This window comes from Schistocerca serialis, chromosome 6, assembly GCF_023864345.2.
Source record: "Schistocerca serialis cubense isolate TAMUIC-IGC-003099 chromosome 6, iqSchSeri2.2, whole genome shotgun sequence".
NCBI lineage: Eukaryota > Metazoa > Arthropoda > Insecta > Orthoptera > Acrididae > Schistocerca > Schistocerca serialis.
In genome coordinates, this window is record NC_064643.1 from 216,706,564 (window position 1) to 216,850,742 (window position 144,179).

Below are 144,179 nucleotides of genomic sequence, written 5' to 3' on the forward strand. Positions count from 1 at the left end.
ATCCGTAAACGAGACAGAGACAGCTAACATTCTGAGAGACAATAAGACACTGGGAGACATGTGTTGGAAAGAATTCAGCAGCGCGATTGACGTCTTATGCTTTTTAGAGGAGTTTGAAACCATGTGACCTTGTAGTAAAAAATCTGTGATGAGTTAAAAAATTCAAATGTTGTGCATCGAGTGAAAATAATTGCTTTGGTTGAAGCGATAGGAGCACCAACTGTTGTAAAGCTATTATGAGGGCGTGATTTCATAACTTAGGTGTCTTTTGTGACATAAATTCTCAGACACAGTTTATAAAATTTCAGTGTCTGTGCGCGTACCAGCAAAGTCAATGCGTCTGTCTTTTTACTTTGTACAGAAAAATTCCCATTCGTACTCCGAACTATGATTCTGTTAGAGTATTTTTCAGTTCAGCAAAATTGTTCGGGGAAGTTGGAGTAATGCAGATAACTTGGAATAACAACTGGCATTTATCGGCTATTCGAATTAAAGAAGCCGAATAACACTGTTTGACAGCATATCGACAATTAGAGATCATTATATGCAGATAGCAGTACAGCGACGAAGGCGTTTACCCTAGAAGGTAACGTCGTTGATCTTGTCGTCGTTTAAACAAAACTAATACAACCACAGTATATCAAGAGCAAACAAACAAAGGCATTGAAATGCAGAACCGAGTTGTCATAATGGTCCAAGACAGTTTTGAACTCAGAAAAATATTCTTTCACTACTCAATTTTAATATAACAGCAGTTCTCACAGTTGTGATTGCGTGGGTCTTTTATTTGATAACAATAGTAGACGAAGATATATCATCATCACATCTACAGTGACACGCACACACATACCCTAAACATATAAACAATTTTTATCCGGAACAATGGAGAACAATGTCCCAGAAATATTTAAAATACTTCGAATCCTCGGGTTCCAGCTAACTTTTAAGAGCGGTTTTCCTAGGTTGTCAGATAAATGTCGGAACTGGTAAAGCGCTCCCAATTGTTCTCAACTGCTAAATCCCTCGGCCCCATTACCAGCTTGCCTCGTATTGGCTAAAAAGAGCCGCGACTCTTTAATACGCCATATGTACACTGAAGCGCGGAGAACACTGGTATAGGCATGCGTATTCAAATACAGAGATGTGGAAACAGAAAGAATACGGCGCGGCGGGCGGCATCGCCTATATAAGACGAAAAGTGTCTGGCACAGTTGTTACATCGGTTACTGCTGCTACAATGGCACGTTATCACGATTTTAGTGAGTTTGAATGTGGTGTTATAGTCGACGCACGAACGATGGGACACAGCATCCTTGAGGTAGCGATGAAGTAGGGATTTTCCCGTACGACCAATTCACGAGTGGATCGTGATTATAAGGAATATGATAAAACGTCAAATCTCCAACATCTCTGCGACCGGAAAAATATCCTGCAAGAACGTGACCAACGACGACTGAAGAGAATCGTTCAACGTGACATAAGTGCAACCATTTCGCAAACTGCTGCAGATTTCGGTACGTGGCCATGAACAAGTGTCAGCGTGCGAGCTATTCCACGAAACATCATCGATATGGGCTTTCGGAACCAAAGGCCCACTCGTGTACCCTTGATGACTGAACGACACAAAGCTTTACGCCTCGCCTGGGCCTCAACACCGAAACTGGACTGTTGATGACTGAAAACATGCTGCCTGGTCGGACGAGTCTCGATTCAAATTGTATCGCGCGCATGGACGTGTAAGGGTATGGTGACAACCTCCTCTATCCATGGACCATGCATGTCAGGAGGGGACTGTTCAAGCTCGTAGAGGATCGGTAATGGTGTGGGGCGTGTGCAATTGGATATGGGATCCCTGAATACGTCTAGATACGACTCTGACAGGTGACACCTACGTAAGCTTCCTGTCTAATAACCTACATCCATTCATGTACATTGTGCATTCCGACGGATTTGGGCAATGCCAGCAGGACAATGTGACACCCCACACGTCAGAGTGGCTCCAGGAACACTCTCTTGAGTTTAAACACTTTCGCTGGCCACCACACTCCCCAGACATGAACATTACTGAGCACATATGTGATGCCTTGCAACGTGCTGTTCAGAAGAGATCTCCATCCCCTCGTACTTTTACGGATTTGTGGACAGCTCTGAAGGATTCATCGTGTCAGTTCCCTCCAGCACTATTTCAGACATTAGTCGAGTCCATACCACATCGTGTTGCAGCACTTTTTCGTGCTTGCGGGAGCCCTACATGATATTAGGCAGGAAGGCCTCGTAGCTTACCTTTTTAGAAGGTGTTATTGAACTAGCTAACGTAATTTTGAGAAACAAGATAAAGTTACTCAGTTGTATTTAACTGCAGATATCCTGTAGCAAACTCCACAGAACGTTTTGCACTGGATTTCATTTATTGGAAATGTTTTGTTATTAGGGTGTACACTTCGAATTCAGTTTATTTTCAAGCTGTCCAAATTAGTCTTCTTACTACAACTTTCGTGAAGTTCCAAATACCATAAACGTAAAACAAAAATTTGTGTGAATCATACATACCAATCATCTGCGACTAAACATGAATGGCGGTTCAAAAACCTTTCTTAGCAGTTGACCCAAGATAGACAGAGAGAGAGAGAGAGAGAGAGAGAGAGAGAGAGAGAGAGAGAGAGAGAGAGAGAGGGATGGAGGGAGGGAGGGAAGAGGGGAGGGAGGGAGGGAGCGAGGGGGCGAGGGGGGAGGGGGGGAGAGGGAGAGGGAGAGAGAACAATGCACGACGCAGATCCTGACACTAAGCTTTTGTAAAAGCGAAATATTATTACTTCCAGGTGGTCGAACAGTCAGTGAAGCCGATCACTTTAAATTACTGGGACTGAGGACAGATTTTGCAGGAAATTAAATGCTGCTATTTTCTCTATGAGAATAATCTTCAGTATCTCTAACACTGAAATGCGAAGACTTGTTTACGTCGCTTATTTTCACTCTATTATTTCCTATGGTACCATATTCTGGGCCAACTTTGTGGGCTCGCCAAGAATTATTTTTTTTTGCACAGAAAAGCTTTGCCAGCAGATATGCGGTGTCAGCTCGTGAACTTCGTGTAGACCACTGTTCAAGTGTCTCGAAACTTTATCTCTGCCAACCCTGTTCATATATAGCATTATGGGATATGCTGTTGACAATATTGACTCAATGTGAAGAAACTGTAACATCCATTCAGTGAACAAGAGGCGGTAAAACCAATTGCACTTGGATGAAAATTCCTTAGGCAAGTACTGAAAAGTGTGCCGTATTCGGCAGTTTTAATAGTAAATAGGGTTCTATCAAAAGTGAAAATAATTGAGTCATAGATCAGGACCCTTCGAATTTAAGTTCAGAGGTTTCTTTGTGGCACTCTCCTATTCAATACATGTACATCTATACTCTATGAACCACTATGAATAGCAAAGCAGAAGGTACTTCCCACAGTACCAGTTATTACAGCTCCTTCCCATCCTATTCGCGTATGGAACGCGGGAAAAATCATTACAACTGACTCAACGCGCTGTAATTAGTCGAATCTTGTTTTTCGATCCCTATTGGAGTGATAGTAGCGGTTTGTAGTATATTCCTAGATTCGCCATTTAAAACACGATGTCAAAATTTTAAAAGTAGATTTTCCAGGAATAGTTTGCGTTTATCTTCAAGTGTCTCTCATTTCAGTTCTTCCAGCAGCTTCGTGACGCTCTCTCAAGGTTTAAACAAACCTGTGACCATTCGTGCTGTTCTTTCTTATCTAAGTTCATCATACCCTCTTACTCAAATTGGCTACGGGTCCAATACACTTCAATAATACTTTACGATGGGTCACACGATGTTTCGTACACAATCTTCTTTGTAGACTGATTGCATTTCCCTAGTACTCTACCAATGAACCGCAGTTTGCCACCTGCATAATTTACGACACAATCTTCTTTGTAGACTGATTGCATTTCCCTAGTACTCTACCAATGAACCGCAGTTTGCCACCTGCATAATTTACGACTCTATGTGATCGTCGCATTTCATATCGTTACACTCAGATATATGCATGGGTTGACCAATTCTAACTGTGACTCATTGGTAGTATAATCATTGGGATACTACGATTTTATCGTTTTGTGAAGTGCACAATTTTACATTTCTCAACATTTAAAGCAAGTTGCCAATCTCTGCACCACTCGGAAATCCTATCACGATCTGACTAAATATTTGTGCAACTTGTTTCTGACAGTACGTCATTATATATAACTGCAACATCTGTAAACAGTCTGAGTTCGTTATTAATATTGTCTGCAAGGTAATTAATATACACTATGTTATCAAAAGTATGCGGACACCTAGCTGAAAATGACTTAGAAGTTTGTGGCCCCCTCCGTCGGTAATGCTGGAATTCAATATGGTGTTGCCCCACCTTTAGCCTTGAGGACAGCTTCCACTCTCGAAGGCGTACGTTCAATCAGGTGCTGGAAGGTTTCTTGGGAAGTGGTAGCCCATTCTTCACGGAGTGCTGCACTGTGGAGAGGTATCGATGTCGGTCGGCGAGACCTGGCACGAAGCTGGCGTTCCAAAACATCCCAAAGGTGTTCTATAGGATTCAGGTCAGGACTCTGCGCAGGTCAGTCCATCACTGGGGTGTTATTGTCGTGTAACCGTCACAGGCCGTGCATTATTAACAGTTGCTCGATAGTGTTGAAAGATGCAATCGCCATCCCCAAATTGTTGTTCAACAGTAGGAAGCAAGAAGGTTCTTAAAACACCAGTGTAGGTCTACGCTGCGATAGTGCCACGCAAAACAACAAGGGGTGCAAGCCCCCTCCATGAAAAACACGACCACACCATAAAACCACTGCCTCCGAATTTTACTGTTGGCACTACACACGCTGACAGATGACGTTCACCGTGCATTCGCCTTACCGAAACCCTGCCATCGGATCGCCACATTGTGTACCGTGATTCGTCACTCCACACAATGTTTTTTTCCGCTGTTCAATCGTCCAGTGTATACGCTCTTTACACAAAGTGAGGCGTCGTTTGCCATTAACCGGCGTGATATGTGGCTTATGAGCAGCCGCTCGACCGTGAAATCCAAGTTTTCTCACCTCCCGCCTAACTGTCATAGTACTTGCAGTGGATCCTGATGCAGTTTGTAATTGTGTGTGGCGGTCTGGATAGATGTTTGCCTATTAAACATTACGATCTTCTTCAATTGTCTGCGGTCTCTTTCAGTCAACAGACGAGGTCGGCCTGTACACTTTTGTGCTGTATGTGTCCCTTCACATTTCCACTTCACTATCACATCAGAAACAGTGGACCCAGGGTTATTTAGGAGTGTGGAAACTCGTGTACAGACATTATGAGACAAGTGAAAACAAATCACCTGACCACGTTCGAAGTACGTGAGTTCTGCAGAGCGCCCGATTCAGCTCTCTCACGATGACTACTGACGTCACTGCTTTGGAGTACCTGGCAGTAGGTTGCAGCACAATGCACCTAATACTAAAAACGTATGTTTTTGGGGGTGTCCGGATACTTTTGATCAAATAGTGTAGAACAGACAGCAAGGGCCCGAGTAAACATCCGTGAGGCACACCTGAAATTACTCGTACATCTGTTGATGACTCTTCTGTAGAGGTTATCTTCGCAGTAGTTGAGAACTTCTGTCTGTGTTATTCGTTAGTTTGCCCACTCATGATTTTTTCGCGTTTTATTAATTCTTTAGTTTCTTTCGTTCACAAATTTTCTAACCAGCGTTCTGTAAACTGTGTGGTGACTCGTCCCATGAGCAAGTTGCTTTGGCTCGCACGCTCTACCGAGTCCTCGTAAATAAATAAATAACATCATAAAAAAGATATAGGTGTACCTAACAGTAGGAGCATCGGCTGAAAGATACACTGACTGACACTAATAAAGAGAACGCGGCCTTCTGCCTGTAGCTAAACAAACATTGCAAACAAAACGACCTCTCGCCGATGCAGAATTCGAACGTTGACGCGGTGCCAAGCCGGCCAGGTGACGTCACCTAGGGCGCGGCTGCCATTGGCGGAGCCGTTGACCAATGGGCTGCGGCGGCGGTCCCGCGCCGGAGCGGGTCCTCCGCGGCCCGCAGCCCGAGGCCGGTTCTCCAGTTGGAAGCTCGACGCAGCAGAAAGCAGTCGAGGGCGGAGAGCGAGCAAGTGTACAGTCTGTGTAGGAGTGAAGTGTCAAACGGAGTGCGCTTTGTGATTACGCTAGCAATGGGTATAGCAAGGTAAGTCGCCGGTACACCGGCGATGGCCGTGCCGCTCTCTCCGACTTTTCCGTGCAGACGTACCTCTGGTGCGGACCAAATGTATTTCGAAATTTCAGTTATTCCAGGTGGACACCGCACTAATTGATCGGCGCAAAGATTTTTCTCCCCTTTACTGATGAGGAAATTCGACACTTGCCACCTTTTTCGACAAGATTGAGCAAAGAGTATACTTGTTGTTCAGACACAAATAGATTTCGAACTACACCTTCATAAAACGTTGACGAACAGACTTTATATGAATAGCAAGTGGTGCCGAAAAATCTTCGTTATTGTCACTACTTCTAGTAAACCAGTCCGCGAAGAGACACTCTGGTTTGGCGTTACGGAGAACGCACAGTAGATGAAATTGCAGGTTTCGACGCCGGTCGCCCGCGCACTGGTAGACAGGGACGCCTCGTTATCTATGCGTACCTGACGCCGTAACGGAAATTTTAAACAGGTTAGCTTGTCGCCCTACCGGCACGTGAAGTTTATAACAACTCGTCAAAAAAATAACCGTTTTCTCACAGAAAGAACTGCTGTTGGTACCGCTCCCTATACAGTTTTTGATATAAAAGCATTTAATTAGCAGAAATGAGTTTGGTTTCATTTGTAACATAAAACTGCAAAAGCCCGCACACTTTTTTGGGGAGGCAGAAGCACCCTCTGCACTGGCGCCTTACAACGGAGACGCAAGGTGAGGACGTTTTAAAACTATACATTCGTCATAAAGTAAATAAAGTACTACGAACAGAAGATGTTAAATAATGTACCACGCTTAGCGCGTCAGTAGATCAGCTGAAACGTGTCTCAGCTCTCGCGCGTATACTCTTTTATCACATCGGTCGTTGAATGGTAAGCGACACATCTTCAGAATTCGTGAGAGATGAATGTTGCAGGCCAAAACATTTATACACTACGTAGGCACTATACCGGGATAGGGCATGAAGATGTCTTGGCCTAAAAGTTACAAAGAATGTCTATAAATAATATCGCGCTGACGGCTTTCGCAGTTTACACTGTCAATGCTGCGAAGTTGTAACCGCGCCCTCGGGCGTTCAGCGAGCAGTGTAAGTATCTTCTATTTAACCTATTTAAGCGGAGCACACCCCTACAGCCACAATGCTGCTCGCGTAATCTGAAGTTAATTTTCCGCCTACCGCTATAAATTCTAGCATTTAAATAACGTACAGGTGGTCTCAGTGCGAAGTCTGAAAGCTACAGTACTTTTCGAGGTAATATTGCTTCCCATTGGAGGTTATGCCGTGATAACTGAGTAATGTAACCAGTTATAGGGTGATCTGTAGTTTAAAGTGGGATCCGAACCACGTTGCAGTATGACATTTTTCACATAAAACACCGATATATGAATCTGGCTTCGATTCTTCGAGTAATAACAATTCTGTCAGAGTACCTCGTTGATTCCAGAGCTGAGGAAGTTAACAATCTTATAACATTGATTCTTATATTATTCTCTTGCATGTGAACTATTAACAACACAACCGGTATCGGAAAATACAACTGGTCTTCAAAGAGGCTCCGCGTCGTGTTTACTGTTAATTATGTTACTGGTTTTACATGGCATGGTGGTGGGCGGGGTGTAAACGTTTATTCTTCACTCACACTTTTTTTTAATTTATTTTTCTCCTCTGGAAATACGTGGAGATGGAAGTCTTCGACGCTCATAATTTCGTCAGCTGCAGTACTGTACGTTCCCGAATGACTACGGTAGTTTTAAACCACCCCGTGGTAGTTTCGGCTGCAGGTGACATCTGCCTCAAACAGCTTGCACTGCAATGAGTCTGAAATCTGGTATGCGTTTCTCCTCTGAGACAGACGTTTGTGACGCAGGCCGAAATGAAACTTACTGCAAGCGCAGCTGGCGCCGCTAAAGACGCCACGCCAAAACGTTCTGACATAAAACATAGACCTTCGAGTCAGATATCATCTCTGACGCAGCAACAATGCCTGTCAACACCACACACTACTACTCTACGATGTATCGGCTGCAATCTGCTGATGCGATTTAAACTGAGTTCAATAAAGGGAAAAAGTGCTAACGGCAGACATGCTCTAATGTACATTCAGCAGTTATTTAAGTGTGGCTACGAGAAAGGCGGCTGCCTTGAAATTTCGCCGCCGAATAAAGTGCTACAGTCGTCACGGTATGCTATCAGCAATGGTGAGAAACGGTCTTGATTGAAATCAAGTTTATTCTCTGATAATTTCTCCAAGTGAGCAAGCACAAAAACCTTTGTGCTCGATTGCCGTCCAGAGCAAGTGTTTCGTTTTGCTGACCTTGCTGTGGACTGATCGTTTACGATAGTGTAAAAAGGTCGTCTAATACGAAAGTGCCTTATTAGGCGTGGTCCTATTGCAGGCACCATGGCGTTGCTTTCCACGTATCTGTGAACCGATTTACTCTGCCAGCCACTTGACGTTACATCCAGATACACACCCAGTAGTGACGGAAAGTGTAAAGACGCAGATGTGAAAGGTGTTTGAACTGTTCCATATACCAGCCGCTCCCCCCAGTAATTAAGGTCCCCATCTTTCATAAGGTCTCCGAGTTTGTGTCTGAATTGAGCTGCGTGAGGTAAATGAAACACGTGATTTGATGTACCTCCTTGATATAAAAAATTAGATATTTGCTACTTTTGTCATAGGGCTAAAGTTAATCCAAAAGCCGATACAGACTGACTGATACCGCTAGTTCACTAACTGTTCTGCTCATGCCTATATAGATAGGTGAACTGCATGTGGGAAGTTTCAACACACAACAAATCGGCCGCTCTTCGGCCTACTTTTTGCTGTGTGTTGTCAGCAGCAATATCAGGTTGGTCTCTGACGACGCTGTTGTCAGCAGGAAAGTATGGTCGTTGATCGATCTAAAGGAAATGCAGAAGGTCTTGGGCATAGTTTCCCTCTTGCTGTAATGACTGACAGCTTTCTTGAAATTAGTGTGGATGCAACACAATGCTCGTGTCAAAAAATTACCAATTGTGTTCCATTAAAAGATTAGTGGTGAACTTTTCAAGTCTGTCACATAGTTTAAATGGCAGCAGCAAGTAGCGAATTCACTGGAAGGGAAAGAAAGTGCAAGCTTGAGTTTGTTGGAAGGACACTGGAGAAGTGTAAAGGAAACGGAACACAAGGCTAATGGGAGTAATTACGGTAGTGTTTGGAACTCTTATTCAGTATACATGACAACAGACTTCGAATTCAGAGACGCACTGCTAGAATAACAGGGCGGCAAAGTCCATACGAAAGTCCAACAGAGATTATTGGAGAACTTAAATGAAAATCGGCTTACTTCTAGCGAAGCGCTACTGAGTAAAATTAAAGAACGTGCATTCGAAGAAGAGTGTCCATTAAGCTGCCACCGTAGTTTATCTCGCGTATGGAATACGAGAATCAGTGAGATTAGGGCACAAGCATAGACACTGAGACGACAGTTCTTCCGTTGTTCAATACGTCAATGGAATACAACGGGAAGTTGCTAATATTGCAACGAATTACGCTCCGTCATGCACTGAGAAGTGGATGCCTGAGTATATATGCAGACGCTGTTGGCGTATATCATTTATGTAACTGTTACAGTGGCAAATAATGTCGGCAATGGATAAAACTGAGTTACGTGTTTTAATCATAATACGGCTGACTGCAGTTCCTTTTTTAATTTGCAAATATTTTGGTCGCTTTTGATCGACTGACAACAGTTCACCGGTTTCGACTCTTATGATTCATCATCAGACCCAGCATGTTGTTACAAAAATAACACAATCACATAGCGCCTATGTTAGTCCCTTAACTAGAGATAATGTAAAGTGACCAAGATGAGCGCTATTTCACTGGTCGACGTGGTACCTTTGTTACAAGGTGCTGTTTCTGATGACGACGACTCACAGAGAGTCGAAACCAGAAAAACTGTTATGAGTCCACCCACTGCGACCACGACAGTTTTGAATAAAAAAGTATTTTTCGAAATATATCGCGTGCTCAAGTTGGATAAATTTCATTGAGATTACAATTATACACTACTGTGTGGTACAGGCGCGGCTCCAGGGTTCGATTTTTGGGGTGAGAGTCACACTTTGTTACTGTCTCCTCCTCCCTCCCCTCCTATAATAATTTGTTTACAGTGGTACTTAGTACATCGCTTTAGCACAACCAATTGCTGTAGAGCACATAGCATTCAGGACTGGATCGAGAACATTTTCCATAAAGTGACTTACCATTTGATGCCCCCTTTTCGTTCGTACAACTCCACCCGAGTCAGTTTTTTGCTACTAATTCTGATACGCACTGTACACAATTCTTGCACTGGGACGCCCGTAACGGCCTCTCTCGGCTCGGCCCCCCTAGCGGGCGCTACTGACTCTGATCCATCCTGTACAGAAACCCTGCAGCTGTGGCGCCACTGGCGTCTCCTCAGCGTCTTGCGTCGCTTGAGCCTTAAACCGGGCCTGATAGCATTTCAAAAGTACTCGTCCGAAAATTTCAGGTCAGTATGGGTCTTAAGAGTTAATTTAGAAACTACAACAGTTACAAACTCTCACAACTCTGACAAACGTCCTAATTCACGCAGTATAAAATCGAAGTGTGCACTCCACATTATCAATGTTTCAGTTAGCGCTGAAACTGTGGCGACTATGACAGAGAGTAAATGACGGGAATGTTCGTTTCAGTCGTTTCCACCTACGTATAGGATGTCAGTCTTTCTGAACGTTTCACCTGTAGACTTACGAAGCGTGACGGATTTTTTGTTGGTACAGTGACTCACATAATTATTCGGACAGACATGATGTATTATATTTCCCTTCTTATTAGTGATTTCTGTAATAATAAAACACTGGTATAAACTAAACAGAAATTCCTGTAAGGAACGTGAAGACTAAATGTCCATCAAACTTGTAAAGAACACTGCAAACACAAACATAATAACTAACAAACACAACCAAAATTGCTCAGAATCATTCGGACATCTTTCTTTCTACTTATCGTCCAAAAGTTCAGTTATCTGATAGGCATTACTTTCATCTTAATTGGTTCTCTGACACGACTTGGAATGCTCTCCACTGATTTCCGGGTTACTCGGGAGATATTTTCTGCCACTCTTCCTCCAATCTGTTTTCCAGCTGTTCTCCAGATGTGATTCGTGTTTTCCTTATTTCGTCATCAAGTTTGCCCAAATGATACTCAATCACATTCAAGTCTGGTGATTGAGGGGGCAGATGAAGTACCTTCCAACAGTTAAGCAATAATCACACCCTCACGTACAGTCCGTACGTTTCGGCTCGTGAGCTTGATAAAACTTAACATGTTCCTCAATCACCGTGTTTTCGACGTTCTTTTGCAAATTCTCCCTCAGTATTCTGAGGAACTGAATTTGGTCCATTTTACGCTCATTAAAAAGCACTTCACCAATTCCATTCGCCCACCTGCACCCTCACACCATTACATGTCCACCGCCATACTTCACATTGCTTTGAAATATTTCTATTGATGCTCATTATTCTGTGGAACTGAAATTGGTCCATTTTACGCTCATTAAAAAGCACTTCACCAATGCCATTCACCGGCCTGCACCTTCACACCATTAAATGTCCATCGCCAAGCTTCACATTGCTTTGAAATATTTATCTTGGCGCTCAGTATTAGGTCACTGTCAAACCGTTATCCTCCTGTCAGACTGAAATATGTTAAATTTACTCTCGTCAGCAAATGTAACGTCATTCCACCACATGTTGTCGGCACTAACATGCTATTTGGCAAACAGGATTCTATTTCTTTGATTTATTTTACTTATGAAGGGCTTCCTCCTTGGAATACGGTAGTGAAAGTTACCTCTTCTGAGTATCCTCCGTATCGTTTCGGAATTCCCTTCCTTTCCGATGTCTTTGGGAATCTCAGTAGAGAGTTTTGCAGCACGTAACCTGCGGTCCTTTTTCGTTTTTCTGAGGATGTTACACTCTCCTCATACAGAAAACTTTATTTGACGTCTCGTATGCGGTAGATTGTCAATCCTGTCTTCCTCCCAGAGTGTTCTCATTACATCGGAAACTGTACTTTTCTTCATTTCTAACATTTCAGCGATTTTGCGAAAACTTTTGGTTATACTATGGTCCGAATGTGCTCTCTCTTCTTCTGTGGCCCGTCATTACCTCAGCAGTACACAACACATTACATCGCTGGATAGTTACGTTCACACGCGTCCGCGGCTCCTCTACACACGACCTCTGCAGGACAACTGAGTGTGGTTCAAATGGCTCTGAGCACTATGGGACTTAACTTCTGAGGTCGTCAGTCCCCTAGAACTTAGAACTACTCAAACTCAACTAACCGAAGGACATCACACGCATTCATGCCCAAGGCAGGATTCGAACCTGCGACCGTAGCGGTCGCGCGGTTCCAGACTGTAGCGACTAGAACCGCTCGGCCACTCAGGCCGGCCCAACTGAGTGTGTCCGAATAACTTTGTTGACGCACGTTACCGGTATTCGGAGGTTCCAAGGTCACTGCTTCTCCCCTGTATCTTAAACGTACACATTTTACCGTGGCGTTGAATCGGTAGAACAGGGATATTAACAACTAGTATGCGTGTACACTGTTTTCTTTGAATTACAGGATCAGTGCGTCGCAAAGGCTAGTTATTAACGAGTGTCTCAATAATTATGTGAGTCACTGTAGCGGCTACGGTGAGGCTGGGAAAGTGCGCCTTTACCAAGACACGATGTTACGGGTCAGGTCGTAATCCCATTCACGAGGGCAGCAGAAGCAACTTCTCAACGTATACTGTCTTAAATGAAGCTAATAATTTATAGAATTCTTTGCCACTTTTGAAATGCTTCTTTTTCATGCTACTTTACTCTCCGAAAGTTAGCTGTGAATTTTGGAAATTGGTATCTGTAAAAATATAACCGCATTTACCGATTTGTGCGTTTTGGATGGAGGAGAGGGTGGAGGCTTAACTCCTCCCACCCCCCGCCCCCACCCTACCAGCTTGGCTCCGTGTCTGGCGTCGTAAGGCTCGGGGAAATGTCATACTGCTGCAAGTCGTGTACTGAAACAGCGGTAGGCGTGGGTGGTGATCAGCCTGGCTGGGACAAGCCATCGTCAGATGGCACGCGAGTGCGACTAGCGGCCCACACGCCGAGCCACGTGCGGCCCGCGGTATCGAAACTCGACCCCCTGGGCAGTGGTCTGGCTGGGATATCCGCTCGGCGCTCGCGGAAACGTGTCGCCAGGAGAGCGCGCTGCCGTGTTACAAAAGGCGAGTGTGCCAGGCTGGCGCTGAGACCGGCTGCGCTGCCCGTGAAACGGGAGCCGGCGGCCGGCGTGGGCTCAGGTTCGGGTGGCGGGCGCCGCTTGGCCGGCCAAGCCGCAGCGGTGTTCGGTTGCCGGGCAACCTGCTAAAGCGCCCGGAAAACACAGCCGGGCCGTGCTGCGCTGCGCGCCGCGGTGGCGCTGCAGTTAAAGCCCGTGTCGCACGCCGCGCGGACGACCGCAGCCGGGAGCCATACACCCGCCCGGCGCCTATACTGGCCGACACGCCTTTCTCAAACCCGTCTTACTCGACGCGGTCAAATGTACTGAGTACTGTACCATACGTGACTACCAAACCTACACTCAGCCAATCACTCCTCTTCCTACACTCTGCACCCCACTGTAAAGTCCACGGTAGACGGTGCCTCCCACTGCCCCACTTATCACCGCTTCTTCCTATTCCATTCAACTATGGTGCGTGGGAAGAATACTTAATGAAACGCATCTGTGTGCTGTCTAATAGGTCTAATTATGTCTTCGCAGTCCCTACGGCTGCGATACGTACACTGCTGCAGTGCATTTCTCACTCAATACTGATTATTTAAACTTCTAAGTATTGTCTGCCTCGGTAGCCGTGTCGTCAGGGTGGCGGATTGCTAACCGCAGGGGCCTAGGTTCGATCCCCGATCCTGTCAGAGATTTTCTCTGCTCCGGGACTGGGTGTTGTGCTGTTCTTACTTTAGTATCGTTGCAAATAGCATTTCGCTGTTGAAATGGGCTATTTACCGGATGATCAAAAAGCGAGTATAAATTTGAAAACTTAATAAACCATGGAATAATGTAGATAGAGAGGTAAAAATTGACACACATGCTTGGAATGACGTGGGGTTTTATTAGAACCCAAAAAAAGACCCCATATTTCTAGACGCGTGAAAGATCTCTTGCGCGCGCCGTTTGGTGATGATCGTGTCCTCAGCCGCCACTTTCGTCATGCTTGGCCTCCCAGGTCCCCAGACCTCAGTCCGTGCGATTATTCGCTTTGAGTTACCTGAAGTCGCAAGTGTATCGCGATCGTCCGACATCTCTAGGGATGCTGAAAGACAACAACCGATGCCAATGCCTCACCATAACTCCGGACATGCTTTACAGTTCTGTTCACAACATAATTCCTCGACTACACCTATTGTTGAGGAATGATGGTGGATATATTGAGCATTTCCTGTAAAGAACATCATCTTTGCTTTGTCTTACTTTGTTATGCTAATTATTTCTATTCTGATCAGATGAAGCGCCATCTGTCGGACATTTTTTGAAATTTTGTATTTTTTGGGGTTCAAATAAAACCCAATGTCATTCCAAGCATATGCGTCAATTTGTACCTCTCTATCTACATTATTCCTTGATTTATTCAGTTTTCAAATTTATACTGACTTTTTGATCACCCGGTATATGCATCCCAATTAATTAAGAAATACACTTTCACGGAATATGTGCAAAAACTTAAAGCGTCTGCCAGTTCAGGTTTTTCGGCATCTTGGCGTCGCTGGCGATAGTGCTATTTCGTATGACTCCCACACAGATCAGCTTAATCCCAGGATGGTCATACAGTGAGGAGTTTCACAGCCGGATGTCTTAGCTGGCCGGCCGGGGTGGCCGAGCGGTTCTACACGCTACAGTCTGGAACCTCGCGACCGCTACGGTCGCAGGTTCGAATCCTCGAATCCTGCTTCGGGCATGGATGTGTGTGATGTCCTTAGGTTAGTTAGGTTTAAGTAGTTCTAAGTTCTAGGGGACTGATGACCTCAGAAGTTAAGGCCCATACTGCTCAGAGCCATTTGAACCATTTGCCATTTATGTTCGCGAACGAGAAATCAGCTGAGTCATGTTGCGTTATTCTGCTGACGGTACAGACTTACACAAGTCCACTTTTTCACTTGCGTCATGAACTCACAAAGCAGTAAGGACAGCCAATAACTTACGATACGAGGCCGTTGGGATCCAGCACGGCGTTCCGTATTACCCTCCTGAACCCACCGATTCCATATTCTCCTAACAGTCATTGGATCTCCACCAACGCGAGCAGCAATGGCCCGATACGATAAACCGCAATCGCGATAGGCTACAATCAGACCTTTATCAAAGTCGGAAACGTGATGGTACGCATTTCTCCTCCTTACACGAGGCATTACAACAACGTTTGACCAGGCAACGCCGGTCTACTGCTGTTTGTGTATAAGAAATCGGTTGGAAACTTTCCTCATGTCAGCACGTTGTAGGTGTCGCCACCGGCGCCAATCTTGTGTGAATGCTCTGAAAAGCTAATCATTTCCATATCACAGCATCTTCTTCCTGTCGGTTAAATTTCGCGTCTGTAGCACATCTTCGTGGTGTAGCAATTTTAATGGCCAGTAGTGTATAAACTGCTTGACTAAACGATGTTCCCACACGCGTTTGTTTATTAAACCGCTCGCCATGTACTTCAGTAGTGGCCTGTTGTGAACCAGCCTTACGAGACAATGGTGTGTTGCCGCCGAGAGTGGGATGGTAACCTTTGCAACGCGCGCAGCTGCAGCTGTGGCCGGTCAGCGGCGGGAGGATCCCGTTCTTCCTCAGACGCCACCGCTACCGCCTGCCTGTGTACCGTTAGCGGCGTCGATTTCCGCAACGCGAAAAACGAACGACGGTCTCTGCGCTGGCGTCCGTGCTGTCCCGTTCCGTTCCGCTACGAAAGCCGCTTCGGATCAAGTACCCTTTTTTTTCCCCTTCCTACCTGCTGCAGTTCGATTTCGCTGCATCACGTCGTTCTTTGGCGGATAATGAGGGGCTGCAGAAAGCTAGCCGCGCCAACTGGGCGCCAGTCCCGCCGTTATTTGCACAGCAGCCTCATTCGTTTGGAACACTAACAGTCAGACGTGCGCGAAATATTAAATCACGGCAGGCGGAATTGCCGCAGAGTAGAGACCACTGTCGGGGGTCAGTGAACGGAGACAAAGTCAACGCTCTAGCGCAACGTAATTGACCACTACTTGCAGAGTTGTCCCCCTGGCTCATTTGGCCAAGCTGTAATTTCTCACAGCAAACTGTTACTTACTGGCACGAAATTTTGTAGCTGGTAACTCATTGTCTACAGGACGCGCAGTTTCTCCGCGCCGAGCATAGCTGGAAACGGGACCAGAAAGTAACTACCTACTTTCCCGGTAGCTTCTATCGCCATTCCAAAAATTTATTTCTTTGTTTTACTCGTTACTACAATCCCCCAGCTGTTGTAGATGTGTTTCTCCGCTAATAAAAATCAAATGAAGACGAACAGCAAAATTATATTTCTCCGATTTTACTGGAATTGTCTGCGTAGTACAGAAAATGAAGATCTCAAAAATGGTACAACTGGCTCTGAGCACTATGGGACTTAACATCTGAGGTCTTCAGACCCCTAGAACTTAGAAATACTTAAACCTAACTAACCTAAGGATATCACACACATCCATGCCCGAGGCAGGATTCGAATCTGCGACCGTAGCGGTCGCTCGGTTCCAGACTGCAGCGCCTAGAACCGCTCGGCCACCCTGGCCGGTAAAATGAAGATCTGTTAGTGCAGACGGAAATGAATATTTCTCTAAGTTAATGGCTTATCTTTTTCATGCATTAACGTAGAAAACTTTACGTTACACTTGGAAACTTAGTGTGCAAAACGGGAAAAAATCCTTCCACATATTTTCTAATACTTTTTGATAATATGCTTAAACGCTCTTCACGAGAATAATATCTGCTAGTTGGGCACTGAAAATAATTTTTATCAGGGTGACAGTGATTGCAGCTTACGTTACACTTACAGCTTCAGCTTAGCCACTGCCGTTATTTGAAGCAATCAGATGATAATTTTCGTCTCGGCGCAGACGTTAAGGTGAGTAGCTTTGAGACGTACATTGTAACAACACTAAGATAAATTTACGAAATGATTTATCTCAACCTAGTGTGTGTTAAGACGGACTAAGGGAGAGCCATTCCTCGCTCCAGGCAGCAAAAAGTCAGAATACTTGTCATTGGCGCAACTACGTGTGTATTTTTCGCTTTGTTGGTGTCCGGCGTAATGTCGATAAACATAAATATACGAGTACGAAGGAGTAACATATTGGTACACTCTTCTAACAGAGTATGCTCTCGGAATTTTAACAATAAACCCCGCCTTAATGTACAATGCATCCGCTACTGGGGTTGGGAAAGCACCTTCGTGACGTAGTCGCGCTTATCAAACGAACCTGTAACGAAATGCGCTGCTCTTTTTCGGCCACACTGATGAGCAATATTCGAGAAGTGGTCGAAGGAGCGGTTTGTAAGGTACCTCCTTCATGTGGTGGACTACACGTGCTGAGGGTTCGTCTAGTGAATCGGGCTGGCATCTGCATTTCCTGAAATTAATTTACAGCGACTCCGTAGCCGAATGGCAAGCGTCACTATTGTCGATGCGGTCGTGCATTATCCTGCTGAAATGTAGGGTTTTGCAGGGATCGAATGAAGGGTAGAGCCACGGGTCGTAACACATCTTAAATTTAACTAACGTCCACTGTTCAAAGTGCCGTCAATGCGAACAAGAGGCGACCGAGACGTGTAACCAAGGGCACCCCGTACCATCACACCGGGTGATACGCCAGTATGGCGATGACGAATACACGCTTCCAATGTGCGTTCACCGCGATGTCGCCAAACACGGATGCGACCATCATGATGCTGTGAACAGAACCTGGCACTATCAGCTCTCCAAGCTGATAGTGCATACTGCTGCAAACGTCGTCGAATTGTTCGTGCAGATGGTTGTTGTCTTGCAAACGGCCCTATCTGTTGACTCAGGGATCGAGATGTGGCTGCACGATCCGTTACAGCCATGCGGATAAGATGCCTGTCATCTCGACTGCTAGTGATACGAGGCCGTTGGGATCCAGCACGGCGTTCCGTATTACCCTCCTGAACCCACCGATTCCATATTCTGCTAGCAGTCATTGGATCTCGACCAACGCGAGCAGCAATGTCGCGATACGATAAACCGCAATCGCGATAGGCTACAATCCGACCTTTGTCAAAGTCGGAAACGTGATGGTATGAATTTCTCCACCGTACACGAGGCATCACAACAACGTTTCACCAGGCAACGCCGGTCAACTGCTGTTTGTGTATGAGAAATCGGTTGGAACCTTTCCTCATGTCAGCACGTTGTAGGTGTCGCCACCGGCGGCAAACTTGTGTGAATGCTCCGAAAAGCTAATCATTTGCATATCGCTGCATCTTCTTCCTGTCGGTTAAATTTCGCGTCTGTAGCACGTCATCTTCGTGGTGTAGCAATTTTAATGGCCAGTAGTGTACGCTATGGTGTCCAGTTATGGCACGTTGCGGAAGAATTTGGAACTAGTGTTTTAGTTGCAGAGAAAAATTGTCGTTACATTTGGATCCCCCCTCGTGTACAACAGCATGTTTTAAATTAAATTGGTGTACGTAGCAGCTGCGGCCACAAGGGGAATGCCGATGGACAGCCCGGTTTGTGGGGAAGCCGAGGACGGCAGCAGAGCTCAGTCGGCAGGCGCGACAGCTGCCCGTAGCAGCGTCTGGGGTTGTGTCGAACGACACGGCCGGCAGTCGCCGGTCCCGCAGGGGCGAAGCGCAGACACGCGTGCTGGGATGCGATCAATACCTGCCGTGGGGGGAACCAGCCCGGCGAGCTTAGCCTGCCTGCCTGCCTGCCTGGCTGGCTCATTCAGTACCTTGCGAGGGGTCTCCGCAGATACGGGGACGCCGGAGGGTACAGCAGGCTCCACGAGTCTAGTCCAGCCGCGCGCGGCGTTCCGATGCGTCAGCGCCCGCCCGGCCATTCCTCAAGGGCGCAGCGGTCTGGAGGTGCGTCAGCCCCAAGTGTTGCACCAGCGGCCGCACCGTCATAAAAATTACCACTCAATTGCTTCAAGTAACGGTGACGCTGTAGTTGGAATATAAGCTTTCGTCATTGTCGCCCGTAATACAAGTATAAATCTATCTCACCACCCAACTGGAAGATTTCACCCGCTGACGTTATTCTAGTGCTGTGCACTTCTGCGACATGAATCTGTTTTATAATGAGAAGGTGTTACACTCATCTTTTGATTTGAAGCTCCTTACATTGGCGGTGTTTGCAGTTAGAATTTTGGGATTTGAGGTCCGCCAGTTACGCAAAACACCGTTTTTCTCAGTACTCAAACATGTTTCGGCACCAGTGTGCCATCATCTGTGGGTTTTCGTTTTTATTTATTCTGTAATGTGAACATTTTTGTTACATGATTAAAAAATTACAAGCATTTTTAGTTCAAACAACAGATCGTTTCTTTTTGTAAATACCTTTACATTTGGTGAGCATGAATTTTCTGGACCACTTTTGTTTTTAATTACTACAGGTAGCTTGTCATCTGCAACCAAACGATGTTGATGAAAAAGGTTTTTTTTTTTTTTTCCTGAGAGTTAACCTATCTTCTAGAGTGTAATTTAGTTCTTCGCGATGTTTTCGCGCCTATTTTCGTATTTACTTACGTTTTCGTGTGGCAAGCACTTCCATTTTCCGCATCATGCTGAGATGTTGTGATGCATACGTGCATCTCAGCATGATGCGGAGAATGGAAGTGCTTTCCACACGAAAACGTAAGAAATACGAAAATAGGCGCGAAAACATCGCGAAAAACTAAATTACACTCTAGAAGATAGGTTAACTCTCGACAAAAAAAAAAAAAGAAAATTTTACAGTTGTTCACTTGGAAAGTTTCCATTTTCCTGTCGTTCCAGTATTTGCTGTGTTTACAGTTTGAACACTTTCACGGATATTCCGGTGATCTGTTAACATGGTCAGCATGAAAAGTGTGGCAGGTTTTTATTGAAGAACTGTTTGTTTACTTGATACGGAGTTACCTCTCACGTAGAGGTCTAAAAGCGCCTGCGAAATTAAATACCGATATGCAGCAAAAAAAAAAAGGTTAAAAGTAAATAACTGGAATTACTTGATCGTTTTAGAAGAACCGCAGAGTGGTTTGACAGTTGCCACTCTTTGCTACATAGAGAGTAGCTAGTGAGGAATGCGACTCCATGAAATGCAGCTGTAGGAACACGTAGAACGTAAATCTTAGCAGCAGAATGCGAGCGTTAACTGCTAACGTGTGTCACCCGGTTGCGTAACCGCAGTTGCAATAAGGGGCGCACCGCCTCTTGGTTGGTAATGGGACGCCTGCAGGGCGACGGCGAGAATTCCGCCGCGGTGGCAGCATTAATTACGCCCGAGGCAGAACAGAACGAGAGCAGCGCTCGGGAAGCCTCTCGCTGTTGCTTGCGGAAGTCGAGAAAGCGGAGCGCAGATCCTGAGCGGAAACCTCCCGCAGCTAACGGGACGCCACGCGGCCCTCCCCGTGTTGCAGAGGGCGGGGGAGCTAATTAAAGGTAGGAGCGAGGGAGAGGCAGGCAGGCTCTGGCAGCGACATCCGCAGACGCTGGCTCTGCCTGTACGCCAGCTGCAGCCCCGGGGTGGAGGCGACCGTTAAGGGAGTCCCCTGCCGCGAGGAGGGGTGGCTGGCGGGTAGAGACCTGCGTGCGCGCTCACCCAACAAACCTGTGTGGCGCGATTCCACTGCTGGCCAACACAGATGCTATCGGCAACTCCGATTGCTCCTGTCAGCATCCTGGTCCATATCCGACTGCAATCGCCACGGGGATCTCCAATAGTGGCCTCTCCAGTGGCAGAAAATTTCTCTTGCTTTAAGCGCTGAAGAGCCAAAGAAACTGATACACCTGCCTAATATCGAGCACGCAGAAGTGCCGCAACACGACTTGGCATGGACTCGACTAATGTCTGAGTAGTGCTGGAGGGAATTGACACCATTAATCCAGCAGGGCTGTCCATAAATCCGTAAGAGTACGAGGGGTGGATATCTCTTCTGAATAGCACGTTGCAAGGCATCGCAGATATGCTCAACAATGTTGATGTCTGGTGGCCAGCGGAAATTTATAAACTCAGTAGTGTTCCTGGAGCCACTCTGTAGCAATTCTTAACGTGTGGGGTGTCGCCTGTCCTGCTGAAATTGCACAAGTCCGTCGGAATGCACAATGGACATGAATGGATGCAGGTGGTCAGACGGGATGTTTACGTACGTGTCACCTGCCATTGTCATATCTCGACGTATCAGGGGTCCCATATCACTCCAATTGCACACGCCTCACACCATTAGAGAGCCTCCACCAGCTTGAACAGTACTCTGCTGACATGCAGGATTCGTGGATTCAAGAGGTCGTCTCCATACCCGTACACGCCCATCCGCTCAATACAATTTGAAACGAGACTCGTCCGACCAGGCAACATGTTTCCTGACGTCAAATGGTTCAAATGGCTCTGAGCACTATGGGACTTAATATCTGAGGTCATCAGTCCCCTAGAACTTAGAACTACTTAAACCTAACTAACCTAAGGGCATAACACACATCCATGCCCGAGGCAGGATTTGAACCTGCGCAGTTCCAGACTGAAGCGCCTAGAACTGCTGGGCCACAACGGCCAGCTTTCCAGTCATCAATGTCGGTCTTGTTGTGCCCAGGCGAGACGTAAAGATTTGTGTCGTGTAGTCATAAATGGTGCACGAGTGGGCTTTCGGCTCCGAAAGCCCATATCGATGATGTTTCGTTGAATGGTTCGCACACTGACACTTGTCGATGGCCCAGTATTGAAACCTGCAGCAATTTGCGAAAGGACTGTGCTTCTGTCACGTTGAACTATTCTCTTCAGTCGTTGTTGGTCCCGTTCTTGCAGGGTCTTTTTTCGGCCGCAGCAATGTCGGAGATGTTTTACTGGATTCCTGATATTCACGGTACATTCGTGAAACGGTCATTCGGGAAAATCCCCACTTCATCGTTACCTCGGAGGTGCTATGAGCCATCGTTCGTGCAACGACTACAACACCACCTTCAAACTCACTTAAAATCTTGATAACTTGCCATTTTATCAGCAGTAGCTGACCTGACAACTGCGCCAGACCCTTGTCTTATATAGGCGTTGCCGACCGCAACGCTGTATTCTGCCTGATTGAATATGCATGCCTATCCCAGTTTCTTGGGCGCTTCAGTGTATTTAACATACTCTTCCGTCACTTCTTGATAGAACGATTTCATATTTAAGGTTGAAAAACGGACAAACTGCCTTTGGCCGGCCGATGTGGCCGAGCGGTTCTAGGCGCTTCAATCTGGAAACGCGCGACCGCTACGGTCGCAGATTCAAATCCTGCCTCGGCATGGATGTGTGTGATGTCCTTAGGTTAGTTAGGTTTAAGTAGTTCTAAGTCCTAGGGGACTAATGATCTCCGATGTTAAGTTCCATAGTGCTCTGAACCATTTGAAAAAACTGCCTTTTTATATACTATTGTTGGCTTATTTCTAACAAGTTTTCAGCTTATTGTGACATCGTCAAGAAACAACAGACAGGCGTGAATAACGTCTGTCCAGAGCACCTACACGCTGTTTCACAACGTGAGCCTTTTAAATCACTGTCGATGTAATGCACAGAGAAGTCTAGAGAGTATTTATTTTTCACTAATTGCGGTAAATTTATATGAAAGATAGAATTAGTAACGAAAGTAATAAAAGGGAAAAGAATTCATACTAACGATTCTTCACAGCACTGCTAGGCGGGGACTGATTCTTGGTGTTCGTGTACGGTAGTTGTGGTCTTCTTCCGTGTAAGGTCACTTCACTATCCTGAAGCTCTGCTCGCTGTTCATTTTACAGGCATTTTACAAAGCAACAATCAATGACAATTATACTGTGGTAAACGTTGTAGATGAATGTGAACACTGGGATTGAGGTCAGGGAGTGCGTGGCTCGTTAGCTGGATCACGTGACGCATTAGAGTAGGCACGTCCCTAGGTGTAACTGATCATATAGAATTAGGTGGAGGTTATCAGATACATGCTTATTTACCTCAAGCGCTTCTAATAGACAGAGATCAATGTCTTCGCAGTGGCTGACTATATGCGTTTACCTGAACAATAACTATTCTTGACGGTTCCTTCTTGAGGAAAATACAATTTCTTCCATTTCTCTCTTCACTCTTACATGCACGAGTATAGTCTGTTAGCGGGTTGAAGAGTGAGCAGGCGAGTCCCTCCCCATTTTTTCTATGCCGCTACGTTGCTACGAGCGCACAGATGCTGTTTCGTAGACTTACGAGACGACGGAACAGAAGAATGCATCGTAAGCTTGTGCATATACGGAAGCCGCCTCCTTATCATCAGCGTTACTCTCGGAAGTAAACGAGATACTGCACTAACCCTTCAAGTCCAGTGTCCGATGTCCATGCCGTTGCCCCAATATTGGTTTATTCTAAGATGGGTTTCGCCATTTAAGACATCCGTTCAAATAATGTATAAGCTGTAATCCATTTTTGTATTTCCTTCTGTGTATATCGCACTGAAGTGGGGTACCAGGAAGAAGCTCGACTAAATAATACTGGAAAACAGCCTAACCGACCCACACAATCACCGTATAATAATCTGTAAAGCACTCTACTATTTTCACGGAATTCTCGTGAAGTCGGGGTAGAGCTCACGCGTTTTCATTTTTGCCACTGCCTGTTATCCTGGGAACAAGGGTCGGATGATAGTAGATATGTATTCGCAGCAGTACCTACATCGCCACTGCACTCTCTACAACTTTGACCAAAACATCCGAATGTTCCTCATAAATTCCAACGTGTTAAGGACATTCCTTTTTCTTATCATCTGCATGCCAGAAATGAGTAGTTTATACTCCGCTCCCTCACCCGTAGGTTAATGGCAGACGTAGTTGCAACAAATATGGCTGTGTATCATTTCTTAGCGCCTGGATCGACTTTCTACCGTGCAAAGAGCGAGACTGATTCCAAAGAGATGGCGAGCATAGTCAACAGCAGCGCTACTATGTCACCATGACAGTCTGCAAGAGCATGCAGCCTCATATTGCATGACTGACACATTGATATCTGCAGCCGCTGACGCGGTCGGTGACCCGAGACGGAATGTTTCAATAACTGCCGCGAGGACATTCCGGCACAACCACTCGCGGACCACTTCTAGCGAATGAGGAAGCTGTCTCCGACTCAGCAGCTAGTACACTTGCACACGGCCAAAGCACCACAACTTCAGTTCAGTCGCCTACCATCTATACAGAGATGATGTATTTCCAGCAAACAGAAGCAATGTACAAGAGTATCTCAATACGACTTGCATTTCTACAGTTAAATTAGGTCATCATTAAAGTTTAAAATTAAAGTGAACATTTGAATCTTTATTTAATAATTTTGAGTACAGTTCTATGTTTTTTCCCACGGGTATTCTACGATGTTAAATGGATGGAGCGGCAGGAAATTGCAGCCGCTTTACTTCAGTTTAATACGAATTTAGTTTTACGTAATGGGACAGTATGGATTAGGCTTGCCGTATCGGCGTAAATAGCAATATGGAATACACCTCGTAACTCCAGTATTTGGAATGAATTGTAACTGGTTACTGAAATTTATTCGGAATCAACGCCATGCATAGGCTAAATTTCATCACAGGGAGGTTGAAGGCAAGGGTAGGAACGTGTCTATTCAAACCAAACGTGATATTAAGTTTCACAAACCTTTCATCGCTTTCTTTGAAATTAATATCATATTAGAAGTGATTTACTTCTTGTAGAGAAACCCTTGGTCTGCCTAAGTAAGAAACTAAAACCGCTTTCGTCCAGGCCAGTTTATTGCAGGATAGTTAATACGTATGCTGCAGTTGTAGCTGGCATTTTCTTGCCTGCCTCTGACTGGAGTATTCAGCCAAACGTATTGCCAAAGTCAGAGTTAACGCCAGAAAGAAATCCTGACAGGGATAGATTTGTGTAACTCTCGTTTCAAATTATATCGAGCGGATGGACGTCTACGGATATGGAGAAAACCTCATGAACCCATGGACCCTGTGTGTCAACAGGGAACTGTTCAAGCTGGTGGAGGCTATGTTATGGTGTGGGGCATGTGCAGTTGGAGTGATACGACTTCGACAGGTGACACGTACGTAAGCATCCTGTCTGATCATCTGCAGCCATTCATGTCCATTGTGCATTCCGACGGACTTGCGCAATTCCAGCAGGACAATGCGACACTCCACAAGTACGGAATTTCTACAAAGTGGCCCTGAAACACTTCCGCTGGCCACCAATCTTCCCAGACATGAACACCATTAAGTATATCTGGCATGCCTTGCAACGTCCTGTTCAGAAGAGATCCCCACTCCCTCGTACTCTTACGGATTTGCGGACAGCCCTGCATAGCCAGTAAGCAAGTAAATGGAGCGAAAAAGAACATTCGGAACCGATGAAGTTACAAGACACTTTCATTAAGGTGTTGTTTGTAAAATACATCCCGAAAAAAGAAATAAATACTACAATTTTCGGTTGTTTCCTCATAAAAAAATTTCTGCGTGTGCTGCCACGTCATGTTATAAAATAATTAAAATGTTACAATAGTAAAATGAACGGCATCTCGGCCATGTTGCAGCGGCCTTCCCTAGAACGTCCACTAATTTATCTGAGCAGCGTGTGCTGCAATATACTGTGATTCTGACTGTGTCATAAAACAACCAACGTCAGATTTCTTGGCTTCCGAATTAAATTAGCCTAAGCCTTGAAGACAACTACGGCACAGCAAAAACGATTATTTCAGTATATTATTTCATGGGATGACGCGACACAGTGCGCAAAGAAGTATTTTACTGAAACTGACGTGGGCCGCGGAAATCTTTTTCAGGTTTGGTTTCTTAGAGAACTGAGTATTTAGACCCAACCAATCAGCTGTTTAGAAACAGCAGATACGACATTTGATGATATATCCTTCATATGTACTAGTATAAATCGGTCAACAATTTGACAATTCTTTTAGCCCATTACGAAAAAGATAATTACTTGCTTATTTCGACATCTGTGACATGCTAAACGAGTGAAGCGACGCAGTGGCTTGGAAACAGGTCTCTTATTCCGTATGAGGGCGGAAATCCTACTCCATGCATCCACATTTAGGATTCCTTGGGTTTTTCCTAAATCATTTTATGAGAATGCACAGATGGTTCCTTTGTTCGATTTCCTTCTTTATTCTTGTTCTATCTGACCTTCCTTTACTGATCTCGCCGCCACTCGACTTTAAGCCCTAACCTATCTTTGTTTGATAATGTATTAACGACTAATGAACTGTTTAGTGAAGCCTGCAAAAATAAAAGGTACACATTCTGGAGAACACGACTGTTTCCCCAAAGAACCACTAAGATTTGGAAGATGTAGGAAAAGCCTTTATGATGCTAAAACCGGACGCCTGTTTTGGGCATTGACGCCGTCGACGCAGATCACTCTATCTTAAAAAATTTTGACATACTTACCCTTCGCTTCACTACTCCAGTTTTGTCCGATTAACGTAAACTTTCGATAGTTCTCATTTCCGGATGACAAAAGCAGTCGAGTCCACGAACTAGGAGGCATTTCTCTCCGTTCGCCCAGACCGCTGTCGCGAATCTGAAGTCCCCCATTGCCTCTCAAGTAACCAAAGCGGCGACATGTTTGTGGCATCGGCGTGTAATGTCCGCGTTTCACAGTTAATTGGGCGGGCGTGCCGTGAATCACAGCTGGTCGACACTTGCCCTAATACGTATGACTAATGGCGCGGGGCGAATCTACATAACTCACCGCATCGGCCGCTAATTGCGTACTTTAAAAGGTGGAGACTGCTTTACGAGCTCTCGCCGCTAGTTAATGGGACGAAGCTGCCTTTCTTGGTGCCACGTTTCTCACTACCAACGTGTATTGCACATACTCGACCCCGCACGACTTGAAGTCGTTACCGTCAAAGCGATGACTTTTCTTGCGAGATAGAAGCATAGTGTTCGTTGCTGCCTGATAACATACAAGTAGCAAACGAACCACGTGCGTTAAATGAAGCTAAAGACGAACTTCCAAGTGACTACCTGTGTACCCTAAGTGCATATCGAGCTCCGGTGAATCCTGCCTCGGGCATGGATGTGTGTGATGTCCTTAGGTTAGTTAGGTTTAAGTAGTTCTAAGTTCTAGGGGACTGATGACCACAGCTGTTAAGTCCCATAGTGCTCAGAGCCATTTGAACCATTTGAGCTCCGGTGACGACTGTAATCATGCGTTTTCCATTCCTGACCTTTACTATTTTTACGTTTCTGATTTACGTCTTAATCAACATGCGGAAAACTGATAAATAATATACGACACTTTTTATGTAACTGAAACCTAACTCAAAAAGAGGAATAACCGCCTTCAGTGGATGCATTGGAAGTAGTTAATAATTCAACTTCTAAGAGTCGCTACCTCCTTTTTAGCCTGGATAAACTCTTTCAATTTACGGGGAATCATAAAGATGTGAATGATATTTTGATATCTTATTAAACCTACGTGACACTTCTGACCCCACGACTTACCTTAGAACATAGGTTAAAGACAGACAACCTTACATTATAGCATTTATAGACTTAGAGAAAGCTTTGACAGGTAGCCTCTGTGCTACATAGCTTTGGGTGTAATGTCATATTCTAAACAATATTTTTGGGTTACAAAGTTTTCTTTTTTCCTTCAGAAATGATCATCTGCTTAAAAGTGTAGCAGTCATTAATCAGTAAAGTGGTTCTCAAGAAAATGTGTTATCACGAGAAAACAAAAGTGAAATTAACGAACCTTTCAGTAAATGCCTCGCCTCTATGGACGTCACTAGTCGGAGTACTTTCTCAGTTTGAGAAAGTTGGACGAAAGTATATACTGTGGCCTTGTCGCGGAAATCGTATTGCCTTCAGTTATTTAGGAATATATCCGAAAAGGCAAATTTTAATGCTTCGTTCCAGATCTACATCCAGGTCTTCTGAAATACGAGTATACAGTACTTTTATGAAGAGTTTTATACACATTTTTCACAGTTGCAGAACATGCATTTCGACCACTAGTTTCGAACCGACTAGTTCATTCTCAAGCCACACCTACTGGGGCTGCACTGAAACGGACGAATGTTAATGACAACCAACTGAAATAGATAAAATATACATCAGACAGCGACGGTACGTGTCACAATATGCATGTGCTCACTATACAAGTCAGAATAAAACTTGCATACTGATTATTTGTATATTGTGACATTTATCTACCGTCACTGTGTGCTGTACGTATTGTCAGTTTTAGATGATTATCATTAAGGCTAGGCACTTTCAGTGCAGCCTCAGTAGGTGTGACTTGAGAATGATCAGGTAGTTCGAAAATGATAGCAATAATATATGTACTGAAACTGTGACAGATGTCTAGTAAACTCTTCATGAAAAAAAAAGGATTGCTTATCCTGCATCAACAAAATGTTGAAATTGCATAACAGCGTTTTTAATTATTGTGCCAATAGGCTCGATGAACCTACAGCGGATGTAAAATATTGTTGTTCCTGCGACTTGGTATGTTTGCTGTTGAGAGTGTCGTAGCAGGACTGACAGCTTATTTTGACGTAGGAAGGGTTTGTCATTTATCACACACGTAAAGCTTTGGAAAGGGTGCACTCAGCCTCGTGATGCCAATTGAGGAGCTACTCGACCGACTAGTAGCGGCTCCGGTCAAAGAAAACCATAGTAACGACCGGGAGAGCGGTGTACTGACCACACGCCCCTCCTATCCGCATCCTCAGCTTTGGATGACATGGCGGTCGGATGGTCCCGATGGGCCACTTGTGGCCTGATGACGGAGTGCTTTAAAGCTCTGGAAAATGTTTAAGTCTCGTGAAGGATATCTAATTAAGTTTTGTGCTCGGTCTGTTCGGGCCCTGGCGCTAATTATCTCATCAAAGAAGTCCTCCAGCGCATAGTGAATGCTCTGGTACGTACAAATATATAAATCGGTTATCTCAGAACCTCTTTGGCAACCTAAGGACACTAAGCCATATTAATGGTTGGTTGTTTTGGGGAAGGAGACCAGACAGCGAGGTCATCGGTCTCATCGGATTAGGGAAGGACGGGGAAGGAAGTCGGCCGTGCCCTTTGAACGGAACCATCCCGGCATTTGCCTGGAGCGATTTAGGGAAATCACGGAAAACCTAAAACAGGATGGCCGGACGCGGGATTGAACCGTCGTCCTCCCGAATGCGAGTCCAGTGTCGCCACCTCGCTCGGTCAAGCCAGATTAATTCTTTGAAGTGAGTGCTTACGTAACTACAGAAGTATTACTCCGTCCCTCTCGCTGTGTGTGTGATTATTTATAGTTTCATGTGTCGTTGCAGCTGAAGAACTTAAGGTCTGTTTATGGCAGCTGGGTAAAGATTTCAAGGTTGTCTTTTGCTGTTCGAGCCGAGGACTGTTTCTCTCTGAGTCGCGTGGGAAGAGAAGGGAAGCAAAGTTGGCACGCCGGATCGACAGGCTACGAAGGTGCAGTGGGGCGGGAGTTTCACGCGAGTAGAACTTCTGGGAGAAAATATTTTCCGCCTTGCGACCGACTGCGGGAAGCGGTGCGTGGAAGCAGAAAGCAGCCTTCTGCGAGAGAGTGGGACCCGGCTGGCGTGATTCTCGGCCGCGTACCGACACACACCGCCAGTGTCAAGGTCGCCGCCGCCGCCAGCTACCCTGCCCCCACGGCCGTCTTCGCGCCACGCACGGGCGCTACCGTCTTCTGCCGAGGAATGCTGCAGACCTGGAACTACTGTACAGGGGGCGCTACAGTCCACCTGTGCCACGGGCAGCACGTAGTTAAAGGCTCTGTGGCGGAGCCTCCCAAAAAGACACGTTACAATATACAGAGTGTTACAAAGAAGGTACGGCCAAACTTTCAGGAAACATTCCTCACACACAAATACAGAAAAGATGTGACGTGGACATGTGACCGGAAAACCTTAATTTCCATGTTAGAGCTCACTTTAGTTTCGTCAGAATGTACTGTACTTCAATTCACCGCCAGTTGGCCTAATTGAAGGAAGGTAATGTTGACTTCGGTGCTTGGGTTGACATGCGACTCATTGCTCTACAGTACTAGCATCAAGCACATCAGTACGTAGCATCAACAGATTAGTTTTCATCAAGAACGTGGTTTTGCAGTCAGTGCAATGTTTACAAATGCGGAGTTGGCAGATGCCCATTTGATGTATGGATTAGCACGGGGCAATAGCCGTGGCGCGGTACGTTTGTATCGAGACAGATTTCCAGAACGAAGGTGTCCCGACAGGAAGACGTTCGAAGCAATTGATTGGCGTCTTAGGGAGCACGGAACATTCCAGCCTATGACTCGCGACTGGGAAAGACCTAGAACGACGAGGACATCTGCAATGGACGAGGCAGTTCTACGTGCAGTTGACGATAACCGTAATGTCAGCGTCAGAGAAGTTGCTGCTGTACAAGGTAACGTTGACCACGTCACTGTATCGAGAGTGCTACGGGAGAACCAGTTGTTTCCGTACCATGTACAGCGTGTGCAGGCATTATCAGCAGCTGATTGGCCTCCACGGGTACACTTCTGCGAATGGTTCGTCCAACAATGTGTCAATCCTCATTTCAGTGCAAATGTTCTCTTCACGGATGAGGCTTCATTCCAACGTGATCAAATTGTAAATTTTTACAATCAACATGTCTGGGCTGACGAGAATCCGCACGCAATTGTGCAATCACGTCATCAACACAGATTTTCTGTGAACGTTTGGGTAGGCATTGTTGGTGATGCCTTGATTGGACCCCATCTTCTTCCACCTACGCTCAATGGAGCACGTTATCATGATTTCATACGGGATACTCTACCTCTGCTGCTAGAACATGTGCCTTTACATGTACGACACAACATGTGGTTCATGCACGATGGAGCTCCTGCACATTTCAGTCGAAGTGTTCGTACGCTTCTCAACAACAGATTCGGTGACCGATGGATTCGTAGAGGCGGACCAATTCCATGGCCTCCACGCTCTCCTGACCTCAACGCTCTTGACTTTGATTTATGGGGGCATTTGAAAGCTCTTGTCTACGCAACCCCGGTACCAAATGTAGAGCCTCTTCGTGCTCGTATTGTGGGCGGCTGTGATACAATACGCCATTCTCCAGGGCTGCATCAGCGCATCAGGGACTCCATGCGACGGAGGGTGGATGCATGTATCCTCGCTAACGGAGGACATTTTGAACATTTCCTGTAACAAAGTGTTTGAAGTCACGCCGGTGCGTTCTGTTGCTGTGTGTTTCCATTCCATGATTAATGTGATTTGAAGAGAAGAAATAAAATGAGCTCTAACATGGAAAATACGCGTCTCCGGGCACTTGTCCACATAACATATTTTCTTTCTTTGTGTGTGAGGAATGTTTCCTGAAAGTTTGGCCGTACCTTTTTGTAACACCCTGTATATTTCAGTATTGTATTGGCTACAGTCAACCTCTGCAGAACTATTCATATCGAGCGACGTTTAGCGGACAGGTAGTAACTAATCTTTAGGTTGAGTCTCGAGATGCTAGCTAGTTAGCTACCTGTAGCAGAGGTTTGGGGGTGGGGGTAGCGCGGCTTCTATGGAGTAAACCTGTCACAGGTTTGTTTTCTTTGAAGTCTCAAGTCCTTAAACCCAGGGGAGGCTACTAACTTCCACATGATTTTCACGTTCGAAGACGGCGAATCGTCAGAGTGGCCAAATCTTCTCTCAAATTCCTGTCTCTGTATATCTCTATTATCCACTGATGCGTTATTAATCGACTTTTAATACTATTGTTTTGGCAGTATTAAAAGATACATTTTAGTTTCTGGCGTTGGCAGTCCTATCCACAGTAGTACGGGTTTGCTAAGTTTGTAAACGTCTCGCGAGAGTGCCCTAGAACACGGTAACCTAAGTATCATCCAGCGGGTGTTTCACGTGCTATTAGAAGACATAAGATTGCGAAACTTGTGTCGTTAGTTTCAGATGCCAAGAAATTTCTTGCTTGCTAAGAGCGTTTGCTTGATAAAGCGCGTTATTTAAGACATTTTTTACTGTCACTACGTGAGATGCATGTCGGCGGTCTGCTAAAAAAACTGAAGGGGACAAAAAAAATCTGAAGGACTCACTCGAGAATTTGACCACACTGGAAATAAATCCGCGGCCTTCCCACGAACCACGTCCGATCTGCATCAATCGCTGTGCTCCATACCCCATACCATGACATTTCCTGTCATCAAAAGAAAATAATGAAAGAAACATTTTTCTATAATATCTCGAGAATACGAACTGCTGCTTTGCGAGGCCTGTACCTATTCAGTATTCAGAATATTACGCATGACCTCCACTAAAAGACAAGCATTAAAGGAAAAACGCTATACCGACGTTGCATCCATTTCATCACTGCATCCAACCTTTATGCTTCCACACTCTCAACAAGAACGCATAATACTTTCCCGGAACAGCATATGTGCAGTCATCTAGCGTGGATTCTAAAATTATGTAGGTTCTTGTCTCGCAGCACATTTGCCGCACCCGAACGACGACAATTCTTTCAGGTATGTGATACGATAGAGAAATTAATGAACACGATAATCATAATACTGTAAGGATATCGGGATCGACTGGATGTTGTTACACGTGAAGTCTGTACTTTATGGTGGAAAAAAAAAGAGCAGCCGATTCTTTTCTGATCAGTCTGTAATCTGCGCACATTCCACTGTCTTTCAGATCGTCTCAGTCAGTGGAACTGCAGACGAGGGCAAAAACGGCTCTGCTTCGTTGAGGCAGGTTCTGCGCGGCACAATAGTTCTTCCTCAGGAATTTTTCGCATCGCGCCAGCCTTTTCCCCACGCTCCGCCAGATTTAAATCGCCCCGTCCGGCAGGTAGGCCTCGTTAGCATACAATTCAGACAACTGGCGACTGTGACCACAGCAACAGAATGCTTCATACTAACGACTGCGTCGGCTGCATTGAGACATTCATAACAATACTGCGCATGGCATCAAGGATCAGCTAGTATTTCCATCGCTTCCGGTATTCCGTTTCAAGTACATTTGTTTCAGTGAGTGCATGTGGAATTCATAACCAACGCTATTCAAGTCCTGACATCCTGACATCAAAGCGAAAAATTTCTCTCTCCTATATCGACGTCAACAAGTTCCCTGAGCATCTCATCTGTAATTTTATTCAGGAATCTAAAAATTGGCTCAAGAAACTTCGTTTATTTTCAATAACGGCTGTCACTGTTCTGCAGATCTCTTCGAAACAAAATTAGGTCAGGCAAATTTGATGACTGCCAGGTACATGAATAGCCTTCGCACTAAACAGAAACATGGTGATGAAATTCAACATAATTGGAATATTCTCACGACCTATTCTGATCCAATATTTGCATTCATGGCCGTCAAACGTTAAGGCGGATTACAATGTATTTCAACGCAATATCTTATCAAGCTTATATTAACAATTATCGCCTATTCGAAACGGAATGTAACGTGACACCAAGTTCCAGATAATTCAGTTGATATTTGTGTGTAATATCGGGCCGGCCGGAGTGGCTGAGCTGTTCTAGGCGCTACAGTCTGGAACCGCGGCATGGATGTGTGTGATGTCCTTAGGTTAGTTAGGTTTAAGTAGTTCTAAGTTCTAGGGGACTGATGACCTCAGAAGTTAAGTCCCATAGTGCTCAGAGCCATTTGAACCATTTTTTTGTAATATCGGTGTGTTGGAAGCGAGCAGGAATATTCCAAATAGTTTTTGTACGTCCTGGCTTGTTTGGTATCTAGCTGCTTCACAGAATCGTTCCTACAGCGACTGGCATAAAACTGGTAATTTTTTTTCGGTTTTTACATAATAGAGGTGACGGTATTCTAGACACAGTTCATAGTTTTAATAATGAATGAACTTCCATAGTTTTCTACGTCTTGTTGGTTACAAAAAATCAGACCCAGCGACTCCAGTTGTTGCAGAACGTTTCCATCCAAATAATTACTATCGTTTTCCAGTCTGTTCTTCCATTTCGTTAAGGTTGAATTTTCGTACCACTGCACTCTTTTCTGAGGTTTGAGTATTTTCAGGTATCGAGGTTAGCAAAGGCGCGCGTGCACACACGAACACCCACACCCACACACACACACACACACACACACACACACACACACACACACACACCTGACGAGAATACTTTTGTTGGCAACAGGAGGCTCGACAACGAAGTCATCACAGACGCCATTGGGAAGGAATGAGAATAGAAATTGGCCGTGGTCTCTCGAAGAAGCCATCCCAGAATTTGCCATGAGCGATTTTTGGGGAACCACAAAAAAGTTAATTCTGCGAGACCTAACAGGGACCTTGTTGTCTTATGACTGCGCTACCTCATTCTGTGTCGTACAACTAATTCGATCCACAAAAACGGAGTTCAGCGAACGTTAACATGGATAAATTAAACTTAACAATACCCACCCAGGTGCTGAGAAGTTTATACATCAACTGAGGATGTGGACAGTCCGAAATGCGTCTTGGCGTAAAGAAAGCTATTAAAAGTAGTGGCTGCATTTATTCTAGCAATAAAAGTGAAACAGTTAATATATCCAATCGCGCAGCACACGAAAAAATAAGGAAAGCTAGCGCATTAATCAACAGATGCCACTGGATACCTGCGGGCATTATTTAGGTAGCGAGCAGCAGCTGCTACCCGAGGGAGGGACAAAGCAGCTGTCACGCGGCATCTGCCCGCCACACCTGGTCCCTCCCCCAGCCCGGACTACTTGTTGCCTAGCAACAGCCAGAGGGCAAGGTCGGGACCATCGATTCCCGATGCGGTTGCTCCACCTGTTCCCCGCCGCACTTTAATCTAACAGTAGCTACTGCCGTTTAAGCTCGTAAAGGCCCAGCACCATTACCCAGCACAGCCGTGTCCCGCCGACCCGCTGCGGTTATTCAATTACGGACACGGTTTCGCCTTTTCTCCTCGCACTAACGTCGGCAGGCGTTTCCTTGCAATTTCCTCTTGAACAAGTGGCGAACACAGTGAATGGTACAATTGCGGTGCTTCTACTACTGTTCAATGTAGCAGACCTGGACGATAAGTATTTCAGAGTCGACTATATTGGGATTGCTCTGAGGCTGTCATCCGCTTGTTTCTATGATGTCTTAACGTCTTTACCTTAATCTACGTGCTGCGCCTAGTGTATTTTGTAACCTGTATCACATTCTTCAATTTGTTTCTGTTGCTCTCTGATTTTAGCTTCTGCTCACTGCCTTCACTGTGAAATTGGCAGTTCTGTTGTATGACACTTCATCATGTTACAAGAGGTTACCCACAACTTCTGTTACTACTTAACTTACATAAACTCTACGTGTTTTATTTCATATTTCCACTTAAGTTTTACAGCTATTCCTTGAAACAACGTTTTAGGTAGCTCCAATTTTTCGTTTTCTGTTGTTTGATACGGACACCCTGGTAGACATTGTAGGAGATGTCATGGCTCACAAGTTACTCAGGACAGGCAGAAGTTCCTGAGAAGCTCCTTTGAAGCTTTCCCCGATAGCCGTCATCTGTTCCATCACTTTACTTTGATTTTCGAACCCGGTTAATTATAGCTGGTCTCATGATTGCAAAATAATGTGTGTTACAGTTTCTCATTTATAGCAACAATCCAGTCAAAACAATGCATTTTTATCCAAGGTGTTACGTATCGTAGATATCTAAATCATCAGGGACGTAGTACTAGTAAAGTGAACTCTGCTCGAAGGCATTATCCTGAAGTGTACTGTTGTGGCTCTGAAGCATTCTGGCTGGCAGTATGCAGTACGTTGCTGCAACAATACGACAGAAATAGCAACTGACCCCATGCACGAATTTTGTCAATGATGTGCAGAATTTAGTGTTATCTGTATACATTAATATTGAGAGTAGCGGATGCAAACCAACATCTTGGTTCAGAATTTCAGGTTTCACAAAAAAAACCAAATGTTCGTTCGCAACTCACTGTTTACCACGCATGTTCGGAAAGTTCAAGCACCGAGAGAGAGAGAGAGAGAGAGAGAGAGAGAGAGAGAAATTAAGCACGCAGTGAAGTAACACCTTTATAACAGTGCATTTATTTTCGTGTTCTCGTTAACGAACCAGTTACCCAACTTTTACTTGGAAGAAATCCCTACACTAAAGTAAAGAGAGGAAGAGGGGGGGAGGGGTTAATTAACCAGGAAACACCCTCCAGCGACGCACACTGTGAGAAAAATAAAGCTCGGTACAAACAGATTCTGCGCAGGACATCCTACGCTCTCCACAACAAACTCTGAAGCACGCAGACGCAATATTTCCGTAGTTCCTCGGTAAAAAACATAAACGAGGGAGAGGAAAGTTACCGGAATTTTTTGCTTGCTACGACAAAGAGAAAATAAAACGTTTGTGGGGTCGGCCACAGTTCCGAAACGAGTTATTGTTAAAAGTCATACCGAGCTGTAGCTTTCACGGTTGCAGCTCTGAACGACCGTTGTTCGCTCGGTCGTGTTTCTTCGCTGGCCCCTGGGGACGGACCAAGCCGGCAATAGGAGAGGACTTCTTTTTGTACGCTCCTCCAGGACAAGTAATTAGCACTTCCTGTTTGCCTTTCTCGTCGTGCCCGCCTTGGAGATCCTGGGCTCCGTCCAAACCAGGGACCAGATTAAGGCGTACTCTACTTTCCGATGGACTGTTCGCGAGAGATTCCTGCTATAACATTGTCGAAGAAAATACAACCTGCCGTGCTTAAAGCAGCACGAGGAACATTACCGCACAAACGTAAGAAGAAATGGAATGAAGACAGATCCCACTTACTTGCAGTTATGTTGTGCGAAGACCATCATTGCAGCATCAGAAATTAGCCGGCAGAGGTTTCTGAATCTCCTGCTCTCCACTCACGTTCAAATAATTACTTGGAGTATGCAGCACACGCGTCTACAACATGTATCCGCGTAAAATTTTAGCTCTTGCATTAGATACGGCTACCGAAATTTAAAACAGAGAAATTAAATAAAATGTGTTCATTAGCTCCTGAACGGACACTTTTATGTTAGCGGCTAAACGAAAATTCACTTGGTAGAATGTGCAAAGAATACTAAACGTGGCAGCGCGGGAATAGCCGAGCGCGCTGCAGTCATGGACTGTGCGGCTGGTCCCGGCGGAGGTTCGAGTCCTCCCTTGGGCATGGGTGTGTGTGTTTGTCCTTAGGATAGTTTAGGTTAAGTAGTGTGTAAGCTTAGGGACTGAATACCTTAGCAGTTAAGTCCCATAAGATTTCACACACATTTGAACATTTTTACTAAACTTGGTAAACAAATAGATTTCTTGTGGTCCTCAGTCTGATGCACGCCTTGACAATTGTGATAATTGCTGAACTTACTAGTTTACGCTTCTCATTTGAGAACACGAGGCTCAGTGGATCGATTCCCGATATCCGGTCATCGGGAACCGATCACGAGACCTCCGAGTCCATTAACCACTACGTCCCAGGCGGCACTTAAATTACATGTCTTGATACAGTCGAAATTACTTCCACTTTTGAATCCCACCGTATTTCCTATGAAATATTGTGTTCGTTACACATCCATCCACCCAGGCACAGTTCATGAGACCCACAGTGGAGTCTACGTGTGAACGAGGGAGAACTTTTTTGTCTTAAGTATAACGTCCGAAAGAGGAGGAGGTTATCAGAGAGGGGGAGAAAAATTCTGATAACGATGTGAGAAGCAATTGGTCTTAACAATCTGTGCCGAAGAGTCCCAGCATCTGTCAGCAATGGCTTGAGATAACCAGTGAAATTCTTATGCTGCGTCGTTGAAACTAAATATGCTGCCCCCCCCCCCCCTCTCTCTCTCTCTCTCTCTCTCTCTCTCTCTCTAGCGTTTTACTGAGTCATCTTCTCGCGACGTCACTGAGAAAGATTTGCCAAACGTGCAGTGCATCACTGTACAAAATGGGGGCAAGTGGTGAGTCTCTGACAAACTACTAACTGCCTCAGTATAACACAAAACGATCAAACGGGGTGCGGCCAGTCGGCCGTAGAAGAAATAGGTCGCTTAACGTAAATTAGTTTCTCCTCGGAATGTTAGGTGTAATGATGGTCAACTGTCAATCAGTGCACCACGAGCCGAGGCTCTACTATTCTACCTGCATTCTGGTACAATTTACTAGCGTTGCGACTTCTTTGTATATAATGGCATCATCCGCAAAAAGCCTTCAGATGTTATGCACTAGATCATGTATATGTACTGTGAAAAGTAATGTGCCTACAGCACTCCTTTGAGGTACGCCCGACGTTAGTTTTACGTCTGGAGATTTGTCTCCATTGAGAATCACATGCTGTGTTCCGTCTGCTAGAGAATCTTCAGGCGAATCACACAGCTGATCTGATATTCCGTACGCCGGTATTTTGTTCATTTGGTGGCAGTGCAGAACTGTATCGATGTCTCTCCGGAAGGCAACGAACACGACATGTATCTGGGCGTCGTTATCTACTGCTTTCTGGGTCTCGTGGACGAACGGAGGGAGCTGGGCTCCACAAGATCGTTGGTACCTACAGAGGAGATTTTCGGTGTAATGTGGCTATAAGATTTCCGACCATATCCATTGAGAGGTGGTGGCAGATAATGAAAACAATTTTTGAAAAATATCTGCTTGATACAGGTGAATTTCTGAATAGATAATACCTTTGTCGATTAGCTTTCATGCAATTGCATTGTAAATTAAGATTAAAGTAGAAATCCAATTTTATAAATGACCAGCCATAACTTCAGGAAGAAAAAATGTATAATATTTGTAAACCTACCGATATGGTCCACATTACAGCGAAGAATGGAGGGCAAGGGTTTAACATCCGGTCGAAAATGAGGCCAGAAGATGTAATTTGATCTGGGAAGGGTCTCAAAGTATTTGAGCAGCTCTTTGTTTACGAATGCCTGGGATATAGCAGCTCGTCTTTTGACCCTTTGACTACCACCGCACCTATGTGTCCCACAATGGGTTATTGGAGAACCAATTGGAATTTGCTGCAAGTTATTGTTATTTATCAGTATCCCACTAGCAAAGGGAAGTCTGCTAATAGTTGGCAGAATCCTTATAATTACAGACTGCACCTAGGTTCTGCTGTCCTCAAGTTCCATTGTTAATTCTCGTCTCCGTATTGTCACTTCGAATTAGTTGGCATCTGCAGATAGCCAATCCAATTAGCAAATTCGCAAAGCAGGCTGCTTTCTCACCGTCCTGGACACTTACTTCATGCCAACGGCTTGCACCGCAAAAATGACGGTTGCCAAATCACAAACTAGCTCATATTGAGCACCAGTAGTGAGAGTTACAAACCTGGATGGATGCTCTTTCGACTGATGTGTATCCGTTTTCAGTATGTCTGTTTTGCGCAGTCGTCTTCTGAAACCCTGGAGGTAATTATGAATAATGTTGTATGTCCAATCCCCCCACCACCCCGCCAACCCCCATGGAAAACGAAATGGAGGGAAATATTCTTTTCATGTTGTTACTTCCTATTAAGATATCAATTAAAATAACCGTTCATTAATGTTTCTGAAACAAAGTAGCCGCACGGGATTAGCCGAGCGGTCTTGGGCGCTGCAGTCATGGACTGTGCGGCTGGTCCCGGCGGAGGTTCGAGTCCTCCCTCGGGCATGGGTGTGTGTGTGTGTGTTTGTCCTTGGGATAATTTAGGTTGAGTAGTGTCTAAGCTTAGGGACTGATGACCTGAGCAGTTAAGTCCCATAAGATTTCACACGCATTTGAACATTTTTTAAAAATAAAGTTAGTCGTCAAAGAGTTAAGAGATGCGTTACTAACCCCGTGAATCAGCCATCGGCCCTCCAGCTGGGATAGACTGCGGCAGGGTCTACGCCGCCACTCCGGGGCTAAAATATGCGAGCGCACGCTCGCGTGTTTACTGCTGTCGCACGCGCCGCCCCTACACAGCTCGTGGCGGCACGCAGCCGATACTTGTCAACGCCAAACACCCCTCCCCCCACCACCACCACCCGCGCGTTCTCTATCCCCGCCCCCCCCTATCCTCTTAATACCTTATATTTCCTACTGAATTGATACCACCACGTCATGGGACGGCAGGGCGGCCGGAATTCGTTTAAAAACGGTTTGGGCGCATGCAAGAGAGCTAGTCTCAAGCTGTCACGCAAGAAAACAACTCTCGCTCGAATTCGAGAAGTACCATAGTTGTCTCCTACATTTTTTTCGGAAACAGATAACCATTACCAAGCCTTAGCTCCCGTGGTAATAACTCCGCTGTAACGTACGATATATCAGAAGCGACAGCGTTCTCCGTGTCATTGTACTATATGGCAATTAACTTGTATTTTTTGTCTGGCGTGGACGAAAACGCTAACGGTCAACACTCTAGATTATGCTTTGCTCATATTTACTGACCCCTAGCTTTTCCCGAAGATCTACCGGCTATCAAAAATATTACGTCTGCTTTTTTCAGAATTATTATTCCCTGTCATGCAAGCATCGTTCTTGTTTTTTTTTTTTTTTTTTTTTTTTTTTTTGCTGTAACTTCTCCTCGCTGGGCAGTGGCTTTTTTTCTTCTGGCACGACATTGTGCTAAACACGGAAGAATGGCAACGTGTTTTCTGTGAAAAGAAACAGTTGTGCGACTACCAGGTGTTTTCATCTTCGCAGTAATGCATTTGTGAAGGAATCTGAGAAGCGCAGTATTAGTCACGATGTATGTCGAAGACAGCCTGTGAACACTACCTGTAACATCAACAAGTCAAGCTTCTGCTAATATATCTACCTCGACGCCCCAAATGGACCTGAATCTTTTCCGCTTTTCACTCAAGCAGAACAACACCTCGCACAATCCGAAAGTAAAAGAATAGAGAAGGATACATGAAATACTGCCTCGTTCTCCTTTGCTCGAGAGCATGCAGACAGTTTGATACATTTAAGAGACAATAATTTCGAGATGCCAAATCTTTAAAAACAACGTTCCACTGACTTGTTTTGTACAACAAAAGATGCAAAAATCAAAAAAAAAAAAAAGATTCAAATGGCTCTGAGCACTATGGGATTTAACGTCTGATGTCATCAGCCCCACAGAACTTAGAAGTGCTTAAACCTAACTAACCTAAGGACATCACACACATCCATGCCCGAGGTAGGACTCGAACCTGCGACCGTAGCACTCGCGCAGTCCCGGACTGAAGCGCCTAGAACCGCTCGGCCATAAAAGAGAGAGTTTGATGTCAAAACACAGGACACAAATAACTTTTCCAGTAATAAAACTTGTGAATCTTACTTGTATATATTTGAAAAGATGTCATCTAACAGTCATTCGCTATCATAATCTAGACGTTAGTGGCTGTGTGATGGGCGATCAAGATTCTCGCCAGTATTGACTACTATTCACAATACGATACTCTGACTGCAACCATCATATAGTCCAGACTGAACAAACAAGGAATCTGTTTAGATCAAAAAAGTAAAAAGCAAACAGCAGTATCGTCTGTTGCATCTCATGCAGTGAAAGTGTTTTGGAATGCTAAGAATGCGTAGAACACCCAAGTGAAAATTTTCAACAGAGAGGGCTTACGAAAAGAGCTATCTGCCCGGGTTAAACAACTGAGTGGGCCAAAATTACCTATTTCCAGTCATATGGTATGACTCTCTGACTCGATAATCCCCAGGCATCTGATTATTATTACTACAGATTACACAAGCAGAAAATGACGTTCTTCTGAGCTGGGTATAAGTTTAAAAATTGTGTTGAATACAATATTTGTCACCGGTGAACTCACTGATTACCACCTCTGAGTTAAAGAGATAAGAACCAGGGAAGTCTAAAAATAGAGGTAACGCAGCTGAAACCAGGATGTAGGCACTCTGCTCATCACAGCACGACGGACAGCGTCGTTGCGGTCGGCGGTGCGGTAGTGGCGTCCAGAGGACTTCGCAACGCGCACTTTCACAACCTTCAAGTGTTTTTCGCTCGAGACAGACAGGGACTCTTAAGTTGCACAGAACGTTCCGGAACGGCCGCGATATTTTTCTAGGAAGCCGCTGTCACGGTCCTCCGGCGTCTTCATTTTTTTCTCTCGCAATCGGCCCATAATCTTAGTTGGTTAATTTAGTAAGATTCCTCACTTGGAATTTTACAATCGTTTGGTGTTTTTCCACAGATTTGTTGCCTTTCGTAACGTATGACAGGAAATCAGGTGAACGCGGCAGAGTTGCGCCACTCAGGTATCGATCAACAGCGCAGTTATTCCAAGCACTTAGAAAGACATGATCCCCAGTTCACGTCCTTGTTTTCTGCCTTCACACGTGTCACAAATACTGAACTGTCACTGGATGATAAGAGCGGCCGTTATGCAGACTCATCTTACTGGGATTGTAAGCTCCTGCTGCAATTTTTCCATGTTTGCATATTAAATTTTGGTTTTTACAGCTCCGCCTTCTGGAAAACATAACGTTTTTCCTTTTTTATTCTTCACTCGAACGTGTTTCGACATCGACATGACGTCTTCTGTTTGTCTCATTTTATTTATGTACAAAACTATACAAAACTTTTTAATAGATTTTTTGCCCCGTAGTTGACAACCAATAAAACGTTTGGCGTAATATCTTACAGACCGAAGAATACAAACAGGTGTCGAAACATGTTTGAGAAAAAAAAAAAAAAGAAACACTGTGTTTTGCAGCTGGTGGATTAAAAGAAACAGTTTAAAGACTGTGGTTAAAGTCCTTCAGAGCGTTCCAGCATATGCTCTATATGCTTCATTTTTGGCTATATCTTTCGGCGACAGATGAGCGTAATTGCCGGCCGGGGTGGTCGAGCGGTTCTAGGCGCTACAGTCTGGAACCGCGCGACCGCTACGGTCGCAGGTTCGAATCCTGCCTCGGGCATGGATGTGTGTGATGTCCTTAGGTTAGTTAGGTTAAAGTAGTTCTAAGTTCTAGGGGACTGATGACCTCCGAAGTTAAGTCCCATAGTGTTCAGACCCATTTGAACCATTTTTGAGCGTAATTGTGGCCATAAATTGCATTGTGTATGGTTTAGAAGGTAGCGCAACTAAATCAGTAACGCCACTAAATCACTAGAGACGGCGGAGCACTGATAACTCTAGCGCAATTTCGGTGACTACCAAACACGAACGATGTTTATACTCCCACGGGCGCTGCGAAGAAAACGAAGAAAGAACAATGCTCGGGCAAAAAATTTAAGATATAGCGCATACCTAAGCTAATTGCAACGGCAGTAATGTAATGTCACATTTTTTTAAATTTCGACGTGTTACGAGACATCCCGGCTGACTGTTTATCCGGTCTTTCTATGTAGTTTTTGTGGAGTGAGTACCACCAAGCGGAAGTTGCTCAGGAGGAACGGAGGGTTCAGGTACTGTTTTACAGTGACATGCTGCCAACCTCCTGTCCACGGCTGCATCTCTCTTAAGCGCCCCGGAGCGGGAAGTTGTTTAAGCCAGGCGGAAGGTGTGAGATAAACGGTGGGAAGGGAGGTGTGTTTGTGGATTGTGCAGGGTGAGAAGACGAAGCTCGGGAGTTACGCAGGAATCCAGGGAGGGTGCACCGGCAAGTGGGCCCGGGAACACGGGCAATTCCTCAGCATGCTCCGTCTACGCAACGTGCCCGCAGTCTCTCGCTTTAAACTGTCATAAGTCGTCAAGGCTCTGGCAGGCAGACAACCACAAGGGTCGGGCAGTGGATAGTTAGCGATATTCATACTACAAACTGGTCAGCATTACTGGGGAAGCACGAACGCAGACTGTCACTATCTCGACAGTAAAGATAAGCTTTCGATACCGGAACCGATACTCCAACCACGAAGCTGCTTGTCCCGCTCTCAGATATCAAACAAGGGTGAGTCACGAATCGTACCAGGACCCTCCATGTGGCTGACACGTCGACGGCACAACAGCGAAAGGTCACTATTTGGAGATAATTAATAGTTCCGCAAGGTTCGCAGGAGAGCTTATGTAAAGTTTGGAAGGTAGGAGACGAGGTACTGGCAGAAGTAAAGCTGTGAGGACGGGGCGTGAGTCGTGCTTGGGTAGCTCAGACGGTAGAGCACTTGCCCACGAAAGGCAATGGTCGCGAGTTCGTGTCTCGCTCCGGCACACAGTTTTAACCTGCTAAGAAGTTTCATATCAGCGCACACTGCGCTGCAGAGCGAAAATATCATTTTGGAATAATCAAATCGTCGGTTTTGATCATACATCTGCAGAACTGTTACATTTTCACCGCAAAAAAGGTCCGAGAAACCAATTAAGTCACTAAATAATACCAACTTCATTCCTGAAATGTCGTGGTACCGCACGCAACCCTCTTTAAGCTTCACGGATGTTTTTTATTACGCAGTACTGTGCGAGAGCGAAGAAATAGTTAGGAAAAGTGGAGGCGCTAATTAATAGTTAAGCACTAACGGCTTTACAGCTGCGGGTAACCTTTCCTTCTTTTCCCCTCTCCGTTGCAGAAGCGGCAACCATAACGAGAAAGTTCGCTTGTCAGTACGTGTTGTCGGGAGAGAACGTAGCAGCAAGGGGTGGGAGGGAGGGAGGGTGAAGAACGCGAGGGCGTGCAGAGGGGTGGCGGAACGGGAGGGTGGACGCGGTTTACGACAGGACGGCGTGGCTAGGGTGGGGGAGAGGGCTGTCGAGGATTGCAACGCACCCTGCAACAGCGGCGAGGGGGCCAAGTCCTGTGCACAGTTGCATGTCGATACGCTGCGCTGTAAAATCGCCCTCACAACGAGAGTGGTTTGCATCCAGCCGGCTAGTGAGATTTCGTTACATATACAAACAAACGCCCCACGTCGAGTGCTGTACTGAACCGACAAGCTTTCGCAGGTATTCAGTTTACTTGAAAACAAATTTTAATATGAAAATGCAGAAGAGGAGGCAGGTTTATGTCGTAACTCCCGTCGAGACCTCGAACATTAGAATCCTCTAGTTTGGCTTAATGAAAAAGAAGGAAATGGGCCATCGCATTATTTCTCCATAAAATCTGAATCAGGAGGCTGAACGATGATTGGAGCCCTATTGCTTCCAACTACTATAGAAAGGGTTCAAGACGCCGAAATAAGGTTTTCGGAAAGTCGTGGTACGCAGAGGGGGTGAGTATTGCTCTGCATGATAACACTCGTTTTTATTTATTTATTTATCGGGACAGTGAAAGAACTGTATTTTTTTTAACAGCACTGTGTATTTTGTTTTACTACGTTCGGCAGCTCATACATATAGAAGTGTAGTGTTATAACGAAACTTTTCACAAAATAAGCGGAAAATGTGCTAAGTCTGTTACCAAAGGTAGCACGAGGGGATCAATCTGCTCCGTGAACATTGACTTCGGTTATGAACTGACGTAAAACAAACTCATCGTCAATGTAATAGACTATAGTTACTTTAGTTTTACGATGAATAACATTTTTACAAGTGTAACTATATAGAAAAACACTCGTTTCTTCGCTTACTATTATTGGGCAGAAAATCTTATTGCTGTACGTTGGAGATTTCGCGAAACTTAGGTCATATGAAACACCAACCGAGGGCTATATTTGCTCTGTTACGATAGGCTGTAAAACTTGTAATACGTAATTTACGTGATTGTGCTTCCAATGTGAGATCCGTGTCGGCCAAGCCGTTTCCCAGTATCCCAATGTGGCCAGGTACCCAGCAAAACAAGTGGTTCAAATGGCTCTGAGCACTATGGGACTTAACAACTGTGGTCATCAGTCCCCTAGAACTTAGAACTACTTAAACCTAACTAACCTAAGGACATCACACACATCCATGCCCGAGGCAGGATTCGAACCTGCCACCGTAGTGGTCACGCGGTTCCAGACTGAAGCGACTAGAACCACACGGCCACACCGGCCGGTGTACCCAGCAAAGGATCACCTCCTTACTATTGTGTTGGATGAACTGAATTGTGATGGATGAATTGAATCAGCTGGCCTACTGCATACATTTGTTGAAGTGTTTGCATAGCACAAAGCGAGACAGAACAGACAAGAAACCTTGAATGGTGATTTCTGTGGATCATCACCAGTGCCATCAGAATGCCATATAATTCCGCATCATAATTTGTAAATTGTTGGGGAAGACGCACTATAAAAACCGTATCAGGGAAAACAGCAGAACAATCGAGGACATTTCTTGGTGGCAGTACATGAATATACAGGATATCCAAAATATCTATACACTCTTCGATGTAATAGCTGAATTACACGTTTTTGTCGTTGACGAGAAGTTTCGAAGAGAGAAATAAGAACACTTGCACAAATACCGTTTATGGCATACTGAGGGCCTTCAAGAAACACTCTTCAGTTGGAGAGAATACTACCATTTAGAGATGACATTTGCCCCCTGCACATAAAATAGTCGATTCTGAATGACTCTTACACACGTGGCGACAAACTCGACATCCGGAGAAGTTTGTGTATATGAGTAAACAAATGTAGTACGTAAAGGTATTAAAAAAGTAGCGATAAATTTACTTGAAGGAACAGCAGTTTTCTGGATGAATTACAGCAGTTACTGCATGCCAAGGTTCCGAAATGAAATCTAGACATAGTTTGAATTAGGGTGTCAGGTTGTACTAAGACAGAGGAAAATACCGGGTGATCAAATGCCAGTATAAATTTAAAAACTGAATAAATCACGGAATACTGTAGATAGAGAGGTACAAATTGACACACATGCTTGGAATGATATGGGGTTTTATTGGAACCAAAAAAATACAAAAGTTCAAAAAATGTCCGACAGATGGCGCTTCATAATTAGCATAACAAAGTAAGACAAAGCAAAGATGATGTTCTTTACAGGAAATGCTCAATATGTCCACCATCATTCCTCAACAATAGCTGTAGTCGAGGAACAATGTTGTGAACAGCACTGTAAAGCATGTCCAGAGTTATGGTGAGGCATTGGAGTCGGATGTTGTCTTTCAGCATCCCTAGAGATGTCGGTCGATCACGATACACTTGGGACTTCAGGTAACCCCAAAGCCAATAATCGCACGGACTGATGTCTGGGGACCTGGGAGGCCAAGCATGACGAAAGTGGCGGCTGAGCACACGATCATCACCAAACGACGTGCGCAAGAGATCTTTCACGCGTCTAGCAATATGGGATGGAGCGCCATCCTGCATAAACATTGTACGTTCCAGCGGGTGTTTATCAGCCAGGCTGGGGATGATGCGATTCTGTAACATATCGGCGTACTTCTCGCCCGTCACGTAGCAGTTTTGCTGTCCAGCGCCATCTGTCGAACATTTGGTAAACTTTTTTTTTGTTCTAATAAAACCCCATGTCATTGCAAGCGTGTGTGTCAATTTTTACCTCTCTATCTACATTATTCCGTGCTTTATTAAGTTTTCAAATTTATACTGACTTTTTGATCACCCGATATGTCCTTGAGGGCAACAGTTGTGTTTTTTATTTCCAATTTTTAAAATTTTAGTCATACAAATGAACATTACAGATGAAAAACAGAAAAAGCCACATAAACGTAGCAGGCTATTTGTTATGACCCTTTTAAGAAAAGAAAAATGCACGGCTGATTTTTGCCCGTGCTTGGTGGTTCTAGGATTAAGAGCGAAGCAGTGTCCGTCACGAACAAGTATGTGACCTTTTACGCGAGAACAGACTGTAATATGTACTGCTTACACAACAAGCAATTCCGGTTTCTTCAGAAGGAACGCCGCATTATTTTCTTTGCAGTGAAGTCTGCGGGTGAAGAAGTGCAAACAACGGCACGTCGGCGTGAATAAACGGCGGGAGGCAACGGCGCCGAGGCCGCGAGCGGAGGTGAGGTCACTGCGACAAGTGCACACCGGCGGCAGCAGGAAGCGCGCACAAAGGCGGCGTCCGCCGCACGCCCAGTAAGCCGACAGGCCGTCCTGTGGGCCGCGGTTGTGCAACGCGGCGGCCGGGCCCGGGCCCGGGCCCGGGCCCGGGGCAAGGTCGCCGGCGGCCGCGGGCGTTACCGGCCGCCTGATTCAGCGCCACGGATCACCCGCGCCGGAAACAAACTCCAGTGACGTGGCGCTTTTCCGCGGATCGTTGGTCTCTCTTCGTCTGTGCGCTGGCGGTACTCGGCCTCAGTGACGAGTCATTCCTCCGATATACCCGGCTCATATCCTACGCCAATCGTAGGGTTCGCACCACTGCTCTACGCTCACAAGGGAACCTCCCCATCGCACCCCGCTCAGATTTAGTTATAAGCTGGCGCAGTGGATAGGCCTTGAAAAACAGAACACAGATCAATCGAGAAAACAGGAAGAAATTGTGTGGAACTATGAAAAAAATAAGCAAAATATACAAACTGAGTAGTCCATGTACAACATAGGCAACATCAACGATAGCGTGAGCCTAGGAGCGCCGTGGTCCCGTGGTTAGCGTGAGCAGCTGCGGAACGAGAGGTTCTTGGTTCAAGTCTTTCCTCGAGTGAAATGTTTAATTTTTTATTTTCAGACAATTATCAAAGTTCAGGCACTCACACATAATCAACTTCGCTCTCCAAAATTCCAGGACATGTTCAGATTTGCTTGGACAGATGCAGGATTTGACGGTCTACACACGGAAAAATTTGAAAACATTAAAAAAAAAAAATGGTTCAAATGGCTCTGAGCACTATGGGACTTAACTGCTGCGGTCATCAGTCCCCTAGAACTTAGAACTACTTAAACCTAACTAACCTAAGGACATCACACACATCCATGCTCGAGGCAGGATTCGAACCTGCGACCGCAGCGGTCACGCGGTTCCAGACTGAAGCGCCTTTAACCGCACGGCCACACCGGCCGGCTAAAACATTTAAAACATATGTTTTGACAGAGCACAGGGAAAACTGTTGCATTCATTTGTTGCAGTTTATGTGACAAACTCTTATGTTTTCATCACTTTTTTCGGAGTGTTTACCACATCCACAAGAAAACCTAAATCGGGCAAGGTAGAAGAATCTTTTTACCCATTCACAAATTGTACAAGTTAGGTGGGTCGACAACATATTCCTGTCCTGTGACGCACATGCCTTCACCAGTGTCGTATAGAATATATCAGACGTGTTTAGCTGTGGAGGAATCGGTTGACCTATGACCTTGTGATCAAATGTTTTCGGTTCCCATTGGAGAGGCACGTCCTTTCGTCTACTAATCACACGGTTTTGCGGTGCGGTCGAAAAACACAGACACTGAACATATTACAGTGACGAGAGACGTCAATGAACGAACGGACAGATCATAACTTTGCGAAAATAAAGAAAGTAAACTTTTCACTCGAGGGAAGACTTGAACCAAGGACCTCTCGTTCCGCAGCTGCTCACGCTAACCACGGGACCACGGGGCTACTGAGCTCACATTGTCCTTGATGTTGCCTATCTTGCGCATGGACTACTCAGTTTGAAAAAAAAATAAGCAAAATATACATAGTTCCACACAAATTCTTCCTGTTTTCTCGAATGATCTTTGTTCAGTTTTTCAAGGCCTATCCACTGTGCCAACTTATAACTAAATCTGAGGGGGGAGGGGTGCGATGGGGAGCTTCCCTTGTCAGTTCCAAACGTTTACGACGGCAGTTTTTAGGTACAGTAAAAGTATAAACATCAACACGACCCATCTTAGTAAAAGAGGTCGCGATTGTACTGAAGGGCAGTGAAGTTAGGCGGCGCGGTAACAGGTAGAATTCTGATTAAAAAATGATTCTCAGATTCAAGATGAGAAAATTCACTCGGCCAGATTCTGGATCAAAAGGCAAACGTATCTACAGTGTTTCTTAGAGTGAGGGAGGTAACTAGTCCAGCAGCTGGCGACGTAAACTTCGGAGTGTTTTTTGAGGTTGTTCCAGAGAAGTAGGCTATGTGCCCTCAAGGCGACTCCTTTCCTTTTCTTTCCATTATCATCAACATAAATTGCCCCTACAAAGCTCAAACGTCTGTCACATCCACAGAACAACTCGACACACAACGACTAAAAAGTAAGTCATACCCAATCATTCCCTTAATTTGATTCCGAGGAACGCTATACAGTGGTTCTGGGGTAGAGCAGATCAGTTGAAACAAGAGAGACAGAGGAGGACAAAATTACTCTGTTGTTACTGTGGTCGCCTGTGCGATTCGTCATAAGTAACTGTGAAGTAGCAAAGCAGCTCAGCACTTGACGAGCAGTATAATTGTCAGTTATACGCGTCCGCAGCTCATGATCTAGCGGGAAAATGCTAAATGGTTCAAATGGCTCTGAGCACTACGGGACTTAACTTCTGAGGTCATCAGTCCCCTATAACTTAGAACTACTTAAAACTAACTAACCTAAGGACATCACACACATCCATGCCCGAGGCAGGATTCGAACCTGCGACCGTAGCGGTCGCGCGGTTCCAGACTGTAGCGCCTAGAACCGCTCGGCCACTCCGGCCGGCCTAGCGTTGCTACCTTTGGATCACGGGCTCCCGGGTTCGATTCCCGGCGGGTTGCGGATTTCCTCCACTCCGGGACTGACTGTTTGTATTGTTCTCATCATCAAGTCGAAAGATTGGGAACGGGTGCTGATGACCACGATGTTGAGCGCCCCACAAACCACCACCATCATCATCATCAGTTAAACGAGACTGAACTCCACTGAATAAGGTGGCGCAAAGGTAAGACAGTGAACTCGCATTCGGGGCGACTGTGCTTCAAGTCCGCATTCGACTATCCAGTTTCAGATATCACGTTATTTCTCTAAATCGCTTGAGACAAAAGGTGTGATGGTTACTTTGAATGTTCCCTTTCTCACTGCCGATAGGATGTGAAACGCTGATCTTCCTGCCTTTCTTTTTTTGTGACTAAAACCAATATACAACAAGCTATGGTTATTTCAATAGCTGCCTAGAACCAATACGGTTTTGCATCACGCCACACTCGGCGTATCTCGAACAAGATCTCTGATTCTCTTCCCGCCAATGGGACGTTGGTGGGACACGCGAATCTGATTCGGGTCTCTAGCAGCGATCTGTCAACAAGTTCCGCTACTAGGCAACGAAATAAAGTATTGCGAGTGGTTTCCCCTGAGAAATTTGATCAAAAAAAGTAGGCGTATTTCTTACCGAAGTTGTATCTTTGTCACTGTTTACACGAAGCGCAAGAAAAGCCTGAGGAGAGACTGTGCGGCCACGAGCGGCGGCGGTGTCGGAGGCAGCAGATGCTGCGCTCGCCGCCAATTAAGCGGTCGTTAGAGGCCTCGCCGCTGCACCGCGCCCACGGCATAAACAAGTGCGGCGCGCCGAGGCGGCGGGGAGGGGGGGACACGTGCCGCGCGGAGGGGGTTGCCATGGAGACGGCACAAGCCGCCCGCCGGGGTGGCTGCCCGCGCGCCGCCTACACGTGACCTACAGCTTCTGCCTTGCTGGGGTGCGCCAAAACCTCGCCGTGGCGCGTTCCGGCACTAGCTGGCAGTAATAGCTGGAGGCTCATACCAGTAAAATACCCAGGCATGAAAGATTGCCATGTACAACGATCAAGGACCTGCATTCCAGGGAAGCTACGATCAAGCCTTAGAAATAATTCACCCATGTGACACCTTCGTCTGAGGTAGACATTAATGACAAAATTTATTAAACACATAATCCAGACACTGACATCCACATCTAAGATCCGCCATTTCAATGCAAACTTAACTTAGTTTTCGGAAATTACTCCATGTGATGACTTGGCGGTTTCGTCCTAAATTTGGATACAAGCTTAGATGGCACTGCAAGTGTGTAATGAACCCACTACGTATGGAACATCTATTCCTGAAAAGAGAAAAGGAAAAATGCTAAGCCGGCCGGAGTGGCCGAGCGGTTCTAGGCGCTACAGTCTGAAACCGCGCGACCGCTACGGTCGCAGGTTCGAATCTTGCCTCGGGCATGGATGTGTGTGATGTCCTTAGGTTAGTTAGGTTTAAGTAGTTCTCAGTTCTAGGGGACTGATGACCTCAGAAGTTAAGTCCCATAGTGCTCAGAGCCATTTTTGAAGAATGCTAGATAATATGCATCTTCTGTCTTAGATTGAATTGCTGTTTTCCATAACCAATACAACTTGTAAACTGTATGACTTTTTTCTCATGGTCGTCAAGCTACGACGGAAATAACTGGGTTCAAATGGTTCAAATGGCTCTGAGTACCATGGGACTCAACATCTTAGGTCACAAGTCCCCTAGAACTTAGAACTACTTAAACCTAACTAACCTAAGGACATCACACACACCCATGCCCGAGGCAGGATTCGAACCTGCGACCGTAAATAACTGGGAAGACATCACAATTCAACTAGGAAAATGCTGAAGAGGGATTATCGCCAAATACTGACTGATGCACCAGTGATTTAATGCACACGGGAAAGCCAAATTGAGATGAACTGACAGCGTTATCAGTGTCTTTTCCGCCTTGTTCAAATGTTTCCGACCCACTAGTACAGTAATAGCATCAGTTGCGAGCGCTACGTATTATTCATTACGTTGGCTGCACCGGGCATTGGTATAAATGGTTTCAATATCAGTGCTGCGGTTTCATATTTCCGTTCTGTTTGGGGAAGATGCAGGCAGTTTCAGCGCAACAAAAATGACGTAATTCGTATGTCTGCAGATATATGGCAATCACGACTTCCGGCACCTGGCAGGTTAAAAAAATTCCCAGAAGAAGATACACGATCGCTCTCCAGGCGCTGGATGCATGTGGGTCAAATCCTTCCGAAAACAAATAAAATCGTAATTACAGTACCAGTTAGCAAAAGGAAAATACGTTGTGTACAGTTAATTTATTCCCAGTTTTAAACCTCCATCAGGTGCGTTTATGTGAGTTAATAAGCCATGTATCTGTCGCGAGTACGACTTTAATTCACATAAATGCACTCGATGAAGAAAGTTTAAAACTCGGAAACTCGTTGGTGAAATAAAATAAATTCTGACAGTCACCATAAAATCTAATTTAAAACGTTCACTTTCAAAGTTACACTGCGTAGCATAATTTGCGGCCAGTACAGATTTTGTGACCAAATATATCGCTAACTGCAGACGAACGAGGTGGCGCAATACAATGGACTTCTATTACGGTTACTCCAAGGTGCAGGTTTCATATAATCTTCCGCTTCCCTGGTTTAGGTTTCCCGTCGTTTCTGAAAATCACTTCATGCTACTGCTGTAATGGCTGCATAAGCGACGTCGCCGGCAATTCCCTCCCCTATTCGTTCCTATTTCCTTTAGGGTGCTATTTACAGAGTCCGTGAACTCGGTAGGGTGTTAATCTTTGACAGCACTCCTCGACACAACTTTTCGACAGTTTCTCCAGTAGCTCGACGGCTTACAAGCTGAGAAAGTTTCTCCAAATATCCATCGTTTCGTATTTTGCTACTAACACAGTTACCCAGGTGTGACAAAGATTTAGAAGTCTCTCAATAGAGACTGACTGACTGTACTAGACATACAAAGTTTGCATTTTAGCTTCCTTACGAAATGTTACGGAAAACTGTAACTTCTGAAAATTGTTTGATGGAAATTTACGATTACGACATCAAATAAATAAAACGTTTAGGAGAACAGTTTGTTTCGTTTTTCGTTCTGTTTCTCATGTTGTGATACTTTAGTATGTCAATAGTACTGGTACACAAATACTTAATGATGGCAATAAGGAAAGACGATGCAAGTCCTTCCCTAAGTTCACTCAATAATGTCCTTTTGACATCTAAAATCTAAGCGCCTGACACTCGTTGAATTGAACTAGAACAGATTAAGCCATTTAATTTAATATGGGGCATCGAATAAGAATAGTCACTCCTTTGTCCCGAATTGGAGCCATGTTGTGTTAGTGGCGCAACATGCCATTTGAGCGCAAGTTGAAGGCAACGCTACGTCTTAAAATGGCGAAGTCTTACGTAAGAGTCAGCGGCATTAATTTCCCTGACCTTGACTAACAGCGGTTACTTGTATTACGCGCCTGCAAATGACTGACATTATCGGAATAACGATGGCTGGATTACCCCCCTCCCTGTCAGCCAGAATAGTGCCGCAGTGCTCGGATCACTACATTACGTAGTGCATTCTAATGCGAAATAAGGTGCTGTGCTCGTGGCAACGAGGCTTACTACATTTAATGACATACTAGGGTATCTTTACAGTATCTTCCATGCTATATGGAGCAAATGTTTTACGCTTAACCCTCACTGTCTCTTTCTCTTCACTGCTTTGCAAGTCATTCGGTTACGACTAGATAGCTCAGATCCTCTGCTCTCCAAGTCACCTGCGTTTCTTTCTGAATGTTACCAGCAAATATATAATGTATTCGTGGACTGAACGAAAACAGAATGACCGTCATCACATGTCCGCCGACTATACCGTAATACTCGTTATGTCAATCTGTGTCAGACGTATGCTGAGGGAAACTGAAGTCATTCTCACAATGTTCCAAGTTCCTTTTCTTACATCCGATTCGACTTTGGTACATGGAAACATCATCGCGCCAAGTAAGCAAACAATTTGCGAATCAATCAGCCTGTCTGGGAAACATACTACATAATTGGTATTGCACCCAAATTCGAACCGAAAGAGAGTTTTGTACCCGCCGGTCATTGTCTGAATATATGTCATCTTAGTCTTCTAATAAATTTTTAGTCTTTTTTCATTCCTCGCTGAGTATTTGTACATTTATGCGGCAATAAGACACTTTGAATAGTGTAAAGAACGTAAAGGATTTTTATAAATTTTGTCAATTCTTAGGTTAAACGAGACATACTCGTTTCCAACGTGTATCGTCGTCGTTGTCTTCTGACAAGTAATTATATGTGATTTGTGATAATCGACCATTTCTTTGTACCGTAATTGTTTGGAAAGAGAGAAGAAAAGAAATTCGAACTGTTTATGGACGACACTTGTGAAGTTTCAAGCACAGTTTCCATTTAGTTCTTCTTTAACTTCTTTGTTTCGTTCCATTTCGCGCAGCGGTGATACTCGATCCCTGCTTGAAGAGTTGCAAATTCATAGGATCCACTGCAGAAACGACAGTACGGACGTTGTGGATGTGCGTCACTTGTCGAATCTGATATTTATTTTTTGGGTGCTGAGATATTAGTTATATCAGGTTATTAAAGAAATAACGGACTGGGATGGTACCGCTTCGGAACGCGGCTCGTGAATCACCCAGTTTTTTCCCCCGCTTTCTTGTTATTTTTCTCTCGCTGGGGGAAACGGAGTGAGGGGACTGGTCTGAATAATGCTCTGCCGGCCTCTCCATATTAATGGGCTAGGCGCCTTCATTGATAACGGGACACGGGGCGAGCTGAGAGGCAAAGCACACAACTTCATAATAGCCACAAGAAACACGCTCTCTCTCTCTCTCTCTCTCTCTCTCTCTCTCTCTCTCTCTCTCCCCCATCATCTATCTGCTGGGTCGGCAGACTGCACGGCAGTTCTCAGTAACACTTCAGACTCGCTCGGTTGGAAGAACGTTATGAACCTGTTAGTTATATGGGAAAAGCTTCCGATAAACAGCACTGTTGTATGGTTAAAGACTGTAGTAAAGTGTGGTCTGCAAGAAGCCACAGAGGCCGCATAAAGGGATATCTACGACGGCGCTGACATTGCAATAGAAGTTTCAATAACAGTTGTGGTAAAAGGGTGCTACGATTTCTTAAGTGAAAGAACTGTGTGGTGCGGCTGCAGTATGACGTCAAGAATGAAAAATCTACTGGAAAAATTGGCAAGAGGGGACTACAGTGATCCAAATTCTAATCTCTTCATATGCTTAATCTAATCAATATAATTTAAAAAATTCTAGAACCCATACACGTTAGCGTGACAATAACGCACGTACTTACATAGTGATCGCAATTAATTTTACACTACTTTGCGGAGTGTATACGTACAAGTATTCTGCTTTAGGGCGATCACTTCTCCGCAACTAGCTGCCCGGCTTGCTTTCGTTCTTTCGAGACCTAGTCCACCATACAGATCTGATGAAAGGCTGAAGACTTCCTGTGGCGCAGATATTACCGCTAAGTGAAATATTCCGTAAAGACTGATAGTCTCCAGGTAATTGGTTAAAGACACCCGTAAGAGAGAATTCTACTGATATCTTAAAAGTAAGACAGCACGTCGTGTGTGAATTCTGACGATAAAAACGATTAAAGACGCTGCACCTTTTCGCATGTTCTTCGTTTGGGTTGGGTTGTTTGGGGGAAGAGACCAAACAGCGAGGTCATCGGTCTCATCGGATTAGGGAATGCTGGGGAAGGAAGTCGGCCGTGCCCTTTCAAAGGAACCATCCCAGCATTTGCCTGGTGCGATTTAGGGAAATCACGGGAAACCTAAATCAGGATGGCCGCACGCGGGATTGAACCGTCGTCCTCCCGAATGCGAGTCGCATGTTATTCAAGACGAGAATGCGAGAAATGGACGACTATAGAGTTGAGGAACTCATCTACAAATGTATTCTGCAAGTAACTGTACAATGCACAGCCGACAGTATGTCGTGCGAACATTGACGACTTTCCGTCCTATACTTCCGTCTCGAGCTACGTACTCGGCACGCTTACTACTGATTTTATTGTCACGATCCATACGCGAAATATAGGACGGAAGCAGGAGGACTAAAACACTGTCCTCCCCAGATGCCAGTATTTTATATGTAACACATAGGAATTCGCAACAACAACATTACTTTCCTTTCAAAGATACCCATTTAAGTTCTCAGAATATGGCTGTCAACATTTTTCACAACCATAGCGGAGAGTCTTCGAAGTCGTTAATCCAGAATGATAGTTTCACTCTGCAGCGGAGTGTGCGCTGATACGAAACTTCCTGGCAGATTACAACTATGTGGCGGACTGAGACTCGAACTCGAAACCTTTGCCTTTCGTGGGCAAGTCCTCTACCGACTGAGTTACCCAAGCACGACTCACGACCCGTCCTCACAGCTTCAATTACGCCAGTACCTCGCCTCCTACCTTCCAAACTTCGCAGAAGCTCTCCCACGAGTTTCATCTGATGTCACGCAGGAGTCCAAATCTTGACGTAATAATCTAAAATTGATCACACTAGTGTACCGTATTCGGTCGCCTTTACAAATGCATTGCATTTTCCGAGGATTCTCCCAACAACTATCACCAGTTTTATACACACAAACCAAACTTCAATTTAACAAGGTAACAGAAAATTGAGTAAAGAACATGATAAACAAATTCCATTCTCAAAGACGAAACTGAAAAAGTGATAAATTGATTAATGCTTATAAAGAATGAAGAAAAGTTACAGCATAACAAAAGTTTGTAAAAAAAAAAAAAAAAAAAAAAAAAAAAAGAGAGAGAGAGAGAGAGAGAGAGAGGTAGGGAGAAGGAATGAGTACGTACACAATTGTTTTGCAGTGACCTGTTTGATAACCACTGTAGTAGCAGGTGTACATTTTGCCAGTACCGAATAGGAAGATGACTGAAACTTACCCAATATGATAAAAAAACTTACTTATTAAAGTGGAGTTATAATCAAATGATCACTGCTCAGGTTGTGGTTTCGGCGTGTTGATCCATTCCGACTTTCACCTTCGTTCATCAGTTTTGAGAGTTCACGGGAAACGCAGTAGTGTACCCCGTCCCCCTATCCAAGGGGGCCGCGTTCGGAGTTTACAGTCGGGAGCGTGCGGACCATATGTCACGGCGCAGTGCTAAACTCCGCGCTGCAGCGGAAGCTGACGCAACGCTCGCGGGGCCTCGAACACTGGCGCCGACAGCACTGCGTCAGGCGGAGCGGAATCCGGACGTGCAGCTAGCAGGTGGCGTCCGTCCGCGCCACTCTCACACCGCTTCTGGTAACGCTTACGTGGCGTATCTGCTTCGCAGAACAGAAACGGAATCGTTGTGGAAGGTGCAGCCACGCGAGAGGCGGTGACTCATTCATTTCGTTGAGAAAGCAATACTGTTTATAGACGAGGAACTAGCTTTGATTCAAGCTCAAGTTACATTCTCACGATTCTTGACTTTACAGCCGCGTAAAAAAGTTCAGCTGCTTTTCTCGTCTGAAGCTGTTTTCATCCGTTGCCTATTCACAAACGGGCGGAAACAAGACTTATTGGTTTTATTCTGAACTAACAGCAAATGGCGATGATTAAATCGTCTATTTAGTTAGTCTTGCACGTATATTTCGTCGCCTCTTCGCAGCTACTAAAGACGAAATAATTTATTCAGTCTTCTGCTTCTCTTCTGAACAGGAATCCTATAGTCAAGAGTCGGGTAGCGAACCACGATAAACTTAAGATACTTCTCATGAGCAAGAGAAAGAACGCGTTAATGTCATTTTACAAAATCACTAGTAAATTTTGCATACTTCGGAACAGTTTAAACACTTAGAAGTAATGCTAATAACTGGTAAGAAATGAGTCCAACATATAATGTTAACAGTGCGGAAGGCAAATGGAAGACTGATTTTTTTTAAGGTTAAGGGAAAGGACAGTGTATCTATAACGAGAAGCTCACGTATACAGGCACCTTCTCCTGTGTTTGCAGTCATCAGGTAGAGCGACAGCCGGCAATGACGCGCTGCCAACATCGTAACACGTCTGTACCGCATGTACACAAGAGTAACAGAAATGTCCAGCAAAGTCGGTACTGTGCTATAATTGCGTTGCTTCCATCGCATATCTCGAGCAAGGTTTGTGAGAATACTTTGAGAGAGATTTGTGTGTTCTTGGAGGCATACCGATCGTAATTTTTTTAACGCCCCAAACTACTCGTAATATTGGTTTTGGAGTAACCTGCGGTATGTAGAATACAGTGACGTGCGAAGTATATCCAGGGTGATTTTGCTAAACGAGTACAACCTGCAAGAAACGATCCCTGAGACAATAAGGAACAAAAAGGACCGTATATACACTTGGCCAAAAATGCGTTCCATAAGAGGTACACCCACTTGAAGGTGGAGGTGAAAGATCTTTGATGATGAGCCCGGTATCATAACAGGCACGTGGTCTGTCAGCAAGACGTACGTCAGACGACCGCATGGAACAATCCCCACGATAACTGTCACTATCTGCATCACTTGTGCGCGTGCGGACGTTATTACCTACGGACTTGCTTCCGTGGCGAAGTTTTCTTCGCTGGTTCATGACAAAGGCCAACACGGTTCTGGGGTTTCTGTCATCCATCCTATTCACAAATGAGGCTTCGTTTGCTAGTGGCGATGTCGCCAGCCTTCACAACATCCACGTGTGGGCTACGCAGACTCCTCATAGTATGGTGGCAGCGAACCATCAACACCGCTTCGGCTGAGATTGCCTCGTGGAACCAGTCACCCTTCAGAATGCCTTACAGGCGAGAGATATCTATATTTTTGCAGATGACCCTGAGTCCCCTACTGGAAGACGTGCCATTGTTGATAGGGTAACGTGGTTACTACATGACGGTACTCCAGTTCGCTCCCTCTTGAAAGAGGAGCTAAAAGACAAGTACAGACAAAATATTTCCACTTGGCTTGGTGTGTTCTCGCGTGTGCTTTCAATCAGTAAAGCCTACAGTCAAAAATCTTTTATCGCTTGCCTTCAAGTGGGTGTACGTCCCTCGGAACACATTTCTGGCCAAACGTCCAAATGACCTTTCTTCCTCCTTATCCTCTCAGGCATTATTGCCTCCAGCTTGTCACTATTCAGTGAAATCACCATGTATGTAGCTGTACAAAAACTTCCTGCAAACATGATTTCAAATATTTCACGTGTGTGCCAAGAAAGCACAATGGTAGCGAATGTTTATCGTCTGGCACTGAAAATATTCTGATGATACATCTAAAATATATTCTGTATAATGGCTACATGCTGTCAGAATGGATCATGATATATGTTCTGAAATCTGTTTATAACTGAAAGACGTTATATGTCGACTTTCCTACCTGCAGATTCGGTTGCAGGCAGCCGGCACTGCCTTTCTAATGTGAATAAAATGAAGAAATTGCGAGTCATCAAGGTCCAGCCACAGTGTTGCGTGTATGTTGCCGCGGATTCTTTTGTTGTGACGCGGCGGCGCAAGGCCAGCCTGTAATTACACTACTGTGTAAGTGGCGCCACACGGATACCATTACGGGCCGGGAATGCATATGATCGGGTCGCCTCACAGAAGCGGCGCCGGCAACAAAAAGGAAATCTCAAGGGCACAATGCCGCGGTCGAAGAAACGTTCAAGGCTGGGCTCACTCTTCCTCCTCTCCATAGTGGGACAATCACAAAAGCGGCTGCAAGAAATGGCTACGAATTTCTAGTTACCACTGTGGTGCTAATAAGATAGCAGCGACGCAGGCGGGGAACGCAGCACAGAGCAGACACGACAACGGCGGAGACCCTGTGCTGTTTAACTGGTAACGACCGAGCGAGAAGACACTGGACTCGTTTTATGGGGGCGGAACTAGCTGGGGTGCGCAGCCTCACGTCCTCACATCAGCACTGTGCTTGCGAGCTACTTAATATGCAGCACCGGGTTGGAAAAACTCCACCCACACCAGACAAGTAGGTGTGACTGTTAATGAAACCGGACGTATTGTACTGAGGTGTCTGAGATCAACCACTATTACGAAAATTTATCCCACTATAGGAATGAAAACACACTGGAGATCCACTGCACGACCATTAGATACCACCATCCCGTCGTAACTTTAAGAGTGACGGAAAGTCGGGCAGGAGGCCTGTGATCTTGCCGTAAACTCGAGGAGTGTTATGTCAACGTTTAATAGGTGGCTAGAATGAACTCGTCAATTATTGTTGATTTTTTATTTATATTTTTTCACTGACGCGTTTCGGGGGGGGGGGGGACCAACACTACACTAGAGCGTCAAAAAGAAAAGTGTTCGTGTTAAGGATGGAATCTACATGTACATTTACATTTACGTACTCCGTAAGCCACCAAACGGTGCATGGCTCGTGATTTCCTTTACTGTTCGACTTGCAAACGAACGAGGGAAAAACAACTGCCTATATGTTTATTTCGTCTTATCTTCGTGGCCCTTACACGAAATTCTGCAGTCAGCCCCAAATGCCGGTTTCTCCAATAGTCCCTCCAGAGATTCCCATTTTAGGCCACGAAGCATCTGCGTAATACTTCCGTGCTGATACATCCTACGAGTAACAAATCTTGCAGCATGTCTCTGAAATGCTTCAATATCTTTCTTTAATCCGAAGTGTTGCGAATCCCAAACACTCGAACAGTCAACTGAGCTGAGTGCTGATGCAGAGGATAGACACATGTGACTCTATACTTTGTAGCAAGACTTACTTTTCTTTTTGACACTCTAATGACAGACTGCGCGCGAAACGCGTTAATATAATCATAAAAAATTGAACAGCAAGCGCCCAGTTCCTTTTAGCGATCTCTTTAGCACTGCCGTAAGTCTCATCCTGAGTTAGATCTAGGAAAATCTTCTTAAGAAAAAGTGCATATCTTGTTCAAGTATCCCTGTTGTGTTCTGCAGTTGACATGGGACATGTGAATTATATATACATAATTCACATGTCATATCAGTATGGTACCCGTCGCTTCCTCGCCCTTCCTTCACTACTACTTCCAGTGCCTTAATTCATATTATCTGGAGAAGTAATCTTTCTCCATTCATTCTTTCGAGATGTTCATTCCAGTTTATCCTAGTTTCTAATAATTTATCGAGGACGTTAAGTACATTCAGCTCTTGCCTCTTCCGAATACGGAAATCTGTCGGGTCTTGTGCATCATTTTATGCGTTACTGTTCTTAGAAATCTCATATCTGTTGCTTGTATGCGAATTTCTTGACGTTTACTTATAACTCACGATTCACTTTGACAAACAAGCAATGCAACTGCCACTGCCTTAGAAAATTTAAATCTTGTTCTTTCCTCTGCTTATTTTTTAGACATCCGTTTATTCCACATTTATTCCGAAATGTATCAGTAAAAAAAAAGTAGGGCTTGCATAGTAGGTTTTTTCCTGGCTAATGGCTCTGAGCACTATGCGACTCAACTGCTGAGGTCATTAGTCGCCTAGAACTTAGAACTAATTAAACCTAACTAACCTAAGGACAGCACACAACACCCAGCCATCACGAGGCAGAGAAAATCCCTGACCCCGCCGGGAATCGAACCCGGGAACCCAGGCGTGGGAAGCGAGAACGCTACCGCACGACCACGAGATGCGGGCAGGTTTTTTCCTGTTTGTGTCTACTATAAATAGAGAGTATTAGAAAAATCGACCTGAAGGAAATGGGCGCGACAAGACTTTGCGCAGCACTACGGAATGCTTAACACAGCCCTCCATTTCCAAAGCATGAGTCCTTACTTGCCAGATGCCGCAATTTATTCAGAGAGAGAGAGAGAGAGAGAGAGAGATTTGAAAAGCGCTAACAGTGCGTCAGGTCGGCCTTGGCTTCGGAACGGAAAGGAATTCGCGGACACGTAGCGTTCTCCGAAAGCTCCCACCGGCCGGCCGGAGTCGGCATTCCGAGGAAAGCCGTCCAAATAAGGCGATCCCACGCCTCACCGCCGCGTTCGCCCGCCTGGTCCTCGGAGTGAATGTCGATGCGCGATCGGGGAACGCCTCGGTTCCAGGAACTGGCTGGGCCAAGCCGCGACACGGCGGCGTGGCGGTCGGGAGACCATCGCGATGTGCGCGGCCAGCATTACCAAAACACGGCGGGCCGAGATAACGCGCGACTGGCCGCCAGGGTGGAGACAGGGGACCGTTACCCGGGAGACAGCGCCTGAATCACAAACGCGGTGCGTTCTTGCTGTTCTTCCCAGAAAGCAAAGTGGCTGCCGATTGAGATTTTTCTCTTCTCAGAGAGAGATGGTCGTCTGTCCCCGCGGCCAAGGGCATTGCGTTCTACCGGCAGGTACGGTCCAAAAGATAGAAGGAATTTTCATGGCAAGCTTTATATTTACTTTTGCAGTATTGTTTAAAATATTGTACCACAAAAACACAAATTAAAAAGGAACAAGAATTCCATTAGAAATTCTTCCAATCCATATGTGGTATACAACAAACCAGTGCTTAACAGTATTGGTTAAAAACAGTTTTGGTTGCAATTTAGTTTTTTAGTTTTCAACTACGCGTTTCGCCTTATTTAGGCATCTTCAGGTCGAATATATCAGGCCAACATCGCCTTCGTTAAACTCAGTAAAAACTTTTCTAGATGGACTGAGTTTAACGAAGGCGATGTTGGCCTGATATATTCGACGATGACCTTTGGCTACAGTGACTAAAGTATCCTTCTAAGAAATACCAAATTAAGATAACCTGAAGATGCCTACATAAGGCGAAACGCGTAGTTGAAAAATAAAATAAACTAAAATTGCAACCAAGACGGTTTTTAACCAATAGAATTCCATTAGTATTAACGTCCATAAGATCATTAACACGTGAAACAAACAAGCGTGTAGCTACGCAGCAGGTATCTGCATGTCGGCTTGTATAGCGATTTTGTCTCGTGACACACTAGCCCGCTCCGCACACGCCGTCTGCAATCGCTTGGGCACGGATTTTGTCGAACTAATTGGCAAGGAAAGGAGTTAACGACGAGGGCCAATCTCCTGGCCAGACTCGATGAGTATTTTAGGCGGTTTCCCACATCATACTATGTGAATCCCGGGCTCGTACCCAAGTCTCGCCTCAGTTTCACAATCGCTGCAAACAGTTAGAAAACGTTGGCAGACATTCACACGACTAAAGCTACGACGCAGACAGATGGGGTACAAAAGTTGCGTCCCTGGGGGTAAGGCGATGGCTAGGGTTGGTTCAAATGGCTCTGAGCACTATGGGACTTAACTTCTGAGGTCATCAGTCCCCTAGAACTTAGAACTACTTAAACCTATCTAACCTAAGGACATCACACAACACCCAGCCATCACGAGGCAGAGAAAATCCCTGACCCCGCCGGGAATCGAACCCGGGAACCCGGGCGTGGGAAGCGAGAACGCTACCGCACGACCACGAGATGCGGGCGATGGCTAGGGGAATGACATGCGGCGGTCCTATAACATTAACAATACCAGATTCGATAATTAACTCGCCGACCTCGTGTGGATACGGGATAAAGGCAAAAGAAAAAGATTACGCCCTGTACCTCAGGGAGGTTGTGTTAATGTTGGTGACGGTGCTCTTGGGAACGGGTATTAAGTTTTTCTGTTACCACACGGCACGTTAATGTCCCGGACTAAATCTCAAACCTCGGCGCAATACCTCGTGAGCTGAAAACGTACGACACTGCTAATGATCTGTCTGTCGCCGTTGGGCGGAAAAGTTTATGGCTTTACGTGACTACTTGCTGACGATACAGCTGACTAGAGGTTTGTTTTGTTATAAATCGAGTCATGGATCACAAATATTTTATCAATCAGGTAACTAATTTCGGTCAGCTGTGACCATCTTCATATTTTAGTGAATCAAGTACATTACATAATGCGTGTCATTGTGTATATAGATGGTATAGTCACATTAATCAGCCATACATGCTTCGTCATACAATTTTCCCCGGTGACTAATGTGACTGTACTATCTACATGCTCAATGGCACGAATTATGTAATGTACTGGATTCATTAAGATCTGAAGATTGTCATCGATGACCGCAATTAAGTACCAGATACATAAAATTTTTGTGATCCATGACTCGACTTATAACCAAAGAAATATTTCCTGGATCGCTGTCCTTACTGAGACATGTCGTAAATCGTGAGTAGAGAGACTCAGGTCGCTGACAAATTGCTCCACGAGCAATAATTACAAAATGCATTTGTAGATGATCTGTATCAGTGCAAAACTGCAGGCTGACCGTCAACACAAATTCGCATAAGGAGACGAAATGTGTTAATTAAACCCCTTCTTACATAATCGACGTTTCGATCCCTCTCTGGGGATCTTCTGATGTCCTCAATGAGCTGAACAGTTGTGGACACCCGAAGATCCTGAAGAAGGCCCCACAAAAGAGGTTGAAACGTCGGCTGTGTAAGTACAGCAATCAGCTAACCGAGGACAGGAGATGAAGAGCATCAAAAATTAACGAGTTGTTTCTCTTAGTGTTTAACATCCTGCCTACAACGAAGGCATTTGAGACAGAGCGCAAGCTCGGATTTCGGAATGACGTGCAAGGAAATCGACTGTATCCTTTCCGAAGGAAATTGAATTCTGGTGACTGAACGGAGCTTTGAATCGCCGGTCTCCCGAATGGGAGTCCACGATCTTACCCACTGTACCCCTTCGCGCGGTCACCAACAACCACCTTCTGAATCAATATTGTGCTCGGGTATTCTGCAGTGATACTCCTCGTGCAGCTAGAGAGGAAAGTGTTCCGCCTGCGACAGCTCCGGTCCCGGCAGGGGAGAGATGGGAACATCGGCTCCCCTTGGCAGCTGCCGCGGTCGCGGTAGGACCTGCTCTATCCAATATAAACACGACAGGCAGCGCGAGACGGGGAGGGCTCGTCGAATGTTTGCTGCCAAAGAGGGAGAAAACCCCACGTATTGTGTTTGGCTACTGGCTCAATCGCTCTCATACACGGCCGTTGGTGCACGTTGACGTGACAGACAGGGGCTGCGCGCAATTTTTGCGTCGCTGCTGCGTAGAAACCGCGAGGGGTGCGGCCGTCCAATTACCTGAGGGTGGTGTGGCCGTCATTAAAAGACCACTGCCAGCCCCACTGCGCTACACGCTGGCAGAACTCGCTACAGAGGGGCGGGAAGGAGCAGGCCTGAAGACTGCGCTTCCTGCAAACCTTTCTCCGACATCCTGTATTCGTCTGACAGAAGAAGGAGGAAGTCTCAGCGAGGGTAGTGGGCACATGTCGGCTAAAATGTGTTCCACATCAAAGGAAGAGACGAAGTAGCTGTTTGATCTCTGAAACTGAAAGCGGCTATCGTCATTTTCGACCTTATAGATAGCGTTCAAATTGATCCAGATCACTGTAGGTATCTTGTTTGGCGTGGACAGTAATAATAGGTTAAAATGGTTCAAATGGCTCTGAGCACACTGAGGTCATCAGTCCCCTAGAATTTACCGTAGCGGTCGCGCGGTTCCAGACTGAAGCGCCTAGAACCGCTCGGCCACAACGGCCGGCTAATAATAGGTATTACTCATAATATGAGAGTGCAGCTCAGTTTCGTATAACTCAAAAGTGACCCAAAAGTATTGGACTCGACCCCGTGACTGTCAGGAAGGCGCGTCATCTCCAATTATGCAATAACTAACAAGTCACCATGGCAATCAGATATAAGATGTGAGGACTGGGGAAATCGTATCATGGGAACAGTGCCCAGTCTTGAGAAGTGCGCCGGCCGATGTGGCCGAGCGGTTCTAGGCGCTTAAGTCTGAAACCACGCGACCGCTACGGTCGCAGGTTCGAATCCTGCCTCGGACATGGATGTGTGTGATGTCCTTAGGTTAGTTAGGTTTAAGTAGCTCTACGTTCTACGGCACTGATGACCTCAGATGTTAAGTCCCATAGTTCTCAGGGCCATTTGAGCCGTTTGAGAAGTGCCAACGACGTAATTACATATTTCGAAAATTCTGGAGTGTATCGCGCTTTAGATAGGCTAAGCTAGTTTTTACTCAAATATAAGTTCCAGCAGAAGTTTCAAATGAACCTCTATTTTGTGGCTGTTAACGCCGATTTTTCCTGCGTTTCCTAACGATTACCCCATACTTCCCCTAAGTCCTTGACCTAGAGATGAAATAAACAAACTTTGGATTTACAAATTTTTTTTCCGCATAGCTTTTTTCAACTACTTCGTGGTATTTCGCTGTTGGGCGAATATGAGTAGAATGAACTTTAATTACCTAAAGAAATAAAATATTTCCACACCTACTTAAGGACACACACACACACTTGAATCTCGTCTGTAACACAAGTGATTTCATGTTTGTCAGGTTTGCGAGAAAGAGAGTATTCCCATACGAGTTCAAGGTGCAACAAAAATATCGCTTAAAAATCAGTATTGCAATGGAAAATGGCTGGGATAGGGTACTTACGAGACTGTTCATATCACTGTCTCTATTTAGTAGTGATATTCTTATTGTACATCCCGAAAATGTGCTGGAAAGTACAAAATTTCTTATGGAAAGAGGAAACAGCTTGTTCGCCGGATTTTGCCACACTGATTTGAGTTTCAATAATTCCAGACCAAAGCCGGAATGTGTGCCTTAAATACGCTATGACCGATACCTTCTCGTAATTGTGAATGTAAGATACAGTGTAGTTTCGTTGGTTTTTCTCTGAGAAAAAGTCTACGAAATACACATGCATAATAATCGTACGAAACTGTTTACAAATGGAGTTTACTTTAATGCACCCGTCGACGCTTTTAGAAATAAAAAACAGAAGGTGTATGGTTTGACTATAGAGCGAAAATATCATTCGCACAACAAACGACAGAATAGAGGGAACGAATTATGAGTGAATCTTTACGAAAGAGTGTGTTTGAAATACTACGCTTTTCCAGAAATGCAGCAGTGCCCGTGCGCCAGAGGATCCGGCCGTATTTACCCCAGCCGACGGCAACAGCTCGAACACGCGTCGTAATGGATAAAGTGGCGTGCCTGGACGGCTATTATGAGGCTACGAGCGTTCAATGACGCACTCACTGGATCAGGGTGGGCACTCTGTTAACATTCTCTGCAGACGCGGGCCACAGGCTCTTCCTCGGCTTTGTTTACTCAGCTCTCCTGTTCTGATACGCCACGGTCAACTAGCCTCAAGTGTACTACTGCGCTGATACACTGCCATTTAGTTTGGTTGCGGTAGTCACTCAACGCCTGTCCAAACTGAGTTGCGTAACAACGGTTCTCCTGTAAGAGTAGGTCTGTTTTCAGTCGATAATCCAAATGCCGTGACTTAAGTTTCTGATGTACGTCCCAAACAAGTATTATACGACAAAACATGCTTTCCAGTAGTCGTGAACGACTACTGGATCTTCGATCCTATGTCATTCAACTCATTTAGTCAGTCAATACATCGATAAGCTCTCATTCCACCTGTTAGACATTTCACGACACAAGATCCACGCGACTGACTTGTGCCTGGCGAGGAGTAAGTTTTCCGTGGATTACATTCAAGAGTGCTGCAGCCGCGTTACCCTAAGGGTCTGCTTTGACATCGTATTCTACACTGCGCGATAAGGGCTCAGTTAAGCTGGCACAATGGGAAATTTTATTGTATGTCAATGTGACGCACATATTTATGACCAGTAGCACTTTAATTCTGTAGCTACGAAAGTTAAAGACACTTTAAAGTTAGCACCAGTTGGTGCAACGACTGCGTGATCAGAAATGCTCTTACGCTCCATTCCAAAATCAGGCCTTCTGTCGGCATACCTCTTCTGCGGCCGGAACATATAACAGAGGGGTTGCACGATTTATATGGGAGGGAAGGAAGATAATTCTCTATCAGCCGTCCACGACGAGGTCATTAGACACGGAACTAAAGCTCCAATGGGGAAGGAAATCGACTACATCCTTTTCAAAGGAATCATCCCCGCATTCACCTGAAATATTTTAGGGAAACCACATGAAACCTAAATCTGGATTGCCGAACGGCGATTCGAACTGAATCCAGTGCCTTACCATAGCGCTATTTCACCCGTTTATTTATTTAGGCATTCAGCTAGATAGGAGATACACATTTTGCTTGTAAATTAACAGAGCTTGCAGGGATCTGATGCAACCACGACATATTTAAGTCTTAACAACTGCAAACAAAAAACTACGAGTGTGTTACCATCCAGGTGATTATAAAACAGTCATAAAGCTAAGCTGAGCTAAGAGTCTGACGGGCCCTGCCTTGTGATTCCTCTGTTACTAAAAGTTAGATATTCGAGAGTACAACAGACTGCTTGCAAATAAGAATAAGAAGGCCTTACATCTATATCTACATACATACTTCGCGAGTCACAGTACTGTGAGTGACGGAGGGTACCTTGTACCACAACTAGTCGCAGACAGAGAGAGAGGAGGAGAACTGTCAATATGCAACCGAATGCGCTCTCATTTCTCGTATCTTATCATCGTGTAAAATGTAGAGACAGTAGGATCGTTCTGCAGTCAGCTTCAAATGCTGGTTCTCTACATTTTCTCAATAGTGTTCCTCGAAAAGAACGTCGCCTCCCCTCCAGGGATTCCCGATCAAGTTCCCGAAGCATCTCCGTAACACCTGAGTGTCGTTCGAACCTATCAGTAACATATCTAGCACTCTGCGTTTGAACTGCTCTCATGTCTTCCTTTAATCCGACCTGGTGTGGGTCCCAAACACTACAGCAGTACTCAAGAACAGGTCGCACTAACGTGACATATGCGGTCTCTACAAATGGACCACATTTTCCCAGAATTCTCCAAATATACCGAAATCGACCGTTCACCTTTCCTACGACAATCCTCACATGCCCTTTCCATTTCATATCGCTCTGCAAAGTTACACGCAGATATTTAAAGACTTGACTGTGTCAAGCAGCACACTGCTAATGCTGTATTCTAACATTACGGGTTTGTTTTTCCTACTCATAGCTGCCTTTCATCGCACCAACTAGAAATTTTGCCCAAGTCATCGTGTATCCTCCTACAGTCACTCAACTTCGATACCTTCACGCACATCACAGCATCGTCAGCAAATAACTGCAGACTGTTGCCCATCCTATCCACCAAGTCACTTATTTACGTAGAAAATAATGACAGTCTTATCACAGTTCGCTGGGGCACTCCTGGCAATACCCGTCCCTCTGATGAACACTCGCCGTCGAGGACAATATACTGGGAAGAAGTCTTCGAGGCACTCACGTATCTGGAAACCTATTCCGTATGCTCGCACCTTCGTTAACAGTGTGCAGTGGGCTAGCCTGTCACATGCTTTTCGAGAATCTAGAAATACGAGAACCGCTGGGCGGGAATTCACAGACGAGCACTATCTCTGGAGGCCGCCGTTTGTGGAAGTAATGGCTGGCCACGCATCCTAGGGAAACGGCAGAGAAGGGCCGGACAGCAATCACGGTTTATTGATGGCCACCGGGGAAGTCCTTTACGGCGCCTGCCCGCTTCTCTCGGAGCAGTGGAACACGGGGAACCACTCGAGAACCAGTGCCGCCTCTATCACCAGAAGCAGCGGTGAAAGTAATTCCGCGTATCGGTGGCCGCAGACCTGTTCCGACGGCCGTTTCCGAGGCGGCGCTACTTAAGGCTGTTTCCCATTATCAGAGAACGTATGGAAGCTCGGTACGGCTTTGGGTGGGTAGGGGCCCTTAACGAGGCGCTCCTAAGAGGCGATGTCCGGGAAGTACGGTAATGCGACCAAGTGACGGCCCATTAATCCTGCCATCAAGAGGCCCGCGTGTGCCCCCTCACCAAGGGGCCGACCCTACGCTGCCGTGAGATTTTTCACACTCGAACGCCTTTTCGTTCCGGCGTTTGCCACAAAAGGCCTGTGCGCAATTAAGCCGTACTGGCTTGCTAAGGCGAGCCACTGTCGTCATATACCCAAGGAGGATTAAGCATTGCACAAACCTTTCGCACATGTTCCTGTACGTTTAGCATACGCTGACGATATTATGACACTGTATGTACTCGTACGGAAGTGAAACGTGGGAGATAAGCAGTTCAGGCAAGAGTGAATAGAAGCTTTTGAAATGTGGTGCAATAGAGGATGTAAACACTGTTTACAACATACCACAGCCGCCCAGGTGAAGTCGACACGAGAAAATTGGTGTACGACACTTATGTTTCATCAAGCCGGGACACAGTCTCATACCGGCCTACGAAAACGACCTATACTATAGTGTATTCACACCACGCGCCAAGTCGTAGGCGAGGAGATGTAAAGTTCTACAGTTAATTATGAACAATAGCCACCAGGTTTTGACAAAGTAGCTACGAATTGTAACTGAACAAAAATATAAGCCTTAATGATTTGCAAAAATGAGTGTCTTCAGACAGCATTGAATAATACTAATACGATTTATTATTATTTACTCTCACAGAGTCACCAACTAGTTTTCGTTTCAAACTACGTAAAAATATGCCCTTATTGGTTTGGGAGAAAACATTATGAGTGATGGAATGGTAAGAAAGTGGGTGAGAGCATTTAAAGATGGCCGCACAAATGTGCATGATGAACAACGGAGTGGGCGTCCTTCGGTCGTTAATGAAAGTTTGGTGCAGGAAGTGGACAATAAGGTGAGAGAAAACAGACGCTTTACGATTTCCTCCTTGCGGGATGACTTTCCTAATGTTTCTCGTAGTGTTTTGTATGGCACTGTGGCCGAGCACTTGAATTACCGAAAATTGTGCGCACGTTGGGTACCGAAAATGCCGACGGAGGTGCACAAAACCAAGCGTTTAGACAGTGCATTGACTTTCCTTGAGCGGTACCACAACGACGGTGATGATTTCTTATGCCAAATTGTTACGGGCGATGAAACATGGGTGCCTTACGTCTCAAAGCAACAGTCCATGGAAGTTGAGCAAGGGCATCATTTTGCTGCAAGACAATGCCCGTCCGCATGTGGCGAATCAGACCAAAGATCTCATCACATCTTTTCAATGGGATCATCCTCCGTACAGCCCCGATCTTGCGCTCAGTGACTACCATCTGTTCTTGCACTTGAAAAAACACCTGGGCGGTCAGCGTCTTCAAGACGATCACGAAGTCAAAACAGTGCAGTGGTTAACGAGTCAGGCGGCAGACTACTATGAGGAGGGTATTCAGAAACTGGTACAACGTTGTGACAAGTGCCTCAATATTGACGGAAATTATGTAGAAAAGTAGATTAAGGTATAGGCTTTCATGTACAAATAAAATTATTGAGATATCTTAGCACGTCTTTTTTTAAATTTCAGTACGGTACTTACTTAAAAAACACGCCTCGTATCACGACAGTATTGAGGTAACAGACTTAAAAACATAATTAAAATTTAATTACAGCAACTATCAAGCGCATCAACGTGTGTAGTTCTAAGCAGGTAGCAGCTAGATCCAATTTAATTAATAATGAAAAACCAGTAATCTGAAGGCAGTTTTTGCTTACATTTTTTAATTATTGTACATCAAGGAGATCTTTAGTCGAATCCAGTTGCCGCATGTGCGGCAAAAAGCACGGAAAATGTGGCGATGGCGTGCGAAAGGAATCTGATAGTTTTTGTCGATTCGTGATCGGGAGGCGGGTGAGAACCTGGTGCACAGGTAAACAACCGGTTGTCGCACGCGTCGACTCGTTAACGAGCGAGGCGGTGTCCTGTAATTCCCTGCGCTGTGCTGCCCTTGACCGGGAAGGCGACGCCGCGGGCCGGGTGGTGACCGCCGCAAGGTCACGCAGACCGTTAGCTGCCATTCAACGGCCTCCGAGAGCTGGAACTGGAAACGTGCAGCGTCTCGCCGGTGCATTCCAGAGCTGAAGCAGCGTCCTCAGTTCTGTCTATATGTCCTTCTGAAGTCCGCGTGCAGCGCCTTGCGTCAGATTAGTCTGGCAGAAGCTGCCCAAAATTACTTTCTGTTCGGGCATGTGCGTAAAACTTTACCCGGGATGCAGCAACGGATACACTTAAATATCGTCATCAATGTTCTACCGGTGCCTTAGCACACGTATAAGTAACCGAGATTCAGTATTTCTCGCCAACTTAGTGCTCTGGCTTCTAACAACCCTACCACAACAAAGGTCAAAAATTAATTATGATTTGTAGTGTTGCTCACGCTGCTAAATATTGCATTTTCGGGCAGCACAAAGTTATATTATGTGGCAAGTGTCATTAGAGCACAGTTAATAAAGTCATTTCATGAAATAATGGATAAACTAGGCACTCATCTTTTCGTGTTTCCCACGCTGGTCTCGTTGTGAACTCATGGCTCAATCGTCGAAAATCTAGGTAGTGATGATTCCAAGCTCGGATGCAAAGAGGCCTAGGTGTTATTCTGCGATATTCAAAAGTTTTATAGACGTGTTCTTGAAGATTAAACTTTTGCAAGTTAGCACAATGGTGATGTAAAAAAGTAATCAGCACTCCGAATTTAAGTTAAACTTCTTTTTTATTATATTTGTTGCAATATCACGCAACTCACAAAAGATCACTTCACAATATAGAATATACTTGAAAATATCTTCCTCACTGTTAAAGTTCACATTTCATAAACTGACTACAATTTGCGTCTTTTCAACATGACGACCAAGACTTGACTCTCTAATAATCGCTTACGCGCTCAAAAGTCAGAGTTACAAGTACGACAAAGATCATAGTGACAAAAGAAAGAATACACATAAGAATAATATCATTGCAATATAAACATATCGATGTATCAAAGTACCTCTACATTAATGAAATCAAATCTGAATGTTGTCACAGAAATATGTTAACTACTTTACAGAAACACAGTAGAATATTGCTGGTATCGAGAGGTTGAGGTGAGGTGCCGTAATGGTTACGTAATTCAAGCACCATTACAGGCTCTTCAAAGGAAGGAAAATTATGAGTTAACGTTCTGTGTGCTGTTAGTTCAATAGCGATCCATGCTAAGATTGGACAGACAGGAAGGAAATCGGTCGTGATTTTTTCTTCCTTTAATGATTTACAGAAACCATGTAAATCTTAAATCTTGACGACCGGACGTGAATTTAAACCATCATATTATGGAATGCGAGTCCGATGTTCTAGCACTGCTCCGCCTCTTTCGGTGCTACCGCCTCACATTATCCAGCGTTTTGATACATAAAGTGTAGATACAATCTCTTTGTTTCGAACAATTTTCTTTACACTCATTTTTCTTCTAAATTTATAGCACTTTTTGCAAGTTGAAGTAAGCAAATTTGTCGGAAAGAGGATTTGTTGTCTTAGGCAATTTGTGCAAGTCTGCATTCGTCATAGCCACCGTTATTTATAAGAGTAATAAGTAGGTGGCTGCCACATAAAATGTGCTTAACTGAAGTGACTGATGAGTAGATATAGTAACCAGTTACTTTCAGTTACATTTATTAATAACATTAGCGGCTTCAATCGCCAGCTATTGTGTATTCTTATTGGTTAAAGCTACTACGTAGTTCTAGAGCATCAGCATTTAACAGAAAGCGACAACTATGGACAAAATTAGAAATACTACAATGATGGTAGTAATACAGAAAGCACGTTAAAACTAAGTCTTATCGGCAGAACACTTAGAAAATGTAACCTATCTACTAAAGAGACTGTCTAGGCTATGTTTGTCCGTCCTCTTTTGGATTACAGCTGCGCGGTCTGGGATTATTACCAAATAGGATTAACGGAGAACAAAGAAAAAGTTTGAGGAGTAGAAGCATGTTTTGTATTAACTAGGAATAGGCGAGAGAGTGTCACTGACATGATACAGGATATGCGAAGGGTATCATTAAAACAAAGGCGTTTTTCGTTGCGGCGGAAGCTTCTCACGAAATTTTAATCACCAACTTTCTCCTGCGAATGCGAAAATATTGCTAACGCCAACCTACATAGGGAGAAACGACCATCATAATAAAATAAGGGAAATCAGAGCTTGCACGGAAAGATATAGGTGTTCGTTCCTTTTTTTTTTTTTTTTTTTTTTTTTTCGTGCTGTTCGAGACTGGAGTAACACGGAATTATTGTGAAGGTAGTTCGATGAACCCTCTGCCAGGCACTTAAAATGGGAACCCTGTTTGATCACCTTTCTGGTTTCGTGCGATCGACAGCAACAACACGGCTTGGCGCTTCTGGTTCTATTGATGTGTGGAATTATACTGTAGAATGAGAAAGATAAGCCTACCGTGCTGTTAATACGAATAGATGTCGTCTACTTTTGCAGAAAATAAATATAATTAAGAGCAAAGAAGCGACTGCAAGAACTGAGGTCAAGTAGCCTGCGACTTAATATTCAACAGTTCATTTAACAAGGCATTAATCTGCGCCAGCGGCGCCAATAGTTCCGCAGGTACTAACCAGCACACAGTCTTTAGAGCTTCTGTAAAGTTTGGAAGGTAGGAGACGAGATACTGGCAAAAGTAAAGCTGTGAGGAGGGGGCGTGAGTCGTACTTGGGTAGATCAGATAGTAGATCATTTGCCCGCGAAAGGCAAAGGTCCCGAGTTCGAGTCTCGGTCCGGCACACAGTGTTAATCTGCCAGGAAGTTTCCCTAACCACTACTCCAGCAAAGTTATAGACGCGAGATATCCTTCTTCCATATATCTTCAAGAAAATCTCCAATCATGTTAGATGGATCTTTCATGACAGTTAGTAGATGAGGAGAACATGAATCGTCTATTTCTTCAGCTTCAGGGCAGCAAATCTGGCTGCATTTCATAGCAGCGTGAACATTTAATAATTAGCGTTTATAGTAAGCTGTTGCCCCAGCGGCAATGCCGTATGGTCCCGACGATTCACTTACGAGGTTCAATGCTTTTGTCCAAAACCGTGCCCTTAGCAATTTATAAAAATCTAAAGATACAGTATAAACCATGGTTGCAATGTGAGTTCTCTTTCTAAAAGTAGTGGAGCTACTGTAGTTATTTTTGTGTCAGAAAGGACGCTACATTCGCTTCGATATCTTCCGCCTGTCTTAATTAGCATCGGAATTTGCAAGAGCAGCCCGCCTGCAGCTCACCACTGAGCCGCGCGATACCTGGACGCTGGAGCACTCCGCGTAATTGGAATGCAGCCACGTGGTCCGGAAACGACCGGCGGAGCGATTTCTCACGGGCTCTGAAGGGCAAGCCGCTCTCCCTGGAGGGGCATTGCCCACCGTCCGTAACAGGGCCACAGCACGCGAGGGCGCCGCTGTTTCCAGGCCTCGGCACACCGTAGCGCAGTCCAGGGCGAGGTGGACGTGAAGGCCTGCTCAGCCGACAGAAGATATAGTCTCGTCAGATCGCATGGATCTTTTTCAAACACCCAACACGTTACGTTTCAAAAAATGGCTCTGAGCACTATGGGACTCATCTGCTGAGGTCATTAGTCCCCTAGAACTTAGAACTAGTTAAACCTAACTAACCCAAGGACATCACAAACATCCATGCCCGAGGCAGGATTCGAACCTGCGACCGTAGCGGTCTTGCGGTTCCAGACTGCAGCGCCTTTAACCGCACGGCCACTTCGGCCGGCCGTTACGTTTCATTGCAGGCTACGTATTAGTGAAATACACTGCATGACAACAGATGGCCCACCACGCAAATGTTAGAGGATCAGGTGATTACTGTGTCACACTATTCATATGGACATTGGACGTCTGGGGATGGAGTTGAACAGCTCTGACATCGATAACATAACGCAAATATGATGATAAATAAAAACAGCTGATTAGCTGTGTTTACTAATAATATATATGTATGTTTTGAATATTCTAAAGGCACAAGTTGAAAGAGAGAGAGAGAGAGAGAGAGAGAGAGAGAGAGAGAGAGAGAGAAAAGGGGAGAGGGAGAGAATAACTGAAAGAGTTACGAGACCTATTTATAAGGGATCTTTTGCGCTGCCTTATGGTTGAATAATCGAGACTAAATCACAGCAGTCGCGTGCAAGTCTCTAGCGTACCCTACAAGCGAACTGACGTAACTGATCTACCTCACTGGAATTGGCACGACGCAGTAAAATTTCTCGCACATTCATAATAAATCAGCAGTATATCGCGGTGACTAAGTTATGACCTGTAAAACGTAGAAATTTAATGCGTGGTATTCGGTCGTTCAAAGAAATGTTTTTATGGATCAAACGCATACCTTACGGACACAATAATTTTGTAGTCCCTCACTGAATAATATATAAAGAAGGAAAGATACCAAATGTGGTTCATTCCAAGTTAATATCTTCCTGCTCGGAAGATTGTGCAAGTCAGAGCAAATCGAGGACCATTCTCTTGCAATGTACTTATACAGGTTGTTACAACGCTACAAACATCTAGGGGTGATAGATCAAGTCATCGTGAACAACCTTCAGTAGAGACGAAAACTGTTTGCTGACATTTCCCAGCGACGCTAGGTGTCCTTTGGTATTCGCCGGTCCTGGGATGACGAGATTTCACCGAACTAGCAGACTCTACTGACCAGGTGTGCTGCGTATTATTTACCCCAGTAAAGTAATAGAATTATTTAAAAAGACCTAAGAATGAGTTTCTCTAAACAGATAAAGTTGTTTTAGAAGGGAAACAGGAATTTCAGTTTTGCTCGGCCTATTGCCATTCAAGCTCAGTAGATGACTGAATTGTAGGCAAGATGCAATGCACACGACTGCTGCAGAGTGCCTACGCCCTGCCACCTCACAGGGGCATAATCAGTCTTAAACGACGCCTAGCCTCTACGGGTAGCGTCAGCGAACATCTCATCTCCAACAGAAGTTGTTCCCCCAAGACAAGTTTGTCTCAAAAACTTTTCGATTCCATGTACAGGTTTCAGAGGGTTCAGAGCACTCGCACGAAGTTTGTTCTCATCGTTAGCACTGAAACTGAGGATAGCTAAACTTGCTTCTGAAGAAAACTTGAGACTTAACGAGGTTGATGCGAAGCAGTTTCTATTTCAAAATAGTTTGCGTGTCTCTCAACTTACAACCACACAATGGATTTTAATGCTGCACTCTCTTCTACACAATGTTCCTCTTCTCGCTTTTGATTTTGAAAGGAATGCGTCTTCCAGTTTCGTGAAAGAAATTTGTGCAATAGTGAAGACGCTGGATTCGTATTCGGTAGGGACGGAGTTTGAATTCCGCTTAAAGTACTCTGAGTTAGGCTTTCAGTTCCCCTACTCTTCTTCGAACGACAGCGTTGTGGCGAAATCTCAGACTGTAGCTTCTCAATTACGGTTGACTATTCCTTCCGACGCTTCGTAGAGAAAAGACGGGACTAATTCACAGCTGGTTGTAAACTAAACTGTAAGTTGTGGCTAAATTACTTAGCGAAGATTACATCTGCATGCTGAAAGTTCTTCGAATATACTGCTGGTCGAGTCCATTTCAGCGCCGACCGCGCGAATGTTGTACGTGCCTGGGCGACGGAGTTAGCAGTTGGTGACGAGCCAGTCGTGACGAGAGCAGGGCTATCGACAGAACACGACACGAACGGGGGAGGCAATTTCCACGCCATCTCCGCAGATCGTTATGTTATGGAAATTGCGCCGACCTGCAAATCGAAAGGTGACAGTCGTGATGATCGTCGACAGAATCTACCAGTAGGAGCAGCACAGACGGTACCACGTTTCCGTTGGAACAGCATCCTGGGCAAACACTCGAGTTATGTATAAGTTTCCTGAGTATCCGTACAAGCACAAACGCAACCACGGTAGCGAGGTGTAGGCTATTAGTAACGTTGTGGTACAGTTTATGAATGTTTCCAGGGCGGAAAAAAAGAGCTGGGCATCTTCAGGGAAGCAATGACTATAACAACATCTAGCGAGAATTTTTCCGCTGCTGCTCGCACATGTAATAGACTGAAACGAAATGAAAACTTGTGATTCCATTTTGCTGATTTTCGGAAATATATTTAAAATATTGTATGAACGTTAGGATCGTTTCCACGAACCTGGTGATATTTACGGCGGCGCCCGTGGCGATTCAGTTTAAGTATAAGTACCACCTATCAAAGAGAAGTTGCAGAAGACTAGTTGTTTTCCATTATAAACTACCACGATTGAGAAAAGGTCGCCTGCTGTGACAGGGACCTGTTGACCTCTTTAAACCTGCATGCAAAAGTTAACGATCTGGCCTCGTATTTTCAACAACTACAACGTGTTACCTAGACGAATAGTAACGAATAAAAATATATTATTATCTTCTTTGGGCTTTTATTAAAACTGCCAACCACGATTTAAAACATTAACGGCGTGTGGCAGCGATCAATGTAAAAATTTGGAAATTTGTCGTAAGGTCTTACGGTACCAAACTGCTGAGGTCATCAGTGCCTAAGCTTACACACTACTTAATCTTACTTAAACTAACTTACGCTGAGGACAACACACTCTCCCATTCCCGAGGGAGGACTCGAACCTACGACTGGGGCAGCCGCGCGGACCATGACAAGGCGCTCCAGACCGATCGGCTACCCCGCGCGGCGCGATCAATGTAGACGAACAGAACTTCATCTGACCAGTTGACGATGAGAAACTACGTTCTAAGCGTATTGTGGTTTGAGAGGAATGTGGTTAACGCGAAGCACGGATCTTGCCAGCTGTGATCGTGAACTGCCACACGGACGCAGCACTTGAAATACGTAGCTGTGTAAGAAAAGAAAGAATAAAATAGTTCTTATGAGAAATAAGGAATGAACATCACAGTACTTCGATGTGCGCGACCACAGTCGAAGTCGTGTGCACCTGTGCTTCACTGATCTGAGGATCCTCTCATCCACCCAGGAGAAAGAGATATTTACAGTGTGGTGAAATACAGATGGCAGTGCCTCGGGTATGTCCTTAGGTTAGTTAGGTTTAAGTAGTTCTAAGTTCTAGGGGACTGATGACCTCAGAAGTGTAAGTCCCGTAGTGCTCAGAGCCATTTCAACCATTTTTTAAGGAAGTCGAACGTGGACAGGAAACGATCGAGAGTAGAAGAGAGTAGAAGCTTTTGAAATTTGTTGCTACAGAAGAACGCTGAATATTAGATTGGTAGGCCAAGTAACTAGTGTGTGTGTGTGTGTGTGTGCGTGTGTGTGTGTGTGTGTGTGTGTGTGTGTGTGTGCGTGTGTGCGTGCGTGCGTGAAGGAATAACAATCGTAGAGGGAGATCTAGGCTCGAATATAGTCAGCAAAGGCAAGTGATTGCTGGCTGGACTAGTTATGCAGCTATAAGTAGACATGTACATGATAGACAAGCGTAGAGACCTGTGCCTCTACCCGTTCTTCGGACTGAAGATCGCAACAACAGTGTTGTTTTAGTAGACAGCTTAGAAAGTCAAACGTAGGTATCGTTGTTAGAACGTAAGTCGTCAATTCAGAAGCGGGTCAAGATTCACCGTGGAGAAGCCCCGGCCCTGCACTGCTAGAGGCGGCGGTGCGTCACGCTGCCCCCTGCCCACGGGCCGAGCCAGTTACGGCAGCCGGCGCTTCCCGGTCTTTAAACCGCCGCCCACCACGCCTGGCCTTGCTGGCGTCCTGCCGAATGGCTTTCCGATGACGAAGGAGAAAAGGGGAAACCGCTCCGCTGAGTAGTTTTCGTAGTGTCCGGGCTTCCTCGTGCGGAACCGACACAACTTCCGCGAGCGCAGAGGTTGCGGGGATCCGTGACGCAGCCTTCCCCGTTTGGTGCTGCTATTTTGGTTCGTGTACGCGTGCTGTGGTCAAGAACTTAACTCCATTCAAGAGGGCAGCAACCTGACTAAATGCTTTCCTGCACTATCATCGTCTGATCTCTGATATTATCATTATACGACGAGACGCTGCAAATGAAACGCAGAAGAAAAAGCATGTCACCATCCACGGTCCATACTGAGCCCACTGTTACAGGCTTTTATGCGGTTCCTATCGCGTGCAAACCATATACCGCTGCAATGTGGCAATGTACCACGAGTCTCACGTGGTTAATTAGATCCACAACTTCCGTTTTCAGTGAAGCGTGACATTGTCGGGAAGGAGACAGCGGCCTTAATGTAACTTATTGAATAAAAACATTTTAATGTTAAAAAACTTTGTATGCCGAGGCCGCAATTTTCGGTATACAGTTAAAGCACGATGACTAGTTTCAATTGTTTTCTACAATCATCTTCAGATCAGTCAAATCGTAAAAAAGCGGTCAACATCCATTGAAGAACATTATATGCGAGTTACTTTTGGCGTGTCTTGCCAAGCAGTTCGGTTTCGCGCCATTTTATTTTTTAATTTCCATTTGTGCACATTTTATAGAGATGGCTATTTTATACGCCATGCTGGATCAGTCCGTGTAAGCCAGACTGTGGAACAGCTGACAACTCTTGTACAATTGAAAATCACAGGTATGTCTTGCAAGTTTTACTAATGCAACTGCCAATTTTCCTTCTTCATTACCGTAATCTTGCGAGGTTACCGTTTACAACCTGGCTCGCCCACGACATACTATCATAATCTTGTTGGCCCATAATACGAATGCATTTCGTTGCATGACTAAAGCTAATTGTGTTTTTCAATGCATATTCACCGATTTTCTGCAATTTGAACAATCCGAAGACGGTTGTAGAAAACAACCGAAACTAGTCATCGTGCTTTAATTTTATACTGAAAATTGCGGTGTACGCATAAAAGGCTTTTTACTTTTTATTTTATTTTATGAACTTTCGTTTTCAATATCCACTGGCTTTTAACTTCTGTTAGTTAATGTGATTTTCACCTCTGGGAATACTTTCGCGAATTTGGCACTGCCATTGTAGCGCCTAGAACCGCTCGGCCACCCCAGCCGGTCGACTTCTGTAAAAGCTACAGTCTAGACGAATTCTTGCTATTGCCACTCAGCATCTATTTCAACAATCACAAGTTATTTCAGTGCCCGAATAATAATACTCATAAACAACATAGTGCGTCAGAATAAATAAGTCATCTTTTTCTTTCTCTTTTTCTAAACAGAGCTACCTACGAATTGTCCATTATTTAAACTACGCTAGTAATGGGACGTCATCCGTTTTGCCACGTGAGTGACCGTAATAATATGGTTTGCAGTCACTGTAAGTTCTACCTACCAGCTACGTTAATGTTTTGTCACTTCGTATTGACAAAAACGTCAAATCAAAAACACTTTCACTAGTCTAAATTTCAATTTTTATTTTAATTATGCGATCAGTTTCGGTGTTTCAATATGCCTGCTTCAGGTCTCTATGTAAAGACAACAATAATAACCATGCGCACTCCGCAACAAAGGGGCGGTGTAAAATTTAAGGAATCAATTATAGACAGCGGTAATTTTTAGTAAACAACTAACAAAAACCAAACTGTACAGGGAGTGATATCAAACTCAAAGACAAATAAGGAATAAAACAAGAGAACAGTTGCACACTCTATGAATATAAACTAGGGACAAACTGTATATACCGCATAATAGTAAAGCGAACCCATAACTGGGAGGTCAAAATTACATGCTATACATACATAACTGCGGTGCACAGATTGACAAACAACTAGTATGTAACGCTAACGTCAATGCTCGTGAAACAACTGAAGCAAAACAATCTCAATTATGTACAGATGAGCACAATCTTTAAATGTTGCTATATAAAAGTGAAATGTAAAACCACATATTGGAGGTCAACCCCACGTTAACTACCTGTATCACCATGTGCCATATAGTAATAAGAACCTAATAAAACAAGAATATAATGTTACGTAAATACAATCTATCATTCACAGATTCATAAGGTGCCACCTGTTTCATACAAACATTTCAAAAAATGATTCAAATGGCTCTGAGCACTATGGGACTTAACATCTGAGGTCATCAGTCCCCTAGAACTTAGAACTACTTAAACCTAACTAACCTACGGACATTGCACACACCCATGCCCGAGGCAGGATTCGAACCTGCGACTGTAGCGGTCGCGGGGTTCCAGGCTGTAGCGCCTAGAACCGCTCGGGCACCCCGGTCGGCTACAAACATTTGTAATCAACTAAACTGTGAAGGCTAATGTAATACACCGTAACGAAATCCTACTAAATAGGAAGTGTTGAAATATCATGTGAAAGAAGTCATAGTTAACGTTAGAACAAATGGAAAGTCTGCTGGAAGGCAGGCGTGTAGCTAGGTAATACAGCAAACTGTAAACTTTGAAGTGAAAAATGGTTTAAATGGCTCTAAGCACTATGGGACGTAACATCTGAGGTCATCAGTCCCCTAGAACTTAGAACTACTTAAACCTAACTAACCTAAGGACATCACACACATCCATGCCCGAGGCAGGATTCGAACCTGCGACCGTAGCAGTCGCGCGGTTCCGGACGGAACCGCCTAGAACCGTTCGGCCACCGTGGCCGGCAAAATTTGAAGCTAGTCTAAAGAAAAGTACTGCAATGCATACGCAGTATATCACTGACTTGGATGTCATACCCTATATAGTTTGGTTTTTGATAAATATTTATTACATATTACCACTGCGTGTAATACATTACTCAAATTTCACACCACCTCTTTTGGAATGCAGTATTCACTGTTGTTATTATTATTGTCTTTACACACGGGCCCGAACATGGGGAAGTGAAAAGCCGAAACTGGTCACATAAGTAAAATAAAATTTGAAATTTGGGCGGCTGAAGACGTTTTTGATTTGACGTTTCATACTGCACAGCCAAAGTCCCTCAACCATCCCGTATAACGACGGACTTCCAGAGAGTTCTAATTGTCGATCGGCCGTGCTTAAGCAGGATGGTATCTGATGTGTACTGTATTACAAAGGAACCCTGTCTACAATTCACAGCTACTGACATTACAACATGAAAGGCAAAACTTTATTCCCATCAGCTTCATTCCAAATGTGAATCAGTTTAATGCTTTTATTAAATTTATGATGTTACTGCATTTATTAGGCTTGCAAGCTTTGCGCTGCTTTAAGTGGACCAGCTGGGCTGCAGGGTTGTGTGTTTGGTGACAGGTTCCGGTGGCTGCTGCCGCTGCTGTCGGCCCTGGCGCTGGCGTCTGCAGAGGACAGCGTGCTGCTCTACAGCAAGTTCGGCCTGCAGATGGTCACCTCGTCCACCCTGCACTGGATCCCTGCCACCGGCTCCAAGATGCCCAACTACACCATCAGCGCAGAGAACAGCCCCGTAGTCCGTGAGTAGCGACTGTCACTGCTAAGCTCATGATACTGAGTACTATCACTAACGAACAGTGTAGCGTGGCAGCGGTGTGCACGAGACAGCTATCTACAAGTTCCAAAGAGCCTCATTTTAAACATGAAAATGTTTCTTTTTTTACGAGTTGGGGGAAGGTGGAAGGAATAGGGGTTTGAGGTTGTCAAAGATTCAAATGCGCCCCATACTCAGGAAATGGGCGTAGAGGATCACATGCAGGAAACCTATATCGCTGCTCTTGGTTTGGTCCTGTGGACGTGGGTCACCGTTGCCTCGCTTCTACCTGTCATAAGAGTCAAGTTGTATCTGCGTCCTGTGCTTGTACAGTTCAGTTTTGGGTTTGTGTTATAGTGGTGCAGGGAAGGGAGAGGGTTGAACCCGGTGCCAGTACATAGCCTACTACTCTCGGATAGCACCAAGCAGGCCACCGAGCTTGGAGTCCACATCCAACACCGATCGAAGTGGCGCAGTGGTTAGCACACTGGACTCGCATTCGGGAGGACGACGTTTCAAGCCTGCATGCGGCCGTCCTGATCTAGGTTTTCCGTGATTTCCCTAAATCGCTTCAGGCAAATGCCGAGATGGGTCCTTTGAAAGGGCATGGCCGAATTCCTTCCTCGCCATTCCCCAATCCGATGGGACCGATGACCTTGCCATTTGTTCCCCTCCCCCAAATCAACCAACCAACCACATCCAACGGACGGACCACTATCAACAGTTCACATGCTCTCACTTCATGAGACATTGGCGCAAAGACTGGTGATCAGGAACTTCACGCCACCAACTCTCATCCCCTTGTCACCCAATTACTGGCAGTGAAAACTTTTCACCACCAAGATTCGAAGACACTAACCTCCGAGTCGAGCGCCACCGCCCAGGCGTGCGTTAGCGATTCCAACTACAGAGACGCGAGGGTTGTGTGAGGTGGTTTGTATGTGAAACCATATTCAACGTTAGTTCTTTTCACGACTTAAGACTGTTAAGAGGGTAATAAGAACCCATTTTAATGATTGACATTGCCAAGCTTTGTAATGCTTATTTGGACTGTATCTTATGTACCAAAGAAAACCAGAAAAGAGAGCGCCGAAAATCAGTTTGCTACAAATGTCTTTGAAACTAGCACATCGATCCCTAATGTTATACTCCATTGTCGTAACTGCTAATTAGATATAATGAAGTGCGGCCTGTCTTCTTTCCTCATCGTAGTGTTCCAAAACGAGTGTCGTTTGGACGACTGTATTAACTATACGTGCAGAAAAGTTTAATGAAACTAAATGGAATACACTATGCTTAACCATCCAAGAGCGTCGCATGTCCCCACTTCGAGTACACTGTGCAGATATTTTCACTCCTTTAACCCAGTATAATACTCTTAGTTTGGTGACTTAAGAATTGTACACGGACGCCTCTGCTCCACACGCCAGTCACAAATGCGAATGATGAAGTTCTGTTTGACAGTCGAATGTCGTACCTCTGAAGCGAGCACAATCTCCATATGGTGTAACACTGCATTTGGCTACAGATTTAGCTTCACTGCGTTCAGAACGTCATTCCACTCAAATGAACGCGACTTCAGGCAGTATATCAAATTACCGCTATCTCTGTTGAGATTGTTTTGAAGCATGATGTCCCCGTCATCCCACCTCTGCATACCACCAAACAGACAAGACATGATACACCTTTGATGTGCAATTAAACACACTACTCGTATACTTCACAGCTTGTGATCTAGTTATGAGCGCCGCTGCTTCTAGATCGCGGGGTCCTGGGTTCGATTCCCTCCCGAGTCGAAGGCTTATTTTGCTCGGGGACTAGGTGTTTAAGTTGTCCTAATTATTTCATCTCATATTTAACGAAAAGATGAGCAAGTCGCCGAAGTGGCATCAAGTAGAAAGAGGTGGTGGAACTATCCCAGAAGGGGTCTTCCGACCAACAATGCAATACGATGATTTCATCGTTGACGGTGCACTATTTCTGTCTGTTGTCTGTCAATTTATTCCGGCGTACAAGCGATACTCACTAAGCTGGCGCCAAAGTCCATTTGATTGGAGAGAGGTGACAAATGATATGTCGCTTGTGTGAAGTAATGTTCTCGAACTGACTCTGCGTCCGTCCTACAAGTTTGTACACAACTTTCACCTTCGCGATTCCTGGTGGAAATGTTACCTCTGGCAAACAGTGTATTTTGATAATGAGCGTAGTAGTTTGTTTGTTGTTATTTTGTCAAAAACTGGCATATTGAGCCCGTGACTGTGTACAAAATATAGGTTGACTCGTATACAGAAGATTACAGCAACCAGCCTCTTTTTATAGTGCTATTTATTTAATTACATAGCGCTTAGCGCCGTTACCGGTTTCGAACTGACAGGTTCATCTTCAGACGGCTAGTTCACGTTTTACTTTACATTTTGAGTTTTGTTTCCTCATCTGACGAAACTTCTTCGATGTGGTGATACCAAGTGTGTGTGTGGTGCGTTACAAAAAAGTGCATTATACAGTTTCCGATGTTGCAAGATGATAAACAACCTGCAGTGGAACGTAATGGCGCAGATTCTTCATTGGCATCACCACCCCAAGGAAGTTTCGTAAGATGTGGGAACAAAACTCAAAATGTAATGTAAAATGTGAACTAGCCGTCTGAAGATGAAACTATCTGTTCGAAACCAGTAACGGTACTATTTAAGTAAATAAATAGCATTATAAAGAGTGGTGGTTGCTGTAATCTTCTGTGTAAGAGTCAGCCAAAGTTGCTATTAGGTGAACAATTTCAGTGTTAGTGGGAGGAACTGACAATTACCGTTCCCCTTAGACCAGTAGTGAACTATCTCCTCTCCCATTACAGCCTCCTACAGGCGACGAAGAAAAATTGTGCAGATAATAATTCTTCTTGGACCACGTCGCATCCGCATATCAGTCACGTGCGAGGACAATGGTCTTACTACTTAACAGTGGAAATGAATCACATGTAAGCATGTAATAAACATAAAGCTGTCCTCAACCTGAAGTTGGTTAAAACACTGTAGTGCTTGGGAAGGCATGGTACTGCTGGAATACCCCAGGCAGGCCTACACTTAAACACTGACGCCAAACTACAGACCAACCTGTCATTTTTCACATATACATATCATTGTCAGAACTGAAACAACTGATAAAGGACATAAAAGATCCTAATGATGATCAAGATTTTAACTACACACTTTTAGATATGCAGTCTGACACATAGGCACTGCGCCATACAGTACAAAACACCAATACTCCAAAGCTTCCAGATCTGAATAAAGGCGCATTCGAAATCTCATAAGGCTAAGCTGTGAGTCTGGTGAGTGCTGCCAAAAAGCTGAAAGAACAAAGAGACGGTAGTTGGCAGAACAGCACTGCCTCTAGAGGCTGCCTGCTGTGTGAGTAACGGCCGGTTAAACGTCTGAAATGACTGGGGGAGGAGGATCGAACAACAGTCACGGTTTACGGAGGGCCACCACGGAAGACCTTTATGGCGTCGGTCCGCTTCTCTTCAACCAGAGAGGCGCAGTGAAAGTACCCGAGTACTCGCGCAAACTTTATCACTAGAAGCATCGGTACTACGATCCCAAACCTCTGGATTTGTAGTCTGACAGGCACCGAGCCATAAACGTGAAATGTAAGCTGTTATTGCGTCATCAGAATAAGTTGACCCTAACAGTCTGCGATTTGCCCTTTCATCTGTACTGGACACCGTAACACGTGTACTGCTAAATGATGGGCTGTTTCAACCGCGCCGCGGAACCGGCCTAAGTAAGAGGACGCCGTAATAACGGGAGACCTCGCCGCAAGTACTCTCTCAGCCTACAAAACGTTTGAAGTTGTTCCGCATCGCTACTCGTGTTCTGTAATGGAAGCAACAAAGAGCAGGCGGCAAAGAGCTCGGGATAAGACCGGTCATTTTCGCCATGGGGAACAAAAAAGTAAGCACTGAGGTAACCACATCCTAGGTAGAACGAGAAAAAAATAAATAAGTAAACCAAAACAAAACAACTACGCAGCTCGCCGTAGGGGGGACCTCCGGTGGAGCAGGAAACTTCCTGCTGTGCGTCGTCCAGGCTGCTTACAAAAAGCCGGCCCCAGCACGAGACAATAAAACGACCAGCAACGGTAGATGGCAGGCGCGTCGGTCAAGACTACCCACGGCGTAAGGCTTCCGCTGTACGCGGTATACGGAGCGACCAAGCACGAAAACTACTGTGCACAAAAGTCAACCCTCCAAATAAATGAGTGTCCCTCTGCTATTAGATGAGCACGATGCCTTTCGGAACATAATTCTCTACTAAAGGCTGCTGTAAGCAAAGCATTACAATGAACACCAATTCTTGGTTGTTTCAGATTTTATGGGGAACAGCGGCTTCCAGTTTTTCACTGACGTGTTATTTATACGAATTTCATAAGTCATAACACCGTGGTATATCGTGCGAACATGTGGTATCGCCGTTATCAGACTACATACACTGAAAAGCCCGCGGGGCCGGCCGAAGTGGCCGTGCGGTTCTAAGCGCTGCAGTTTGGAACCGCGAGACCGCTACGGTCGCAGGTTCGAATCCTGCCTCGGGCATGGATGTGTGTGATGTCCTTAGGTTAGTTAGGTTTAACTAGTTCTAAGTTCTAGGGGACTAATGACCTCAGAAGTTGAGTCCCATAGTGCTCAGAGCCATTTGAACCATTTGAAAGCCCGCGGCAAACAGTACCGAAAGCAACCGACTGAACGCGACCGCATGCGAGGATGGCTCGGTACCAGCGCCTGAAACACTTAGTGTGAGCTTGGCCATTTTACAAGACGGATATAAGCAGAGTGGAACAGCGAGCATACGTGAAAATTGCCGTTCTCGCTGGCAGAAATGCTACTCAGTGTCATACGGAATTACGAGCAGCTGTGGTTGATGGGCCATCACCCACAAAGGTCATGTTCATTTTGGTGGAGCGTCACCCTGTTAGGGACGGCCACGCTATCAATGCCCAATGCTACCGCAACTTTCTGCTGTACCATCTGCGATTTATACTTCGTCGAAAACTACAGGCGTAATCAATAATTGTGCACAACGTTGGGGGTGGGATATCCTCCCCCATCCACCCTAATCACCAGACCTCAGTCCATGCGAATCGATATCATTTCACAACTGAAGAAACCATTGCGTGGGAGGCGCTTTGCAGACAGGGTGGATACCCTCACGGCAATTCGGCGACAAGTGGCACACACTGATGGCAATGCTAATGGCAGTCATCGCCTTTCCCATCGTTGCCAACGCATTGGGGAACTTTTTTTTCCATTTGTACTCGAGCACAACAAATTTACACAGAGTTCCAATGCGCGTGTTTCATTTCATCGTGTGCCATGACCTCCTGTAGTGGAACCCTATTTACGTTGGCATTCAGATACACACTGCATTACCGGTTCAGTGCACATCGTGGAATTCTCATGTTGCCATATTATCGCAAGATATACCATAATTGCCATGACTTAGAATGAGCCTCGAGCATATTACCATTCACAGCTGTAGTGGAGAAAAGGTAGTTCGTTCGTAATAATAACCGGGTGGGAGTTACGCCCTCTAAACACAACAATATTTTTCTTAGTGTTGAATTTTTTGCACTGTGCTCTTTCCTCGGCACTTACTCTGGACTGTGTGCGAGGGTTTAACATCCAGTGTTTCTATGTAACGATCTAAATATTTTAGAGATCCATAATAGTCCCAGTTTCTAAAGATCGCACCAATTTTGTGTGTGGTACCAACCGTTTGCATTGAGGCTTTTTCCTGCACGTACCGATTAGACTGTCAGAAGAGAAAAAAAGCTCTTGCAAATGGATAGTTGTTTGCTGGATTTCAGAGATTCCAGTTCTGTTAAGCACCTGTGCTCTCTACTGCTAAGGCACTGAAACAAATTTTGATAATTATAGCAGAAAAATATGCCACGTCCCTCCAGCACGCTCTGCAGAACGTGACTGACGGGCAAAATGAAACCTCTCCAAACAAAATACGATCAATTTCCCATCCAGTCTGCTGAAGCAATACCTCTGTTTCCATACACACAAACACCACAGTGTAAATACCACAAGGGCGTATATTTGTGAATATTTCACAGCGTGTCACGTTTTCTCTTCAAACGTGGCCTCTTTGATCCCATGAACGGTCATATCATTCGTGTTTGTACTGTAAACAGTTTCCAAGCGGACGGGCAATATGTCCTCCGTTTCTCATATGATGCCGTGAGGACTTGGTACAATAGCTTCAGTGCCTGAAGAAACGGTTTTATGAAATTCTGACCCTTTGAAGTATAATACTGGACCTAGATGCGCCTACTCAGTTTGTCTTGAGTACAGTCATTTCAAATACAGTATGTCATAAATAGCAATGACTGTATTTGTATGTAGCACGAAAGATGTACAATTGTGACTTCCTGGTGTTTGTACCTGTCGTTTCTATGCACCAAGAGCATAAAAAAATGAAATAAAAAAAAACACAAAGAATAGGCTAAATGTGTGGTTTATGATTTGTAGATTCCGGTGCGTCTTGCTATTTTTTCCAGCGCATCAAAGTATGGTAATTCTGGCAGTATTTTAAATATGCCGTCAACGGAAATTCGCACTGGGGTTAATTCCAGATTCATTCACAAGACAATGAGTGAGTTAGTTACACATGGATTACTAGTCTTTTGTACAAATGAGGGCCCCTGAGGAATTAACAAAAGTAAGAAAGGTCGCGACAGGCCGAACACATGAATTGGGGCGTGTGATGTATTGGAATGCTTCAGAAAACGAACTCTTGATGGTTTCGGGTCCTACGCGGACGCAAAGTTTTGACTTTGATTCTGATTCTATCGCTGTGTGCCACACTGAAACTCCAAAGGACCAGAGTTCAATCCTCAGTGGGTTCTAGAACTTTTTAACACATATTGCTTCTTTCTTCCGTGGCAATGGTTTCTGTACGCGAGTAACGTAAAGTTGCAAACTGTAGTTCCCCACAAGACAGTCTATATAAGTTCAAAGATCTGAGGACGAAAAGGGCAGGTCACTCCCAATAGGACCAAGTCTAGTAATGTACTGTACTGTTACACCGAACATTCGGGTTGACTTGCCAGAACCAACCGTGAGTATTAAACTCTATGGATTCATCATACACTTTTTGGGTGTAGGATATTTCCAGTTTCGATACGAAATGGTTTGACTACAAGGGATGAAACCTCAAACTTCGTACACCTGTGGCGTCTAATGTACTATCGAATAATATAGCGCAGTGGTAAGACCCTGGCCTAGGTAGGTTTATGCCAACAGTGTAATAATATTAACTAAAGCAGTATTATAAATTGTTTCTATTTATTTATGATAGTTTAATTATTACAATAATTCGTCTACGATTGAATTTTGAGTGCACATTTACTTTTCGGAAGCGTTATTTGGGGCATTAGATCACTCAAATTGTGACTGGCTTGTCTCAACATTCTTAGAAGTACGTTATGCCTCATACCTTGTGGTTTCGAGGAAATAAGAGCAATAATGATCAGGAAATGATTTATTTCACCTAATATAATGGTTATGGGAAATAAATTTTTGTTATTTCCTCATTAATACTACAAACTACACGATGTGAGGCAAAATACATTTCTGCGGTAGTAAAGAGAAGTCTGTGACAGTTTGAGTGGTATTGCAGGCATGATGCCGGAGATAACGTTAGCATACAATAAATGTGCACTGAAAATTCATCTCGTAGACAAGTTTTTGTATTAACTGAACTACTAGAGATTAATAAATACAACGTATAATACCGCAACGTTCTAGGTGTCCCTGTCAAGAGTGACGTCTGTTGGCGTCGTTTCCCTTAAATGCAGTGAAATGAAAAGTACGGATCAATGAGGATGAAATAAATGAAGTTGCATTGACAGTAAACAATAAAAGTGAATATCTGAACTGTTTGGTGTAAAGTCCATTCAAAATTTGTGCCACATCATGAGTCGAGCTTGGATGCCCTGATTTTTGCTGTCAGTCGCCTTATCCGTTACGGCAGGTTAACAAGCCTCAAAGGCTCACTTAAAGTTCCATCGTCACTGAGATTTTGTCTACGATTTCGGAGGCCTACAGCCGTAAGTCTCTCCTTCGGGCGTTTTGAAGCCGGTGTCCCCCTGTGAACTGGCCCCTGTGAAGTTTGTGTAAATAATAATAATAATAATAAAATATGGAGGACTGGTCGGTCCATTAATCGTCCTGTCTGAACTCGACAACTTGCCCGGCAGATAGAAGAACCGAAGAATATATTTGAGATATCGAGGCCGGCCGCGGTGGTCTAGTGGTTCTAGGCGCGCAGTCCGGAACCGCGGGACTGCTACGGTCGCAGGTTCGAATCCTGCCTGGGGCATGGATGTGTGTGATGTCCTTAGGTTAGTTAGGTTTAAATAGTTCTAAGTTCTAGGGGACTGATGACCACAGAAGTTAAGTCCCATAGTGCTCAGAGCCATTTGAACCATTTGAGATATCGAAGTCTGTTCAAGATCTCTTCCTTTAGCTGAATTTGAGTCTTTTTGTATTTCTAAGGGAGCGTCATCTGGGGCTTCGTATTGATGCTCATTTCAACTATGATTTTAAGTATTTGTCAGCAGTACGCTGATTTCTCTGTTGAACAGTGCCAAATTAGAGTACCTTTCCCTTGGGTTCTTTTTACGAGAAACCTACACAGACGAGTGAAGGGCTTACCACAGATGGTCGTTGACACTTCCTATCGAACCTACACTACTGGCCATTCAAATTGCTACACCACGAAGATGACGTGCTACAGACGCGAAATTTAACCGACAGGAAGAAGATGCTGTGATATGCAAATGATTAGCTTTTCAGAACATTCACACAAGGTTGGCGCCGGTGGCGACACCTACAACTTGCTGACATGAGGAAAGTTTCCAACCGATTTCTTATACACAAACGGCAGTTGACCGGCGTTGTCTGGTGAAACGTTGTGGTGATTCCTCGTCTAAGGAGGAGAAATGCGTACTATCCCGTTTCCGACGTTGATAAAGGTCGGATTGTAGCCTATCGCGACTGCGGTTTATAGTATCGCGACATTGCTGCTCGCGTTGGTTGAGATCCAGTGACTGTTAGCAGAATATGGAATCGGTGGGTTCAGGAGGGTAATACGGAACGCCGTGCTGGATCCCAACGGACTCGTATCACTAGCAGTCGAGATGACAGGCATCTTATCCGCATGGCTGTAACGGATCGTGCAGCCACGTCTCGACGTTTGCAAGACAACAACCATCTGCACGAACAGTTCGACGGCGTTTGCAGCAGCACGGACTATCAGCTCGGAGACCATGGCTGCGGTTACCCTTGACGCTGCATCACAGACAGGAGCGCCTGCGATGGTGTACTCAACGACGAACCTGGGTGCACGAATGGGAAAAAGTCATTTTTTCGGATGAATACAGGTCACCATTGATGGTCGCAACCGTGTTTGGCGACATCGCGGTGAACGCACATTGGAAGCATGTATTCGTCATCGCCATACTGGCTTATCACCCGGCGTGATGGTATGGGGTGCCACTGGTTACACGTCTCGGTCACCTCTTGTTCACATTGACGGCACTTTGAACAGTGGACGTTACATTTCATACGTGTTACGACCCGCGGCTCTACCCTTCATTCGATCCTTGCGAAACCCTACATTTCAGCAGGATAATGCACGACCGCATGTTACAGATCCTGTACGGGCCTTACTGGATACAGAAAATGTTCGACTGCTGCCCTCGCCAGCACATTCTCCAGATCTCTCACCAATTGTAAACGTCTGGTCAATGGTGGCCGAGCAACTGGCTCGTCACAATACGCCAGTCACTACTCTTGATGAACTTTGGTACTGTGTTGAAGCTTCATTGGCAGCTGTACCTATACAAGCCATCCAAGCTCTGTCTGACTCAATGCCCAGGCGTATTAAGGCCGTTATTACGGCCAGAGGTAGTTGTTCTGGGTACTGATTTCTCATGATCTATGCACCAAAATTGCGCGAAAATGTAATCACATGCCAGTTCTGGTATTTGTCCAATGAACACATGTTTATCATCTGCATTTCTTCTTGGCGTAGCAATTTTAATGGCCAGTAGTGTAGAATGGCTAATGGATAAGGCGACTACTGGGAAAAAGTGTCTCCAAACTGGAGCCACGACGCGGCACAAATTGTCAGTTCTCGCGGCGCATTCACAGTGTTTACGAATGTGTGCCCGCAGACCCCGGGCAGGAGCAGCAGCACGGCGGCGCGGGCCGCGTGTGCCGGGCCAACGTGAACGGCGTGTGGGTGTGCGGCGAGGCGGCTGGCGGGCGCTGCCGCGTCTCTCTGCTGGGCGAGGTGCGCCAGGAGGCGCGCCACCAGCTGCTGCAGGCGGTGGGCGGCGGCGCGCGGCTCGTGTGGCGGCCCTGGAACAAGTTCACCGTGCCGCCCCCCGCCGGCACCGTCGCCGCCGCCCCCGACACCTACGTGGCGCGCGCCCCGCCGCACGGCGACGACCGCGCGCTGCTCGGCAAGGCCGCCGTCTCCGGCATCAGCGGCCGCATCACCGTCGTGGGCACGGTCGGTACCGGCCTCGCCCAACGCTGCCGGGCTACTCCTAAGTACCTCCGCGGCTTTACAAGACGACTACGCGAAAACTACGGTGGACACCTCTCTCCAAGTTTCCTTTCGTAATACGCGCCGTGTGTAGTTGCAGAGAGCACCACTAGGGAGCAGGCGTCTCGGGACATGTAGACAAATCATCTGCTCCGAAGTGCCGTATCGAATTAGTTCGCGCCTGTAGATACGCATCTCGATGAACAGCTCTCCAAACCGGGTTGCTGTCGCTGCGCCTGCCGGGTACCAACAGCAGGGATTTCAATAAAATGAAAGTGCTCTTTTGCTCGTCTTAACGTTCGCCGCGTGCCCATAATAAGCACTTATAATGTGAGTTAAAAACTTGGAGAGGTGCTCTACCCACCTATGTGTACCGGGTGATCAAAAAGCCAGTATAAATTTGAAAACTAAATAAGTCACGGAATAATGTAGATAGAGATGTACAAATTGACACACATGCTTGGAATGACATGGGGTTTTATTAGTACAAAAAAAAAAAAAAATTACAAAAGTTCAAAAAATGTCCGACAGATGGCGCTTCATCTGATCAGAATAGCAATAATTAGCATAACAAAGTAAGACAAAGCAAAGATGATGTCCTTTACAGGAAATGCTCAATATGTCCACCATCATTCCTCAACAATAGCTGTAGTCGAGGAATAATGTTGTGAACAGCACTGTAAAGCATGTTCGGAGTTATGGTGAGGCATTGGAGTCGGATGTTGCCTTTCAGCATCCCTAGAGATGTCGGTCGATCACGATACACTTACGACTTCAGGTAACCCCAGAGCCAATAATCGCACGGACTGAGGTCTGGGGTCCTGGGAGGCTAAGCATAACGAAAGTGGCGGCTGAGCACACGATCATCACCAAACGACGCGCGCAAGAGATCTTTCACGCGTCTAGCGATGTGGGATGGAGCGCCATCCCCCATAAACATCGTACGTTCCAGCAGGTGTTTATCAGCCAGGCTGGGGATGATGCGATTCTGTAACATTTCGGCTTACCTCTCACCCATCATGGTAGCAGTTCTGCTGCCCAGCGCCATCTGTCGGACATTTTGTGAACTTTTTTTTTTGTTCTAATAAAACCCCATGTCACTCCAAGCGTGTGTGTCAATTTGTACCTGTATTTTTTCTGTACCTTTTGAGTTTTCGCGCAGTCGTGATTTGAAAGCACATCGCTGTTTATGAATAACCCTATATTGGGGAAAGGTCGGGTAGCCAGCTCATTGTATCTGACAACAGGAGCTGTTTCCAAATCCTAGCACAAGAGATAGCACCTGTCGGTCGCACCACTGCATTTTGAACTATGGAGGAAAAGGACCTTTAACGCGGTTTTGAATCAAAACACTACTGTGTTTCTGAGTAACAATAAGTCACCTCTTCCTAGTGACTTGTCTAATGCACGAATTTAGTTTTCGAGTGTTGTGTTATGTTTGCAAGTAACACTAAATTTGCCCGCCCGGTTGGCCGAGCGGTCTAACGCACGTCTTTCCGGGCGGGAAGGATCACCTGGTCCCCGGCACGAGTGCGCCCGGCGGATTTGTGTCGAGGTCCGGTGAACCGGCCAGTCTGTGGATGGTTTTTAGGCGGTTTTCCATCTGCCTCGGCGAATGCGGGCTGGTTCCCCTTATTCCGCCTCAGCTACACTATGCCGACGATTGTTGCGCAAACAAGTTCTCCACGTACGCGTACACCACCATTACTCTCCCACGCAAACATAGGGGCTACACTCGTCTGGTGTGAGACGTTCCCTGGGTGTCAACTGGGGGCCCAACCGCACAATAACCCTGGGTTCGGTGTGGGGCGGCGGAGGGGTGAAGTGGACTGCGGTAGTCGTCGTGGGGTTGCGGACCACTGCGGCTGCGACGGAGCCTCTCCGTCGTTTCTAGGTCCCCGGTTAACATAAAAAAAACCACTACATTTTCGCTGTATCCTTATATACAACTGACAATGTTTAGTATATTGCAGGCTGTGGCAATGTCTAACCCAAGTAATAACAGTGGTAATGTTAAATTATCGTAGGAGTATCTTCGGTTTGTATAGGATGAAGCAATTTCGGTTTTAACGCACAAAACAGACAGCACAAAAACTTAAATTTTTACGGTTTTTTCCGTTAAAAGGCAGAAAATGGAGAAGCCAGGACATAAATGTGACGAATATAATAGGAAGGGAACAATAGAAAAATTCAGACTTCGCGGATAGTTCCAGTTTTGTAATTCTCTGTGATTCTAAGCCTAGTAAGCGAAGTAAGTGTGAAATATTCACTTCCAAGAAACACATTAGGTGGCACACAAAGTTTTACAGTGAAACAAAGAGGTGATCATGGGACCTGTTTGACAATAGGTTTGTTTCCGAGAATATTCAGTGATCATCGGAAAACACCACGATCATGTTAAAAATTTCAATAGTCAGCTTATGTCCTCGTCTATACGCTGGATAATTTGTTTTAAGAAAAGCTGTCATATATCTTATGCGTCGCACAGTGGTATAATTTTGCAGGTAGGCCTATATCCAGTGATGTATGTGGATAATAGCTGCGAACTATGTTGCGAACAGAGTCAGTAGTAACGAAATAATAAATTAAAACGTCATGCCTGATGCTGAACTTTTACCGCATCAACAGTTAAAATCTAGTAAGCGATAAACTTGTTCGTTTCATTATTTTCGAAAAGATTTGAAATTGTGTATAAAGTCACTAAATGCTCTCATTCTGGAATACTGGAGGCATATAGTGTGGGTAATTTGTGCGCCGTAAGTTATCTTCCCCCACGGCATCTATATAATTTCTAATTTTAACACTTGATTTATAGTGTTAAACTTTTAACGTAGGATTACATCTCTTAGTGAACAGATCATTGTAACATTTTAAATTTTTAAATTCGGTCAATACTTATATGAAATAATGAAAACCAAATTTCATGTTATTGTTCCGCATTCTGTGTGTACAGCGTGTAAGAAAACGATGCTGACGAACTTCGAGGTGATTTAGCGCTATTACACTTAGCGGTCTCTCCGGTGTTGCTGTGACACGAGCTCACGCCCCGATATCAACCGACAACCAGAATTCTGTCAGGCCCATTGCGAGGACTCTTGAAATATCGACGATCTGTTGCGTCGTTGGATGCCGTTTCCATACATGCCTTCTTCCTGTTCTCTATTTGTTCCTCAAGACACCCGCCACATTCCCTCTAATTCGTCGCTATCATTTTGTTGCACTACATATAGCTGTTGCAATAAAGCAAGTTGTTTGTGTCATGAAAGGTGCACAGCACATATCCAAGAAGTTATCGACTTTACTCCCTTACATACAAAGATGCACAAGCTCTTCCTGGGCCTTCGTATTTATGTCTGTGACGTACTGAGTATCGAATGAAACAACAAGTTTACCTTCTTCTTCTTCTTCTTCTTCTTCTTCTTCAAGTGCCTTGACCTGCAAGAACACTGACGACCAGTAGCATGAAAGATTGCTTGCCATGGCTTTTCTGAACAGCAATTCGGTACTCCGTCCGAACCACTGGCTTAAGTTCTTTAGCCAGGTTACTATTCTCCGCCCTGGACCACATCTGCTATCAATCTTTCCTTGAAATATTAGTTGCAAGAGGTTGTATTCGTTGTTTGCGTTATATGCCCAAATTTTCGAGTTATTTTTTCCTCTTCATTATACAGAGAATTTCTAAATCTTTCTTCGTACGCCGCATTATTGCCACATTTGTGACTTGATCTCTCAATGGTATCCTTAATACCCTTCGATACACTCAAATCTCAAACTCGTTCAATTTCTTACCTAATACTGCGGTAAGTGTCCATGACACAACCCCACAGGGTACGATACTGAACACACATTTTTTTATTTCCATGGAAATATAGAGTATTTCTAAATATTTCTTCATACGCTGCAGTACTTTCCCATTTGTGACTTGATCTGTCCGTGGTATCCGTAATATTCTTCGATAAAGACACATTTCAGACGCCTCCAGTTTCTTATCTAATACTACAGTAACTGTTAGTGGCCCAACTCCATAGAGAAGGCTATTGGATACGCATTTATTTATTTCCAGCTTACGTTTCAGAGGTTAAAACCCCCACCATCAAGTGGATTTATGTGGATTAACACAACAGGTGTGGGTTGTGAGTAATTTAGGATACCCTGTGGCACTCTCCAATGATCACAGGCACCTTTCCTTGTCATGTTACATCACCTGTACAATCACACTTTGTAAACTAAAACGTATTGTCATCGAAAAAGAAAATTTCTAACTATAATCCGCTGGTTCCGACCAACTCTCTTCTTGAGGTTTTTCTTCCCTGTAAAGCACATTCTTTAAGAGGAAGTACCCTCTCAAATACATTACCACTTTTCCTGCTACACGATGGACAAAATAAAACTGGCCTGAAAAATATTTCATGCTTCTCGCGGCAGGGAACCCAACTCGTTTCATCCAGTGCAGGAATGGGCGGTGTCAGTTGGGTACGTGAAATATTTTCCAAGGGCGGGTGATTAGGTTGGGTTGGCTGTCTGAAGGTGAATGAAATACCTTCCAAGCTAGTTTTATTTTCTTCAAGCTGTATTTGGCTGAAAATATGTAGGGGCGTCAATGGGAAACTGGGCCTCTACCCTTCAGCGTAAAAATGAAACACACGTAAATCAGCAAAATATTCACTTTCGACAGTTAGTTCCTGGTCTAAAAGTACTCAGTTTCCGATCTGTATGAGACGGCAGTCGTAGAGTTTTAATTATCACATCAAAAAAAATTACGTAATTAATTTTGTTTCCGTTTGTAGGTATATGTTTACAGTTCTGGCACACATCGAGGTACCCAGGCCACAGCACTTTGGCACAGCCATAACGAAACGGTGCAGCGCATTTATTACGCGGAGAAAAGCTGTGATCTTTTGTTTTGACTCCTCTAGCAGCGTGCTCCTGTAGCACGAGTATTTCATGGTATATCAGGATTGTACACACATACCTGCAAACAAAGAAAAATTAATTACAGATAACTTAATCTCTCGAGGTGAAAATGAAAAAGATTGAAACTACTGCTCGCATAGAATGAGATTTTCACTCTGCGGCGGAGTGTGCGCTGATATGAAACTTCCTGGTAGATTAAAACTGTGTGCCGGACCGAGACTCGAACTCGGGACCTTTGTTCGCAGGAGAGCTTCTGTAAAGTTTGGAAGGTATGAGACGAGGTACTGGCAGAAGTAAAGGTGTGAGGACGGGGCGTGACTCGTGCTTAGGTAGCTCAGATGGTAGAGCACTTGTCCGCGATAGGCAAAGGTCCCAAGTTCGAGTCTCGGTGCAGCACACAGTTTTAATCTGCCAGGGAGTTTACTGATAATGTAGTTCTGACCCTAAGACCCCCCCCCCCCCCTTTACAAACACATGGACTTCCAATTGGGAATCTTTGAGAGGAGATTTCCCAGTTCTGGCATTCACCTGATGACAAAACGGAAACCACCTCAAAACCTTGTTTGGATCAGGGGATCACCAAAGAAACCTCCCCAAACCCTTGATTGGACTGGGAGATGACCAAGAGAAAAAAGCTTGGTTGGTCTAGGGTATGGCCAAGGGAAACTTCTCCACAAACCCTTGATTTGCGGTGTTGGGCGTCCTCAAAACACACACACACACACACACACACACACACAGAAACACACACACACACAGAAACACCTCTAGATGTGAATGGTACGCTAGGCCTCTGTCGTTTCCACCTGTGTTGGCGCCTGCGCTGGCGACTTGTGGCGAGCGCAGCGTTACGAAAGGGACGACTTTTGTGCAGGACGGCGAGGAACGCGAATACGCGGAAGGCGACGTGCTGGTGGAGCTGGAGCCGGTCAGCTACGAGCTGAGCAACGTGAAGCTGCAGCTGCGGCGGCGACGCTTCCCCAAGCGCGAGGTGCGCGTGCTGGCGAACTCCGTGCTGCGCAACGGCGCCGGCACCGTGCGCATGCGCGTCGACTCGGAGCTGGCCTACCAGTACGAGCACACGCGCTACTGGGGGCAGGGCCGCGGCATCATCAAGGGCCTCGAAACCACCGTCCGCGCCGAGGACGGCTCCGTCATCGACAACATCCGATGGGGACTTAACGACCCCGTCTCCATGCCGAAGCTATTCACGTGAGTACTGCTTGCGCTGGGTAAAGGGGCCGAGTACAGGGCTTTTTTTTTATCTCTTCATTCCCAACTCATGAGAGCACGATGGGCTGTTGTAAGACTTCGTCCTCTTCAGCCACATATCCCCACAGGCTGGTAATGAGGCAGAGGGTCCCAATTGGGAATCTTTGGGAAGAGGTTTCCCAGTTCTGGCATTCACCTAATGACAAAATGGAAACCACCTCAAAACCTTGTTTGGATCAGGGGATCACCAAAGAAACCTCCCCAACACCTTGACTGGACTGGGAGAAGACCAAGGGAGGGAAACCTATCAAAAGCTTGGTTGGTCTGGGGTACAGCCAAGGGAAACTTCTCCACAAACCCTTGATTTGACTGGTGACTGACCAAGGGAAACCCACCCAAAACTTTGGTTTAGAAAGAAGATGATCAAGGGGAACCTCCATGATCAAGGCAACCCCTTTGTTGGACTGTGGGATCACCAAGGTAAATCTCTCCAAAACCTTTGTTGAACTGGAGGTTGGTTGGTTGGTTGGTTGGTTGGTTGGGGAAGGAGACCAGACAGCGTGGTCATCGGTCTCATTGGATTAGGGAAGGACAGGGAAGGAAGTCGGCCGTGCCCTTTGAAAGGAACCATCCCGGCATTTGCCTGGAGCGATTTAGGGAAATCACGGAAAACCTAAATCAGGATGGTCGGACGCGGGATTGAACCGTCGTCCTCCCGAATGCGAGTCCAGTGTCTAACCACTCCGCCACCCTGCTCGGTGAACTGGAGGACTGGAACTATTTTAATCTATTTCTGCGCCCAGAGTAGATTCCCTGTGATGGTATCTAATGATTCTGTCATAGGAACACCTGTGACAGCTTTGAGATGCGATTGAGGAGTGAAGGGTGAGATGAACCTAGCGATACTGCAATTCTACTCTGACTTGTGATGCAATGATATTTGGTGTGCTGTGATGTCATACATGTGTAGAGGTAGAACAGAACACTGAAAATCTTCAAACTTCCTGGCAAATCGAAACAGGGTACTGTACCGCGACTCTAATCCACAGAACCTTGGCTTTCGCAGGCGATGCTCTTACCAGCTGAGTTACGCCAGCAAGAGTCGTGAGCTGCCCTTGTAGTCTTACTTCCATTAGTATCAAAATTCACAGAAGTTCTGCGCACATTGCCAGACTATCAGTCCTGGAAGACAGGACATTGAGGAGAAATGGTTCAGCCACAAACTGGGGGATTGTTAGACAATAAGTCTTTCACTCTGGAGTGGAGCCTGAGCGTTTTTGAAACTTTCTGGTAGTTTAAACTATACCCCCATGCCGTCAGTAAGCTATTTCTCCACAATATCCTCTTTTTCAGGAATGCTAGTCCTGCAAGGTATGCAGGAGAGCTTACATGAAGTTTTGTAAGTATGAAAAAGGTAATAACGGAAGTAAAGGTTAAGTCGTGTTCATATAGCTCACACGGCAAGGCCACAGTCCGCGAAAGTTCAAGTCTGGGTCTGGCACATTGTTTTGATTTGGCAGGAAGCTTTATAACATCTCACACTGCGCTGCATACTGATAATTCATACGGACAAAATTTGATTTATTTCTATGTGACTTTTGGAATGTAGGTTTGGTTTTGAGTTGGCCAAACCAACAAATTTGAATATCAAATGTTAGTTGTAGTGAATATGAATTTCGATCAGAGGTTCTTTTCGCCATGGCTCAAAACATGAGTGTGGGACGTGGTCTTCAGTATTTTAAAAAAATGACTTGATAGTCATTTTTTTAACTTTTAATACTTGCATCTTCTTGGGTATTTAACCCGAGGATGAGAATTTGCTTCTGGACAGGAGCCGTTTGACATGTGATTACCGAGCGAGGTGGCGCAGTGGTTAGACACTGGACTCGCATTCGGGAGGACGACGGTTCAATCCCGCGTCCGGCCATCCTGATTTAGGTTTTCCGTGATTTCCCTAAATCGCTCCAGGCAAATGCCGGGATGGTTCCTTTCAAAGGGCACGGCCGACTTCCTTCCCCGTCCTTCCCTAATCCGATGAGACCGATGACCTCGCTGTCTGGTCTCCTTCCCCCAAAAACCACCACCACAACCACATGTGATTAATCCTAATTATATGAAAAAAATGTTCAAATGTGTGTGAAATCTTATGGGACTTAACTGCTAAGGTCATCAGTCCCTAAGCTTACACACTACTTAACCTAAATTATCCTAAGGACAAACACACACACCCATGCCCGAGGGAGGACTCGAACCTCCGCCGGGATCAGCCGCACAGTCCAAGGCTGCAGCGCCCAGGCCGCTCGGCTAATCCCGCGCGGCTAATTATATGAGATTGATCCAATGTTTAATATTCCATTAATTACGTAACCACCTCACCCTCGCTTTCAGTACTTGGGAAAGTCTAAAAAAAGCCAGACCCACTTGAATCTCGCTCCTCCCGGAATCGAGTCCAGCCCCTCAACCATTCTGCCACCTCGCTGTGCGTATAGAGCAAAAAGCGTAATTTTTGGAAATTTATTAATTCATTGGTTTATCTGCGGGAGACAGAGAGGATGTGGGGGTCCATAATCATTAATAAGTGATGAGGGCGGTAGAAAGGGAAGCAGCCTTGACTGTCTTAGTTGGTTTTGGGCACAACCGTTCTCTCTAAAAAATAAATAAATAAATAAATAAATAAATAAATTGTCCTAATTGGTAGCCTTGCTCCTTGTGATGTGCAGCGAATTACATGGAGGGGGGGCGGCGGGGAATGGGAGTGGATTTAATCTGAGAATTTCAATATGTCCGAAGCTTCGTAAGAGGTGATCAACACGAGTGCTAAACTCCCATGAACTGGCAGAACCTCGATCGTTTGGACATTTACTCGCGAAATTTGTTTTCAGATGGCTCATGGGAGACTGACCTCCTGGGAAGCGTAGATGCACGAGCCATTGCACTTTCGAGGCGATCTTACGTGGTGTACGCTCGTGCAGCATTGACAGCAAACGAACCACACACTAAAAAAACAAGTCGCGCATATGTTGGCAAACGTGCGAGTTGGCGCCGCGGCGACACCTTTAGTTGGCGACGTGCCTAGGAGGCGGCGCGCCCCCGTGGAGGGTAGGCAAAGCACGGCACCCTGCTTTGCAAATCAAACGAACTGGCTCTCGGAGTGAGTGCGGCCGCCCAGAGCAGGTGTTTGCTGAGTCGCTGCGCTGCTCTGTCAAGCGTGACCACGTTCCCGTATCGAGCGCCCCTGGCCGCCAGCTCGCTAGGCGCTGCGCAGACGTCGGCGTCGCCAGAGCTGAAATCTCTCTTCCTATCATTGCTGTCCAATATTTTCTGTCCCCTCTGGACGTCTCTTTACGGTTTAACCTTGCCAGCAACTCTAACGGACCTCTAAAGCTCACGCGTGTGAGCGATTAAATACAGCTGCTGGAAACTTGATAATTATTTTTTTTTTATTTGAGTATGAATGAATCCCTCAATACACCATTTTCAAGCTCCTCTATGAAAACACCGGACAGTCATTCGTAAGACGGGGGTAACCGCCCAATGCATCTCGACAGGCGACAGTCGATGTCCGTAAGACCTTTAAATACAACTGAAGAATTCATTCATACTCATCTAAAACCAAAGTGAGACGTATTCGCCGTTGCGAATACGGACAACTGTCAGCTGAATAATGGAATGACGACAGTGAAATTTTGTGCCGTACCGGGAACCAAACCCGGATTTCCCGTCCGCAGCTCGTGGTCTCGCGGTTGCGTTCTCGCTTCCCGAGCACGGGGTCCCGGGTTCGATTCCTGGCGGGGTCAGGGATTTTCACCTGCCTCGAGATGACTGGGTGTTTGTGTTGTCGTCGTCATTTCATCATCATCATGGAACTGGCGAGATTGGGCTGAGCAAAGGTTCGGAATTTGTGCGGGCGCTGATAACCGCGCAGTTGAGCGCCCCACAGACCAATCAATCATCATCAACATCGTCATCATCATCACCGGATTTCCCGCTTATCGCGAGCGGGTTCACGGTCACCCCCAAATATCTATATGTTGTCAGCCATGTATCCGGGTTCGATTCCCTATCCAGCACAAATTTTGGTTGTTGTCAATCCATTATACAGTTGATGGTTGTCGGTATTCGCGACTGTGAATACATTTTATGTATTCTGATACCGGCTGTAGTAGTCGCAGTGCCAATTTCCTGTGGCTCGCAACCGACCTTCTAAACATCATAGGCACTTCAATATCGTAAAACCTTAGTGACAGCTGGCATCCCACAGTCTCGGAATATGCGTACACGAAGAGTGATAATTATTCTATATATACTAAGATGGTATCTGTTCTTTCGGACATGTCCGAAATAACAGATACCATCGGTAACCATGCAGCTCGTTAGAATGAAATTACAATGAAATGAACACCCATAGCTGCTTACAGGCGTTGACATACGTCAACGGGGACAGATGAAAATGTGTGCCCCGACCGGGACTCGAACGGGGATCTCCTGCTTACATGGCAAACGCTCTATCCATCTGAGCCACCGAGGACACAGAGAATAGCGCGACTGCAGGGATTTATCTCTAGCACGCCTCCCGTGAAACCCACATTCTCAACGTATTGTCCCGCACATGTCCGAAAGAACAGACACCATCTTAATATATATATATATATATATATATATATATATATATATATATATATATAAGGCTCACCGGCCACTTGACTATCTTCTTCTTCTTCTGTGCGAATGCACAAACAGTGTCCGAACTCTTACGGGAATCGGCAACGCGCCGCGAGTAATGAGTATAATGGGCGGGGGCACTACGAATGTAGTGCGGGACAATACGTTGAGAATGTGGGTTTCGCGGGAGACGTGCCAGAGATAAATCCCTGCAGTCGCGCTGTCCTCTGTGTCCTCGGTGGCTCAGATGGATACAGCGTCTGCCATGTCAGCAGGAGATCCCGGGTTCGAGTCCCGGTCGGGGCACACATTTTCATCTGTCCCCATTGACGTATGTCAACGCCTGTAAGCAGCTAAGGTTGTTCATTTCATTGTAGTTTCAAGATAATTATTCTGTTTGAGACCCTAAGTCGCAGTAGGTTTCCCGATGTTTTCTCTCAACTTTTATTGTTACGCGTACACAACTGCCGTATGTAAGCGCCGTTCCGCGACAGCGAATGTCAGATGTTACACTGTAACCAGTGAGTCGAGATGTGTGGATGGCCTCCTACGGTCGAAAACGATCTTCATCACGTATATATCTTCTCACAGCTGTGACTGAAAAAACCAGTTACAACTCATAAACAATTGCTATATAGCTCGAAGACAATATGTCTGTCCAGGTACAGTTGCTAAATTTCAGCCAAAATCTTTTATTAGCCGTAATTCCGTAACTAAACATTTACGGATCTATGTCTCTCTGAAAATTTACTTCCCCTGTCCCACAGGCTTCTAAGAAGCTGGGTCCACTATCTGAAAATGTAACTACCCTTCATCTTAACGTAATTCTAAGCTTAGTGCCGCGCATAATAGAAAACTATATTGGAGAAACCAACATTTCGGCCAACGGTTACTGTGGCCTTTTTCTGGGATTACTGGACACTATGACGCGGTACAACACTTTTATGTCAACTGATCCTGGCCGCGGAAGCTTTCGCAATGTCCTCCATCTTGTTTTACAATACACTTTATTTGCGTACCTTACGCCTCCTTCCTTATTCTTAGGTGTGTCTTTCAGTTTGAGGTTGAATCGACTCTCCCTAACTGAATAATGAAGAGTGTCACGCACCAGTTAGCTCTTCCGCTGGCGAGCCGCGCACCAACTATAACGACTACGAAGCGACGCGGTGACCTTGGCAACGTCCGAGTGTCGCTTTGCACTTCACGCCTCTTGGCACATCAACAATGCAATGCAAGAGCCGTGCTGCAACCTGTTGGCGCCAGGAACGCCAGACAGCAGACAGAGGCAGCACACTCCTCTTCCCACCTTTCCCTGATCTATTCTGCAGTGTCCCCCGCATTCTCTCTCCTTCACGGTCATATCAAGCGTGCCACACGTTAGCATCGTTTCTCTGCTACTAAGCGTGACATGTTGGTTAAGATGCCTTAATGAAAATGATACAGATTTACCCACTGTGAGCGCCTCTCTTGGCCTGTTCAGATACTATGTAAAAACATCAAAACATTTGATGATGTCTTCCTAAGAAGATAACACTATTTGTGCGCCCGACGCTGAGATATACAATAAAAGAATTTCGTAAGCGATAATGCTGTCTACCTAAGTTCAACTGCCGAATGAAATACCGATCAGGTACCAGCGTGGTTTAGCAACTCACTCAATAAATGTCGGACCACAAAAACATCGAATTAGTTCTCGATCGGTCGTAATACTTTTACTGGCTCTGGATAGGATATTCACTTTGGCACTACTTCTCATCACCACCAGTCAACTTGGGCAGCTATAAAAGAGTTCTGATGTCTCTGATGGATCTGTTGGTCAAGTGACATCCACAAACTTGCGCACATTCGAAGTCACTGAGGTCTTCGGACCGACTCTTCTTACTGCTTCTCTACTGACAACACAATACTCCTCGCCTCGTTTCATACTGTCGGGTCCGCCTGTGGCGATATCAAGTGGGGGTTCTAAACAACTTTAATGATGTATACAGATAAAAACAAAAATTTCGTGTAGCTCAATGGCCTAGTGCAAGTCTTTCTATTGGGCGCCACTTCGGCGACTTGCGTTTGCCTAACCTACCGCAATTATCCAACCGGGTAAAGGGGACGTGGAAGCTGAATAATGTGTTGTGTCTGACGACTGCTCAAATCGTTGAGAGGTGAAAGAACGAAGACCGAAAATCTGAAGTCCGACCAACATTCGATATCGCGGCCTGTCGGTTTCCAGACAAACACTAACCCGCTAGGCCATGGGGCCCGACAAGTATATAGAAAGTTCATTTTCAGGTCTTGAATAGTGAGTTTGCGTGTATCAGAACATATGAAATAAACGGCCGTATATTTTCAGTGCATTGACTTAGAAGCTTAAGAGTTTTTACAGCGTCACGGGACCAGAGAATTTACTTAGTACATGACATAAACGTCAACCAGACACCTCTTACCTGGTCCTGAGAAAAATACACTGAAGAGCCAAAGAAACTGGTACACCTGCCCAATACAGTGTAGGGCCACCGTGGGCGCGTAGAAGTGCCGCAACACGACGTGGCATGGACTAGGCTGATGTCTGAAGTAGTGCTGGAAATAATTGAATCCTGCAGGGCTGCCCATCAATCCGTAAGAGTACGAGGAGATAGAGATCTCTTCTGAACAGCACGTTGCAACGCATCCCCAGATATGCTCAATAATGTTCAAGTATGGGGAGTTTGGTGGCCAGCGGAAGTGTTTTAACTCAGAAGAGTGTTCCTGCAGCCACTCTGTAGCAGTGTGGGATGTCGTATTATGCTGCCGGAATTGTCCAAGTCCGTCGGAATCCACAATGGACATGAATGGACAAAGGTGGTCAGACGGGATGCTTGCGTACGTGACAACTGTCAGAGGCGTATCTAGACGTATCAGGGCCCCATATCACTCCGATTGCACTCGCTCCACACCATTACACACCTCCACCAGCTTGAACAGTTCCCTGCTGACATGCAGGACCCATGGATTCATGAGGCTGTCTCCATACCAGCTCCATACAATTTGAAACGAGACTCGTCCCACCAGGCAACAGGTTCCGAGTCGTCAACAGTCCAATGTCGGTGTTGACGGGCCACAGCGAGGCGTAAAGCTCTGTGCCGCGCAGTCATCAAGGGTACACGAGTGGGCCTTCGGCTCCGAAAGCCCATATCGATGATGTTTCTTTGAATGGTTCGCGCGCTGACACTTGTTGATGGCCCAGCAATGAAATCTGGAGCAATTTACGGAAGGGTTGCACTTCCGTCACGAACGATGCTCTTCAGTGTCGTTGGTCCCATTCTTGCGGTATCTTTTTCTGGCCGCAGCGATGTCGGAGATTTGATGTTTAGCCAGATTCCTCATATTCACGGCACATTCTTGAAATGGGCGCACGGGAAAATCCACTCTTCATCGCTGCCTCGGAAACGCTGTGACCCAACACGATCAGACTCAGTCAAATAATGATAACTTGCCATTGTAGCAGCTGTAACCGATCTAACAACTGCGCCAAACACTTGTTGTCTTACATAGGGTTTGCCGACCGCAGCGTCGTATTCTGCTTGTTTACATATCTCTGTATTTGAATACGCATTCATATACGAGTTTCTTTGGCGCTTCAGTGTATGTGTTAACAGACGGACAGGTAGGCACACAGATAGACGTCAAAGTGCTCCTGTAAGGTTTCTATTTTTACCAGCTGAGATAGGAAACCCTAAAAATTATTGGGTCTTCAGTCCTGAGACTGGTTTGATGCAGCTCTCCATGCTACTCTACCCTGCGCAAGCTTCTTCATCTCCCAGTACTTACTGCAACCTACATCCTTCTGAATCTGCTTGGTGTATTCATCTCTTGGTCTCCCTCTACGATTTTTAACCTCCACGCTGCCCTCCAATGCTAAAATTGTGATGCCTTGATGCCTCAGAACATGTCCTACCAACCGGTCCTTTCTTCTTGTCAAGTTGTGCCACAAACTCCTCTTCTCCCAAATTCTATTCAATACCTCCTCATTAGTTATGTGATCTACCCATCTAATCTTCAGCATTATTCTGTAGCACCACATTTCGAAAGCTTCTATTCTCTTCTTGTCCAAACTATTTATCGTCCACGTTTCACTTCCATACATGGCTACACTCCATACAAATACTTTCAGAAATGACTTCCTGACACTTAAATCTATACTCGATGTTAACAAATTTGTCTTCTTCAGAAACGCTTTCCTTGCCATTGCCAGTCCACATTTTATATCCTCTCTACTTCAAACAAGAGTTCAGTTCATAGTGCTGTGGAATGTGGGGGGGGAAAAAACGCAAATTGGCACTCATAAGAAGAACAACAACACCAAAAATGCAACAGGAGCGTAATATGTAAGAAATTCTCCACGCAACCTGCCACTGATGATGCCTTGCAGAAAATAAAGGCGAAACGAGTTTGGCACTAAAATTGTGTTTTATTCAGTTGCTGTCAGACGGTCCATAAGTAAAAATTATCAATATACCGTAATATTACACGCAACTGAGGAAGACAGGTCTACAAAAGTTGAAGATGTCCTCTCTATTTCTACCATGATTAGTTATTTTGCTCCCCAAATAGCAAAACTCCTTTACTACTTTAAGTGTCTCATTTCCTAATCTAATTCCCTCAGCATCACCTGACTTAATTCGACTACATTCTATTATCCTCGTTTTGCTTTTGTTGATGTTCATCTTATATCCTCTTTTCGAGACACTGTCCATTCCGTTCAACGGCTCTTTGCTGTCTCTGATAGAGTTGCGCATATGAGTCAGCAAAGAGTGTTTCAATGTTAAATCAGATACCGTTTTGGTGCACTCGATATCGCTTGGGGTAAGGCTCTGGCCGAGCGGTTCTAGGCGCTACAGTCTGGAACCGCGCGACCGCTACGGTCGCAGGTTCGAATCCTGCCTCGGGCACGGATGTGTGTGACGTCCTTAGGTTACTTAGGTTTAAGTAGTTCTAAGTTCTAGGGGACTGATGACCTCAGAAGTTAAGTCCCATAGTGCTCAGAGCCACTTGAACCCATTTTTGGTAAGGCTCTGTTGCCGATTTGGAATGGCGTGGTGTTGACTGTGCGCCGGTGTCGTTTGCCCGCAGCGCCGAGTACGAGCTGGAGCCGGGCACGGCCGTGAACGTGACGCTGCTGGGCAACCTGACGGAGGAGGAGACGCCGTACGAGGCGACGCTGGTGGCGTCGTACAGCGACGGCGAGACGCTGGCGCGGCCTCTGCAGGGCGTGCTGAGCGACGTCGAGCTGCGCGACGTGCGCGCGGAGTTCAGCGACGTCTACTTCCTGGCCAACAACAGCTTGGTGCCCACCACCACCACGACCACCACCAGCACCACCACGACCACCACAACCACCACGACGACGACCCCGGCGCCGGAGAAGAAGGGCAAGAAGCCCAAGCCGGACGATCCGGAGGGCTCCGCGGACAACGAAGTGGCCAAGTGGCCTTCGGACGAGGGAACCGCCGGAGGCGCGCAGTCGTCGCTCAAGAAAGAGGAGGACCCCGAGGGCGCCAAGAAGGGACGCGGCGCGGAGGGAACCTCCAACGGTGATGGAGGCAGCGCCGCCGGGTCGTCCGCCGCCAGCGTCATCTTGGTCGTCGCGACGGCAGCCGCCGCCCTGCAGCGAGTAGCGACATAGGCGCCTCTCCAGGACGCTCGCCTCCACTCGCACCTCTCTCTCTCTCTCTCTCTCTCTCTCTCTCTCTCTCTCTTCCCTTTTCTCCGACACTTTCCTTCCCTTCCGACGTACCTGCCGCCGGCGGTGTGCAGGCGCGCCCTCGAGCGATAGGCTTACTCGGGTCGATACATTCCCGGCGGCTGGGCGTCCGCTGCCGCCCGCGTCCTCTCGTCTCTTCAGTGATCCCAGACTGGCCCCGTTCTCTAAGCCTCACCAGAATAGCTGTGTCGCCACTCATATACGTGCGCTGTGCGACTACAAGTGACGCGTCTGCCTTTCCTTCTACTGTCCTAGGGGCCTCAAAACTTTTCGAGCTCGCTCCGCAACTTCGCGGCATGTCGTTCTCTACACCTTAACGAGGTGCTCCTTGCCTCCCACGTGTATCCCCTACGCCGGCATCTGCGCCTCCAAAGGTATAAATCAATGACGCGGGGATTTCTGCTGCGTCACACGTCCGCGGAATCAATACTTGTCCTCGTTTCCGTCGGTGGCGCCTTCAAACAGTTTCGCTGCGGAAAACGCTTTCGGAGACACAGCTCAGGAAACGAATACATAAAAAATTTGAGCTAGTCTAATTCAGCGCCTTACGTAGTGCACGGGGCTGAAAATTCGGGGTTCCACACTAAACTAGTGACAAAAGTAGAGGCGGTAAAATTTCGCTTATCATCAAAAGCAAACAAAAGTTTCGAGTGGATTCGGAACAACGCGAATATTTATTGCGGAGTATAAAAAAGCAAATCTGGGATGCAGATGACGCGGGTCGAACTGAGAGGAGTGCATTTCGCTACTTGATGTTGTTGTCCTCCATTCACCCAGATTGTAATATAATTACATTGTGTACATAGCTTGTGTAAATAAATATATAGAATAAGCTGAAGACTGTAGGCAGGGAGTGGACAGCGAGGAGCGTGCATGCAGTGCGTGTTCTCTTGCAGGTGCACCACTGTACGAGCCGGGAGGCTCGACGCCTCTAAAGCCTTTTCGCGAAAACTCTGAATTCGACGTGTAGGTAACGTGGGAGTTACTATTCTATGCTATACAAGCGAAATACAATCGCATATTCTTGCCAAGAGTGTAGCTGGCCAGATACTCGAGCACAGTGATCGTCTTTAAAATTATACGAGACTCTCCACCTGCCCCACCTCTTTCTCTTGCGCCCACAAACGGTTACATTGGCATACTTCCATGCTTATAATGCTATATTACCCACTAATCACTCTCGTTGGTCTGAAAGCGGCCTAACGCATCCAAACAAACTATAAATCGTGGTGATGAATCCGTCTTGGCTTATCCTGCATTTATTTATTATATCTGCTGTGTTGTTGCTTATAGTAAGTAAAGGAACGTTCTGCAGAACAGCAAACTCTGTCTATACCTATTATGTGCTTAACTATTACAATATTCCAAAATAGTCTGGTTGATAACGTACCTGTAATATGCTTCGAGAAACTGAGTCACGTCTACACAAATCTGTCAGTGCTGCGAGAAAGACCCGCCTGGAGAGAAGCTGTCCAACATTAAATGCTGTATTGTAAACGTCTGTGTGCAAGGCCAGGCTGTCCAGTAATTGTGTGATATATTTTGTACTGCAAAGTTGGTTAAGGGACGCTCGTATGATAAGTATCCTCTAAGGAGATCAGTTAAATGAATAGGAGTCTCTCCACTTGATAAAATTTCGAAACATATTTTATGATACATGTTTATATTTTCAAGAACAACAAATAATTTCAGTGATGTGCATCTATTGCAGTGCTGTAGTACAAAACATTCTAACCTTTATTTTGTGAATAGGTATGTAGTCCATGTTCCTATGTATTGAAATATCTGTATCAAGAAATAGTATACAAATTCCTAGAGATGCAGCTTTTTGGCATGTGCCGCCATTTTCACTGTTAACTGTAATTTGCTACTCCTTCAGTTGCATCTCTCATGTTGACATTTTTTCTGAACATTATAAAGAAAATATTCTTAAGTCATTGTGATGTTCCAAATTTCCAAATAAGTACATGTTACAAAAAAATAAGATTTGGCCAGTTGAAATTATGTCTATAACAAAATTGTAATATTTATCCAAACTGCCATGATAAACTATAAATATAATTATGTGGAGACTTTACTTTACTTACATCATCCTACTAAGAAACATAAAGGAGTGCAGAAGTTCGAAAATGTGAACATTTTAAATCATGAAAAGGATCTTTAAGTGTTCAGAAACAGTGGAAAGAGAAACGAAGGCTGTAAAATATTTTTTAAATGGTGTGTTAAAAAAAATGTAATTTGCCATGAAGACATCGTCGTATGTTTATAAACTGTAAAAGTAAAATGTTAGTGTCAGCATCGCGGATCTATGACGCCCAGCTCACTGATTTTGCAGCAAATTTTAAAACTGGATACTTCATACCGAAATATTGCCACCATAAACGATGTGCTCTAGCAGAATACCGCTTGTAAACGTAATGAAAATGTCACGTATAGACCACAACGGAGGAAAAAATCTTGTCGGTGGCGTAAAAGCATACAGAGAAGTAATGATGAGATAACTTCAAGCTTATTCACACGTTTCACAAACGTTTTAATACTAGATGGTGGATGTAAAATACGAGTATTATTTCGCTTATGTCTATATTCAACCTTTATTCAATATTTGGCTACTCTATATCAAAATCAGGGAGTCATTTCATTTAGTTATTAATACTCGTTAGTCCGAGTAATTTACATTCGGTGAAAACAGGAGAAGAGTTGACTACACTATATGTTATATACGAAAAGTGTCATATTAGCATTATTCTCTGTCAGAGAATTTCCAGGCGCACTACGTCCTGCCTAAGCACATTTTAAAACATTTTTGTCGTCATTTCTGTGTTATCACAGTGCCTGCGTTTTCATCAGCATCTACAGTAGAGTTCCGTAGCGCGAGTCGATAGTCGTTTGTTTGTACTGAAAGCTAGTGCCTGTTTGTTGGCGTTAGTCAGTCAGCCAGCCAGCAGTAACCGGCCGAGACAGACGCAGCAACAATGGAAGTAACCGATTTTGAGACTTTTATGAGATCCTAACCAGAAGCGAATTGTATAATATCAGCTGCCTGCTTTGGTAGTTTAGTTTCTTGAGTCTAATAAACACAATTCTCCCGTTTTCGTTTGCTTCGGAAAGTAAACCGATTTTGTAACAATTAATCGCGGGCGAATTATTTAGTTTCACCTGAGTGCTTCGACAGTTAGGTTATTGAATCTCTGCACATTAATCTAAGTTATTAGACTTAGTTCCTGCGCTTTCGTCAGCGTCTACGGTAGAGATCTGCAGCACGTGCTGCTAGCCCGTTTGTCTGGGTACTGCAGTTTTCCACAGTATTTAGTATGTACGGATGGGGACTGTGATTATTGTGTGCGGCTGCCAGCCAAGTTGGTGACACTCCGCTGTCAGCTCCAGGCTGTGTTGGCTTCAGTTACACAGCTTGAAGCTGTAGTGGATGGGCACCACTGTTGTGGGCCAGCTGTGGGGATCCAACAGACGCCCAAACCGCGAGAGTCCCCGATCAGTGCTCACCAGTGGCAAGCCCCATTGACACGTCACCTGTGGTTGAGTAGGAGGTCACCACAGTGCATAGCAGGCAGCGAAAGACTTCCCAGGGGGCCGCACTTAAGGCCTCCCCGGTTAGTCTGACAAACAGATTCCAGGTGCTGTCTGTGGCTGACACTGTCGCTCAGCCAGATGCCGTCGCCTGTCCTGTTTCAGAGGAAATCTCTCAGCCTGCAAAACCCGGTAAATCATAGAGGGTGGGATTACTGATAGTTGGGAGCTCCAGCGTTAGGTGCGTTATGGTGTCCTTTAGGGACATGGGACATGGCTGCCAAGAATGGGAAGAAAGCCAGTGTGCACTCTGTGTGCATACAGTGTGGAGTCATTCCACGCATGGAATGGGTTATTCCAGATGTCATAGGGGGCATAGGGTGCAGCCAGCTGCAGGTGGTGGCTCACGTTGGTACCAATGATGTGTGTCACTTTCGATCGGAAGAGATTCTCTCTGGTTTCGAGCAGCTAACAGAAGTGATCAAGGCTGCCAGTCTTGCTTGCGAGATGAAAGCAGCTTAGTCGGCAAGACCGATTGCGGATTTTGGTACAGAGCCAAGTGGAGGAACTGAATCAGAGGCTCAGAAAGTTCTGCGGTCGTGTAGGCTGCAGATTCCTCGACTTGTGCCATAGGGTGGTTGGGTTCCGGGTTCCGCTGAATAGGTCAGGAGTCCACTATATGCAGGAGGCGGCTACACGCGTAGCAGGGGCAGTGTGGTGTGGACTGGGCAATTTTCTAGGTTAGTGGGTCTCGGGAAAACACAAAAAGGGCTTCAGTCACAAAAGGTGCAAGCCAAACACAGAGAGAACATAGATACAGGAACCATTGGTATAACAGTTGTAAACTGTCGTAGCTGTGTTGGGAAAGTACCACAGCTCCAAGCACTAAAAGAAAGCATTGATGCTCAAAACGTCATAGGCACTGAAAGCTGGCTAAAGCCGGAGATAAGCTCAGCCGAAATTTTTGCGAAGAACCTAACGGTGTACCGAAAGGACAGGCTAATCACGGTTGGCAGTGGCGTGTTTTGCTGTTAGAACTAGTTTCTCTTGTCACGAAATTGAAGTACATAGTAGTATGGGCAAAGGTCATTGCTGGCAATCGGAAGAAATTAATAATGGATCCTATTATCGAACTCCCAATTCAGATGATACAATTGCTGGAGGGTTCAAAGAAAAGTTCACTTGGGTTTCCAACACGTATCCGACTCATTTGGTGCTGACTATAATTTACCATCGATATGTTAGCGAAAGTACACGTTTAATTCCGGAGGTACGCATAAAACATCATCAGAAATTCTGCTAAGCGGATTTTCTGGGAATTATTTCGAGCAGTTAGTTCATGAGCCCACGCAAACAGTAAACGGTTGTTGTAACCCCAAATCATCCAAAAATAAACGAAAAATACACCTAGTCAAAACAACAGATAAAAATTCACTTCACACTTTCCTGGGAGACAACCTCCACTCCTTACAAATTAATAAAATAAGTGCTGCCCAGGTGTGGCTTGAATTCAAAGAAATAGTATCGGCAGCAATTGAGAGATTTATACCAAATAAATTAACAAACGACGGAGCTGATCCTCCTTGGAACACAAAACAAGTCAGGACACTGTTGCAGAATCAACGAAAAAAAACAGGCCAAATTTAAACAGACGCAAAATCTCCAAAATTGGCGATCTGTTACAGAAGCTCGAAATTTAGCGCGGACTTCAATGCGTGAAGCTTATAATACATTCCACAACGAAACTTTGTCTCGAAACCTAGCAGAAAATCCAAAGAGATTCTGGTCGTATGTGAAGTATGCTAGCAGCAAGACACAATCATGCCTTCTCTGCGCGATAGCAGACGCAGCCTTCCGAAATGCATTCACAAAAGAAGACGAAGTAAATATTCCAGAATTTGAATCAAGAAGAGCTGCCAACATGAGTAACGGAGAAGTAGATATCCTCGGAGTAGTGAAGCAACTTAAATCATTTCTTCAAGTTTTCTGGTACAGACTGTATACCAACTAGGTTCCTTTCAGAGTGTGCTGATGCAATAGCTTCATACTTGACAATTATATGCAACCGTTCGCTCGAAGAAAGATCCGTACCAAAGAGTGGAAAGTTGCACACGTCACACCAATATTCAAAAAAGGTAGTAAGAGTAACCCACTAAATTACAGGCCCATATCATTAAAGTCGATATGCAGCAGGATTTTGGAACATATATTGCGTTCGAACATTATGAATTACCTCGAAGAAAATTGACACACAGTGGCCGAGCGGTTTGAGGCGCCATATCAGGGATTGCGCGGTCCCTCCCGCCGGAGGTTCGAGTCCTCCCTCAGGCATCGATGTATGTGTTGTTCTTAGCATAAGTTAGTTTAAGTAGTGTGTAAGTCTAGGGACCGATGACCTCAGCAGTTTGGTCCCTTAGGAATTCACACACATTTGAACATTTTTGATACACAGTCAACACGGATTTAGAAAACACCGTTCTTGTGAAAAACAACTAGCTCTTTCCTCACATGAAGTGTTGAGTGCTATTGACAAGGGATTTCAAATTGATTCCGTATTTCTGGATTTCCTGAAGGCTTTTGACACAGTACCACACAAGGGTCTTGCAGTGAAATTGCATGCTTATGGAATATCCTCTCAGTTATGTGACTGGATTCGAGATTTCCTGTCAGAGAGGTCACAGTTCGTAGTAATTAACGGAAAGTGATTTCTGGCGTTCCCCAAAATATTGTTACAGGCGCTTTGCTGTTCCTTACCTATATAAACGATTTGGGAGACAATCTGAGCAGCCGTCTTAGGTTGTTTGCAGATGACGCTGTCTTTTATCGACTAGTAAAGTCATCAGAAGATCAAAACAAATTGTATTGTGCGAAAAATGGCAATTGACACTAAATAACTAAAATTGTGAGGTCATCCGTATGAGTGCTAAAAGGAATCCGTTAAACTTTGAATACTTGATAAATCAGTCACATCTAAAGGCCGTAAATTCAACTAAATACCTAGGAATTACAATTACCAACAACTTAAATTGAAAAGAACACATAGAAAATGTTGTGGGGAAGGCTATCCAAAGATTGCGTTTTAATGGCAGGACACCTACAAAATGTAACAGATCTACTAAGGAGACTACCAACACTACGCTTGTCCGTCCTCTTTTATAGAATACTGCTGCGCGGTGTAGGATCCTTACCGGATAGGATTGACGGAATACATCGAAAAAGTTCAAAGAAGGGCAGCACGTCTTGTATTATAGCGAAATAGGGGAGAGAGTGTCAGTGAAATGATACAGGATTTGCAATGGTCACCATTAAGACAATGGCGTTTTCCGTTGCGGAGGAACTTCTCACGAAATTCCAATCACCTACTATTTCCTCCAAATGTGAAAATATTTTGTTGACGCCGAGCTACATAGGAAGAAACGATCACCGTGATAAAATAAGGGAAATCAAAGCTCGTACGGAAAGATATAGGTGTTCGTTCTTTCCGCGCACTATACGAGGGTCGAATAATAGAGAATTGTAAGGTGGTTCGATGAACCCTCTGCCAGGCACTTAAATGCGATTTGCAGAGTATCCATGGAGATGTAGATCAGCAGTCCAGATATGTAGATCAGCAATCCAGATTACAGAACCAGGGGGAATCATACCTGATACATTTCTGTCCACAACTCTCAGCATTAATGCGGTGGCCAGACCGTGTGGCTAAGTTGACCTCGATGGAGCGAATGGGCACTGTATACAAAAGTACAGCGACATCTTCCTCCGTACGCTTGTTGCCTGCAATAGCCCTCGCCAGGTTTCGAGAAAGTGCGTTTCTGGATGAGGTATCGAATATATTGCTTCCCCCTACTTATACCTCCCGAGGAGATCACGAATGTAAAATTAGAGAGATTCCAGCGCGCACAGAGGCTTTCAGACAGTCGTTCTTCCCGCGAACCATACGCGACTGGAACATAAAAGGGAGATAATGACAGTGGCATGTAAAGTGCCCTCCGCCACACACCGTTGGGTGGCTTGCGGAGTATAAATGTAGATGTAGATGTAGATTTTGTCCGTTATCGGAGCTCTCTGGTTATAACACCCTTCTGTATCAACACACTTGGAACTCCTTTTAATCTCCTCTAACTTGCTTATGTTTTCACTTGGTCGATTATCTTGTACAATTTTGCTTCGTACTTTGTGACTGTTCTTCAGTTCCGAAGCCTACTATAGGTCGTGAAATGGCCGGGTCTTCTTCTTTCCTTTACATCACTTCTTGCGGCGAGTCTCAGTTCGCTAACATCTCTCTTCAGCTGGGTCTCTCAGATGAAAATCTCTTGGGTTATAAAGAATGATGCCAGCACCTACATGAGATTTACTTACCACTCTAACAAACTACAGATAATTCAGAGCGGCTCTGGACGCAACTTGTAGAACTAGTTCACACTGACAGGAACGAAGTTTTTATTTCGAGCTGTATTTATTACGAACATTCTTACGAGGAGGATGGAGAGATAGGCCATATTGCAACAAGCATTTTATAATTAGTTACTCCAAGTAATGTATGACCATAGCTTTACGCATTATACACTTTTGGTGCAAATAAAAAGTCTTTCCAGGAACATTGCATAGAGGACATGTACGTAATTATGTTCAACTGTCTGTGTCGCATAATATTCGCAAGATGCTGAAACGTCATGGATACCAGAGTTGTACCGATTTCGTTGTATCTATCAATATAGACCGAAGTGGGTTTAGAGAGTTCCATGTAGTCCAACTCTCCTTGTATCCAACTATGAGCTCTACTAATGGTAGGATCCAGCTCTGTTCCTTTGAATTTCATCAACAATCAAGTGTGCCTTATTCCTTGAGGTGTGCGATATATCTGGAGAAGCTGTGTCAGAGTTTCTGTCGTGGAGTGGCTGATTGTATAGAACGCTCATTTGAGGTTGGAGGTAGTAGCCAGGTACCAATTTATTGTCGACTTTCTTGGCGTGCGCTGACTCATATACTGGGCTAGCACACGTGTCTGTGGAGAAACGCACTGCTAAAACTGTGATTTGTGTCCCGAAGTTGTCTGGTTAATTTCCGAAGTATGTTGTAGCAATCGTTGACAGAATTACGAAGGAAAGCATAATCTCCAATCTAGTCGATCCACACAGCTGGTCTTTACGTTCATATACGCCATGCTGTATGCGGAGCTGCGATCGTTCAGTGGTATGTCCTCGAGACTCATATTTGTAACTGGGCGAAGTAAGGACACTGGACTCGCATTCGAGAAGGCGTGTCAAATCGACGACGGTCATCCAGATACAGGTTTTCCGTAGTTCCTCTAAGTAGGTGGGTAGGCGGGGCAGTTCTAATCCCCCCCCCCACAAACCAGAGCTAGTGCTCCATCTCTAAAGATTATGTGATCTCCTGTTATTTCTAACTTCACCAACACGAAACTTCCGATCACTCACCTAACAGCATGTTGATCCGCTTTCTGTGTGAAATGTAGCTGCAGTTAGTCGTGGTGTGAAATTAGTAATTCTATGGTTCTTGGGGGCCAGTAGATGCCGCCAGAGCTCTAGATGCTCGCCTAAATTCAGAACAACCATAGCAGAAGTTAAATGTATAACGGCTCTAGCTTCTCAAATTGAACCAATCTAGTTGCCACAGGTCTGCCCAAGTGAGCTACATATAATTTTTCACGGTGCTTGCAGATCATTCTGTAAACATTATTTTGCTCAAATCTTTTGTTCATCTTTACCATCGAATAGTATTCTGGCTAAAGTTATAAAAACCTTGTCATTTTGGGTATGTTAGCTATATGACAAAAATATCTGAAATTTTGACCACAGACAAGAACGCGCACGAATTTTTGTATAGTTTTGCTATCGATTAGATCGAAATTGCACCATTACCGAAAGCGGTTTGTCGGATCGTCTGTCTGAACATCTCATTAAAATTATGGAAGAGAAATGAAGCGGTGAACCACAAGATAGAAAGTCGTATGTTTGGAACCTGGAGATAGTAGATAACAGTAGTTTTCCTGATAACGCTGTATAGTTTTATATACTAATACCTCTATTAAGTCCCAAGAAAATGGTAAAACATTGCACTTACGAAGTAATTTTAGTTTCGTTACAGTGTGTTATTTACAATAATGTGCGACGGGCAGTGCTGTCGTCATATTCGAGCCCACCATCATGATCTGTCCTTCTTTAAGATTGCTCAATAGAACTGCGCTCTACTTAGCTACACACGGCGTGTACCAAATGACTTCTTTGGATCCTCAGTATGTATTTTGCATTGTCGTACTGCGTCATGTGCCATCGATGTTATGGTTCAAATGGCTCTGAGCACTATGGGACTTAACATCTGTGGTCATCAGTCCCCTAGAACTTAGAACTACTTAAACCTAACTAACCTAAGGACATCACACACATCCATGCCCGAGGCAGGATTTGAACCTCCGACCGTAGCAGTCCCGCCGTTCCGGACTGCGCGCCTAGAACCGCTAGACCACCGCCGCCGGCATCGATGTTATGTGGTGTGTTCATTTCTACAGGGGATAGGCAGTCATAATGTTTACTGTGTATCATAATATTCTGAATGACAAGTGTTGCAGTGCCCATTGCCCGGGTCTGGATACCGTTGTCCCTCTGAAGGAGCGATGTAAATCACTACCTGATGTTCGCATTTTGTTCTATCACTTTCAGTAGGCAAGCTGGTCCTCGTCGTACTGGGAATTTACGGGAGAATCTCAAAAAATGTTGATTACTGAATCTTTGATAGTCATATCAATTTTTAATAGATGGATTATTTGCACCGAATTTTACACAGTGCGTTCTCTCCTTTCTCACAATTCACGTCGGCTCAACTTGATACGTCAGCATCATGCTTCTTTAATTGTCTCATTGTGTCAAGGAGTCTGCAATACCATCCACACTAGTCGAGAATCCTTTTGATGGTCTACAATAAGCGAAGCAAAGGGAACAATCTGCATCTACGGATTTTCTCTAATCATTGCTGAAATTATCTATTTGTGTGCTTTTATTTCAATTTGTGCCTCTACTAATCAAATATCATATGCAAAGCATTCCACTTATCGTTGAAACTACTTTATTGTTAATTCCTTGTCCGAAACATAATACTCATTTCATCAACCTTTCCGAACACTGAATTACAAGACCGATAATGTTGTCGTAACAACAATTAAGGTGGCATATCGACAGTGAACAGGTAAAGACGCTCAAACGCTTGCACTGATCAAATCGGCGGGTAACAAATATAGCAGCATGCTCCTACATTTCTTCGTTGTTTTCATCTAATCCGATTTGGTGGGGATCCGGAACACTAGACCACTACTCAAGAATGAGTCACCTTAGCATTCTGTTTGTAGGTGGGCTACCCTTATCCAAAATCCCTCACCCCCTAAAAAAGCTAGATCGACTATTCACCTTCCCGAAAATCGATTTTATGCGTTCGTTTCATTTAATGTCGTTTCACAACTTTAATCCTAGATGTTTGACCAACGTGAATCAATCAGCCACCAGTATCTTATTCGAGAATTACAAGAATGTTTCTGTTAACTATATGCTGTAACTTCCGATTATCCATATCTGAAAGAAATTGTCATTCACCGCGTCAAGCAGAAATTATATTATTCATCCGCCCCCAGTCACTCAGCAGTAACACATTCGAGCACGCAACAGCACCATCTGCAAAGTGTCTCATGACGTTTCCCAATAATGTCGCATCCGACATTTATCATTTGTGCTCGGGTGTACCACTTGGGTGCATACTGCCATGAAATTGTTTTTCCTGGACAGTGAGTGGCAACTCTGGCTGCTGACACCGAACAATAACCACAAAGGCACAACAGGCATGTGTAAAAGAGCAGAAAAAATACTCTTTGTAGCAGCACCGTTTACTTCTCTGTATTTGTGAAATGGACGATAACTCGCTAGAAAATTTTCTGGCGGTTCCAGGCCATCAGTGGCAGTTTTCAAGATTGTAAAGGCAGAGGTCAACGCACATTAACTGACACAAATCTCTAAGACATATTGCCAATGTTCGCCACTATGTCCAACTTCTTTTTCACACTTCGTACTGTGATGACACAGAAAATTTGTAGCGTATAAATTTTCTTCAGTGATATGAGGCAATGTTTCGATTCTCTCACTACGTCTCGACCGATAGCAAATGGTGGCATTTCGATGATGATGATGATGATGATGATATTTGGTTTGAAGGGAGCTCAACTGCGCCATCATCAGCGCCCGTACACATTCCTAATCTGAACGCAGTCCAATCACGCCACTTTTCATTAATGATGATGGAAGGATGAGGACAACACAAGCAAACAGTCCCCGGGCAGAGAAAATCCCCAACCCGGCCGGGAATCGAACCCGGGACCCCGTGATCCGGAGGTAGCAACGCTAGCCACCAGACCACGAGCTGCGGACTGGCATTTCGACAAGGGCTGTGTTAATTCTGAAAAGCACGCCCTTCCATATTCCTAGGGGGTTCACTTCCGTTTTGTGTGAGCTAAAAAGTAGAATTACCGTAGTTTAGGTATTCGTTTCTACGCGTGACAACTTTTGCTGATGGAAATACAATATGGTAACTCTGAAAACGAAAAAAAATTGAGCGTCTGATCAGATTAGGGATCAAGGTGGCCGGCAGTCCTACGGAAGTCACCAGATTTTGTTGGTACTGTCAATACAGAAAGTTTCAGAAAGACACCTTTTCTTTTGGCTGAAGATTAAAAAAAAAAAAGTCAGATTCCTCATTCATAACAAATTAGTCTACGTGTCAATACAAGTTCATATACTTATGACATCCCTTATATGAGTGGTTAATATCCGGAAAGACGTGACAGTCATCTGTTTGCGTTAGGAGAGACTCCGTAAGGAGCTGATAAATCTGGAGTAGTGTACCTGCAGTGAATCCCATATCTGTTGGATGGTAAGCGACGAATTATCCGGAGGCAAAATCGGATGCTAAACTGGAACCAAACCCAGCGAATAGACAGGAGAGTTTGGAAGAAAACAGCGAATATCTGAAGTACTGTTTCAGTCTCGGAGACCACAAACTGTGATTTTCTGTAGAAACGTATCTTCGAGCCAGGAAAGGATAGAAATTTTCATACGTAACAGTAACTTCGGGCGTGCTCCGAGGTAATGTTACAGGAACATTATTTTTGACAGTACATATATATTCCGTAGTAATAATGGTGGAAGCTCCACTAGCCTGTTCGCGGGCGATGCTCTTGAATATAGAGCAGTCGCTGCGTTAGAAAATGGTAGCGATATGCAGGAAGATTCGGAGAGAATAGACGTTTTGTGCGGGTATTTGCTATCGATCCTCAGCATAAGCAAATGGAACGTGTTGTACGTAAATAGGCGTAAACATCTATTATTTATTTATCGCACGTTTGCTGAATACTGAAAACTATCGGTCCAATTAAATATCTGGGAGTACAGGAACGGAGCGATTTAAAGTGGAATGACTACATAAAACTAATCGCAGGTAAGGCAGATGCCAGACTGAGACTCATTGAAAGAATCCTCAAGCCGTGTTCACCTGCAAACGAGGTAGCTTACAAAACTCTAGTTCGACCAATACTTGAATGCCGTTCGTCAGTCTGGCTTTCGCAGCACGTAGGATTGGCAGAGGGAATCGGGATTATCCAAAGAAGAATAGCGCGTTTCGTTATAGTTCCGTTTAGTAACCGCGAAAGCGTCACGGACAACCGCATTGAATCCTAATGGCAGATATTACAAGAAAGGCACTGTGCATCACGATGTTGTTTCCTGTGAAAATCCCTAGAGTGAACATTCCTAAAAGATTCAGCCGATACTTGTCTTTCTCTTACGTCTATCTTGCGAAAAGACCAACAGGGTGAAATTAAGCAACTGGAGCTCATATGGGAACTTACCAAAATTCGTTTTTTCAATGCATCATTCTCGACTGGAACAGAAAAAGGAGGGAAATGGCAGTGGCACAGGAAGTAACCTCGGTCAGTGATTGTCAAGCAAATTATTAGCAAAGATTAAGCCTACTTACAGGAAGTATCTTACGTCCACATCATCTCGAACCCTTGAATAACCTTATCATCTATTTCTTCATGAACCAGCTATTGGAATCTTCGAACAGGTACATGTGGTCACTTGTCATCACAGCATAAATTGTTAACATTGAGGTACAGGATGTGACTTTCAAGGATGTCTAGGTTAAATATTTGTTACATTCGTCTGTTACTTGCCCTGGCGTTTCTTTACACAGTGACAAAATCTTGATGTGTCTGAAACGAAGTTTACAATCAGTGTGTATAACCAGCTTTGAATTACAGCGGTTAAACATGGATATTTAATGCGGAAACCATTACAAAACTGAGGGTGTATCATTGAGATGAGAGGTGTGTGTTGGGTATTAGTAGAAGAGATAGGAAAACATAATTGGATCAGGGAATGGACAGGTGTGGGAGACGTAATTATTGTAATGAAGACTAAAATTAAATTTGGAAGGCAGAGTGGACTTATTGCCAGACGGGTAGATTGTAGAAAGTAGTAAATTTCTATTTCACTTTCGTAATTTTGGATTAGAATCTGTTTACAATACGCTGTAATATGCAAATATAGTATACTGTCTAGAATAAGTTATAGTTTGTCACAATAAAACAGTGATATGCTGGTTTTCTTCGACGTGCCACTGGGTCTATATTCAGCAGCGACATACACTTTCACATTCAAGTGGTTTTTTTCGCATAATTTTTAGGTTACTGACATCGAGTTTTCTGAATATTGCTCGGATTCCAATTAGTCTCAAACATAAATAGTACTCAGTACCACTATATTTTAGCTTACTTTATCCCACGACATTGCATTGCCCACCAGCACAACCTATCCATTCATAAAATATAAAGCTCAGCACTAAGGAGGTTAAAACACAGTGACTTTCAAATTACCATTGGTGTCCACGACAGAATTAGGCGCAGAAAAAAAATAGCAAGGACACAAGGGCGAATAAGGATGAAAGTATGAGGATGAAAGAATATTGGATAAGGACAAATAGTAGTAGAAAAGAAGCTGATATGCGAATTAATGCGGTTTCCTGAAAAGAAAAGGAACAGACTTCTTTTTAGCATTTAGTAATAATTACTCTAGCAATATATATATATTACTCCTCTAGATATATTCGATTCAGTAGCTGTTTAGGTAGCTATAAAACATAAAAGTTTGTTTACTAATTATATATTATTAACCTGATGTATTCAAGTGCGACACATTGCGTTCAGCTACTGGAAAGTACGTGGACGTTCAAAACAAAATGCAGTAATGAAATACAAATAGAGACGGTGGAAACGAGCACCGTCCACATAAGCAACATTTTGCCACACCGTACATCCACAAGGCCAAAGGCGTGCATGGGAGCACTGCAGTCTCAGGCGTTTGAGACAACTGAACACTGGGAGCTGACGGAATCGTACCCTCGAAGCAGACATCAGTGTTCCATCATCGTGCGAACACTGGCTGCTAAGCTGTAAAGTCCATAACGATCAAGCAGCAAGGTGGCGGTCATCCACTGCTTTAATCACATTATAAACAAGTTCTTTTTTGTAACATCTGTGCTCCTTTGTTGCTACGGATGACCCTAATGTACTCATTAGTTTTACACACGTATCTCCGTCGTAACGGCGCTGCTCTGTACTAGCCGAAATACCATGGTGCGATAAATCCGTGTCCTGGCAACCTGTTATTCCGCCTCGTTAGAACTCATTGCGCCCTCTGAGGCATACTGGCATTTACTCTGACATTTCCGCGTCGTCTAACGGCTCTTTGGCGGCTGAGCCTGGCTTAACATTGACCTTCCTGGTTCCACAAGAGAGGACGCTACTGGATTCACGTATAAGCTTAATTACTCACTACTGGTCACCAATTTGTATACTGTTCGCGTTTTGATTCATTCGGGCCATTCTTTGCGGTTGTTGCAACTTTCGTAAGAGTTAATGGATTCTCGTCAAAGATGTTTACTGTCGAAATATTTTCTTTATTTCACGCAAATAAAAGGGACTTTCAGCCACTAGAAGTAAAAAGCAAGAGACACATTCTAAACAAAATTCACAGGTATCAAAATGAACAACAGACTACGTGGCATCAGAATGCGAATAAGCTAACCAAAAAGCTCTGGTATCTACACACTATGCTGACCTGCAGACCTACAGTGACTCAGTGTTGTTCACGCTACGGCGATATATATACTAACACTGAAATGATGCAAAGAAGATAGGCATGCAAAACGCTCAAGCATTCCACATTGCAGTCTGGTTTGAAGCCTCGTCACGAACGGACGAGTTGACACCGAGCTGTGCGCTACAGACAGGAAGATAAGCTTGCGTATTGGTCGTTGAGTATTAGGCTACTGCGCAGTTGTTTTTTAATGTATATTACTCGAAGATGTCGTTGATTTCAAGAAGAGATACTTAGTACTTCAGCTTTGATCGTAATTGAAGCCTGGTGCATATGTGTTTCATAGTTTTGTTGCTGAGAAGGCTGTAATTTCTTTAGATGATGTTATGGGTGTGTACCTCATGCAATTCGCTGCTATTCCTTTCGTCAAACGTCAAGTTTCGCTAATTCGTAGTCTAATTGAAGAGACACTATGAAATTTGTAAATGCTAATGGAATTACAAGTGAGGTCCATACAACATATTTCGGCCTAGGGCTGCGCATCGTCAAGTACTCGAGCTCGCCTTGGAAATCCCATGTGATCATGTAAAGTTTTAAGAGAAAATGGACGAGTTATTTCGGTCAATGGCGTTGGGAAGTTATTACTGATTTACTGGAACACGGTCCGTCATTAATAAATGTATCCGTTTACCGTGCACTAGTTATCATCAAGGGACAGCCGAAACATGGGCAATCTGTAAATTCATTGAGCATGTGCGCGCTGAGGTCACGCCCCCACACAGCATTATACACTGCTTCGGGGGGAGGGGCAATCGGAAAGTCAGTTTTACGTACTGTGACTTTTTGTATTACAATATAAGAACAGATTCGAATAAACCTTTTAAAATCAGACAGGCGGACAAGAATTGATTTTGTGTTTTCATTTGCCTTAAATAACACATAGGTGTCTTAATAGCTCAATTTTCCGCAAAATTACCAGATAAATATTTATCTGATTTACAGCAGTGTTGTTGAACTATCAGTCTCACACAGTACGCAGTAGAAAGCCAAATACCTCGAAAAATTCAAAGAAAGTAACAAAAGGTTACAAAGTAAACTACTTCACACAAGCTTTCGAACAAAGATACTAATCTTGAATCGATTCTATTTTGTTCTGTTCTGTTCCGAAACTGCAGCCGTGTCGCACCTAAATGTTTCGTTGTATGGCTGAGTATGCTGAGTACGGGACACCTCGCCCCACCCCATGCGTCTGCGCCTGCAGCAACCACACATGGGCCGGCCGGAGTAGCCGAGCGGTTCTAGGCGCTGCGGTCTGGAGCCGCGCGAACGCTACGGTCGCACGTTTGAATCCTACCTCCGGCATGGATGTGTGTGATGTCCTTAGCTTAGTCAGGTTTAAGTAGTTCTAAGTTCTGGGGGACTGATGACCTCAGAAGTTAAGTCCCATAGTGCTCAGAGCTATTTTTGAACCACACACGGATGCGGTTGGACGCACGGCCGGTAGCCGTCAACATGCATCGTTTAACGGCAAGCTCCATTAACTACTATGACCCTCCTTGGATCGACTTTGTTGCTAGAAAAAGGGTGATTATCGCATTATTGTAGCCAGTCAATGCAGAAGTTGATACAAGGGTAAACTAGACATCGAATCCGAAACAGGAAGGGACCGTAATGTTGGAAGTCAATAAACTGGTTCCGCAACCGTGACAACAGAAATGGATATAATAAATACAGATGGTGGAAATCACACCTCGACAATCGAATAATAGCACCTGTACATCTCTTTGATTGCTGTTTGTTTGTTTGTTTTAGTACAGCCTACGTTACAGTGAGTCGGAGAACACAGGTTAGCTATTAACTCTAAAAAGGAAACCACACGGCAATCACATTTGAGTATTTTTCTATATTTATGGTACTTGAAGTTCAGAATTCAAATATCAGTTTCCCAGCTCGACGCAACTCTCAAAAATTCTAGAGAAAATCGAATTAGAAATTTTCCGACTGTCTTTAATATACTAAAATACGGTCGACTTTTCGACAAGCAGCGTGGCTCTCTGGTGAGGGACCGCCTGGCAAAGCGGGGGTCTGGATTTGGTTCCTGGCAGAATGAAAATTTTAAACGAACGTGTTTGTTCTACAAGCATTTCCATGAAGCGTAACATACGTAGAGACGGACATTTTTTTTCAATTTAAACACCATTTCTTAGCAATCTGTTATAGAAGAAATGTAATGAAGAATTTACATTGATACCGAAAACTGGATTCTTGTATATTGTGTGTAACTAGAAATAAGAAGTAGTGCGTTTAAAAAATGACAATTATATGTGTGTTAGTTAGAATATATTTGATGAATTTTATATTTAAATGAGTCCATATTTGAACTGAACGGAAGAAACGAAAAAGATAATGACCGAAAAGAGACTCGAACCAGCGATTACCAGTCTCGAGCGACACCGAGTTTTCTTTCCCTCTTTATGTACTTTGCGCTTCACGGAAGTGTTCTTCGAGCAAGCATCTTTGTTCAAAAATTTGATTCTGCCAAAAATCGATCCAAGGGCCCCTTCGTATCACGTGAGCACTCTGCCACAGAGTCACGCTGCTTGTCGAGCATCTGACCTTACCTTAGAGTGTTAAAGACAGTTGGAGAACTTCCAAGTCGATTTTCCTGAGAATTTTTGAGAGTTTCATCGAATGGCTTTGCGCGATTGATATTTGAATTTTGAACTTCACGTACCAGAAATATAAAAGATTACAAAAATCCGATTGCTGTGTGGTCTCCTTATAAATCACACACTGCAGGGTTGTTAGGAATTAATAAGAATATACAGGGTGTTACATAAAGGTACGGCCAAACTTTCAGGAAACATTCCTCACACACAAAGAAAGAAAATATGTTATGTGGACATGTGTCCGGAAACGCTTACTTTCCATGTTAGAGCTCATTTTATTACTTCTCTTCAAATCACATTAATCATGGAATGGAAACACACAGCAACAGAACATACCAGCGTGACTTCAAACACTTTGTTACAGGAAATGTTCAAAATGTCCTCCGTTAGCGAGGTACATGCATCCACCCTCCGTCGCATGGAATCCCTGATGCGCTGATGCAGCCCTGGAGAATGGCGTATTGTATCACAGCCGTCCACAATACGAGCACGAAGAGTCTCTACATTTGGTACCGGGGTTGCGTAGACAAGAGCTTTCAAATGCCCCCATAAATGAAAGTCAAGAGGGTTGAGGTCAGGAGAGCGTGGAGGCCATGGAATTGGTCCGCCTCTACCAATCCATCGGTCACCGAATCTGTTGTTGAGAAGCGTACGAACACTTCGACTGAAATGTGCAGGAGCTCCATCGTGCATGAACCACATGTTGTGTCGTACTTGTAAAGGCACATGTTCTAGCAGCACAGGTAGAGTATCCCGTATGAAATCATGATTACGTGCTCCATTGAGCGTAGGTGGAAGAACACGGAGCCCAATCAAGACATCATCAACAATGCCTGCCCAAACGTTCACAGAAAATCTGTGTTGATGACGTGATTGCACAATTGGCGCGGATTCTCGTCAGCCCATACATGTTGATTGTGAAAATTTACGATTTGATCACGTTGGAATGAAGCCTCATCCGTAAAGAGAACATTTGCACTGAAATGAGGATTGACACATTGTTGGATGAACCATTTGCAGAAGTGTACCCGTGGAGGCCAATCAGCTGCTGATAGTGCCTGCACACGCTGTACATGGTACGGAAACAACTGGTTCTCCCGTAGCACTATCCATACAGTGACGTGGTCAACGTTACCTTGTACACCAGCAACTTCTCTGACGCTGACATTAGGGTTATCGTCAACTGCACGAAGAATTGCCTCGTCCATTGCAGGTGTCCTCGTCGTTCTAGGTCTTCCCCAGTCGCGAGTCATAGACTGGAATGTTCCGTGCTCCCTAAGGCGCCGATCAATTGCTTCGAACGTCTTCCTGTTGGGACACCTTCGTTCTGGAAATCTGTCTCGATACAAACGTACCGCACCACGGCTATTGCCCCGTGCTAATCCATACATCAAATGGGCATCTGACAACTCCGCATTTGTAAACATTGCACTGACTGCAAAACCACGTTCGTGATGAACACTAACCTGTTGATGCTACGTACTGATGTGCTTGATGCTCATACTGTAGAGCAATGAGTCGCATGTCAACCCAAGCACCGAAGTCAACATTACCTTCCTTCAATTGGGCCAACTGGCGGTGAATCGAGGAAGTACAAAAATGGTTCAAATGGCTCTGAGCACTATGGGACTCAACTGCTGAGGTCATTAGTTCCCTAGAACTTAGAACTAGTTAAACCTAACCGCACGGCCACTTTGGCCGGCCGAGGAAGTACAGTACATACTGACGAAACTAAAATGAGCTCTAACATTGAAATTAAGCGTTTCCGGACACATGTCCACATAACATCTTTTCTTTATTTGTGTGTGAGGAATGTTTCCTGAAAGTTTGGCCGTACCTTTTTGTAACACCCTGTATATTAATTACACATGTGATAGTAGACATCATTGCCAATTCGGTATTACATTTGGTACAATACGTACGTACACTGAGCAACTGAAAAAAGTGTGTGAAAACCAAACGATTAACCACAAGGGCAAGCGATTGTGCAGACAGAATCACGAGAGAAAGAGACGCCTTCGGGTACGGCGGCCAAAGCTGCAGACCACGTTCGTGATAAACTGGAAACCATTCCGATATGATACCGACGATCGTTTCTGCTACTTCTACTATTTCGGAACACCAAGGGCTGGCGTCTAATACTGTTCTAAGACAAAATCACGTCCGCAGAATATATGTTATCGGCGCCCCAAGTGATTAACGAGAAAACGAGCAAAATGAGAAAAATGAAAGAATCAAATCAGATTCTCCCTTTTATTAACTCACCTAAGAAGACATCCCCTCCACCATGCCCCATTGTCATCAGAACTAACAAGTCGTAACAAGTGGCACAGTTAATTTCTTGTTAAGGGACAACAGGAGTGTCCCAGATTTCCGAGGATGGTAGAAACGACGAAAGAGATCGGGCAGCAGTAGAAACGCGTTTGTTAGGGAGACACACACGACTTTCTTTACAACAGAAACCATCAGGAGATCCCTCCACGGCACAGTTTTTGGGAGTGCTCTGGCGTGTCCCAGACTGACAAAACTTTTAAAATAAACCGTCCACCATCTTAGATGATTTCCTTAGAAGCCGAGAAGATAGTTCTCCGGTTTCTCAGGACCATTATGATACGATTACTCGAATTCTAATTCTTCCAACTGGCCGCGAAATCAGTCTATAAAATGATTTAAATGAGTTACTAATTTTAAAAAATTAATCAAAATTTTAATACAAGCCACCAGCTCCCGCATTTCCGTCTTTATTTCCAGTCAATGAACTCAAGAAAAGTACCGTCAAACTACTGATGTCGGTACATAATGACCGTCTTCAGATCTTCCAGGAAGAGAGAGACCAAATACAAACGCTAAACAATCTACATCTTGCAAACAATAAATACCAAAACAATAAAATAAAACAATGAAAGGTACTAATTGCATATACATAGAAAATATGAGCTTAAAAATGTTATGAAAGGTATCTGATAAAAACAGAAAAGGACTCATCTCTGCATCTATAAATTGAGGTCGCTTGCTTACGTCCCTCCGTTATAGGGATTTTGATGTGGTTTTGACTAACACACACACTGTTTCACGAGGTAGGTTTTTGTATATAACTTATAAATATTTCGTAACATTTTTTTGAATTATGGTATATTAAAGTTGAGATGTGGAAACAATACCAAGGTCATCAAGCGAACAGCCGCCATAAATCAAGAGAGTAGCAGTACCTCGAGAATGAAGCAAACAGAATGTTATTTGGAACTGTGTGGTGGTCTAGTAGAGGAGTGTGTGGCCGTAAGGCAACCAGTTGTGGGATCCAGTCCCGTGTGAGTCACTTTTCCCTACTCTGTCTTCTAACCTAGAATTCAACTCCCAATGGTGTGGTGATATGCATTTCAAAATATGACGACGATTACAGACTGCAAATTTCTGCTTCCTTTAGATCAGCAATTACAATTCGCACTCTTAATTCACTGCTCTCAGCTTTTAAGTATCCCAAAAAATGTGACCAATAACGGAAAGATAACCGTGTCACTACCCAGCTGTGATGTGAGACTTTCAGACTGAAATAATCAAATATTGTTAACCAATAATTCCCAAGCAGTCGTTTGAGAACAATTGCACACCGAAAATACAAGTGAAAATAATTTTTTTTTTTTGCGTTACAAGTAAACCTTTATCCGAAAAACTGCTCCAGCACCTTTGTTTCGTTTTAATACAGTACGTCCTTTCAGCAGCGCAGCATATCATCAACTTTCAGCATTGTGCCTTCCTGAAATCACACCTAGATGTGGACACGATTCTTTACGTGGCACAGCGAAGGAGTCTACCATAAAAGAGTCCACGACAAAGATCTGCGGCACTGAGTCTCAACAGCGTGTCACAGAGCGCACTAAGCTTCACAAGAAGAGTGCTGTAACACGAGCTACACATGTACATCATTGGTGTTTTTCCTTTATTTGTGCCGCCTCACCCAGCCTTCGATACATATTGAGTAATACACACACACACACACACACACACACACACACACACACACACACACACACACACGCGCGCGCGCGCGCGCGCGCGCGCGCGCACGCATACGCATACGCACACCCATGGTTCGAACATAATATCTACAATGGTTGTTAACATACTACTTACTTCACCATGCCGTCCCATCATTGCCATGAGATGTCACCCCAGACGCCAATTCAGCATCCGACACATAACATTCATGCCTCCACACAAATTTCCTGCCGCGCACCGCTTACATCCCATAAGTTATGAAAGTGATGACATTTAGTTACTTAACGTTGTACTCTGACATTTATTCCCAACTCCGTGCACTGGCCTACAAACAGAATACGCTACGCCAATCAAGTCATCGACCCGTAATACTTAATGCTACCCGTGGAGGGAGTCTGTAAACTGACGCCACCACTAGAGTTAAGCAGGGGATCTAGTGTGGATGTTGAGATCAGTGGCAGTCATAGGGGATGGGGTAATTACGCTGGACATAGATGGCGGCGCAGGAAACGGGCAAGGTTCTGAAGAAGAGGCTAAAATGAGGCACATCAAAAGAGGTAAATGAAATTATGGTTTAAAAATGAAAAGGGTGAGTGACAATACACGATGTCGAAAAAACTATAGGAGTAACTTAGTTAACAGTGATAATATACCCATGCATTATATTTAAGGAACTAATAGATAACGTAAAAACGATAAAACAAATAATAAAGATAGCAGATTAATAAACTTGAGACTCAACTAAGTTATCAGCAACTTCTGTTGTTATTGCTACCAGAATGCATCACAGGCAAGAACTGACTGTAGGAACAGGTGCCAGATGTCCTCTCATACCACGAGACATATAGCGTCAAGGGAAGTGTCAGAAACTACTGTGCCAGTCAATTAATGAGATCACATAGCTAATGCAATACATCGTAAAACGGAGAAGAATCAATAAAAAAGGAAGCTGAAATGAGCAGTATAACAAAATGAATTATGTACATAATGTGCTCTATACGAAGTAATGACCAAGGAAGGTATATGGAAAACAGACATGTTAAACTGTTATTGCAGGAGATTGTCAAAGAAAGTAATGGATGCACCGGACTCTTCCTTCAAACACTTGTGAATTTTTAGCGCCTCTAACAAACTGTGCCTTTGACCTTTTGGTACTCTGTGGTGAACACGGAGTGTTATTTAAAGCACGGCTGATCTCTACCAAATGCAGCCCTGAGGCACTCTAACAACATGGTTGCGTAGTTCGTTAAACTTTCATTAAAAGATTGGCCAGTCTGGCCAATATACAATACCTCTCAAAGGAAAAAAAAATAAGCACAGAGAAGACAGTCAGCAGTCAATGTAACGTCACACACGCATACACCCTCGGCAGGTATGTAAATGATTAGAGTTGCAATTCTAGGCGCTTCAGTCGGGAACCGCGCTGCTGCTACGGTCGCAGGTTCGAATCCTGCCTCGGGCATGGATGTGTGTGATGTCCTTAGGTTAATTAGTTTAAGCAGTTGTAAGTCTAGGGGACTGATGACCTCAGATGTTAAGTCCCACAGTGCTCAGAGCCATTTGAACCATTTTTGCATTCGGAGTGTTGCTGTGACTAAGAAGCATGGCCTGTTAACGAATGGCATCGCACTGTATTCAGCGACGAGTTGCAGTTCTGCACCACCTCGGATGACTAGCTTCGGCGAGTATTTTGGGGACCTGTGGAGAGGTCCCAATCTTCAAACTTTTCGAGGAACAGCAGTTTTACTCTTGGCATCATTGAGTGGGGAGCCACTGAATATGACTTCAGGTTATGGGTGGTAGTGGCTGAGCAAACGGTTATTGCTGATTGGTATAATGCTGACATCAAGTGTCCTGATATGTTGTCTCTCAAGCTACAATATTATGATGTCATTTCTCAACAGGACAATGCTCGTCCACATATGCCAGGAATCTTTAAGAACTGTCTGCGCCGTGATGAAGTATTCCTGTGGCCAGTCTCCAGACCTGTCGCTGGCTGAACACGTGTGGCACTAGCTCAAACCCGTCGCAGTGCCAGTATCCATGATATCAAGCCAGTTGCAACAGACGTGGTCCAGTCTGTCTCAGGAGAGAATTCAAAGGCTTTGTGACATGCTTCTCAATCGATTCAGGGTATGTATCCAGGCTACAAATGTGCGATGTCAACTAATAAGTGGGTTCATACTACCAATTTCTTTGTCAATTCGACTCTATTTTATAATCATTGAAATAACGTAATATACCCTCTCCACCCATGAAAGTTACGTTCGTTTCATCTTCCTTTTTGGATGCTTCACTTTTTTGTCACGTGGTGTAATACTTATCACAGTTAATACAGTAACCGTATATACCACAGATCCATCTGATTTGTCATCTGCACTTCACTGCCTACTTTTTGCTCGAAATGCCGGTATAGTGCTAACTTGGAACGATATCTAACATAAGCGTTTCTAAAATATTTCTCTACCAAAGGAAAAATTCTCCTATTGGAGAAAAAAAAGGAAAAAAAAGGAATATATTCCTGTTTATTTAAAAGACACTGACGGAAAAGTGGGGTATCAGCTGCCTCATTCTACCTTCCTTAACAACTTTAAAAATTTTCCCAAAGATTTTGGCATGTGAACATACTTGTGCTTTTTTTTTAACATGCAGCTCAGCGTAAAACTCCCACACGCTCCCCTATCTGTTACTGACTCAAACCCACCCCACCTAGTCCACCACTGTAAGTCGTTTACAGTATACTCAGTGCCATTTCTCACTCACTCATTGAGCGCAACTCATTGTCATTATCTCTCCGTGTCTCTCTCACTATCAGTGCCTCCTGTGTCATAGCCACAGTTCCACTTGTTCTGTCCCACCACTGCAGTCACCTCTCGCTGTCACTCTCTCCAAAAATGGCTCTGAGCACTATGGGACTTAACATCTATGGTCATCAGTCCCCTAGAACTTAGAACTACTTAAACCTAACTAACCTAAGGACAGCACACAACACCCAGTCATCACGAGGCAGAGAAAATCCCTGACCCCACCGGGAATCGAACCCGGGAACCCGGGCGTGAGAAGCGAGAACGCTACCGCATAACCACGAGCTGCGGACTCACTCACTCTCGCTCTCTCACTCTTACTGCTAATGTCTCATTCCCCCCTACTGCTGATGCCTCTTCTCACTGTCACTATCTCTTTCTTCTTCTTTGTCGCTCTCATATACTCTGCCTCTCATTATCACTAGCTCTCGCCAACTTCCACTTTCTCTTTCTCTTTATTCTTCCCCAAAGGCAATGTCTCCTTCACTTTTGTCCTAGCACTGTTATGTCCCTGTCAACATCGTTTTACTGCCAATGTATCCCTCTCTTTTTCTCATACTGCTATTGTCTCCTTCGCTCTTTCTATAACGCAACCACTGTTAACTATCTTTCAGTATTTATTACTCTTCCTTCTCTTTGAGACTGCCGCTGTCTTCTTCTCTGTCAGCATAGAAAAGCACGAGTATATACGCATGCTAAAATTTCTGGGAAAATATTTAAAGGTGGTGAGGAAGGTAGAATGAGACAGCTGGAGCCCCACATTTCAGTCGGTGTCTTTTAAATAAACAGGAACATAATCTCTATTTTTGTGGTCAGATAGGAGCATGTTTCCGCTGGTTCTCTACTGTTCCCTGCTGCAGCAGGGCATGTAACTCATATGAAAAGAAATTTACTGGTCAGTAAAATGTAGACATTTTACTTACGTGAAGCCGGCCGCTGTGGCCGAGCGGTTCTAGGCGCTTCAGTCCGGAACCGTGCTGCTGCTACGGTCGCAGGTTCGAATCCTGCCTCGGGCGTGGATGTGTGTGATGTCCTTAGGTTAGTTAGGTTTAAGTAGTTCTAAGTCTAGGGGATTTATGACCTCAGATGTTAAGTCTCATAGTGCTTAGAGCCATTTGAACCATTTGTACCACTCACGTGAAATTTAAATAAAGCAAAACTAAGTGTATACCTCAGACCAGATTTTACGTGCAAAAAAATTTTTCATGTGCCTCAGTACATCAAAACAGGGTTTGTAAATGATAACGGGGACACTTGATAGCGTATTTCTTCGTGTTAAGTAACTTTATAAACTACATTTATGCATCACACCAGATTTTACGTGCGTATTTTAAGTGTACAAGTAAGGTAAATTGGAACCTCTATGTCTCGGAAACGGATAAAGATATGAAGAAAATTTTCAAGGTTGTTCGAGATTGGGATTCTAGGGATACATTTCTAGAGAATATATCGTCAAAATTTGAGGTATTTGCTGCGGTCATTTATTATTTAGATTTCGTTCCTTGCCATATTTTACGTGTAGAAGTTGGATAAGCCTGACGCTTCGTATTTCGGAAACGGATAAAGATATTAAGAAAATTTTCAAGCTGTTTGAGACCGTAAAATTTCAACCATTTGCTATGCATAGCCGTCTTGCAAATCTCGGCTGGATTTTGGTCTCCTGGTGACGGAGAAAATATAGTAAAAAATCGTTTTTGTGAGGTTTTCCGAGGAACCGCAGATGAATTAATGGTGCCTCGATACGTCCCAACAGATACAAAAAGGACCAACCGATTATCTCTATTTGCCTAAGCAGGAGAACGTACACAATATTCATACTTTAACCCTGTACTGTAAGATGGTGACACTAAGACGATCTTTCTATTGGATATACAAATGGTCCCTTGCCAAAGAGGTAACCAAAACATTTGATGCTACCTTTCTACCACCAACAGAACCAGAGGTATGAGTACCCGAAAATCACGTTTTTCCGCACGGCGTTTTCGAACACATTGGTAAGCACGCTATCGCATGCCTACCGATTTGCTGGGACGTATTACCATGAAATTGCATACGGACTGTTTTCTTTCTTTCTTTCTTTATTATCTGTATTGGTTGGTTTGTTGGGGGAAGGATTCAAAATGGTTCAAATGGCTCTGAGCACTATGGGAATCAACTGCTGAGGTCATTAGTCCCCTAGAACTTAGAACTAATTAAACCTAACTAACCTAAGGACATCACAAACATCCATGCCCTAGGCAGGATTCGAACCTGCGACCGTAGCGGTCTTGCGGTTCCAGACTGCAGCGCCTTTAACCGCACGGCCACTTCGGCCGGCTGGGGGGAAGGAGACCAGACAGCAAGGTCATCGGTCTCATCGGATTAGGGAAGGACGGGGAAGGAAGTCGGCCGTGCCCTTTGAAAGGAACCATCCCGGCATTTGCCTGGAGCGATTTAGGGAAATCACGGAAAACCTAAATCAGGATGGCCGGACGCGGGATTGAACCGTCGTCCTCCTGAATGCGAGTCCAGTGTCTAACCACTGCGCCACCTTTATTTTTTTTATCTCATTTTGTTCCAGATTGTTCGTTGAATTTGTTCGTGGCGGACGTTTGATGACGCCTGTTCAGGTTGATCGTTGATTCGTTCACTCAGTTTTTTTCTTTTTTCTTTTTTCTTTTTTTTTTTTTTTGTTACAGAGGGTACCTATGTTATCTGTATTGCCTCGGTGTGTGTGCCTTTGTCTGGTATGCAAGCACCCTGTCTGTAGCCTATTGTATAGACGTATTATTTTTCTCGATAACTCGTCACCAATTTTACTTGCCAGCCACAGTGCGGTCTGGGCCTTTTTCGAGTAAGTGAGAATTTTACTACACCTTTTAAGTGACGTTCATCTGCCACTCTCCACTAGGGAACAGCGAGCTACACGCCCCTACAGCACTGCGGCAGTCAAGGGAAGCGAGCAGCGCGGGCGGCTCGGCTGGTTACGGTAGGACAGGCGGGCGGGGTTAGGCCGTGGCGGAGAGGTAGGCCGGCGAGTGGGCTTCGCGGCCAGATTAGAGACACGGGCAGACAGAGACGCAGACACGGGCAGGGGCAAGGGCAGCGCTGGGAGCCGCCGTGAATAATGCAGCCGCCGGCGCCGTCTGCTGCAGTGTCCGGCCCAGCGCCAGGGCGCAGCGCACAGCGCAAGCCGGCGATCAATACGCCAGCACCACGTGGCGGGCAGCCGCCACCGCTGTCAAAGCCTCACACTTGCTGGACTCCACTCCAGTCCACTCCACGACCCCGTCTGCCTCCGACACGTCCCAGTTTCCACAGTTCGCCCCCCGCCCCTTCTCATGTTGCTCTCTGGAGAGCGATGCTGACACCTAAGGCCGTGCTGACTGGTTCGAACACGGCCTACGTCACTGCTTGTGAGCTTTAAAAATGCTGTTTTTCAGCGTTCCTAAGCCAACTTAGAAATTTCCCTTACACGTAGACAATAAGACACCCTAAAATAAAGTAAAATGAAGTAACGATTAGGAGAAGCGCAGTAGCGAGATATCTCTGGGTATTTTTGGACGATCGTCGTAGCTTACCAGATCACGTAGAGCAGTGGTTCCCAACAGGGGGTCCGTGGACCGCCCAGGGGTCCGCGTAACAATGATGGCTAAATTGAAAAAGTTTTAAGCTCAATATTTTTTCAATAATGAATATGTCAATTTTTTTTCTAAGAACAAAAAATAGAAAACGTATAAAAAGACTCTTAATTTGGCTTTTTTAGGTACTTGATACTGTGATATGACAAGGTACCAATCATGCTCGATGAGGGGGTCCTCGAGAAAATTTTTTTGGGAACCCCTGATGTAGAGGAAGCAGGCAGAAAATGTACAAACGTGATGAATAAAATTATAAACATTGCAAATAGGCAATTTCGGCTTCCACTGAAGACAATCAGAGTATGTCCCCAATCCATATTAGCATCAATCGTAAGATAAGGTGCTAACCTCTGGGCTCACAGACTGCAGCTAGTGAAGCCAGCTTCAAAAGTCAGAAAGTTCAACGAGGCGTGCTACTAACATTAACGGGCGTCTACTGCCCTTCCCCGAATGACGCTTTGTTGGTAATTCTAGGAATAGGCCCACTGGAGTTGGAAATTAGGGAAAAGGGAGACCTCTATTGATAATCAATCAATCAAAATGACAGTCACAATCGCGTTATTTATTTTGTCGCCAACCGATTTCAACCCGCGATGGCGTCATCTTCAGGGCACTTTACACTGCACAGTTATAATACTAGTAAGTAATCATCTACGTAATCTACAAGCAATTAGTCAAAGTTACATAAATAAACAAATTTTTTTATACCCATTTGGTCGCTCGCTGGAGTTGTCATCCTGCCTGTGCACGGTTGGTAGCTATGCACGGTTGGCTCTCTGCACCATATATCAAGCGCCCCCTAGCCTGTGTGGTTGGAACGCTGTCGTCATGGTAGCCGCTTCGTATAGGTAGTGCCGGCCGAAGTGGCCGTGCGGTTAAAGGCGCTGCAGTCTGGAACCGCAAGACCGCTACGGTAGCAGGTTCGAATCCTGCCTCGGGCATGAATGTTTGTGATGTCCTTAGGTTAGTTAGGTTTAACTAGTTCTAAGTTCTAGGGGACTAATGACCTCAGCAGTTGAGTCCCATAGTGCTCAGAGCCATTTTCGTATAGGTAGTCTGCTGTAATACCATCTTTGCGCGGCGTTCGTTGTTATGGTAACGGCGTACCATAACGATTCTTCCGCCATGTTGTTGTCAATCCATGATATTACGTGGTGTTGGCCGTTATTTAAGCTCATGCAGAGAGCCAACCATGCATGGCTACCAACCGTGCACAGGCAGGGTGACGACTCAAGCGAGCGACCAAATGGGTATAAAAAAATTTGTTTATTTATGTAACTTTGACTAATTGCTTGTAGATTACGTACATGATTACCTACTAATATTATAACTTTACAGTGTAAATTGCCCTGAAGATGACCCCATCGCGGGTTGAAACCGGTTGGCGACAAAATAAATAACGCGATTGTGACTGTCATTTTGATTGATTATAAGTAAACCAATCGCTGGTATGTCCACGCAACTATGTTGTCAAAAAGAAAAAAAGACTTCTACTGGTTAAAGAAAGGCAATAAAATGGAAGGATGAAGGCTGCTAGGAACTGAGGCCAATCTGAAAAAGGCAATAACAGATTCTATATTACAACTGTGGCAAAATGACTGGGACACTTCAGGCACATGCAGTAGAACATAAGAATTTCTCCCTAACATCAGGGAGGGATTAAAAATGAGATTTCTCAACCCGCCGAGAGGATTCATACATTACCTGGCTGACCCTGGCCTTATGTCACGTATCTATACAAAATCAGAAGGCAGACGAATGATACCTGAGGTAGTGTGGGCACACGAGAACACACATTGTTGGACTGCACGCTCTATAAAGATGCATCGGGTAACGGACGTCACGTATTAAGGATATTGGATCCCAAAGCAGCGCTATGGAGCGAGTCGACCTAGCGCATCTTGGACGACAATGCTGCCGCAGTATCCAGGAACGCCAAGGAACACTTCACGAGGCATTTAGCGCTAAGCCAGCATGCTGCCATCCAGGCTAGACAACATACTCTGCAAATGGAGAGAGGATAGCTGCGGTCAGCGACCACCGAGTGAAGTACTGTCCCTAGAATCTACATCGCGCTGGTGCAAGAAACAGTGGTGCGTGGAATTACTTGCTAGTGGAAATGCTGCTGACGTGCTGCCCGACGCCCAAGAAATCCAGCAGACTATGGCTGTTGGCCGGTGTAGTATGAGGGCGGATCCAGTAGCGGTGCCAACACATATACAAGTTAAATGCACCAAAATAAATGAACAACAAGAGAACAAATTCGGAAGTGTTTAAAGTAGATTAGTAGCTGGGTAATAGGTTAAGGGTTTAATGTCGTTCTGTAGTAGTAGAAGTAGTTGAGCGTATTATTTATACACCCATTTAAAAAAGTTTTGCATCACCTCGGTTCCGGGAGTTCCGGAACCTGTAGAGAAAATTTGAATAGAGATCAACATAAATATCATTTCCGCTCTTTTTAATGCTCATGAAAACCACAATTTGCATGTTGTACCACCCTACAGCGAGACCTTCATAGGTGGTGCTCCAGACTGCTGTACATACCGGTACCTCTTATACCCAGTAGCATGTCCTCTTGCATTGATGCATGCCTGTATTCGTCGTGGCATACTATCCACAAGTTCATCAAGGCACTGCTGGTCCGCCGGCCGCTGTGGCCGAGCGGTTCTAGGCGCTTCAGTCCGGAACCGCGCTGCTGCTACAGTCGAAGGTTCGAATCCTGCCTCGGGCATGGATGTGTGTGATGTCCTTAGGTTAGTTACGTTTAAGTAGTTCTAAGTCTAGGGGACTGATGACCTCAGATGTAAGTCCCATAGTGCTTAGAGCCATTTGAACCATTTTGAACCGATGCCGAAGTTTGACAGCATAAACCACGAAAATGTTGTAAGCGATCAATTTTTTCCCTTTCATCATTTTGGTGGGCATGTCAGGGAGTAAAAGTTCCATAAGAATTTGAAATTATGCGTAAATTTTGTTGGAAATCGCCAAGTGCTCTCATTTCCAAATACTGGATGAATAACTTCCAGGTATTTGTGCGCCGTGAGCTGCGCTGTCTGAAGACATATCTAACTGTAACAGTAGGCTTTTTACTGTGTCGAACCTGTAACATAAGATTATGCCTCTTAAGGGAACATTACGCCAGCATTGTAAATTTTTAAATTGCTTCAATAATTGCACGAAACATTCAAAAATAAAATTTTCTTGCCCCCTGGAAGCCGTTAAATAGGCAGCCTGCTACTAGTACTGGGTTACCATGCAGCGGTGTAGTCGCTTGCTATCGTAGGTTCTGTATTTCGTGTAATTTAACGCATTTATTGGCAAATGAACTCTCTTCTGGGGAGTCTGCGCTCTCAGGCGCCACTGATTTTGTGGTATAAGGCATGCTGTGGGTGGACCGGTATAACTTGTGAAGCAGCCTGTAGTTGCTCCTGGTGACGAAGTTGGGGAGAGAGAGTGGGAACTCGCATGCTCGCACTCAAGTTTGTGGACAGATCATACTTTCTTCGATAGAATGCATTTGAACTTACTACAACCACTGCTTAAATACTTAAAACAATATATATCGTCATGTGAACATGTTTGGTGTTTCGTTGGAAAAGACCAAGTTCACAGCAAACAACAAACGCTGACTAAAATTCCTTGAATAGACTGTAACTATCAAGAAGTTGAAAACGTTTATTTAGACTATACAGGAAAATGGATTACATAAAGACGGTACTAAAGGTCGGATTTTTGAAAGAGCATAGGGGTTGATTTAAAAATATTAACAACAATGAGAACTGCGTCTTTTGGAACGCCAAAAAGAGGACACGATAATACGAAATGCCTCGACACCGACGAATGTGCTTCGATGAACTGCAGCCTGTAAAAGCGTGACGTCTTGCAAAGGAAATTATAAACAAAAAAATCATGTAATGAACACGAACTGATAGTTTAAAGTAACGGACAAGTGTATTATAACGTGTAAAGCATTTCTGTGACGATGAGGAAGAAAATGTAGAGTGTGAAATAAAATGGACAAACCAAAGGGATATCTCACTAATGTGAGCCAGTGTAAATTTGAAGAGGACCACTGCAAAGACGACCGAAACGTC

The 144,179-nt window shown here is 44.8% G+C and overlaps 1 protein-coding gene across 1 annotated transcript; it reads left to right on the top strand.

Annotated features, from left to right (window-relative positions):
* The first annotated feature begins 6,129 nt into the window (after positions 1-6,129).
* Positions 6,130-113,377, top strand: LOC126484582 (protein unzipped). Its single transcript, XM_050108145.1, has 5 exons — positions 6,130-6,259; positions 83,983-84,161; positions 94,415-94,755; positions 100,580-100,917; positions 110,683-113,377. The coding sequence occupies exons 1-5, from the start codon at positions 6,246-6,248 to the stop codon at positions 111,233-111,235; spliced, it is 1,425 nt and encodes a 474-aa protein (XP_049964102.1). The 5' UTR covers positions 6,130-6,245; the 3' UTR covers positions 111,236-113,377.
* The last annotated feature ends 30,802 nt before the right edge of the window (positions 113,378-144,179 follow it).

Coding starts and splice junctions, on each gene's coding strand:
- LOC126484582 (XM_050108145.1), top strand. Junction 84,162..94,414: donor AGAGAACAGCCCCGTAGTCC/GTGAGTAGCGAC, acceptor GTGTGCCCGCAG/ACCCCGGGCAGGAGCAGCAG. Junction 94,756..100,579: donor GCATCACCGTCGTGGGCACG/GTCGGTACCGGC, acceptor ACTTTTGTGCAG/GACGGCGAGGAACGCGAATA.